Consider the following 122,342-nt stretch of genomic DNA (forward strand, 5'->3'; position numbering starts at 1 on the left):
GGCCCCACTCCCATTTTTCAACCCCCTCTCACCTAATGACCCCCTTTTGTGTTCACCAAAAGACTCCCTTTTTCAAGAATTTCTGATTTCACATTTCTGATCTCTCACCGAATGACCCATTTTTCATTCAAATTTGTCAAAAATGTCAAATCTTGATGACTTTTGACAATTTTGTATGAACTTTTATATTTTGATCCAAATTTTTCCAGTCAACGGAAAGACCCCCTTTTTGTCCCCAGTGAGTCTGTTGGAAAGACCCCCATTTTAATAGCCTCCTTTTGGTGTCTATAGCCTAGCTCTCACCGAAAGACCCCTAATTTGGAACTGCTCCCCCCCCCCCCATCCCTTCCCACGCTGGCTACGCTACCACACGTACGCGCCACAAACCACTCCCCCCAGGACCGCACAGTGTCGACTTCCTATTCGATAAATATAAATTTAATACTCCGTTGGTGAGCGACGGACGACTCGTATTTCACCGAACGCAAGAAAAGGAGTTCTATCTGATTGGCTAGCAATCGATCGCTTAGGTCGCTTAGTAGTCAACTACAAACTCAAAACTGAGCATCGTATTCAATTCGATTGAAATCGATATTCTATTCAGTATCGAAGTTACGTAATGTTACTATGTCAACGGGATCACGCGCTAGAGTAATGAACCACGATCGAAATGATCACCACATAATAAAGTATATGGCACTCGAAGGCATACCAAAGTAGCGTGATCCGGTAACCATGCAAGAGAATTACGTAACCACTTCGATGCTGAATTATTGCCGTAAAGAGAGTGATAGTGTGTCAATAATGTACATTGTATTGCAGCTGGATTTTACATGCATTCTTTTATATCAATTTTTTCTCAAAGAGTTGAATATGATCAAAATTTTTACTCAGGATTTCAAATTTTTACCCGCAAATTGCAGTTAAACATATCCACAGCAAAATACCGGTCCTCACTAATTAGTGTATTTAATTTCCAGTTAGTGTATTTAAGATAAAACCTGACAACAAATAAAATTTTCTTGCAATAGAAATATCATATGGGATACTGATATGGTAGGCCGCAACCGCCACAACGTGGAGCTGCTACGCGTAGCTGACTTTTTGCTCCGTGGAGCCAAATTGACCAATCATGATCATGTTAGAGTTTTTCATTACTCGGAGGTAAAACTGACTAATTAAGTACGACTTACTCATTACGTGAAGCGAATTTATTCATTAAGAATTTGCCAGACGAGCGTCACGTAGTTGCAAGATATCCTCGGTCACGAAAGTTATGATTCAAAAAGTAGTTTATGAAAAGTACGAACTGACTTATTATTAAGATGGACATGCACTCATAAGAAACTCATACAGTATTGTACATAACTATATAGCTAGGCAGAGTGGTGGTAAACTATGCACACAGTTCTGCGATCTGCAGTGTATCGCCGGGAGCTAATTTGTATAACTTGCGCGGTGTCCCTGCGGAATTCGACCTTCAGCAAACTGCAAACCAGTTCGGATTTACTTTATATACTAGTAGTAGTATACTAGTAGTAGGCCATACATACTGTAGTTACTGTCCGTTTTCCTATAGGGCCTACACAATACTCAGTGCGCTCACCATTGACGCGTGACCTCTACAAATAGTGTATGTTAGAAGTATAGGCCATTGCTTAGTTGACGTCACTACTGTGTAAAAAATAACCGGCCAATATTTAAAGTATTCTCTGAAATTCTAGAAAATATAGTTTTGCAACATGTCCTAAATTTTTAGCTAATTTAGGTGTTTGGAAATATTGGTACTTTTGTGCCAAAAAATATGAAGAAATTATTTCTAAACCGTGTTAAGTCATTAAGCTTCTCATTTTCAAGAACGCTGGTTAACAATAAGCAGACTATTGTCTCATTTCGTAAACAAGCCCACAGTATTGTTACCTTGCGTTCGCTTTCTATTCGTTCCCCCAACTGAAACTATAATACCAGCTCATTGCTCATTGCACAGGTAAAACAGACACAAGTGCAGTGTGTATTTAACCAGAGAAGATCTGATGTAACATAGTTGAGCCGTTTTCATTGAGTGTTATCTTGGTTTAATAGCTTTTAATAGGGTTTAAGTCCTTCAAAGGTCGTGGTGAGTTCTACTGTAGACATGACTGCATCATGATTATTTTTAAGTCAACAACATTCAACAATATGATCACCGTGATAGTATGAGAGTATCAGTACCGTGGGTGTCAGTGATCCTGGCCTGACACCGTAGACAAACAAACAAACAAACACGCCACACACATGACACATGCATGCAAGGTAACATTGACTATACACAAATCAAACAATGGTATTGATCCTGTACAACTGGTCGTGGTTTATTTACAATCGATTCATTTAAAATCCCCATACAGTACGACGGCAACTTCGTGACCTCTTTTGTTCGATAGAAAATTTTTACGGGTTGGTGAACACGGGTTACGTAACTAAATGTTGAAAATTTGGCCGGCAAACATGTTTTAGCGAAATAGCTCCAGAAATGGGAGACACGGGTCGTTTTTGCTTAAATTGTGTACCATGATCACGGATAAGATACCAAACATTTGTGCAAAGAACAAAAACGAGTAAAAGTTGAATAATATTGAAAATAAAGAAGCTTGAACATGTCCAAAGTGGCCGGAAAAATGAGAAAAATTGCATGTCACGATCACCAAAATGGTTATATCTACAACTATGAGCAAACGCCGGTCTTATGCTTTTCTGTAATGATAGATACTAACTAACTTGAGCTTGTATTAAATTTTCAGCGAAAATGATTGGTGGAACAATCGAGTCGTAGGTTGGAAAGTTACTCTCAAAACGGCCCGTGTCTCAATCGTGCGTGTCCCGTTAGTGACAAGTGTCACTAGCAAAATAGCAGCCGACCTTGTCATTATATCGAATAATAATCGTCAGAATCGTCCAGTTGACTCCAGTGATATTTCTTTATTCAAGTAAAATACTGCATTGACTTACAAAATATTGAAGTCAATATAAAAAGTAATATCACCTCATTTGACTGAACTTAAAAGCAGTTTTAAAAATATTATTGTTGATCGAGTCCCTGAATGAGAAATAAGATTGCAAAAGATACGAGTATGTTACAGCAGGTTGTGATGGGCTAGTGGTTGACACCGTGGTTTGAAGTGCGAGAGGTTGAAGGTTCGAATCCTACAGCATTTCGATTTTTTTTCTCTCTTGTTCTGTTAGGCCTATGGTGTAGGCCCGTCAGTATTATGATCAATTAAAAATATTTCTATGCAACACGTTTGCAATGTTTTTCTTCATGCGTAGGCCTACATATTAAAAAATAAGATAGCGTCAGCCATAATTTACGAATTTCAAACCTGATATTTTGGCATAATATTATTTGTAATTTTTACACCGTTCTTACACCATACCCAGACATACACATAATTGGAATCAGCGTTTCGTTGTCTAGAGTAACTTTAATTATCTTCAATAGAACGTCCACCACAAGCGGTCAAGATAAAAAAAAATGCTTTCTTTCATTTTACCTCATTATTTCTGCTTCAAATGATCAGAAACCCTTCCTGAAAGTTGTTTACTAATATCATAAATATTTTCAAAAAAAACCCCGAAAAACCGCTATGGTAGGGTTCGAACTTCCAACCTCACGCACTTCAGGCACGGACTTCAGTGTCTCGTTCAACAATAATCTTTTATAAACTGTTTGTAAGTTCAGAAATGACGTTTTATATTGACTTCGATATTTTGTATGACAAGGCAGTATAATAGTATGAATAAATAAATATCACTGTAGTCAACTGGACGATCCTGACAATTATTAATCGATTATATGGACAACTTACTTGGTACTTACTTGGTACTTGGTGGTTGTCCTCTCTAGTACTCCACAAGGAAGTCTGACGAAGAGGCCCTGGATGAGTGGCGCTAAATCTTGCTTCTAAATTGGTTGTGGTTGGGGGCGCTAATAACTTCCTGCGATAATTTGTTCCACTTTCTCACTGTTCTTGGCAAAAATGACTGAATGTAAATGTTGGTTTTTGCTGTTATTTCATTGAACTGTGTGTTGTTTCTCCTGCGTGATCTGATGCTCTTGGGTTGGATGACATCCGGTTTAATATGAACAATGTTGTTGATGATTTTATAGAAATAAGTGAGTTGGTTTGATTCCTCCTGTCTTCAAGGGACGTCCATCCCAGGTCAAATAACATTTTGGAGACACTACTCCTCCTCTTGAAGTCTCCGCAAACAAAGCGGGCAGCTCGTCGCTGGACTCTTTCCAGAGACGAAGTGTTCTTAGAAGTAAATGGGTTCCATGCAACACTCCCATACTCAAGGTGAGGTCTCACCAGTGTTGAGTATAATTTCTCTTTGACTGTTTTTGATGCTGGGTAGAAGTTACGCATAATGAAATTGAGAATGCGTGTAGCTTTGAAGGCTGCATGTTCAGTCTGGCGATTCCAGCTCAAATTATTCTGGATAATGATGCCAAGATATGTGATTTCAGATTTCTCTTCCAAGTTGACACCTTGCATGGTGTAGTTCGTCTTCCCTGGGTTTCTCTTTCTGGAGATTCTCATGATGTTACATTTACTGGGATTAAATTTCATCCCCCAGGTATCTGCCCAGTCTGCGAGGGTGTCCAGATCTTGTTGGAGAAGAGATTCGTCAGCTGACGTCTGGATTTTCCGGTATAATAAGCAATCGTCCGCGAAAAGGCGGGTTGTTCCACCGACTGCAGCATTTATGTCATTAATGAAAAGCAGGAACAAGTGCGGGCCAAGAACTGTCCCCTGTGGGACGCCGCTCTCCACCTTATGCCACTCGGATGTTTCACCATTGACGACGACTCTTTGCAGTCTGTCCGACAGGAATGATTTAACCCACTTCTGTACTCTTCCCCTAATGCCATAGTGACCAAGTTTATGGATTAACTTTTGGTGCGGTACCACGTCGAATGCTTTGGAAAAGTCCAACACCGCGATATCTGTAGTAATCTGACTGTCAAAGTTGCTGGTGAAGTCTTGCATGGTCATGACGAGCTGTGATTCACACGATAAACCCTTGCGAAACGCGTGTTGATTTCCGTTCAGGATTTGGTGTTTCTCCAGGTGTTTCATAAGCTGACTATCAATAATATGCTCTAACAGTTTACAGCTCACTGACGTCAGTGAGACGGGCCTATAATTTGCTGGGTCAGTTCTGGAGCCTTTTTTAAAATGGGGGTCACATTCGCCTTCTTCCAATCAGTAGGCAAAGTCCCTGTGTCCAAGGATTGCTGGAAGATGACTGCAAGCATAGGAGCAATGGCATCGGCCGCTAGTTGGAGTGCTTTATTTGCAATTGCGTCAGGTCCGGCAGCCTTACTTGTTTTAGTTCTTTCAAAAGTTTGGCAACACCATCAACAGATACTGTGATATTTGGCATATCTGGATACGGACTTGGAGGTAATTCAGGTTTTGAATCAGCCACGCTTTCTTTTGTAAAGACACTACTAAACTGGTCAGCCAAAGTCTCAGCTTTCCCTTTATCAGAGGTGATATTTGTATCCTGAACTTTGAGCACTTGAACACCTGAACTGTCCTTGCGGCTGGAGTTTATAAACCGCCAGAATTGCCGCGGGTTCTCAGAAGATGTCATTTCCTGGAGATGAGATCTTTTAGCTCCGCGAATCTCTTTATTAAAACCTTCTTCTGCAGAGTTTTGAAGTTATCCCAATCTGATGGCAGTCCACTTTTCACTGCTTTAACATAGCTTCTTTCTTTCTTTCTGCACTGGCGAACAAGGTCTGTTGAGAGCCACGAAGGTCTTGGTTTTCCCCGAGCAATTTTCTGAGGCACTGTTTTGTTGATAATGTTCGTTAACCCATCCTTGAAGAAATTCCAGTTCTCTTCAATTGGTTTGGACTTAGGCGAAGATCGCATAAACTGAGTCTGAAGCTTGGACACAGATTCAATAAAAGTCGCTTCCTCAACGTCTTTCCATCTGAAAATAGTTCTGGGCGCTTTCGACACTCTAGGAGCTCTGATGTTGATGTCTGCTAACACAGCTATGTGGTCGCTAATTCCAGAACTAGGTCTTGTGTTTTTAATCAAAGACGGACGAGTTGTGAAAAGAAGGTCCAATATGTTCTCTGTTCCAGAAACTGGGTCTTTTCTTGTAGGAAAATCAACTCTCTGGTCGAGGTTATAGTCATTTGCAATGTCTAAAATCTTACTTTGAAGACCATTCACAGGGAAAGTAGTATCATCCACTTTCCAAAGCATACCTGGTATGTTGAAATCACCACCTAACACTATGAAAGGTACATTCACACTGCTCTGTAATTTGTGTAAACTCTCTTCAAGACCATTCAAGGTTTCGGGTTTATATGAATCAGTTGATCTATAGTATGCTCCGATGAATATATCATCATCCTTGGACTTGAGGGACAGCTGACACCACAGTATCTCGCAGCCATCAACTTCCAGATCTTTACGTTCAAGGGATGTAATATTGTCTCTAACCGCTACAAAAACACCACCACCTCTGGAGTTCCTATCTCTACGGTAGACCGTGAAGTTGGGGGGGGAATACTTCAGATGACTGTACAGAATCATTCAACCACGACTCCGATCCTATGATGACATCGGGATTTTCGAGGTCAACAAAAGCATCAAACAATGCAGTTTTTCCACTGATACTACGGCAGTTTATAATGCCCACCTTGATACCATTGTGCTGGATGGTTTTAGTCTTTTTATTTCTCTGATTAGGTTTTATTTTTGGTTTAAAGTTGGTTTTATCTCGGGTTGAAGAACGGTTAATCGTCTCTGATGAACCACGATCGGTGCTAGGAAACTTTGGCACAAACGTAGGTTTCCTGTACCCAGCACCATTAACTTTCTCCTTACCAAGGGGGCTAGAGGTAACCCCTGGATTAAATGTTTCTCTGTTTACTTCATCTGTCAAACTATCAAAGGAGTTATGCACATCAATCTGATCAATTGAAAAAAGTGAGCTATCAAAGTTCAAAACCTCACACGATGGGCAAATCCAATTGAAGTTTTTCATGGAAATGAAAGTTTCATAACTAGTGTCTGTAACCCCTGAACATTTGTTATGAATCCAGTTTTTACAAGAGTCACACTCAAGAGCAGCATCATTGTTTTTAACAGCGTATTGACAAAGCCCACAAGGAAACTTTGGCTTTCTCCCTTCTTTACTGGTCCCGGATTTGTTTCTATGTCCCCTGCAGCAACAAGCAAACTAACACCTGCATGCAAATTGTACTGAACGCCTTTACCGGTTTTCTTTCTGTGGATTTTGTAGAGATAATACGTACTGACATAAACATTGTACAAGTTCTGTTTTACAATGAAAGTTATGTTGCCGTTAGTCGGCTGGGAAAAGTATGGGCGTGGCGGCTTGAAATTATCAAAGTTCTGGTCGGAAAAATTTGATGAAGAAAAGTGAGAAAATGGATATCTCCTACCATATGTAATCCAGTCTTCATTTGCAGTTGAAAGATACCTCTCCGTCGAAAAATGTAAACCACCAAGTACCATAGCCAACAGGATGAAGTAAAATTGCGACGATGTCCCGGCGGTATTGCGTAATCCAGATTTCAACATGGTGAATTCTAATAGCTTCCAATTTCAATGACGACACTGATTTAAAAAGTTCAAATTTTGTGCTTGCGAATCGCTAAAAAACACCAAAACGTGCTTCAACTACTAAAGGAAATGTCCAATTTAATACATATATCAAAATTAACTAAGGATGTGCGCGGTAAAAAGATGATTTTTGAAGATTAAAATTCTAAAGGTGCAGAGTAAAAATTTTTGCCACTCTCCAAGGTTAGGGCGCCCTCTCATTACAAGGCCGGCTGTTAATTTTCCTGCTGACACTGGTCACTTATGGTCACGCACGATTGCGAGGGGAAGCCGTTTTGAAAGCAACTTTCCAACCTACGACTCGATTGTTCCACCAATCATTTTCGCTGAAAATTTAATGACAAGCTCAAGTTAGCTAATATCTATCATTACAGAAAAGCATACGACCGGCGTTGGCTCATAGTTGCAGATATAACCATTTTGGTGATCGTGACATGCATTTTTTAAAATTTTTTAGGCTACTTCGCGCACAATAAACATTCATTTTCTCCACAATAATTGGACTTTTACACGTTACTGTTTGCCTTATACTCATGTTTCATATCTTATCTATGGGCTCAATATGGAAATGAAGGGAGAAACGACTCGTGTATTCCATTTTTTTGATGTTTTCTGAAAAACTGTATATTTGCCACCTGATTTTCAACATTACGTTACGTAACAGCAAATGTCACGCCGGTAAAAATTACCGGAAGTGAGCTAAGTTGCTGTCGTACTGCATAGTAAACATTAATTTTGGCAAGAGTTTTCTCTCTCTGGAACGAGGATGCATCCACTGGCTCCGCGTAATGAAAAGATCTAACATGATTGGTCAATTTAGCTCCGCGAAGCGAAAAGTAAGCTACGCGTAGCAGCTCCACGTTTATGGCAAGCTAAGCGGCTCAGAACGTGGGACTAGCTACGCGCAGCTTCTTTCTCGTTACGTGCAGCTTATTAACCAATCAGATTCGCGGTTTTAAACACGTGGAGCTGATGTAAACATCCTCTCTCACAAATATTACGTTGTTAATTTTGTAAATGAAAATATCTGTAGTATATCAGCAAAAATGGTATAGGTGCTATTAAAGTAATATCTGAACAGAATGATGATTGTTCTATATTTAGGGGCTATCATTTTCTTCGGAAGGGGATCCCAAATATAGGGGGTCATACTTTTTGGAAAGAAAAAGTAAGGGGAGGGGGTCATAAATTGATAATGACAAAATGTAGGAGTCACAAGATGACTACAGATAGTGTGTTTATTGTATTCAAAAGACTGATTTCAATACAATTTTAGCCTGTCTAGGGGTACGGTGTATCGGTGGTGGGTGTCGGGGTCATAACATTTTGATGCCGAAATAGTGAGGGCCGCAATTTATTGACGCCGACTTTTTGTAAATTTAGGAACCCCCCCTTCCGAAAAAATGACCCATTTTACTCTCTCCATATTTACACAGTGGCATGTGATATCGCTTTCCCTGCAATATCTTTACACAGCGCTTTACATCAGTAGTTGTTGTTGTTTGACCTTCATATCCCCTGCACCATGTGCACCGCTCAATACAGCCCGAGTATAAAGTTACTTGCTATTAAACACGGTGTAAACTTGGAAACACTAAATAAATATGCTTTGTGTCATTTTAGCCAGGCATTAGCAACATGTTCTCTTGACACGTGCTGTGATTTGGCCTCCTTTTTACCCGTTCGTTATCTATGCTAATTCCGTAAATTAATTACAAGATAATAATTGTGAAAGAGGATACCTATAACTATACTACGCGCAGCTAACGACCCAACCACGTGATTAAATTTGACTATTTTGATTGGTCAAACAGCTGCTCGTAACGAGAAAGAAGCTACGCGTAGCTGTTCCACGCTTTTGGCCCCCTTGGCTTGCCATACACGTTGTGGCGGTTACGGCCAGCCATATATTGATCTTCTTCTTAAGTACGTCTGTTACGGCTGCCTTCGCAAACAGCACGAACTCGCAAACCAGTTTGCGAGTTCGGTCTTTGGCGACGGACACGCAAACTTTATCGGGTAAGGAGAATATAAGATGCAATCATAAGTATCAACATTGCACTGATTTAATAAATGGACATGATGGATATTTATTCAAGGTCTTATTAAGGGCGCAGTACACCAAATCACTATGTATTGCAATACGAGTTCCGGGTTTATATAATTATGCAGTGGAGTGGGAATATTGGTGGGTGTGTACAGGGTGTGTATATATGTATATAGGGGGCACACCGACACCGCCTGGCTAATAATTATTTGGTGCAGAAGGGACACTAAAATGAATACACGGGATCGATACACGTGAATTGCTATGCACGATTTTGATATCAGACGAAAATCTTCTGATACCGGGTTAGAAAATGATGAATATCTCCCGTCATGATTTTTTTCTCAAGAAACCAGATTTGGTCTCATAAACTTGGAAATACGTGTTGAACAGATATGATAGTCGCTAGAATGCGCTTTGAAAATTGGCCGTGCGCTTTGAACTCAAAATTTGACCATTTTATATTGCGTTGGTCCTGTTATGGACTACAGCGTGCAGCGTGTAGTACAGCTGGACTCACTGTAGGCAGTATAAAAGTCGATGACCATTGACCTCAATGGGGTATACAAGCTTAATCACGCACAACCAAGATCGATTACCCGGCTATTGTGAGTAGCCTTAGTTATGTCCCTCGACTAATTATTAGTTTAAAAGAGCTTTAAAGGTTTGAACCAAATGGCTAATCGTGGCTGTGGATTTAACCTACCATGGCGATTCCTGCCATGAAGATATAGGGTCGAAGACACTGTGGGGGGTATTATTTCTCAGGGCTGTGCAATAATTATGAGCCCTGGGGTCGGGAGGGTAAAATTGGGGTGGCGGGGCAAGACATTTTTGGCGAGGCGAAAGGGGCAAGCATTTTTTGGCCAGCCGAGAAGTTACCACCAAGAAGGTAATCCATGTATTCCAGCCGTTCAAGGTACCTATGAATAATTAAGCAGATGACGTATTTACCAACTCTGAGGACGTAGTGTTTCGTCTGTTTTGACAAATACAACTATGTTTGAATGTCAATCCAAAGATAATATTCAATTTATTATTTATTATTACTACTGCTCTTATCATTCATTATTATAATTATTATTATTATCATAATTATAATTATTATTATTATTTAATATTTAATATTTAATATTTAATATTTAATATTTAATATTTAATATTTAATATTTAATATTTAATATTTAATATTTATTATTATTATTATTATTATTATTTATTATTTATTATTATTATTATTATTATTATTATTATTATTATTATTATTATTATTATTATTATTATTATTATTATTTATTATTATTATTATTATTATTATTATGGACCTTTCAAAAACACTAATTGGAAAGCATAATACAAAAAGGGGGGCCCAAATGATGGTGATGACAATGATGACTCGAATGATGGTGATGACAATGATGATGACTTGAATATATCATGAGGTGATTATGATTTATGTTTGTGATATTATAAATGATTGCTATGATGATGATGATGATGATGCACGTGGATGATGAAGATTCCGATGATGGTTTGGATGATCCTGATGGGCATGATATGACTCTGATGATAATGATGATGCGGATGATGATGATGATGATGATGCTGCTGATGATAATGATGCTAATGATGATATATTGATGATGCATGCTGCTGTTGATGATGATGATGCTGCTGCTGATGATGCTGCTGCTGATGATGATAATGATGATGCTGATGATGCTAATGATGATGCTGATGCTGCTGACGATGATGCTGATGCAGATGATGGTGATGATGTTGCTGATGACGATGTTGATGATGCTGATGAAGCTGATGATGATGATGATACTGATGATGCTAATGATGATGATGCCGATGATGGTGATGATGTTGCTGATGACGATGTTGATGACAATCCAAAGATAAATATTCAATTTATTATTTATTATTACTACTGTTCTTATCATTCATTATTATAATTATTATTTATTATTTATTATTTATTATTATTATTATTATTATTATTATTATTATTATTATTATTATTATTATTATTATTATTATTATTATTATTATTTATTATTATTATTATTATTATTATTATTATTATTATTATTATTTATTATTTATTATTATTATTATTATTATTATTATGGACCGTTCACAAACACTTGTTGGGGGGCCTGATGCAAAAAGGGGGGCCCAAATGATGGTGATGACAATGATGACTCGAATGATGGTGATGACAATGATGATGACTTGAATATATCATGAGGTGATTATGATTTATGTTTGTGATATTATAAATGATTGCTATGATGATGATGATGATGATGCACGTGGATGATGAAGATTCCGATGATGGTTTGGATGATCCTGATGGGCATGATATGACTCTGATGATAATGATGATGCGGATGATGATGATGATGCTGCCGATGATAATGATGCTAATGATGATATATTGATGATGCATGCTGCTGTTGATGATGCTGATGATGATGATGCTGCTGCTGATGATGCTGCTGACGATGATGATGCTGATGCTGATGCTGATTATGATGATGATGGTGCTAATGATGATGATGCTGCTGATGATGTTGATGATGCTGCTGATGCTGGTGATTCTGATGATGATATTATGCTGATGCTGATGCTGACGATGTTGGTGAGACTGATGATGATGCTGCTGATGATTATACTGCTAATGATGATGATGCTGATGCCGATGATGATGCTATTAATGTTGCCGCTGCTGTTGATGATAATGCTGATGATGCCGATGATGATGCTGATGATGCTAATGATGATGATTATGCTGCTGCTGATGACGATGATGATTCTGATGCAAATGATGGTGATAATGATGATGCTGCTGATAATGCTGCTGATGCTGCTGATTATGATGCTGATGATGATGCTGCTGCTGATGATAATGATGGTGATAATGATGATGCTGCTGATGATGCTGCTGATTATGATGCTGATGATGATGCTGCTGCTGATGATGATGCTGATGATGATGATGATGCTGCTGCAGATGATGATTCTGATGTAAATTGCAGATGATGATGATGCTGTTGCTGCTGATGTTGATGCTGCTGCTGATGATGCTGCTGATGATGATAATAATGGTGATGATGCCAATTATGATGATGATGATGCTAATGATGATGATGCTGCTGATGTTGCTGCTGATGCTGCTGCTGCTGATGATGATGATGACTCTGATGCAGATGATGGTGATGATACTGGTCATCATGCACTCATCATCATCATGCAAGTCATCATCGAGGCATCATTGTCATCATCATCATGAGTCATCATCAGCAGGATCATCAACATCATCAACGTACATCATCAGTATCATCATCAGCATCCGCATCGTCAGTATCAGCATCATCATCATCATCAGCACAATCATCAGCAGCAGCAGCAGCTTTGTCAGCAGCATTATGAGGAGCATCATCAGCAGCATCATCATCATCAGTCGTATCATCAACATCATCATCAACATCATCAGCATCAGCAGCATCATCATCAGCATTTGCATCGTCAGCAGCAGCACAGGCCCGTACGCAGGATTTTTTTGGGGTGCTGATTTTGAAAAAGTGGACTTTTTTCCAAAGGGGGCGATTTTGTGGAAAGTGGACTTTTCTTTTCCCCCCGAATTTGGACCTTTTTTGACCAAAAAACGTAAAAAACATGATTTTTTCCTCGCTACGCTCGCAAATTCTTACATTTTAGGACTTTTTGTATACTTTTGCAAATTTGGGGAGGTGCGGTCGCACCCCTGCACCCCCCCTGTGTACGGGCCTGCAGAAGCATCATCATCAGCATCATCAGTATCAGCATCATTATCAGTATCAGCATCAGCATTGTCAGCAGCATCATCGTCAGCAGCATCATCATTATCAGCAGCCTCAGCATCAGCAGCATCAGCAACGTCAACAGCATCATCAGCAGAATCATTATCAGCAGCATCATAAGCATCAGCATCGTCAACAGCATCATCATCAGCAGCAACGTCAGCAGCATCATCATCAACATCTGCATTATCAGCAGCATCATCAGTATGAGCATCATCATCATCAGCAACATCATCAGCAGCATCATCAGCAGCATCATTAACATCATCGGCAACATCATCAGCATCATCAGCAGCATCATCATCAACATCTGCATTATCAACAGCATCATTGGGATCAGCATCATCATCAGTCACATCATCGACATCATCATCAACATCATCAGCATCATCAGCATCATCAGCAGCAGCATCATCAGCATCGTCAACAGCAGCATCATCAGCAGCAGCATCAGCATCGCCAGTAGGATCAGCAGCAGCAGCAGCATCATCATCAGTCACATCATCGACATCATTAGTATCAGCATCATCAGCAGCAGCATCATCAGTATTAGCATCATCAGCAGCATTAACATCATCAGCTGCAGCGTCATTAGCATCATCATTATCAGCAGCAACGTCAGCAGCATAATCGACAGCAGCATCAGCAGAAGCAGTATCGTCAGCATCATCAACAGCAGCATCGTCAGCATCATCATCAGCATCATCATCATCATCAATATCATCAGCAGCAGCATCAGCATCCACATCGTCAGCAGCAGCATCTGCATCATCAGCAACAGCATCGTCAGCAGCAGCATCATGAGCAGTATCAGTATCAGCATCATCAGCAGCAGCATCAGCATCGTCAGCAGCATCATCATCAGTCGCATCATCAACATCATCAACATCATCAGCATCATCATCATCAGCATCTGCATCATCAGCATCTGCATCATCAGCAGCAGCATCATCAGCAACATCAGCAGCAGAAGCATCAACATCATAAGCAGCAGCGTCATCAGCATCAGCATCATCATCATCAGCAACGTCAGCAGCATAATCAACAGCAGCAGCATCAGCAGCAGCATCAACAACATGATCATCAACAACATGATCATCAGCATGATCATCAGCATCATCTATCAGCACCAGCATCCCTATAGGGCCTATCACACGAGTCATCATTCGCATCATCATTATAGAAATCATTAATATCACAAACATAAATCATAATCATCCTATAATCATCATTGTCATCATCATCATTCGAGTCAGTCATTGAGTCATCATTGAAATCATCATCATCATGACCATCAGAATCATCCAACCCACCATCAGAATCATCCAACCTATCATCAGAATCATCATCATCCACATCATCATCATAGAAATCATTAATATCGCAAACATAAATCATAATCGTCCTATAATCATCATTGTCATCATCATCATTCGAGTCAGTCATTGAGTCATCATTGAAATCATCATCATCATCATCCGAGTCATCATTGTAGGCTATGTGTGTTGTCAATTGCCCCGGTTAAATAATTATTATGGAATTGGTTATTATTTAATTGATTCATGGATATCGTAGATATTGATTGATTACTTGATTAGATTAATAAACTGATTAGGTTAATTAACTGATTGAGTTCAGTGACAAAACCCCCGCCCCTTTTAACTACCCCCCCCCCCCCCCATGTGGGATGCTGGTTGTCCTGATAGAAGATATTTATGCCTTTTTATAATAATAATGATGTAAATAATAATAATAATAATAATAATAATAATGATAATATTTATAATAATAATAATAATAATAATAATAATAATAATAATAATAATAATAATAATGATAATGATAATAATAATGATAATAATAATAATTATTATTATTATTATAATCATTATAATAATGTAAATAATAATAATGATAATAATAATAATAATAATAATAATAATAATAATAATAATAATAATAATAATGATTCTTTTGTTTCATAATTAACAACGATTGAATGATAGTAGTAGTAATATCGGGAAGGGGGGGGGAAGCAATTTTTGGCACACATTCATAGGGCGCCTTTTAAGGGATCTAAAATGAGTGTTTATTGCTTTTCGACAGTATTTTTTGTGGGACATGAGAGCACCTCAGACCTATCGAATTGCATTCTGAATACGAAGTATGTCTTACTGATATCAACTAATTTTCATTTTTTGAAAATCATAATATAGGCCTAATACAAATTTTATGACAAATTATAAATTTGATATTTTTCAAATTTTTGATATATAAAAGTCCTCGAAGTAAATTATATAAATCTAATGATATATTCTTAAAGTGTATATAGCAGGGAGGAAAAGCCGACGGTCAATTGAAAATTTTTACCTTTCATATTGAAGATATGGATTTTTTTCCCAAAAAGACCTAATTTTTTTGGTATTTTGGGAAAAAAAATCCATATCTTCTATACGAAAGGTCAAACTTTCAATTGATCGTCGGCTTTTCATCCCACCTACATACACTTTAAGTATAAATCATCAGATTTATAAAGTTTACTTCAAGTACTGTTAAATATCAAATATATCAATTTTAATGATTTGCCATAAAATGTGTATTAAATTGCGAATTTCAAAAAATCAAAATTATTTGATATCAGAATGACATTCTTCGTATTCAGAATGCAATTCGATATGTCTGATGTGCTCTAATGTCCCAAAATAAATACTGTCCAAACGTTCATACCCCAGCCCTGAAATAAAACGCTCTAAAAAAGCTCGGGAAAACAGTATGGAAACGCTTTAATATGCAAATTTTCCTGCTCGCTGCGCTCGCAACATATATCTTGACCGTTTAAGGTATGCAAATTGGTATCCCACAAATTTGTCATGTGTCAAGGGAGGGGGGAAAAGATTTTTTGGCGGGCCGTTCGAATTGTACCCCCCCGGCTCATAATTATTGCACAGCCACTTAGGGCAAAAATCGAAAACCTATCTTAAATTTGGGCGAATTTGGATAATTTATCCCCATCTTGGGTCAAAATAGTGTGTTTTCTGTGCTTTTTGTCGGGGGGGGGGGGGCAAACTAATCGTAAACACACGATCCCGGGCACACAATAGCATATACCACAAGATAACGGTGTATTGACCTGCTGATCATGCAGTGAATTCTCCTAACAATGCCTTCTATTGAACTTAAAACGAACTGTCTAAGAAAGAGGGCAGTATACTATTTGGAGTGGGAATTTTGTATAGTCTCCTCCGCAGCCAGTTTGGTTACGCTCCCTCCACACAAACAGTCTGCCAATGGTCACGAACTGGTCCTTTTTGATTCGCTAACGGTTTTCTGCCGACGTCATCCAGCTTGACGTCAAACAAAGCTTTCAATTGGTCGATCGGCTACACGGCTACTTTATTATTCATGAGCAAGTTTGACCCGCCATCTCGCCAGCTAGACTGAGGTCAATCAAGTTCCCGTATGCACAGCTCTACGGCTATATACGTGTAGCCAATCAGAAACGGCGTTATAAGTGGCCATTGGCAGACTGTTTGTGTGGAGGGAGCGGAACCAAACTGGCTGCTGTGGAGACTAAATTTTGTATAGAGTTTGCGTTCCCGTCCAGTTTGCGTTTACGGCCTTCACATACGTCGACAGGGCGGCTTTATTTATATGCCACATTTCGTCAACATGCGAAATTCGTAAAACATCTATCTACTATACTAAAATAATAAGCGGTCTCTGTCTGTCTATCTGTCTGTCTGTCCGGCTATGGCGCCGTGCTGCGACGCATCGATCCGATATTTGGGACATGGGTAGGTGCTGGGAAAAGCATGTTGACCGTGTGGTTTTGAAGGTCATCGGAGGTCAAGGTCAAAGGTCAAATTTTCAAACTTTGTCCGATCAGGCCCAAATTTGGTGGGTGGGACCCTTGATACAAGGGGAATATAGGGCGCAAAAAATCGAGGTCAACCGAGGGCAAAGGTCATTACGGAGGGGTCAAATTTCAAACTTTGTCCGATCGGGCTCAAACTTGGTAGGTGGAATCCTTTATATGAGGGGAGCATGAAAAACATTATATGGAGGTCATCCGAGGTCAAAGGTCAAAGGTCATGGATTTCAAACTTTGTCCTATCGGGCTCAAACTTGGTGGGTGGCATCCTCCATACGAGGGGAATATATATATGCGCAAACAAAATTGAGGTCAGCCAGTGCTCTCACAGCATCAGGGCTCTCACAGCTGCAGGTGCACTAGTCTATACTACTAAAATAATAAGCGGTCTCTGTCTATCTATCTGTCTGTCTGTCTGTCCGGCTATGCGTTCCGCAGCGCTTCGACGCATCGAGCCGAAATTTCGGATATGGATAGGTGACGGAAAAGCATGTTCACCGGTGGTTTTCTAAGGGCCCCTCGAGGTCAAAGGTCATCTAGGGGAAAATACCCCAACTGGATAGCAAAAGCAGCAGCAAGTGGATACAAAGATGTGTAATGGGCAACTCTGGACAAGTTTCATTCAGCTTTTGGCTGTTTGCCCAAATTGAAATGCACTGTAATGTCTACCCAGAATGCATTGCTGCAAAGCTACAGGTGCACTAGTACTAATAAAATAATAAGCGGTCTCTATCTGTCTATCTGTGTATCTATCTATCTGTCTGTCTGTCTGTCCGGCTATGCGTTTAGCGGCCAAGGCTTCACCGCATCGTGCTGAAATTTTGGATATAGATAGGTATTGGGAAAAGCATGTTGGCCATGTGGTTTTGAAGGTCATCGGAGGTCAAGGTCAAAGGTCAAAATTTCAAACTTTGTCCGATCGGGCCCAAACTTGGTGGGTGGAATCCTTCATAGGAGGGGAATATAATGCGCAAAATAAAATCGAGGTCAACCGAGGTCAAAGGTCATTACGGAGGGTCAAATTGCAAACTTTGTCCGATCGGGCTCAAACTTGGTGGGTCGAAACCTTCGTACGAGGGGAGCATGAAAAACATTATATGGAGGTCATCCGAGGTCAAAGGTCATGGATTTCAAACTTTGTCCTATCGGGCTCAAACTTGGTGGGTGGAATCCTTGATGCGAGGGGAATATATGCGCAAAACAAAATTGAGGTCATCCAAGGTCAAAGGTCATCTGGGGTCAAACAGTATCGCTATCATGCCAGTGCTTTCACAGCATCACGGGATATGCGCAAAACAAAATTGAGGTCATCCAAGGTCACAGGTCATCTGGGGTCAAACAGTATCGCTATCATGCCAGTGCTTTCACAGCATCAGGGCTCTCACAGCTGCAGGTGCACTAGTAGAATAGAAACAGTGTGGCAGGCGCTCAAAATCTCAAATTGTATGCTTCTAGCCTGAGTTGCACGGCCTATCTCGAATAAAATCACCATGCGTAGTTGTTGAAAAACGTGAGGATTCATCGTACTATCACGGCAATTTTTAACACGAAGATATAGGGATGATGACGGTGTGGACCGCTCCACGGTAAAAATCATAAAATGCACCTGTCGCTGTGCTGTCACTCAGTCCGTGTAACGGTGTAAACAGTCAATTATCTAACCTCTTATACACGCAGACCACTGTCGTACAATTTCAATGGCTAAACGAGAGAAAGTGAGAAATTGTATCTGTTGCAGAGACTAAAATTGCGGCGCAGTCAACAAGTGGAAACACACACAGAAAGACGGCCAAAATTGAAAGAGTTTGATAATAATTTTGAAGAAGATCAAGCCAGTATTTTGAACATTTTACAGGTATGTAAATGTTGATTAACATTTAAAGAATAGTTTAAGTGCATAAAATAAGCTTGTAATTAATGAAATCGATCGATTTGCAATGTTGCAAAATTTCAATATAAACATGCATGCGAAAGTGTATGTACTCTGCAAAATTGTAATAAAATGGCCGGCCGAGTGTTGTCAGTCACCTTGGTAACTGAAAATTAATTATCGGTGACATGTCTGTGCATGAGCAACTGGTGGAATTGACCTGGCGCTGTGTACGTGAGTGTGCAGAGAAAATGACCTGTATTTAGGTAAATTATTCCGGCTTCTAATGTAGTACATGCTAGGGACAGGCATAAAAATTTCAAATTAATTATATTAACATGAATTGTTGTTTATTGGAAGAGAGAACTTCTCAGAAACAATTTGACACCAAAACCAATTTTCTACTGTATTGCTAAGTGAAGTTATGACGAAATTACTGTCGGAACATTGGGCCATTTTCTCTGATAAGACTTGCCATTAGGAGTGCATGGGGGACTTGATAATTTTGTGCCCCCTGTCAATTTTTTGTTTTCACTGTAATTTAATCTAATTTTTGTTGAATATTATGTATGTTATCATTTTCAACACATCTCTGAAATTTTGTATGAAAATTCAAATTTTAAGGTGGTAAAAAAGTGATTTTGGTGATAATTTTGGTCAAATTTTGCCATTTTTCGGCCATTTTGGGCCCATTTTAGGCAAAAACTATGATTTTTCTTAATCGATAACAAAAAAGTGCTTTCTCCCAGCAAACAAGTAAACTGGAATTGTTATGTGAAAAGGATGAAAGTTTTTGTCAAACCATGTTTCCCTTTTGTCAGAAGATGAATTTTGGGTCAAAATAGAATTTTTTCCCAAAAATGCCCCTTTTTGACCCCTTTTTTGACCAAAACGGTGATTTTCACCAAGGCATATCTCACAGAAAGAAATATTCAAAAGTGAAGTCAATGTTGCATTCTGCTTCCTAAAGCATTGAAACTGTTGTCAATGCAAACTAGAGCATCTGAAACAGATTAATTTTGGTTTTATCCATCATTTTCTCCAAAAATGGTGTTTTCAGTGGCACAAAATGGCACAGATTTACATAGGGCTTTATTATCAAGTAAAATAAATAGCGCCCTCGCTCAGATGTGCCTGTCCCTATACATGCATCTCAGTGCACTCATCATGCGCATGCTACTGCGACACAAGAATTCTTGGCAATAAAATTAATCCTTTATTTTGACGACTAGGTTATTTTAACGAAATAAATTACATACATATTTGACTGATGACTCTCCTATATATATATCATGTTCATACATACACGCTATGTAACAGCGCGCGTGATTGGTCGAGACCCGGGCATAAACAGCGTTTATGCCCGGTGTCCCGGATGTGAGACCGCCGGGTAGGAAAAATGCAGGAAAATCATATTGTATGTTACTTGTACTTTTTTGTTATTATTTTGATGAAATAAGAATCACAAAATGTTCTGGTATGTATGAGCAGGGGTTCATTCATATATTTTCATGACTAAGCGGTTGTTTATGCCCTCAGGCATAAGCGGCCCTCGGGCATAAACAACCGCTTAGTCATGAAAATATATGAATGAACCCCTAAATATATTGCAATGAAAATTATTACTGGTACGTCAAAATAATAATAAAAAAATACCCTGTTCTACGGGCCAGACCGACCCACAATTTTTTTTAAATTTTTTGCTGAAATCTTGTACTCAAATATTTACCAATTAACTGATTTACCGGCAGCTATCACACTACACATATATATTTTTAGCTATTTTTAACTTTTATTTTCTTTTAATATCAAATTGTTCATCTTTTTCTCAAAATGTTTAGAAAATATGTTTGAAAAAATCTTCAGATTTTTTTCAGATTTGTCAGATTGAGATGAATTTTTCGACTCCAGGAAAAAAACCAAAGAAAAAACCTTGACCGGCCAACCCTATTTGAAAGGTCCGTCGGCCTGTTGTCGCCTTAGTTTAAAAACATGCCCAACATGTAACGAGGAAGTGTCACTGTGTGACAAGATGGCGACTTTTGGCGAAATGCAAACTTGGTGTACCCACAGGTCCTGGAAAAATGTCCAGGATCTGTGGTATACCATAGAAAATCATCCGAACGACGGGGAAAATATGTGAAATTTTTTCATTCAATCATGATTCATGAAATACTAAGGCCATCTTAATTAAATCCTGTGTCTCAAAGCTTGTGAGAAATTGAAAACCGAATGTGGATTTTTTTAATATTTTTTTTAATTTATTTTTATATGGTCTTGCGCAATGAGTTGGGATACCTATTTTGGCGGTGGAGTAACACTTTTCCACTTTTTCCATGTTTATGATGTCATATTTTCCATAATACTTGGAATAATACATAATACATAAGGCCAAGTAAAATAAAAAACATGTTTCACGTCCGGGTTTTTGAAAAAAAAGGAGGAAGAGGGCCTTTTATTTTTTATTTTTATCGCAAAATAGGTGTAAATACCCATAATTAGAGCTGTTTTAGCATACATACAATAATGTCTGGAAAAAGGAGGAGGCCTCTTTTTATTTGTTGTTCTGAGAGATAGACCCCCTCTACCTATCACAAAACCTTCTAAAAGTGTTCCTTGTATATTAGCAAGGTTATAGAAAGTATATCTACTTCCTACACATATTGTTTGAAAAGTTATAACTGAATTTCAAAAAATAAAAATAAAATTGAAGAAACCTCGAAAAAGGAAGCGGGAGGGGACGTGAAACATGTTTATTTTTTTATTTGGCCTAATAAATAAAATTGGTTCATATTGTTTCAGTTTTAATTAGGGTTAATTAATTAATGAATTGGTGATTGCGGTGGTGGCTAGGGATCCATTTTCCACTTTTAAATGTTAATTTTAAAGAAACAGGAAGGTCCATGTGTCATGAAAACACAATTTCTGGATTAACAGACCCCAAATACATATAATTAGACACCAAAATTAAATAAAAAGCTTTAAAATAAAAAATTAACATCATTTTATCATTTCATGTACATGTCCTTAAAACTTTTGAATCCATGCTTTCTTCAAATGTTTTCAGCGTTGACAGCCAGTTGCCATGGCAATTGCCATGAGCATGAAAGTTAGTCTTAAAAACACAGTGGTCAATCTGTCATCCTAACCAGCTGGACTTCACTTGGGTCACCATATTATATGCCCTCTGGCAATTCCAGCCCTGAAACTCACTCCCCTGCCCAGCTGACCTCCAGAGCACCAGGAATGTGTTGACATGCAAAAGGTCAAACATCAGCAGGTGTCGAGGTATATGAGATCAAATTATGAAATCCAATATCAGAAAATGAAACCAGTGAAACAAAATTTATTACCCTCGCTTTTCTCTAATCGAGGGTAATTTTGCTAAAGTTCTTTAAGGACCCGTCGACGAAATGTTACAAATATATATTTTTTCAGACCCCCCCTTTCTGAAAATGGTATTTTGGCCAGCGCCAGCTCATTTCTTGGCCGATTTTCATTAAAAAGGTGTCAAAATGCTCAGGAAAACAAGCCTCATCAAGTAAGATGTTACTTAGCTGCAAGATGAAAGCCATTGTAATTTTCAAAATTTCCATGTGTTACCGAAAGGCGCAGGACCATATGTGTTAACTCAGGATTTCAGACAACTTGGACAAATTATCTAATGTTGCAAATGTTGGAATAGTAGACAATAAAGTCACTGGACTACAAACTATGCCTATTATGAACTCTTTTATTATTTTTGTGAAATCGAATACAAAATTTACAAATGGATCGCTTTTAAATTTTATGTTTCTCGTAAAGATATAAAAATTAAACCAGGCGCTAACATCATCTCCCATTATTATTTTTCTTTTGTTTTCATACTTGATTAAATTAATGCTACAGGTACAAACATGCCCACTCTTAGCAGGTGACAATGAGTGACGCACCTCTGTATCCCGATGATGAGGGAGACAAAAAGAAATGGAAGAAACGTAAGAGTACACGACGGAAGCACAAGATTCACCCGGAAGCAAACGGTGATGTGCAGAGTGTGGATAGTTTGGAGTTAAGACCGGGTCCGGCTCTGCTGACATCCGGGGCTGACACAGATGTGACTGGTGATGGCAAGAAACAGAGCAGCAAAGGATTTGGTTTGTAATTGATATTACTATTAAAAGAGATAAAGACTATTAGATTTGATTGAAAAAATTGTGTCCATATTCTCTGCTGTAGTGCACATTAGTAACCATTGGTTACGGTACTGGTTCAAGCCTGAGCTCATACACCTGCTCCGAATTATGATTTGCATATTAGGCTTTGTGTTGTGATCATTTCCATCAGTGGTTCGTAACACGGAACGCGTGAGTCAGTTGACCTAGCAACGGTCATATTCTAATGTGCACTACGCCAGCGAATATTCTTTAGGTGTTTTACTCAAGGGATGGTGTCAAAACTCTGCTGACTGGCAGTGTCTAGCTGTCAGAACCTGGCGGTTTTACCATATATCGTACATCCATATCAAAGCGATGCACTTGTCAGCTGCTACATGTGTCTCATTTCACATAACAGCACAGAATAAATACCAGACTCATCTCCGAAGTGGAGGTCACTTCTAATCATCCCAAGTCACATGGTTTAGGAATACAAAGAACATTCCTTAAACCAGGTGACTTGGGGATGATTTGAAGGTTCCTCCACTTCAGAGATGAGTCTGGTATCTATTCCTAGCTATTATGTGAAATAAGACACATGTAGCAGCCGACAAGTGCATCGCTTTGATATGGATGTACTATATGTCCTATTGTAGGCCTACTGGCCATAATTCTTAAAGAAAAACACTATAAGAAAGTTTCTGCAATCTTCAAGTTCTTAGTCGTGTGATATGACACGATATCATGCACACTTTAGTGTGTGTGTCGTGAAAAGTGAATATCAGGGGGGAAAAATCAACAAATTTTGTGCAAAATTGCCACAAAATTTCTTTTTCTGCAATATGAGGTCAGAATTTGTGCTATTTTATTAAAGATGACCCTTGTTCTGGGAAGGGGGGTCATTTATAATAATAATAAATAATAAACAGACACTTAATATAGCGCATTATTACGAAGAGCCTCAATGCGCTTTACAACAAAATATACAAGCATAAAAAACATTAAAAGAACCAACACGCCTAAGAATACAGTTAGAAGGAGAGCAAAACAAGGCCAAAGGCTGTAACTCAAACGTGATGGTTTTACAAAAGTAGTCAAGCAATAAAAGTAAATTACAGTTATAGAACCACAAAATATAGGCAAGCAATATGATATAATATGAAAGTAAGCTACAAATATATCAAAGCAAAGCTTATATTCAGAGTTGTGTATCATCACCCAGGTACTACATGTAAAAACAAGGAAAAAGGGTCTTTTTTCACAGTGGATTTCTTTCACTGATCAACATAAAAGTAACAGAAACCCTTCCTGGCAGGTATACTAATATTTTAGCATTTTGAGTAAAAGAATAGTAAAATTATTAAATTAATATTTGACAGAAATCATACTTTTATAAGTGTAAATGAAAATAAACAATAATTGTTTGTTATCATCTTTTCAGGAGGCAAAATCAAGTCTGCCGTTGATGTATTTAGAATCGGACAGAAAGTGCAAGAAGGAGCCGACAAATTTAAGGAGTTGAAAACTAAAAAATGGAAGCCGACATCTCAAACAAGTAGGATTATTTATGATTTTTTTTAAATTATAATGTGAAATAATTACCACAATTCTATCCCTTTTAAACAACAATATTACAAGCTGTATGAATGATCATGAATCATTCATGACTTTCATAAAATTCATAACACAGAACTTTGAACATCAACATTTTAATTTTGCGTCTCTTAGTTATATAGACAAGCATATTCTAATAGAGGTGTGTTCCACTGAACATCAACATTTTAGTTTTGTGTCTCTTGGTTATATAGACTAACATATTTTAATAGAGGTGTGTTCCACTGAAGGCCTTCATTCAATAAAGTGCAGAACCAACCGATGTTCAAACTATCCAAAGATTGTAAAAACCTTGTTCTAAATATTTTAAACCTTTTAGAATACGTCACAGTGTTTTTAATTATGCATCAGACTCATCGAACTATTGCATTTTTGATCTCTTTTTATTTTAAGGGCTGTGCAATAGTTATGTGTACAGGTACCTCATTGGGTGAATTTGTAACATATACGCCTAAACATTTTTAAAAATTGTGTCAAAATTGCTCACCTGCTCTGAGGCTATAACCACAGAATCTCCCCCTATAATTAACCTTGGGGTTAACATAATTATTGCACCACCCCTAACCAATCACTATTACTTATTGGCATGTATGATGCAGTCTAATATTTCAAATTTAGTGACTTTGGGTAGTTGTGTGAAATGTTTCCTAATTTTGACAAATGTATTGATTCTGTCATTTTGTATTTTAAACAAAATATATTTGGAACCTATACAGACAAACGACTATGTAAGTTTATGGAAAAAGAATATGCCTTTAATCGGAAAAATTAAAAAAAAAATCTTGTGCAAGTTGCATTGCATTGTTTCTCTACAGTGTGGTCTTAAGGTTGTTGTTTTTTAAAAGGGATAAAAATTGGGGAGGTTTTTAAAATTGCCAAATTAAAGAAATTATGGTCGGCTTATTTTAATTATTACATTCATATTTTCTAGGGAGGCTCAAATTAAAGACCACACTAGTTTTGCTTGATAAAACCCTGCCATGATTGTGATGATTTAGTGCTGACCCATGCTGATAGCAGCAATTAAAATATATTTTGCAGGCTATGTTCTTTTGTGTGTATAATGCAATTGGAGGTTATTTTTAAATTAAATATTTGTCGAGTTGCAAAAAAAAGTCCCAAATCAAACAGAAAAAATTATTGCTCCCCAAAGCTTAATATTTATTATAAAACCTTTCATTTTATTGCAAAATTGCAATATTTATTTTAAAATATATTTAAATACATGCCTGCTATTTTGATTCAGTTTGTGCCAAAAGTTTAATAAATGTTGCATAGTTACAATTCATAGATAGATTTTATATTAGTTTTATACTTTTTCCCCTCCATTAACATGCTAATTTAATTTTCTTAAAATTAGATAACTTAAAGTCATCTGCAAATGCAGGTAATGCAGGTATTATTAATTAATTTGTTTTGTTTCACTTATTTCTTTATGCAGTATGAGATGTTCCAGTTGAAGTCCATACCCCCTATGGAAGGCATGACCTTAATCTCTCACACAGGGGGTGTAAATTTCAAATGGAGTCACCAATTTAGTAGCATCATGTGAAATTGACACTCCCTGTGTGGAAGATTATTAAAGGTCATGTCTTCTATAAGGGGTGTGTGTATTTCAACTGGAATAGTCCAATACCATGGCTCAATTCAAATCTGTGCATAACAATGGTTTTTGTAACCCTATTGTTATTTTTTGAGGTTTTCAGACTTTGTGCTACTTGAAGTTTGGTAGTGATGTGACTCTGTTTTTTAGGTTGTGTTGCCTTGAAACATGCGCTGTTCTCGGAATCACAACAATATACACTTGTGTGTATTAAAACATGGCACAATCGTAATGCGTCACTGTCAATTTCAAAGGTACCAGAATGGGATGGATGTGTGAAACAACATGATTGTGAAAAAGATATAGATCACAGACACAGACTAATACAGACTACTCACCAACATGTAAAGTCCCAGCATCACCTGCTATTAATGAGGGCCAATTGTTCCTGAAGTGCCACAGATGAAACTGCTATGCTCTATTGTGTAACATGAAGGCACACAACGAACGCTGGTGTGATATGTTACATTAAAACGATCGGCCCTCATGAATATGCAAGAATTCTCAGCATCCAAAGCAGAGGGACTTTGGCTGCTGGTGAATAGTCTGTATGAGTCATTTCTTTTGTAGAATTCTGAATTTGATTACAGCTCAGTGGTGTGGACTCAAAATTGTTTGATGATAATTTTGTGGAAAGCAAGTAAATCACAAAAAGCTTTGTTATGTTAAAATTTCGTAGATTTGAACTGAGACATGAATGTATCCTATTATAATTTTTAAATAAAACAGCTACATGTAGGAGATAGTGAATGAATGGTTTGTTTGTTGCATAAATAAATTTATTTATATATTATTCAAGGTATTTCTTGATATACAGCAATGAATAAAAACAGTAAAAACAATTGAAATCAGATTTATTTGTATACTAGGCCACAACATGAGGCAATGTGAACAATTCTGACCACCATCATTTTGAATATAAATAAATAAATTGATTTTAGCAACAGACAATTCATCTTGTTATTATTGCTTTGCATACCAATAGTTAGCTTAGTTACCTACTACATTGAGCTTTTTCAAGTTCCTATTTTTAGTTTTAGTTTTGGCTTTAATAGTTTTCCATGGAAAATCACTTGCTAGCAACCTTTAGTTACCAACACCTTTATCTAATGCTGTATTTCAAATCAATAGCTTGAAAGAAGTTAGTTTGGTTTTAGTTTTAGCTTGTTGTATATAGGCCTACTCCCCATATGTTAAATTTTTATGAAGGTTGGAAGACCTTATAACATACATATATGTACACCAACTTATCGAGGGTTCAGAACCAGAAAGCCTTAACTCGCTGTGACTAGCTCACACAAAATGAGCATAAAGTAATGGCTCAACCCTCGAGATGTTGGCAGATAATATTGCTGTTTGGGTGGTGGTCAGGTTGGGGTAATCACATTTGGTTTAGGTAGGGAGTTGCCACTGATGATCTGAAAATGGACCCATCAATATACAAATATTTCAAGAAATTTTGGACCAACCTGTATATACCAAATACCGTATGTTAGTTACAGTGAGGCAAATTTGATATTCCAACAATGCAACCCAAGTTTGCGGCGCATACCTGTATGGTAATTTGTACTGAGTAACGTCAACCTCTCCCTTGTTTATGTTGGGTATTGTTTTCATGTGGATATAAGATTAGTGTAAGTAAGTAATTCTTCATTCTTGCAAACTATTTTATGCTTAAAAATACTGCCTTTTTCATCAAATGTATTTTTCCTTGCTGCTTTGTGCACCAAATACTTGAATATAGGTCTAATATATTGAAAATCTATGTGAAATTAATTACTTTCTCAAAAACCAATAGACCTATACATATACATAATTTTGTGATATCCATTCAAGCTGAATGACAATTGATTTTCTTTAGAATGATCAGTAATAATTCTTTCAAATTAAATTCCTAGTCGTGCATAGATTTCTCCCATCTTAATTAGGGCACAAACCAACAGTTTGATAATGTACTTCTATAAACGAAAAGTCCTTTTGTAAGTAAGAAATTAGTCAAAATATTGATTGGTCAAAGTTAATGAGGCTGGAATTTTCAATATTTTACACTTGCAGTAAAGGGAGGGAGAGACAGCATGTCTGACTGAGAGACAGCATCCTAATGATCAAAATTACTTTCGTTATAGGACAACTTTTGGGTTGTTCCCTCTTAAATAATTACAATTTTAATAAAAAATAGATCGAAATAAACAGATTAAGAAAAGTCACAAGTTCTAGTTCACCAAAAGACCAATTAAAAGTTTTGTTGGATTTTTCATTGATTTTAATTAATAAAGTGAGCATTTTTGTTTGGTATTTTATCATCTAACATCAGTAGGTTAATTGTTGTGTAGTAAATATGTTTTAGCTAGCGCACATGCTTGGTAGAGCTGCACACTAGCTGTCATATTATGTAGATTTCAAAGTGAAGCTTTTTCAGCGGCTGTGAAGGCTCTAATGTTAGTTCAATAAACAAAAGTAGTTTTAATACTTTCAACAGAATTATGAAGGCAAACTATTGCAAATATTTTCGGAAAGGATTTGTTACCATCTGCGGGCAAGTAGTATTGTTCAGGAGTCCATGTAGCTCTAAGGACTTAAACAACAAGTCAATGCTTAAGGGTAGACGAGGTATTGTTGGTCGAAGCAACCGAAAAATCGATTTTCATTATCTAAATCAATATATTATTGACAAATAACACTTTGAACTTTTGCAAAAGTTCATTCTACAAATCATATACTTTGAAAACTTGCTTAATTTATTGCTGGTAATGATTTATCTACGTTTTACAAAAGTGTTGTTGTTTCAGCCCTTTTACAACATACCTCAAGAACCACAGGACCTACAAAAGTATATCTATGTATTTAGATTCTTCTACAAGCTCGCTATGAATTGAGCAATGCAATTTTTGCTAAAGCTCACTACCATTCGCAAGATGCTGTAAACTACCAAATCGCAACAGTTTAAAGTTGTTGCTAACCTTAAAATGGACAGAAGCCATTTCCATCAGTTATTATATCAGCATTTTGGGTAAAGAATAACAAAATAAAAATTTGACGGAAAACAATCAGCTAATCACTACTGCTTGCATGATGATGGTAACAGATCGTTATCAAAAATATTTGTAAGGTATAATTAATTTTCTTTCATTGTTTCATTTGAAAGTTCTAAAACTTTTTTGTTGATTTTAGTGATGCTTGCTAAATGCTTTTCAAACCAGTAGTGATAACATAACTGTTCTCATAATGTGTGTATCTTGTTGTATATCTTGTGTCTCTTTCTCTGCATATATTTTCATCTTTAATGTGTCACTGCATGCTGTGTGTGAATGGCTGGCTCTCTGCATCAATATGTCTACTTGCTCTTCATACAATAAATGTGTAAGTATAATAATCAATCATCAGTCAATGAATCAATCAAATTGAATCGTTTGATCAATAATTGATAAACCAAGTACCGGTAGTTGGTCAATATTTTACATAAATTATTCAAACAATGAGCCAATTGATCGATCAGTTAAAGCCATATTATAACATTTGCTGAGGAGGACGCCCTCACTGAATTTTTTTAATTCATTTTTTTACACGATTAAATTGTACTTTATTAAACCAATATAGCCTGCAAAAATCAAGACTCTAGGTGCTGTAGTTTTGTCAAAATCAGAGATTTTGAATAAAAGGCTGATTCAGCCCTTTATTATTACGATGGAATTGTTAGTCGAACGCATACACGATGTTCATAACACACAGTACTACGCGGCGTGCGCGACGGTGATATACACAACAAAGGGTCGTACCACAACATGACCGAAGGAGTGGTACGTATTGGCGACATATGTGCGCTGGTAGTAAATTCCAATTTTCTTTGCTTTGAAGTATAGTTGTTCGGCTCAAAAATAAAAGGGGATATATCTGACAGTAAAAGCTAACATTTTATGGCAAAGAAATGCTAATCTATTTTGTTTGAAAATGTTATAATATTGCTTTAATCAAGTTCACAATCAACGCATCAAAATTAATTAATTAATTATCAATCAATCAATTATTCATTATTAATGAGTTATTTGACCAGTTATCAATCAATCAACCAACCGATCATCGAGAATATTGGCAGTAGACATAATCTTATATCATATGCCAAATACCAATTGGGGGAAAACTTGCCAACCAGGTCGGAAAAAATTGGAACGCAAGGGGCATTCCTTTAGGCCTGTTTCCTTTTCAATTTAAACTCATTGGGCCATTTTGTTAACTGCAAGTGAGAATATCACCCAAGTCTCATGTATCACTTAGGCCTAATTGCAAGAAAACAGATTGTTTGGTGCTATTATATTGCTTGAAAATACAGTTCTCAAGCAGTGACGTGTCCAGGGGGGCTTTGGGTGCTGAAGCCCCGCACTTTGTTAAAAATCATGTAACATCAGTTTTTTTCGAGATTTTTAAATATCCAAAAAAAATTAATTAATGGCCCCCCCCCGCATTACTCTGAAAAAACAAACAAATTAATGGCTTTCTTAAGCCCCCCCCCGCATTACTCTGAAAGCCCCTCTGAGCCCCCAGCAGGAAAAGATCCTGGACACGCCGGTGTCAAGCATATGTTTAGTATTCCTTTTTGCTGGAGTTGCTATTTCTTGTTAGAATGCACTTAGTAATAGATTATATTCACACAAGCTTTGAATAAGGTAGATTTCTTTAGCTAGAAAAAGGTAAAATAACTGAGTATGTGTATTTACTGCCATTGAATAGTTCATTGGACAAAGTATAATATGACACATTACGTTTTGCTACCTGGAGAAATTTGATCATGTCTCACCTCCTTTTTCAACCAAATCGAAGGTATAACTCTTGTAGTGAGGGATCAACATTTAACCACAAATTGCCTCAGGCAAAACTCACTTCCTGGGAACTAAATACCACACAAGGTCATTTTTATTTAACTCATTGACCCATTGTGTTATATACTGCCTCTAGCTATAATGACATCCTTGTGATCTGGTCAACTCATTGACAGATATGAACCTCGGGAGGGAATTCAATTTTTGATCAATTCTCTCCAGGTAGTGAAACATAATGAATATTCATTGATCTTGCCAAATGTGTAATGACATTCAAAGAGTAGTCATCACTGATCATCTTTGCCTATTAAATTGATAATGACCAACCATATATTTTTTATATTGATTTCTACAGTAAAACGTGGCGAACAAGGCGTCCTTGGCATCGAGCGTGATCCCATCCCGGATCCCTTCAAACCAAACCCTCACAACGAGGAGCTCATCTCCTACTTTGCGCAGCTCGCGAGCGACACAAAGGAAGACACAAATGTGGACTTGGAATTTGTCGAAATCATTCTTCATCGTGGCGCCAACGTTAACTGCACCGATAAGCATGGCCAGACGATACTCCACGAGGCATGCCGTGCGTGGGAAATAGATGTGGCGCAGTTTTTGATTGAGAATGGGGCCGATGTGAATAAAGCTGATTTGCATGGGAGATCACCGATGCATGTGGCCGCTGCAGTGGACTACCCAGAAATGCTTATGTTGCTGTCGGAAAATGGAGGTAATTATTCAAGCTTGAGGGGATTGGTCTCAGGTATATGCCTCGAAATTCAAGGAGGCCATATAAGCTAGGCCATGGCCTCTGTTCAGTGCCCTCTTTGGTGATCCTGAATTTCAAAGCATTCGGTGTATTGTGCCCTGGCCTTAAAAATGAAAGCCCTTGGCAGAAGACGCTACATGAAACTTATTGGTCTTTTGGTGACACATCTAAAAATGTTGTTTGGGTGACTATATTATGCAAAGTTACTATGAGAAATTTACCAAAATATGTGAGAATGGATAAAACATGAGAATCGTATTTGAAATGATTAAGGTTTGTTCTTTTGGTGACAAGTCTAAAAAAGGCAAATAGTGAGATACAGGGAATTAAGAAAGTATTTGCACTAGTATAGTACATACCCCAGAGCAGGGGGTGCGAGGGGGAGGCACTGAACCATAATAGTGTACACAGGTGTGACCAATCAAAATACTCTCGGAACAAATTTTGATCTTTTTGCCAAAAATGACCCTTAAACCCTTAAAAAATTTACACCACATTTCCCCTTAAATAAGTGGGTGAACCAAATATGACCCCTATAAGCAGGTTAATATGTTTAACTAGGTTTAAATGTTGGAAGACCCCAGGGAAGACCCCATAAATCCAGAGTAACCCCCCTCCTGGAATAGTAGGCCTACATGTGTCAGTTCACGACAAACCAGGTGTAAAGTTGCAATTTTCAATTTTTAGATTTTGAATTGAATGTGATAATTGCTTGGTAAATAATAAAAAAAAGTTCTCTTGACATTCATTTGTTTCCTTTTGAATTTATTGAGACATATCTCTGAATGAGCCCTGGTGAGGCTACATCTGGTTTGTTATGGATGGTCATCTGGTTTGTTGTGGATGGTCACATGGATACATAAATTAATAAACTATTATTATTATTATTTGAATTCTAGGTAATATTGAGTGTCTTACAAAAGGAGAGAACCAGACTCCCATGCATTATGCAGCTCGCAACGATGCATGCAGCGCCCTCAGAGTCCTGCAAAAAGCAGGCGCTAACATTCACTGCAGAGACTACAAGGGACGAACACCACTACAAGTAGCTGCAGAATTAGGTAAGTTATGCGTAAATTACAACAACAACAACTATAATGTTTCCCATCAACTCCATGTGTCAAGATTTTTCTGTTGTGCCAAATTTTCAGAAATTTATTGGATTTAACAAGTTATAAATTTCTGCACCAAAGACACAATGCAATGGTTTGGTTTAAAGCCATCTTGTAACATTTGCTGAGGGGGACGCCCTCGATATTTTTTGAAATTCTGGTTTATTCAATTCTGATTTATGAAGACTGTTTATTACGATAGAAATATTGGTCAAACATGTATGCGATGTTCATAACACTGTACTTACATGGCATGCGGGACGGTTGTGTACACACATCAAAAGATCGTACTGTAGCACAACCGACGGAGTAACATGCATTAGCGCTGGTAGTAAATTCCAATTTTCTTTGCTTTGCCTCAGTTGTTCGGCTCAAAATTAAAAGGGGGACATATCTGACAGTAAAAGCTAACATTTTATGGAAAAGAAATAGTATACTAATCTATTTTTATAGAAATGTAACAGTATGGCTTTAATATCTTTAATTTTTTTTAGACCGCAGCGAGACGGCCAAGTTTTTACTGGAGCTCGGAGCAGATGCATCAGACAAAGATGACGCAGGGCAGCCAGCATTGGTGTTGATGATTGTTAAAATGCCAGCAGTGGTATGTCAACTATTACCCACATGGTCATAGTCTCTATAGCAGTCAGTTTGGTCCCGCTCCCTCCACACACTGCCATTGATAACCAATGAGTTCTTTCATGATTGGCATACACTTTTCCCATGATACATAATGTCATCCAGAATGACTTTAAGGGTAGACGAGGTATTGTTGGTCGAAGCAACCTAAAAATCGATTTTTATTATCTAGATCAATATATTATTGAAAATTAACGCCTTGATACTTTGCAAAAGTTCATTCTACAAATCGTATACTTTGCAAACTTGCTTAATTTATTGTTGTTAATGAGTTATGTACGTTTTACAAAAGTGTTGTTGTTTCAGACCTCTTTACAACGTAACTCAAGAACCGCAGCACCTATAAAAGTATATCTGTGATATTTTAATTCTTCTACACGCTTTCGCTATGAATTAAGCAACACATTTTTTTGCCAAATCTCACTACCATTCGTAAGATGCTGTGAACTACCAAATCACAACAGTTAAAAATAATTAATAACCTTAAACAATTGGTTAATTAAATCAGCATGTGGCTTGGACAATTTTTGTAACGGATGTAACCTTAACTTTATAACTTGGCGGCTACAAAAATTGGTGGTTTTATTCAAATGAGTATATATATATCTCGGGTTTGCAGAAAGCAGATACAAACAATTCTTTTTTAAATTTAGCTGTTCATGATATGCTCTTTTCAATGATCTTTACACTTACAGCGAATTCCTTCTAGATTTCGTACAAAAGCGCCACAAATATGAGTTGACTTCATTAAAATATCTTGTATCTTGTAAATATCTTGACTCACCCTGTAGTATTTGCACCTCATACTAACCCCTGGCAGGAATTAAGTTTTGATTATATTCAGGTAGTGTAACCTAATGAATGTAAAGCCAAGGGCAGTTCTGACCTGTGTCATACCAAATTAACCCCATATTGGTCTATTTTACACTATGGACCACAATGACCTCATCCTAATGGCATATAGTTCAATAACCTCAATTAAACAATCATAGTGCAAAATATGACCTCAAGTAGCAGAGAATGAGTTTTTGTGCCCAAAATTTCAAAGGTCATTCAATGAATGTACAAATGTATTGGGGTTGAAGAACTGTGCCCTGATAGATGAACATGTTGTGGATCCTAGTGTTAGCATTGAAGTTGCACATTTTTGCACAGTATCAGTACACTTATTCCCTGATGATAGGGTCAGCAGAGCAACTTTTCCAAGTAGGGTCAGCAGAGCAACTTTTCCAAGTTGCAAATTTCACCTGGTACACCAACTGATATGTCTTGTTTGTTTATTCTTAGGCTGGGGAGGCTTTGAATCAGCTTCATCTTATGGACCGTGCCAACAGAAAAAACAATACTATGATTTACATCACTTGGAACCAGCAAAACCTGATGAGAAAGAGAGTAATAGCAGGACTGCAGTAAGTAATGCATATTTGCAGGGGCGGATTTAGGGGGGGGCGCAGCCGGCGAGCGCCCCCTCTATTTTTTGCCTAGCAAAGGGCGCCGGCCCAATTTAAAATACAAAAAATGAAAGAAATTAAAAAAAATGAACAAATTCGGCCATGAGCAGCAAACAATGGGCCAAAACCGTTGAGTTTTCGAGGGGGTAACCCCCTTAACACCATTTTTTCGTCGTTGACCAAAAGGTGCCCCTCCATCAAAAATTCCTGGATCCGCCCCTGATTTGTCTGTGTGTTTGTTTGTTAACTCAAGAGAAAACAATAGGCCTACTATGATTCACATCACTTGGAACCAGCAAAACTTGATGAGGAAGTGTAGCAGTATTAAAGTTACGCATTATTAATTTGTTTGTGTGTTTGCTTGTCTGTGTGTTTGTTTGTTTTTGTATCTGGTTGTCGATGAGCATATCAAGGGCTTACACAGTTGAAACCAGCAATTTTTTTGCATTATCAGGGTCTTAGCTAGGATTTGACAAGTGCCTATTATTTTCACCAAAACTGCCTGTCCAAAACTAAAAACATAAATCAGATCATTGCTCCTTCTGGGGATTAGTCAGTTAATAGCTATAGCCTTGATTTATTATTATTAGTTTGATCTTGTTTTCAGTTCACAGAACTTATTCAAGATTATTTTTAGAATTTGGCACAGGCATTAATATTGCCTGTCCCAGGAGCAAACTGCTGGTTCAAAATGACAGGTGGACAGGTGGCTAGCTAACATCCTTGCATGACCATTTTCAGTTCTGGGTCTAAGCTAACCCAAAACATCATGGCCCTAGTTGTTCCATCCTCACCATAGGGCCTTGAAGGTTGTATGCAGTGTCCGAATTAAGAAAATGAAAGGGGTTGTCCCACGGACAACCAGGGTGTAGTCAATTTATGAACAATTACTCTTAAATATTTAACGATTCATCAGTTGTGTCAGTTTTTCGCAATATAACATGCTGAAAAAGTGACTTTTGGCTTTGGCTTGCATATCTTTGGTTGTACGCCGGACAACTAGAGCACTATTTTCAGTTGTCCGGTGCATGCTTTGGTTGTCCCGGGCGAATGGACAACCAAAATTTCGAACACTGGTTGTATGTATGTATGTAAATTCCGGTGCACCCGATTAGCCTAAGTCCCACAGCCCTCTCTTGCAGCTAATGCTGGCCATGAATCACACCATATTTTCTTTTTTCCTTTCAGCTTCAAGTAGTAGTGCAATACAACCAATTGGATCTTATAATGCACCCAGTAATGCAGAGACTTATTGATGTCAAGTGGGAGAAATTTGGCAAGTGAGTTACTGGAAAAACTACTTAATTAGTAACAATATTTTGCTTTTAACTAATATTTTGCTTCATGACAATGGGCTATTCCATTTAAAATCCACACTACCTGTGTGGTAGATTTAGGTAAAGTCTTCCACAGAGGGAGTATGAGTTTTGAATAGAATAGACAATTGGGTAGCTTCCATTTGAAATACTCACTCCAGTTGTGAAAGATATAGGCAAAGCCATAATACAGAGGGAGTATGGGTTTCAAAATTATTAACCGTGACTAATTACATTTGAAATACATACTCCCCCTGTGTAAGATATTTCTACAATCTTTCACAGGGGTAGTGTGGATTTCAGATGGAATAACCCAATACAATGACAGATCCATATTGTCAGCCTGCTAGGCTTTTTTACTAAGTCATTTGTTTTTTGTATTTTTGAGAATTACAAAATATGGTTCAAGCATGCATTTAAACATTTATTCACCAATCTTTGCACAATTAATGATAATGATACAAATGAAAGGGAATAATCCAAAATAATTAGGGTGATTACGTAACTGATGCATGCTTGAACCACATTTTGTTCTTCATTCTCAAAATTACAAAAAATGACTCGGGCAATTAGCGTATACGTCAGGCTGAAGATATACAGTAAGCCAAAGAATTAAGGTACCAGTTATGTTCACCCCTTGTATATCCTACACAACGACAGATATGTCATATAATTGGAACCAGCAACCAATAGCTGCATCTTCTAGCTCGAATTTAAGACCTCATTTGTTGAAATTGTTCAAGAAATAAAGACACAACAATCCAAAAACCCAAGGAAGGTGCCAATTTAAAAGTTGCAGTTTGCTCTATTGCATCCCATTGATCTGTACACAAAGCTTTCACGAACAAGAGAACTAGCGCAGTGCTTTCATTGATTAGCATGTTAAAACTAGCGTTGTGCTTTCATTGATTAGAACACAAAAGTGCAACTTTTGATTTCGTTTCTTTATTAGGTTTTAGATCACCGTTTCTTTAATTCTCAACCAATGTCAACAAATAAGGTCTTAAATCAGAGCTCAAGAGTTCAGGTATTGGCTGCTTGTTTTAATTTCGACCTATTTGTCTTTATTTAGGATATACAGGGGTGAACACAACTGGTACCTTAATTTTTTTGGCTTACTGTATGAAAAATTATGCTACACCTTGTCTGGTGATCTACATCATATATGGGTACTGCATCATAACATGTGTACTCCAGGGCAAGTAAAATATCAAGTCCGGCAAGTGGATTTCTATTTGAACTTGCCCGATGGGCAAGTGGAAATTGTTAATTCTACAAGGCCTGTATTTGACATACATTATTGGGTGACCTGACTTTCAAAGATTACTCAATGTTTTGTATTTTAATATTCAAAGAAAGGGAAATGAATATATAAGTGAAACTTACAGTTAATCATATCTTACATTTTTACATTTTTTTTTACATCCCTACAAAGACAGGGCATTTTTGCCCAAGTGTTTGGCCATTTGTTTTTCATACTAATCTGGACTGCGGTTGCTATGGCAACATCAAAGGACCCCAATCTATACAATAATAAAAAAGAATATGCATGGATTGCTTTAGGGGTATGGAAAGTCTTTTTTGTTTTGCGTAAATCTTTTGCTTATTTTGTCAAATTTGTAACAGTTTATGCTAGCTTCAATTGAATTTGTATTATTTTTCTACCTTTTTAATGATTTTATGATCATAGATTTTATATCAGGAGATACCTGATCCTGTTTTCCGTCAGTTTTCTATTATTTTGAGGGAAGGGGAAGTTTTGTTGAGTTTGCTTCCAAGATGGCGACAAACCCCCCCCCCCAAAAAAAAGAGTTTAATGTGAAAAAGTGATCACTCTATGATTTTGTTCCAATTTGGGCCTTTACCCTGTTTTTTACCCCCCCCCTTACTGCGCTGTGTACAGGCATGTTCCTTGCGTGGAAAGCCTATAGCAAATCACCTCCATCTAGCTCATTGTTCAGCGATGTTGATAAATCCCACAAGGAAATCTATGATCAGAAAACATTACTAAAAGAATATCAATGTTTACAGGAAACAAAATTGTCAAGATATGTGTTTTAACCCAATACCCTATTCCTGCATGCTTCACCATCCATTTGTTATTTTATGTTGCTTGTACCTAATGCGGGTATTGTACAATGTGTGGTAATCATCGCATGAATGCAAATTTGATCTAATGCAAGAGTGCTATTTGAGTCCAAAAATGTTTTTCTATTTGCATTTATAGTCCATGTGTTGAACACATCTGAACCAGTTTATACCATCATGCTTCATTGCGTTCAGTCGACACTGGTTCATTATGTAAAAACAGAGACTGTTTAAAAGTTGCATTTGAGTCATAAAAAATGCAAGGCCTATATTCATGAGTTTGTTAAAGAAAGTTCTCCTACGGACTCAAGTGCAACTTTTAAAGCGGCCTCTTTTTATACATAATGAACCATTCCGTCTAAACGCAATGATGTGTGATGCTATAAATTTGTCCAGATGTGTAAAACAAATAAGGCTACACATACCTTTTTTTCATATTTTTAAAAATTTATTTCAAAAAGTGTAAGGGGAACTTAAGTTGTGGATTCTATAATAATTTCACTGGAATTGAGATAGTAGTAGTTAATTTCTAATGGAATAGTCCATTGATTGTTGACGTTTGGGAAAAATGTCTATCGGGATAAAATCTTTGTGGATTTTTTTTTGAGAAACATAAATCTTTTAACAAACAGCGCATCAAATTGGATCAAAATTGGATAAAACCCAGTTGAAATTGGAAAAGAATTTCAACTCAAAGAGTAGGCCCATATTTATGATTTGATATCAAATTTGCACCAAACAGATTTTTGTAGAATATAGGTATCTCAATTTGACGAAGACAGCTGCTACTGCAATTGTAATGATGATTGCTGTAGTGTCGTCTGCTAGATTATTTAGTGGCATGACCTCTTTGTCTTGTATATATGTTTTGCATGTCCTTTCCTTGTTGTCTTTCCTTATCACAGATATGGTGTTGCTAAACAAGTGGTATTCGCTCTGGCTTACATAATTATTTGGACCGTTATCGCTTTAGCGTTGGAAGAACCCGTAGTGTACAATATACCAGACGACATATGGCGTATGGTGTTAGGGGTGAGCGTGTAGGAGTACTTATATCTTCAAGTTTAATAGATTATTCATAAACATCAAATTGAAATTAATATAATTCTGGAAATAAACCTGCCGCATTATCAGCCTCTAAGAACTATTTTGATCGGTTACAAAGTGGCCTATATCATTGAGCCAATATGGTAAGGCTGGAGGGGATAAGCTTAAAAGAGCTAAGAGATCCAGAAGCAGTCCATTTTGATTGGTTATTGAGATGATTATATCATGTAATTATCCAATCAGGAGCAGTTTTAGAAAGGCAGTTATGCCCATGGGTATAATTGCACTCACAGACTACTAAAGACTGTCCTTCAATAGTCAACGTCCCTGTGCTTTGTATGCTATGAATTCATGCATATTCATGAGGGCCGATCGTGCATGTCTAACAATCATGCCAGCGTTGCATGCTTTTGCGATAGAGCATTGCATGCCTTTGCGTTTACGCGAATGACCATGAAAATATGCAGTATGTGCATAGCAGTTTTGTCTTTCACACTTCATGGAACTACCGACCCTCATTATCGGGTGAAGCTGAGACTTTGGGGTTCCTATGTAGTAGTCTGTGATTGCACTATTGTCTAGCTGTTGCTGTTCCTTACACTCTGCACTTGCCCCCCTTTCTTGTTTCCTGCCATTTATTTTTCATCTTTAGTTCCAACAGATAAGCAGGTCCATATAAATGCATGCTTTGTAGTTAGTAATGTGTTGAGTATTTCTCTTCAGTAGCACCCCTGTTTATCAACAGCAGAGCCATTTATTCTGGCATACAAACAATATGAATAAAATCTCATTACCAGGTTATTCCAGTTGAAATCCATACACCCTAGGCTATGGAAGACATAACTTTATAATCTTTCAAAGGGCGATTGTAAATTTCATTTGAAATCTGCACCCCCTGTGTGTGAGATTTGGGTGTTCATTGAATTTAACTAAAAAGGCCCATCTGTTACCAATATATGTGTCGGAATTTGCTGCAAAGTGATGCATACCTGGTGTCGTGCAGGCATTGGGCTATTCCATTTTAAATCCACATTACCCCTATGGAAGATTTAGCTAAAGTCTTCCACAGAGGGAGTATGAGTTTCAAATAGAATAGACAATTGCGTAACTAACATTTGAAATACTCACTCCAGTTGTGGAAGATATAGGTAAAGCCATAATACAGGGGGAGTATGGGTTTCAAAATGATTAATTCTGACAATTACATTTGAAAAATATTCTCCCTCTGTGGAAGATATTTCCAAAATCTTCCACAGGGGTAGCATGGAATTCAACTGGAATAGCCCAATTTTCTAGGGATCTTTTTTGTCATTTTTGTTGTTGATATTCTTTAGGTTAAGATATTTATTAATTAAGGTAACAGTAGAATGGTAGAAGTAGTAGGTAAATCTACAAGTTTGAAACTGAATAGGTTGTCTTTGTAGATTTTATGAATTTAGTATTCTATCATCTCTTCTACATCCAGTGACACCTCATGCTTAATTTTCCTTGGTAGGATTAGGCCTATGTTCATGGGATGGGCATGCAAACTAAATGTAGAAATACAGCCCTGTTATTTTTCAAAGTGAAATGCTAAAACCCCTATGACAGACCTGATCTTAATCATCCACACAGGGAGTATGAATGTCAAATGGGCTCACATAAAAGGGTGATTCCATTTGAAATATACACTCCCATGTACTACACAGGGGGTGTATGAATTTTAACAGGAATAGCCCATTACATTACCTCCAATACTCATTATAATTCCGCACTGTGATTTGATTTGTGCAAACTTGTCACATTAACAGCACATTAATTTGCAATAATGTGCAGCGATTGGATCTGAAACACCTTAAAACGAGACACAGTTACTCCCCTCCCACCTCCCAGGGGGATCTCAGTTGACATCATTGTAACCATTTGTTTTCTCTTCCCAGGTGTGTGCTGTGGCACTGACAGTGTATCAAATAGCATTGGAGCTGCAAGAATTCTATGATTCAAAAAAGAAGTTTGAGGTAAATCAGATATTTGTGTGGGTGTGCTATAGTGGTGTGAGTGCAGATCACAAGTGCGTACAAGCAGGACAGTGATGGAATGCCCTATCCATGCGGAAGATGACATCAACACTGTCCAAAATGATCTTGACAGTATAGTTAACTGGTGCAATATTAACAAAATGTCTTTAAATCCAGACAAGTGCAAGGTTATGAGATTGTTGGGACGTCTGGCACGTGCCTGTATTCCAGCACCCAGGGGAGAGCTTGAGTATGGTGTACGCCTTGAAAAACTAGGTCTGATGTCTGTGTGCAATAGATACAATTATCTTGCTATTTCTTTTATTGCCAAGTGTTTTTACTGCAAGCATGATATTGATCCTTTGGAGTATATTTCCATCAATACTCGTCATAGTAATTCTCCCATTCTTATGCTAGAACCGATAGTTTTAAATACACTGTCTTCAATTGTTTTCCAGTTTATTTTGATCAACTTCCTCCATCTCTCAAAGACCAATTCTTGTTTAGTATTTAGTATTTAGTATTTAGTATTTTGGACAATCTCAAAAAACATTTCAAAACAATTAGCTGGAATTCAAAATAGTTTTTAGTTGGGCTTAGGCTTATTTTTTATCTAAAGGTTGTGCTTACATTGTATTATCACGCCTCATCTTATGTTGGAGAATGTAGGTAGATTCATCCTTTGCCCTGTTCCCCTGTGCTGATTGTCTGTGTTCTTGTGGGAATCAATTAGGTTTAGCCACTTTGAAAGTGACTTTGTCACTATCTGGCTATCCCTGCCAGGGGTTCTCTTGTCCTTTGTTTAAATTGTTCCTGGTTAAGGCATGCCATCTCTCTATTTTCTCCAACATGGGTCAATTCAATTTCAATTTCTTGCTTTATGACCTTCCATGGCTTACATTTTTATATCTTTGCATGTGTAATTTATATATTTATGTGTAATTTTGATATTGTGCAATATTTTATATGTATATGTGTCTTTTTGCTGGCAAATAAATTGATATGATATGATATGATAAAAATAAATGATATGATATGATATGATGAAGTTGATTATGAATATCGTTATCAAGTATTAGATAAAGGGTGAGAAAGGACCATTACCAGAAATAATGGATGGGCGAGTGTTGTTTCTGCGGCTGTGAAATATTATTTGCAAGATGGACTCAATGATGAAAAATAGAAAAATTATTTAATTTGTGTACATCGTGGAATATTCAACTATGCTTGTTACTCCACGACTAATCATGCTAATACACGAACATACAATGCTACTCTACGCATACAGCTTACTACGCACAGCCACGCAAAGAGTATGTTCCACAATGTACACAAATTAAATAATTTTTCTATAGTAATTGTTATTTACCTTTTACAGATTTATGAATATGTGACCTGCCACCATGAAATGAGCATAAAGTCGCAAGTTGGTAGTTGTCGAGACATCCTGGCTGTTGAGTTGATGTTCTTTGTTTGCCGCGCATCTGTACAAGCCAGTAGTATGTCCTCTGTGAATGGCCCATTGTGCTCCCATTTACAAAGGACAAAGCAGACATACCATTGGCTTGAACAGGTCAGTGTGAAACAAAGAATACCAACACAGCAGCCAGGACGTTTTGAAACTACTAACTTGCGACTTGATGCTCATTTAGTGGGTGACACATTAAGTGTCACGTACATGTGGACCAATATAACACTAAAATCTTGAAACCTCAAGATCTGCAATTAAGGAAAATAATGTTCGCACACTATTATTGATGAAAATTTTGTCATTGGGTTCTCCAGTCTCCCCAACATTGGTTGATGGGGAATGGGGCAGTAAAGGGGAAGGTTTGTATTTCTCATCCAACATAGTTATACTAATTTCACTGAACTAACAGATCAGCAATGAAGAGTTCCAACATATTGTCAAAGTGTAACAACTATTTTTTTCCTTGATTGTAGGTGCTGCCAGCTGGATGGAAATATGGATTTTTTTTTTCATTTTACCCCCATTTGTTTAGCTCAAAATTAAAAGGGCACATTACATCTGATAGTGAAAACTAACATTTGTGGAAAAACAAAAACCATATTGCTTAAAGGAACACTGAATATTATGTACTAAAAGACAACTTTTCCCAAATATTTAGGGCTGGAAAAAATGGCGGATTGGCGAGATCAAACGAGATTACCAATACTGTCATCCAAGGTGGCCTCAGGAGTCTTCGTTTTTACAGAGTGAGGTGGAAGCGATTAAAGATCAATCTCCAGAGTACTTTAGTGACCCATGGTAGGTTACATGTGGGGATCAATGGCCATTGGACTATTCCAGTTGAAATTCGTACACTCCCTGTGGAAGACATGACCTTAATCTCCCACACAGGGAGTGTAGATTTTAAATTGAGTCACACATAGGGGGTGTATGGATTTCAACTGGAATATCCAGTAGCCCATATAGCTGATACTCCTCTCCTGGCCCTTCTTCTTTAATCATCACCACAAATAGGGCGCAGAAAGGTCGGCAGAACAAGTTCTGAGATGTTCCACTGAACATCTTAAAAGACAATAGAAAACAAAGAATTTCCCAATGCATTTGATTTTTTTTTCAATCAAGCGATAGGGATGTGTGATAGATCATTGTAAAGCTTATTTCAAGGAAAATTTGCCTGTTCAATATCTCAAAAAGTGAAGGCACAACATTACAGCCCATTGTGGTCACATTTATTACCGTGCATTTATTGTCATTTTACAGGAACTATTTTGATTGGTTTGTGTATGCGCAACTAATGTGCATCGCAATCATGCATTCAGTGGACATCTTTGTGGATGCACAGGGGCTTAGTATGATCACCAAGCGTATCTTTGCGGTTACAATTATCTTTCTGTGGTTACGCTTCATGAAGACGGCAAGAGCTTTTCGGGCCTTGGGTAAGTCGGAGTACATGTTTATCTTCTAAATTATAGGGACCTTTGGATATCTTACTGAATGCCAAGGGGCTAAGCATGATCACTAAGCGCATCTTCGCAATAACGATTATCCCTCTCTGGTTATAGACCACTTGACATGTGAAGACATTGCCCGGCAGTATGCCCACAAATTACGGCAATTTCCATTGTTCTTTGCCCTGCAGTGTGCGTATGCATCGTAGTTCACTCAGGGCACATGCATTTAAATTCTCCCACCACATTTCATATAGTACAAGAAAGCCATTGAACAGTGTAGCGGTTTGTTCAAGCATATCGATAAACCAGTCCCTGGCCTTTTTTGATAAACAATGATGTCAAGTGGTCTATAGTAGTAGTGGCTACACTTCATGAAGACTGTTACAGCTTTGGGGTTAGTATATCCTTGTTGACCCATTGCACACCATGTGAAAACATTCTGGCGCAAATGTGTGCAAGAAAAATGCCTTTTTTTTGCCCAATGCGTTTGCATGGAAAGCCTCGTTTTGGCAGCAAGATGGTGGATCCATGCAAAACTTAACCATAACTCTAATCCTAACTGTTACTCTAACCTAATACTAACCCTAACGCTAACCCTAAACGCTTATGCTAACCCTAACCTCATCCCCAACTCTTATCCTAGCATAAAATGCCCTAAACCCTAACTTAAACCCCTTTTGGACTATAATGACCTTTCAGACTAATGGACTGTTCCCGAATAATCTACTGTATATCCCCACTTATTTGTAATCCATTTTGAAAAGCTTTCAATAGAGGCCGTCAGCGTGACGTCATATGCCGCCATCTTGTGGGTACACGCTGCGATGGTCGTTCGATCTCCATGCGTGATGATGCGTGACAACAGCTGCGTGGCAAGCTGCGCGTAGTGTCAGACGCATGAACACGCGTATCATTTGTACCCACAAGATGGCGAAAGGCTGACGGCCTCTATAGCAGCAGCAAAACTGATAATATTTATATTACGTGTTTTTCAGGACCATTTATCGTGATGTTGGGTAACATCGCAATAGACCTGGCCAGGTTCGCATTCTTGTACGTCGAATTCTACATCCCATACGGTGAGTGAAGCATGAGGGATAATGGGCTGAAAATGAAATCCTTACACCCCATATGTAAAATCTTTAAAAAAAATGTGGCAGCATCCCACAGTAAGATGAAGGGTTTGGCCCAGGGGGGGGCACTCCAACTTTGGAGGTGACACATATGTAGGGCTGTTAAGACCCCTTTTTCAGCATCGCTGTCACCCAAAGACCCCATATTTTTTTTACTTAACACATGCTCTGTTACCCGAAGACCCCCTATTTTTCCATTAAAAGTTATTCGATCTCTGCCATCTGTGGTACACCTGCAGGAATTAATAGTACTAATCATGACCAATCCAAATTTGGCTAAAATTGAGAGTTCATGGGTTTTTCTGAGAAGTGAAATTAAGGGCGCACGACCATATAATTCTATTTGGTGGTGTGAAATCATAAGGCAACTTCATTGGTCTAGTACACTGAAAGATTCTGACTTGCAAACAGATGTTACAACTTTTATTCAATTTCTGTTTTTGATTTTGTTTTACAGCTTGTGCCTTTTGGATGATCTTTGGTGGTACAACAGTACAGGGCATGGCTACGGTGGACCAGCTCATGTTTACATTATTCAGAATGACATTAGTCGATGAATATGACTATGAGGTAAGTGACTACTTGAACGAATAATCACCGAATATTAATGTGTATGTTATGGGTTCTCACAAATAATGTCCTTAGGCAATAGAAACAAATTAGTTTTATCTTTCGAGCGACCATCGATGCTTTGGTCAATTCTTATCATTTATTAAATCAATTTATTGACTATTGTTAATTGTGATAACATATGGATCTCTGCCTGTATTGATATTGACCAATATAAATTTAGCATTAATTCTGATTAATTACTTGTTATTTCATTAGTAACAAGCATCGAAGCAGCATCGACGGACGATCCAAAGATCGAACAAATTTGGCTCTAATGCCTATGCTTGATGTTAATTTTGATAGGATTTTCACCAGGGGGTTCTTGTGGAAATGAGGGTACAGGGATGTGCGGTAGATAATAGATTCATAGTGCATTTTCAGCCATTCAGTTTAGACTCTGGGTGCATTTTAAGCCATTTTGGTCTATTGATGGCCCTCAATTTCATGAAGATTGGTTTAAGAAAGGGTGTTTTTTTTTAATTGTCTCCAAAAAATGCAAATGTTTCATGGTTTCTAGCAAAATTTGGGAAAATTTTCAAAAAATTAGTATAATTTTGTGTCTGTTTTTCGTTTAAAGTTGGGTAGTTTTTTGGAGTCAGCGCACATCCCCACCCAAACCAAAGTTGAGACCCGCATGAGAGTTTTTTTCACACCACCCACTGAATTTGTAAATTGAAAACACTTGGTTTTGTTGCAGGGTCATTATTTCTCAAATCACCCAAAAAAAATATGATTTTACACCTCACCTCCTTCAAATTTGTTCAAAATTGGTATACATGGTGATTTTGGCTGGCAAAGCTCAAATTTCAAATTTTAGCTTAATCGGACGTACGGTTCTCGCGCTATGCCCCGCCCATTTTTGGCGATTTCGGCAAAAAATGGCGTGCACATCAATATTGTCGCGACCATATCTCCGTAACCGTAGGTCCTACTGAGCTGAAATTGGTGTCATTTTTTAGATAATCTCTCAAAGAATCCAAATCTACTATCATTTAGTGTGTAGGAGGAAGAGAAAAAATATGACCTTTTTTTCTGTACTTTGACCTTGAATTTGACCTTGTTGCCCACGTGACCATGGGAATTTATGTTGGAATTACACCTCCATATGTTGTCTACATAATATCAAAAAATTGGAGGGGTAATATTTTTTTTTCTTGCTAGGCTTTCATAAAGCAAGCATGTGGTTGAAAAACAGTAATTTTGTATGTAGGCTCAGTATATTGTAAACATGATACTATTATAATATAGGCCAATTGTATATAGGCCTATATGTACATGCATTAAATACATATGTTTTCACCTGCATGCTTGCTTTGTGAAAGTCTAGCAAAAACAAAAAATATTACCCCTCCAATTTTTTGATATTTTGTAGACAACATATGGGGGTATAATTCCAACGCAAATTAGCAGATTTGGATTCTTTGAGAGATTAGCTAAATAATGACACCAATTTCAGCTCAGTAGGACCTACGGTTACGGAGATATGGTCGCGACAATATTGATGGGCGCGCCATTTTTCGCCGAAATCGCCAAAAATGGGCGGGGCATAGCGCGAAAACCGTACGTCCGATTAAGCCAAAATTTGAGCTTTGCCAGCCAAAATCACCCTGTAAACCAATTTTGAACAAATTTGAAGGGGGTGAGGTGTTTCCCATTGGGTGAATTGAGAAATAATGACCCTGCAATGTAAAATGATTTTAAAATTGCATGATCAGTAATACCAGTTTTATTGTTTGTATTAATCTCAGGGTATGAAGGATGTTGACATAGTGATGGCATACATACTTGTGACCACCTTCCTTATGTTCTCCGCCATTTTGTGCCTTAATCTACTGATTGCTTTGTTGTCGGACACATTCCAAAGGTATGTATCACCTTGGGCTATTCCAGTTGAAATCCATACACGTCCTATGGAAGATATGACCGTATCTCACACACAGGGGGTGTGAATTTCATATGGAATCACACATTCAGGTAACCCCTGATACTCTCCACGGAGTTAATGGGCTATTCCAGTTGAAATCTATACACCCTATTGAAGACATGACCTTAATCTTCCACACAGAGGGGGGGGGGGTTAGATTTCAAATGGAGTCACCTATTAAGGTAACCTCATTTGACATTCACACTCCTTGTGTGGAAGATTAAGGTCATGTCCTCCAATGTGCTTAATTTCAAATTGTTGCTAAATTCATTACACATGTTAGTCATAGTGTCGTATCTTGCTGATTAAAAATCGCTGTTTGACAAAATGAATTATATACCTCATATATAGATTCCTGTCATCTGATTGGCTGAAAGTGCAGTCATTGAATTAAACTATGCCCGCAAAATGAACTATGGACCGGTCCATGGAAATGAACTATGGACTGGTCACGTGCGTCCTGATCAAACTGCGCAATCGCAGCATCCACGTATCCATTCGGTATATAAAACAAATATTGACTGTTTTATTCGGGGGATGGTTAAGATTATAGGCCCGCGGTGATCTCAAAACCATGCTATGACCCTCGGCTTGAGATCACCTTGGGCCTATAATCTTAACCATGCCCCTCATAGCAGTCAATATTTGTATACTATTTACCATTGTATGTGTATTTTTTTTGTGAAATTGCTGTTTCACATACACAACTTATTGTCTTGTATTGAAATACAGCAGTGTGATATTAGATCGTATCTCATAATATTTTATCAATGCCATTTCACATAGCAACGTATAAGTTTCTTTTGTGAATACTCAGATAAAGGGAGGAGTTTTGGATGAAAATATCATTTCATTTATATATTAATATTATGTCTTTAGATTGGATTAGATTTCTTTGAAGTACAGAATATTTTTTAAGAATACAGAAACAATACGCTGGCGAAGCGACGTAAAAAATTGGATTAACTACCATAGCAATAGGTGAAAACAATTTTGAACATGTGCTGCACTACAAGCAGGTTGCACTCATCACCGGTGTATGTCTGCAATCATAGATTGAATACATTACCTGTCTTTTCAAAGATACTAATCTTACAAGTGCGAGTGATCAGCATGATATGGTTCAATGCAGAGGTACCTTGTGAACTTACCAGTGCAGCAGGTTATTATATTCAAAAATTGTTTTCACCTATTGCTATGGTAGTTAATCCGATTATTACATAACTTTACCAATGTATAGATTTCAGTAAAAAATTAAAAATGAGATTTTTTTTTAATACCTATTTTCTGAGATACGCTGTTATGTGAAACGGAGAAATGTATTTTATAATATGCTCTTAAGGGGTGGTGTATGAACCTTTGGACAGTATTTATTGTGGGACATTAGAGCACATCAGACATATCGAATGGCATTCTGAATACGAAGAATGTCCTTCTGATATCAAATCTACTCATAGCCTGAAGTTTGGCTCCAATAAAGTAATACTCATGATCAGTAATACCAGTTTTATTGTTACAAGCCGACGTCAAACGTCGGCTTGTGCTGTCTCATCTCAATTCTTCTTTCTTCTTCTTGCACAGCCGCCATCGGCGCTGTGCATTCTTTTTTCCGCGTTCTTCTTTCTTCTTCTTCTTCTTCTTTCTGTCAACATCATTAAATCAGCCATCGTAGCCACATGCTTTCAGCCATGTTGATCATAGTTGGTCACTAGGACTATTGGGTGGTGCAACAGATGTCACATGATCAACTTCCGATCAAATGTCATCCACTTCCGGTCAGTGGCCAAAACCGTGATTTTCACTAAAAATGCTACTCCTTTCACATATTACATAGCACCGTGAAGGCACTTGCACACATGCATCACCTATAGCCAGTGTCTAAAAGTTATACCACAAAATTGGAATCAAAGGTCATTAAGGGGTCACTTCCGGTAAAAGTCTGAAAAATGTGTAAAAAAATATTCAAAAAATCACTGTCTTTACAAATTACATAGCAGAGAGTCGCCATTAGCACACATGCATCGCTACTAGCTAGGGTCTTTAGGATGCCTACAGTTTTGGGGTCAAAGGTCATTAAGGGGTTACTTCCGGTCAAAAACCAAAATTATCAAAAAAGTTTAAAATTTTTTATCTCAAAATGTTAACAGACCAGAGTAATATAATCATCATACATGAATCAGTGTTACCTGATGTGTGCATGGTATTTTTATTTTGGGGTCAAAGGTCATTAAGGGGTCACTTCCTGTTTTTAGCTAAATAACTTTAAGAATTTTTATCTCGACAACTAAACATAGTAGAATTTTTTAATTAAAATTGGAACAATGCATTTTGTCGGTGTAAATAAGGTTTTTTTCCATTGAGGTCAAAGGTCATTAAGGGGTCAAAAGGTCAATCATAAATTTAAAAAATATCAAAATCCATGTATAAGTTCCGATTAAGCTAAAATTCACCAGGAATATTCCTTATGACATCCTAAGCACTATGTACTATTTTTGCGGGGTCAAAGGTAATTAAGGGATCACTTCCGGTTCTCACAGATTCATTTGTCACTGCTGGCTGTGCATCCTCGCGGTCGCAGGCGAACGCAATCAGATCTCGTTCTTTACACAGCCGTGACGTTAGTCACGGCTGTGTCTTTTTTCTTACAGGTTCTTTCTTTCTTTCTGCCGACCACTACATTTGCTCTAGCACTTACATGCTCACACCGATTTTGACCTAACTTGGTCACAACCATCATTGACCATGCCCCTACATGTCATATGAAACTCGTGAGGTCAAAGGTCACGCAGGGGTCATAGGGGTCAAAAATGTGATTTCAACTCAAAATGCTTCTTCTCTCACAGATTATGTAGGACAGTGACACCACTTGCACACATGCATTGTTATTATCTTGTGTCTATGGGGTCCTCACAGATTTGGGGTCAAAGGTCATTAAGGGGTCACTTCCGGTATAAAACGAAAAAAACTTCAAATTTTTTTATTTGCTAAGAAAAACATAGGACAGTAACGGTATGTTCACACATAAATTGTAGTTACCCTGTGTATATGTGGTATTTTTTAATTTAGGGTCAAAGGTCATTAAGGGGCCACTTCCGTATAAAACGAAATACCTTTAAAATGCTTTTTTTTCTTTAAAGTTACATAGGACAGTGACACCACTTGCACACATGAATTGTTATTACCTAGTGTCTATGGGGTCCTAACAGATTTGGGGTCAAAGGTCATTAAGGGGTCATTTCCGGTATAAAACGAAAAACCTTCAAAAATTTTATTTGCTAAGAAAAACAGGACAGTAACGGTATGTTCACACATAAATTGTGGTTACCCTGTGTATATGTGGTATTTTTTTATTAAGGGTCAAAGGTCATTAAGGGGCCACTTCCGGTACAAAACGAAATACCTTTAAAATGCTTCTTCTCCAACAAATTACGTAGGACAGTAACACCACTTGCATACATGCATTGTTATTACCCAGTGTCTATGGGGTCCTCACAGATTTGGGGTCAAAGGTCATTAAGGGGTCACTTCCGGTATAAAACGAAAAACCTTCAATGTTTTTTATTTGCTAAGAAAAACATAGGACAGTAACAGTATGTTCACACATGAATTGTGGGTACCCAATTCATATGTGGTATTTTTTATTTGGGGTCAAATGTCATTAAGGGGTCACTTCGGTATAAAACGAAAAACCGTCAAAATTGTTTATTTGCTAAGAAAAACACAGGACAGTAACGGTATGTTCACACATGAATTGTGGGTACCAAATTCATATGTGGTATTTTTTTATTTAGGGTCAAATGTCATTAAGGGGTCACTTCCGGTCTGAGACGAAAAACCTTCAAAATGCCCCTTCTGCCACAAGTAACATAGCAAAGTGGTGCCACATGCACCCATGCATAGACATTAGCCAATGTCTATGGCCGTTTTCATATATATGTTGGGGTCAAAGGTCATTAGGGGTAACAACACGGCTGTGTTCGTGGGTTAGACCACAGCTTAGTCTAGTTCTTCTTTCTTCTGGCAACCGCAATCAACTGCATCTAGCTCCGCAAGAGATTGACCGATTCCAACCAAACTTGACCCAAATGACCACTGGGCTAGACCAAACCATCCATTTGACTTTGACCTGGCTTTGACCTTTGACCTTGACCTTATGGCCAAAAATGTTGATTTCACAAAAAATGCTACTCCTTCCACAAATTACATGCAATGATCATGTGACTCATGCTTATGAATCAACGTTAACCAGTGCTCAAAACTTGTAAACAGATTTGAGGTCAAAGGTCATTAAGGGGTCATTTCCGGTAAAAGTCTGAAAAATTTGTAAAAAATATTCAAAAAATCACTGTCTTTACAAATTACATAGCAGAGAATCGCCATTAGCACACATGCATCGCTACTAGCTAGGGTCTTTAGGATACCTACAGTGTTGGGGTCAAAGGTCATTAAGGGGTTACTTCCGGTCAAAAACCAAAATTATCAAAAATGTTCAAAAAATTTTTATCTCAAAATGTAAACAGACCGAATAATATAACCATCATACATGAATCAGTGTTCCCTGATGTATGCATGGTATTTTTATTTTGGGGGTCAAAGGTCATTAAGGGGTCAGTTCCTGCTTTTAGCTGAATAACTTCAAGAATATTTATCTCAAGAACTGAACATGTTAGAATTTTTTAAATAAAATTGGAACAATACATTTTGTCTGTGTATATAAGGTTTTTTTTTCATTGAGGTCAAAGGTCATTAAGGGGGTCAAAAGGTCAATCAAAAATTTAAAAAAATTAAAATCCATGTATAAGTTCCGATTAAGCTGAAATTGACCAGGAATATTTCTTATGACATCCTAAGCACAATGCAAGAGCAGTTGACCCCATCCGTGACCCAGGGGTCAAGTTATAGGGGTCAAATTGCGGCTTGTACTCAGCGTCTGTTGACTCTAGTTTATATCTTTCTCAGGGTATGAAGGATGTTGACATAGTGATGGCATACATACTTGTGACAACCTAGCTTCCTTATGTTCTCCGCCATTTTGTGCCTCAAAAAATACTGTCAAAACGCTCATTCCAGATCCCTTAATTTTTTGTTCTATTTCAGAGTGTACGACAATGCCAAGTCCAATGCAGTGATGCAGCAAGCATCTATAATCCTATCAATTGAAGACGGGCTGAAAGACAAGAAAACAAGAAAATTCCGCAGATTTATCCACACTGAGTGTGCTCCAGACACTCAATTTTACGATGATGATCAAACGACAGCAGAGGGTGATGAACTGCAGAAGGTTACCTTTCAAATAAAGGTTTGTGTTAACAATCTCTGGGTAATATACTAGCTGAAAGGAGATCCACAAATTACTTTTAACAAGTAATCCTTGTGAGGCCAAAAAAAAAAATTGTTGTGTTGCCCTCCCAAGCCTAAAATCTGGTAGTACAACCGGCCGGATTTTTTATTTTTTTTTTTAGCAACTGAACCATTTGATACCTACTATTTCACAGTAACATGAGTGAAGAGAGGCATATGCTTAATATTGGCTGTATTTTCTACCCAATGTTGAATATTTTATTGAAGTAAATATTAATAATAAGGCCCTTCACAATTAATTCTTAGTTTACTATTTAAAGATTTTAAAATAGGCATGAGGTAACTTAATTATTAGTTATTTATTACTTATTATTTTCTTCATTTTGAAACAAGTGGTCACAGCCCAATATCAACATGAACATCCTGCATGGTACATTTTGGCACTGCAGATCATATTGCAATTATGGTTGATTTTATACATTGATAATTAATAATATGTGTTATTTGTTTGTTCAGGATTCATGATTTAAGTAAGAAAGTAGCAAATTAATGTAACAAAAATGTCATTTAACAGAGAAAATGACAGAAAGAAAAATCAAATAATTAAATATTTTGCAATTTTCAATTTTTGATGCGGGTGGGAAATAGGAAACTCAAAATCAATTGTGAAGGGCCTAAACTAAAGCCAAGAATTTTCTGCTTTACAAATGTTAAATTCCGCTTTTCTCCGCTTTGTAGCACATTTCTGACATAATAGAATTTCACAAGAATCTTACCTTCATTGCGATGTTGCAAAGTTGGGATGGGTGATTGGGTATCATGGCTGCAATGGGAGGTAGGACAGGCGTTGTACGGTAAATCTATGACGGATTTTATTTTGATGAACTTTGAAGACCCATTTCATTTAGTGTTTTATTTATTTCTTTTCAATTGTATTTTTTTTTTCTTTTTCTAGGTCATTTTTGCTGATTTTTTTCTCAGCAATGCGGAAAATTCTTGGCTTTAGCCTAAACATCCATGTTGTTGGGATTCAATGAGTCAGTCCTACTATCCAATGAAAGTGCTGGCTTGGGGCACAATCTTTTTAGTGAACGTTATGGATCTGGGAATAGGCTTGGGGGTACATGTATGATAAAAAAAAATCATTTGTTAAAAAAAAAAATTATAACAAAAAAAAAAATTAATTTTTTTTTTTTTTGAAAAAAAAAAAAAAAAACGGGCCCAGATTTTCGCGATTTTGACCCGGCCGCGGAGGGCAACACAACATTTTTTTTTTTTTTTTTTTCATCCTAAACACAAAACAAGTACAGTTGACCCCATCTGTGACCCAGGGGTCACGTCATAGAGGTCAGAGGTTAAATCAGCGTTATGCTTGGATTGGGCTCAAACTCAATAGTAATAACCATTATGACACTCTAAACATGAGAAAAATGCATTTAATGACATTTGTGACCCAGGGGTCAAGTTATAGGGGTCAAAGGTCAAATTTCGAAAATTGGTCCAATCGAGCTCAAATTCAACAGGAATGATTTTTACGACACTCTAAACATGTTAAAAATAATTATGACCCCAAAGGTTTAGGGGTCGAAGGTCAAATTGACCCATTAACCTTATATCCTGTGCGGGATTCGAAGCTTGTACTCAGATTCTGCTGAGTCTAGTTACACAGCCGTGACGTTAGTCACGGCTGTGGCTTTTTTCTTACAGGTTCTTTCTTCTTTCTTCTTTCTTTCTGCCGACCACTTCATTTGCTCTAGCACTTACATGCTTACACCGATTTTGACCTAACTTGGTCATAACCATCATTGACCATGCCCCTACATGTCATATGAAACTCGTGGGGTCAAAGGTCACGCAGGGGTCATAGGGGTCAAAAACGTGATTTCAACTCAAAATGCTTCTTCTCTCACAGATTACATAGGACGGTGACACCACTTGCACACATGAATTGTTATTATCCCGTGTCTATGGGGTCCTCACAGATTTGGGGTCAAAGGTCATTAAAGGGTCACTTCCGGTATAAAACGAAAAACCTTCAAAATTTTTTATTTGCTAAGAAAAACATAGGACAGTAACGGTATGTTCACACATAAATTGTAATTACCCTGTGTATATGTGGTATTTTTTTTTTTTAGGGTCAAAGGTCATTAAGGGGCCACTTCCGGTACAAAACGAAATACCTTTAAAATGCTTCTTCTCCCACAAATTACGCGGACAGTGACACCACTTGCATACATGCATTGTTATTATCCAGTGTCTATGGGGTCCTCACAGATTTGGGGTCAAAGGTCATTAAGGGGTCACTTCGGTATAAAACGAAAAACCTTCAAAAAATTGTATTTGCTAAGAAAAACATAGGACAGTAACGGTATGTTCACACATAAATTGTAATTACCCTGTGTATATGTGGTATTTTTTTATTTAGGGTCAAAGGTCATTAAGGGGCCACTTCCGGTATAAAACGAAATACCTTTAAAATGCTTCTTCTCCCACAAATTACGCCGGACAGTAACACCACTTGCATACATGCATTGTTATTATCCAGTGTCTATGGGGTCCTCACAGATTTGGGGTCAAAGGTCATTAAGGGGTCACTTCGGTATAAAACGAAAAACCGTCAAAAATTTGTATTTGCTAAGAAAAACATAGGACAGTAACGGTATGTTCACACATGAATTGTGGGTACCCAATTCATATGTGGTATTTTTTTTCATTTGGGGTCAAATGTCATTTAGGGGTCACTTCCGGTCTGAGACGAAAAACCTTCAAAATGCCCCTTCTGTCACGAGTAACATAGCAAAGTGGTGCCACATGCACCCATGCATTGACATTAGCCAATGTCTATGGCCGTTTTCATATATTTTGGGGTCAAAGGTCATTAAGGGTAACAACACGGCTGTGTTCGTGGGTTAGACCACAGCTTAGTCTAGTTTCTTCTTCTTTCTGCCGACCACTACATTTGCTCTAGCACTTACATGCTTACACCGATTTTGACCTAGCTTGGTCACAACCATCATTGACCATGCCCCTACATGTCATATGAAACTTGTGGGGTCAAAGGTCACGCAGGGGTCATAGGGGTCAAAAACGTGATTTCACCTCAAAATGCTTCTTCTCTCACAGATTACGTGGGACAGTGACACCACTTGCACACATGCATTGTAATTATCCAGTGTCTATGGGGTCCTCACAGATTTGGGGTCAAAGGTCATTAAGGGGTCACTTCCGGTATAAAACGAAAAAATTTCAATTTTTTTATTTGCTAAGAAAAACATAGGACAGTAACGGTATGTTCACACATAAATTGTAGTTACCCTGTGTATATGTGGTATTTTTTATTTAGGGTCAAAGGTCATTAAGGGCCACTTCGGTACAAAAGCGAAATACCTTTAAAATGCTTCTTCTCCCACAAATTACGCCGGACAGTAACACCACTTGCATGCATGCATTGTTATTATCCAGTGTCTATGGGGTCCTCACAGATTTGGGGTCAAAGGTCATTAAGGGGTCACTTCCGGTATAAAACGAAAAACCGTCAAAAATTTTTATTTGCTAAGAAAAACATAGGACAGTAACGGTATGTTCACACATGAATTGTGGGTACCCAATTCATATGTGGTATTTTCTTATTTGGGGTCAAATGTCATTAAGGGGTCACTTCCGGTCTGAGACGAAAAACCTTCAAAATGCCCCTTCTGTCACAAGTAACATAGCAAAGTGGTGCCACATGCACCCATGCATTGACATTAGCCAATGTCTATGGCCGTTTCATATATTTTGGGGTCAAAGGTCATTAGGGGTAACAACACGGCTGTGTTCGTGGGTTAGACCACAGCTTAGTCTAGTTTTGTTTGTATTTATATTCTCTATTTTGGCTGTAGTCCAGTGTGGTCAGTCAGTGCATGTGTAAAATAGGCTCAGTTCCAATGGGCTATTCCAGTTGATAACCATATACCCCCTATGAAGACATGACTTGAATTTCCTACACGGGGAGTGTGAATTTCAAATGGGAGTACCTGAATGGGTGACTCCATTTGAAATTCACACTCCCTGTACTGTTTGTGGCAGATTTAGCTCATGTCTTCCATAGAGGGTAGATGGATTTCAACTGAAATATCCCAAATCACTGGGTCCTGGTTATGGGTTGCAAGGTGGGAAGTAAACAAAGTATTGGTTACTGTGGCTGCTGTAGGTAGTGGGCCATCCTTAGGCTGGAGATTGGTTAAGCCTAGGGAAGGCACCACCCTAGTTATCCAATATGCTAACCAATCACAGGCCATGTCTAGTTTGATTGACAGGATCATTGCACACAAACTAGCTCTTTTTCTGTCTTTGATCATAGCAATATGTGGCCATGAATCTCCAAAATAAACAGAAATATTTTCCATAATTGTCTCATTAAGGATGCATTGGATGAACTCAGCGAACATCTCACAAATGACACTGCTCTTCAAGATGCCGTCAACACCGCAGCCACAATGCAAGAAGACATTAGTGAATTGCATAACAAGCAAGACAAGTGTACAAGACAGATGAAGAAGATGAATCAAGAAATGAAAGAGATGAAACAGTTGATTGAAAACCTCATCAGTGCTCATAACACAGGTGAGTAACAGTAGCTTGGTTTTATTACTTATTTTTAAGGGCCCATTCGGTGATTTGCTCATCCAGTGGATCGTAAAAATCATCAAAATTCAGAATACTTTAATTTGTCAATACTGCTGTTTTCCTTATTTTTTTCCCAAATTTGTCATAGCAAAAAATACCTAATGACAGTAATGACTTATCCTTCATTCTTAGGCAATTTATAAACAATTTCATTCTTTTACAGCTTCATTGGGATCACTGAATAGGCCTTAAAAAGTAGTTTTGAACGATCTGTGTAAATCCAAATCAAATAACTGATCTGTGTAGCTGGACAACAAAGCCGACTGAGTTACTGTTTACCATATATTATTCATATATTGCGTCAATGAAGGTGTCAACATTGATACTGCATGGAACAGTTTTCTTTGTTTTTTCAAGTGTCCAAGTGTATCACCAAAAAGATCATCAATTGTAACTTCAAAGATCCTCCCTGGCTCATTGCCAAATTTGTTCAGTTCATAAGATACAGCACACCTTATTTAGGAAATGGAAGGGAACTAGAAACTCTTTATTAGGAGTATTTTTTACCTCTCTTACGGACACTGATGTGAGTCTCCCAGCAAATGGTTGTTCATCTATGTCAAATCCCAATTCAGGCAATCCTCTATCCCAGACTCCCATCAATTTTAATGGGTGCAAGACTTGATAATCCATTTTATTGGTTAAAATAAATTCCATTTAGCTTGAGTTACAAATGTTTGCGCTTAATGTGCATTATTGCCAAAATGTGCAGAACACAAACAAGCATGTTCAGCCAAGATTTGCTAGGTACAGGGCAAAGTAATCCGAAGATGCAATATATTGTTCTCTATTTGTAACACTCACAGTGCATGCATGGAGTCCTGACTATATGTACATCAAAACTCATTTTCACACAAACTAGCTGTCTCCCAGAGTCCTCATTAAATTAAAGAATAATTAATCTATTATGTAATTAACTGTGGTGTTCTTGACCTATTTGGGACTGCAGTCCCTATTCTTAATTTTTTTAAATTAATTCACAATTTTTTTTTATCACAAATGTAGCCTCAAGTAGGAAACCCTCTATAAGCAAACCCAGCTCCAACCAGGTATCTCCTAGACACCCAGAACCAACGGGTTATCACCATGGCACCAGCGATAGCAGTGATGATGATGGCAAACACACCCCATCCAAACCAAGGTTTGCCCGCAAACGGACATCTACACCCAGTGGCATGCAGAAAGGTTCACAAGGGTAGGTCATCAAATATACAGGGTGTATCAAAATAAAGTTTGAAAAATGCCACTAGATTAAAAAGTATGATGTTTTTGGTCAAAATGGTATAGTTGATATGTGGCTGAATCAACATCTTGGCCTCCCATAAGTGGCTATTTTCGTGAGCCTAGTAAAAATGCAGGTGCGCAAAGTCAATTAAAATCAAAATAACATGAAAATCACATGTTTGACCACTATCTTTACAGCAGAAGTGACAATATTTGTTTTTCAGTATTGAATCAAAATTACAGCAAGGCAGAAGCGCAGGACAAACGTTTAACAATATCATGGCCATAAATTTGATGTTGTTGGTCAACTAAAATGCCATAGGGGTTATTTGCTTGGAGTTGCCCTTGTGTTGAAAAAAATTGCATTGCTAGTGCACAGCACAAGCACAAGGAAATTGTGGTCATTTTTTAGGCTTTTGTCAAAGATGTTGCAAGAAATAAGTATAGTAGGGGACCAGCCAAGCCAAAAGGGCTCTAGAAATGTTTGATCCAGACAGCATAAATTTCCAGTTGTGAATGTTCAATTCTAGTCCGAGGTACTTGCACCTTCTTCACTCCAATTCATATTTGTGCCTGTGTGTAAATTTTGAGCACATTTGAAGGTGTAAAATGGCCAGGTTTGTGATCAAATCGAGCATTGCAAGTTTGCCCGCAGGTCACAGAGGTAGGAACAAGGTGCTAGACTAAATCCTCCAATCATCGATTCTCGTGCACGGCCATGATTATGCACCATGTTGGATTAGTTGTGACGAGTGCAGTGGGTCTCAGGCTAATTGGGTACCCTGAAATTTACATGGCTTTCATACCCTGAGGATGGAACAAATAGGGCCATGATGTTTCAGGCCAGCTCAATTCAGGCAAGACTTATGTAGTGCTTTGTTTACTTTCCTTGCAGATATCGGGTGTATAGCCCTCGTCAACCATCCTTAGGCCTGGATAGCATGCTGAGTCAAAGTTTCACTCTTGGACCTCATAAACTTCCATCAGTGCTGCTACCTAGTCATGAAGAACCACACATAGATGAAAGTGAAAGGTATTTATGTATTTATTATGGTAATGTGTAATGAGATGAATCTGCCACCCTAGAATAAGTTAGGATTAGTTTCATTGGTTAGAGTTAGGATATTTTTACTTGTAACCTCTCAAAGTTCTAACAAGGAGAACCTTCTGAATTGCTCAGAACAATGAAACATATAGGAAGTTGAAGGCCCGGGAGGCACTCAACTTAAATTTTGGTAGGGGTGTGCGGTGCTGAGCGCCAAACTTTGGGAACTAAGAACTGATTTTCGGGCAAAATAGGGGCTTGAAGAACTGAAATTAGGGCCAAATTATAGGCTGTTGAGCTAAAAATTTCTAAATTATTTCCAAATTTGAGCTTAAAGAGCTACAATTGTCAGAGTTTGAGTGAGAGTTTGAGGCTCAAAGAACTGGAGCAGATCCAAATGTGGGGCTTAACTGCCGGAGAGCCTGAAAAAGGGACCCTTGACCGCCGCACATACCCGTACCACCTTAACATGTGAGTGCCCCCCCCTGGGTTGAAGGCTGTTATTGGCTGTATTTCAAAATCAATATGTGACATGATCAAGAGGAATGAGGCACATGTCAACCCTGATCGAAAATAATTGTTACAAATGTTTCTCAAAGAGGACATTTAGAGCTTTTAGAAACCGAAAACCCCATGATGATACAACTTTTTTTTTGTGGAAGTAATATCAATTTATCAATTGTTGAAAATAATGTAAAACAAAAGAATTTTAAGACTTTCTTTGCCAATATCTCAAAATCAATATTAGCGACATACGACCATTTCCCTTGATCGTGTCAAATATTTGCGACAAACGACTTGGCTTGATCACATTTGTAAAAATCATTTATTTTTACAGGTTGCAACAATTACGAAAAGAAAAACAAAAGGAGCATAGATTACGAAAGGAGAAAGAGGAGTTATTTCAACAGCAGCAAGATGGAGGAGGTGCATCGCATGATCGTCACTCGGTTAATTCAGTCCAAGTTTCTGTCTCGCAAAATAAGGTAAGTTGCAGTTTGCATATGAGGCTAATCCATTTGAAATCGGCACCTCCACTGATGAAGATTTTGGAATTCTAACCAAATTCAACATACAGGGCAGGGTTGGTGCGATTTAAATCAATTGATTGAAATCACAATTTAAATCAAAGGATTTTTTTTAAATCACTGATTTAAATAAACTTCAGTTTTTGCAGTTTTTGATCAATGTAAGTTAATTTCTATCTTGAATTGCCTGTTTTACTTCATTTGTAATGTTTCTACACCTTTTGGATACAATTAAATACCATCTATTGCTAAAAAATCATTTTCAAGGTGCAGAATTCAACAGGGTTTTTTCCCATGATTTTACCAAATTTTCACATCTGAAAACACGTTTTGATTTTTTGTAAATACCTGATAGAATTGTGCATATGTCTAGCATTCCACTGGTCTCTTTAGACTTTATCATGTAGTATAGCAGTTCTTAAAATTAAAAAAATAGATTTAAATAAAAAAATCCGATTTAAATCAAATAAATTGATTTTTTTTTATTTAAAAAAAAATCAAAAAAATCGCCAACCCTGATACAGGGGAAAGATGAATAACGCATCGCACACTACACTAGCACAATTAAACATGAATATACAAATGGAAACAGCGAGTAACCACTAAGCACAGAGTAAAAACTCCGGACATACCTGCCTATGCGGGGACTTGAACCCCAGACCTCTCACTTGTTGGACGAAGCGCTCTGATACTTATGGATATGAGCAATCAGGGTAAACAGTACAAACAAATTACATACCAGTGTATGAGATTATTGATGCTTACCCGCCAGCCTTATGTAATCATACAAACAAGGGAAGAGACTTACGCATCATACACTGGAACATGGAACCATTCAAACATTACAGACTAGCGCACGAGATCAAATTAATGAAATTAAGAATAACAATTAAAATCGTTATTCTTAATATATCAATATACAGGAGAAAGAAGAATTAAGCATCGCACACTAGCACAATTAAACATGAATATACAAATGGAATCATGACATGCATAAGGCAGATATACCAGAGTAAAAACTCCAGACAAATTCAACAGCTTGAATATAATAATATATAATAAATAAAGGAGGGATTTATAAGCACCCATTGCAAGCAAGCAAGCCACTGAGTACAGGCAACATGATAAAAAGTGAATTTAAACAATAAAATACATTACAGATATCACATAATTCCAGTAATTTCTAAAAAGCAAACATATATAATGCATATACAAAAACAACAAAAGCAATATCATAATCAACACAAATATGGTAAAAATATAACACAAAGTCATTACAATGCACCAGCATGGTGCAATCAACCATAGTAATCCTTGAAAAGGAATGTTTTCAGACGGCATTTAAACTGGTCAGTTGTAGCAGCATTTCTGATCTCTAATGGCAAAGCGTTCCAGAGTGCTGGCCCACAAACAGCGAATGCCCTATGGCCATAATATTGTGTCCGTGGACGCTGCGATGGGAACCTGAGAGAGTTCTGTGAGGAAGACCGGAGGGTGTGGATGGGCATATAGCGGCATATCAGCTCATCTAGATAGACAGGAGCATGGTCATTGAGAGTTTTGAATACAAGAAGAAGAACCTTATATTTGATTCGGTGTGATACTAGCCAAAGGAGGCGCTCAAGGATGGGAGTGATGTGTTCTCTGCGTTTTGTGCATGTGACGAGACGAGCCGAGGCATTTTGGAGTTTCTGGAGTTTCTGCAGATCAATGTCAGGCAGGCCAGTAAGGAGCGAATTACAGGAGTCCAAGCAGGGGGTGATGAAAGTGTGGACTAACGCTCAGTGGAATTGTTATCGAGGTATTTCCTGATTTTTCCAAGCTTATGAATAAATGCCCAGCCACTGCGACAAATGTTGCTTACATGAGTCTGAGATGGCTATCAAAGGTGACTCCTAGATTGCGAGCCTCGGGCTTGAACTGATGTATACGCATCACCAATCTTAACCGGTGATTTCCAGATCCAACCATTTCAACCACAAAAGGGAAAAGGTGTGGAAGATTTTGGAATTCCAAACAATGTTCTTATTTTATGCCAAATTATGTAAACAGGTTTTCAGTGTTTTTTGAATAGAACTGAACATTGTCCTTGGGCAGGAAAAACTACCTGTGTACTTGTGGCCCTTGCACATGTTTAAAACAAAATAAAAAAACTGCCAAGCGGTTATATATCGGAGGTTTAAACATGTTCAGGGGCCAATGATACATGGCAGGTTTTCTTGCCGAAAGAGAACATGTTTCTGCAATAATTTCCAGCTGAAATGAACATAAGATGCAATGGAAATGTAATCTTCCACAGGAGTGTGGATGGAATGAAGCCTGTAAACAGACAGAAATGGAGGACCATTGTGAAACATATGCCACCACTCAAGCTCATGTTGGAGTGAACAGTATAGGTCAAGGTGGAAGGGTTAAGGCTGGCTCACACTATGACGAATAGGGGGCTACTGCAAGCTACATTAAGCTGCGAATTGCAATTTTGAATTTCCCGCCAATCATCATGTTGCCTTCAATTGTCGGTGACGAATCTGCTAGCGACCGCAGACGGCTGAAATTATCAGTCGTGTCCATCAGCATATTTTCAGCATTTTGAAAAATTTTTGGCGGCAAAAAAATTAGTTGTGATTCCATTCAGATTTTGTTGAAGACCGCAACCCTCATTTCTTTGACGTTTCCATGCCGTGGGAGGTATGTGTTGTCTTTGTACCACTCTATCTGGTCTAGTTCAGCCTTGGGATCTTTGATAGACCATTTATTCTTCGCAGAGGACTTCTTGGCCTTTTTGGCATGTCATCTTCATGGTCAGTTGAGGAATGCATGTCTTGTACTTGTTGAGATCCTTGTTAAGTGGGCTCCTCATCTGATCCAGCATTACTGTGGTGAGGGTGACTTGAACTTCTGGGCCTGAAAATAGAAGGAACAAATTCTTCATGACATGTGGCAAAGTTTGCAGGAAAATTGAAGACGGTGTTTTGTCTACACGCAACATTTTAAACAAGCCATAAGCAAAACTAAACTACACATTTGACTTTTCTCAGGACAGACTGGCTGGCAGCACAACTTATCATGAACGCACAGAGCAACAGGCAATATTTTACAAGCAAGAACAACACCAAACTTACCAAGCATCTCTGTCTGAGTACAGGCTAGAAACAGGGCTGGGTACCTGTCTGTCAGGACTGGTACTGCATGGCTGGCCTGTAGTAGTAGCAGTATTACTCAGTTCAGTAATACAATACTGGTCTCCCATGAGACCCTGATTAATTAAAATTATACAAACAATACATTTCACATATTAGATAAAATTCAACATAGCAATAGCAACATGTAAAAATCAAACAATTTAAATATAATTACTTGATTACAGTTGATTTAAAAGTATTGACACTCATATTTGACAGGTTGCATCTAACATCAGTTGGAAGCTGATTCCAAAAGGTACTACCTCTATAAAGAAACGTACGTCTATAAAGACTGGATCACTTGGAACTGGTCCCATGTCTGGCAGTGGCCCTCTCCTCATTATCAGATCCAGAGTCTACAGTAGTTTCCTTGGCTTTTCTTGTGGATGTATTCTGCCTTGTGTTACCACCTCTCTTCCATCTGCTTTCCTTTCCTCTTCCAGACATAATAGAGCTCTCTGAGATGGTAAAATGCAAAGTAAAAATGTAAAAGTTAGTAGATTCTTCTCAAGCACAGCACAGCGTATGTTCGAGTGGATGACCAGAACGCTAGCTGTGAAGAGTGGGAATGCCAAAGTGGACTATACGACCCGCACACATACACATGTCGGTCGCTGAGTCATATTATCGTCGCCGCAATAAAAAATGTGTATTACATTGCAAATGTCAAAAAAATCAAAATTATTTGATATCAGAAGGACATTCTTCGTATTCAGAATGCAATTCGATATGTCTGATGTGCTCTAATGTCCCACAATAAATACTGCCCAAACGTTCATACCCCACCCTTTAAGGGTTGATTAAGTATTGTTGGTCAAAGCAGCCAAAAAGATTGATTTTCATTGACTAAATTAATATATTATTGAAAGATAACACCTTGATGTTTTGCAGAAGTTCAGTCTACAAATTATATACTTTGAAAACTTGCTTCATTAATTGTTGTCAACGTCTTTACAACACAACACATCACAAGAACCACAGGATCTACAAAAGTATATTCTGTGATATTTTAATCTTCCTACATGCTCGCTATGAAATGAGCAATGCAATTTTTGCCAAAGCTCACTTACCATTCGCAGGATGCTGTGAACGAACAAATCACAACAGTTGAAGATAGTTACTAATTACCTTAAAAGTTGTTCTTATTCATATTTTGTAATATCTGTTTTTGTTGTTTTTTCCACAGGGTGGTGACAGTACAACTGATTGTTGAGTGTAAGGAAATAGCATCAAATGTTGAAAATCATAAAATTAAAACAATTTAACAGCAATAATTTACCAAAGTGCCTGCTGCAATTTGAACAGCAATAATGTTCATGTAAAAGTGCCTGATACAATAAAAAAAAAATTGATACAATATTGAAATCAAGAATGTATCAAAAACAGAGCACCTACATGTATACACAATTGCTTCCAGTAGAGAAGAATGGCCATGCTGGCTTTTTCAGTTGAAATCCATAAGCCCTCTGTGGAAGACATGGCCTTAATCTCCCACATTGGGAGTGTAGATTTCAAATGATGTCATCCATTCAGGTAACCCCATTTGAAATTCACACTCCTTGTGTGGAAGATTAAAGGCCCATTCAGTGATTTGCTCATCCGGACGATCGTAAAAATCATCAAAATTCAGATTTTGGTACCTTTGTAATTGGCATAGATGTGCTAACATAGCCTGCTAGTGGTTCGGTCGAAAGTCGTGTATTTTAGACAAAATAAAGCATTTGCATGATTCTGGACTTTTGATACTGACAGTACAAAAAGTCCGACTCGAGATCGAAAAAGCTCACTCTCCATCGCACTAACACGCGCGTTATGTATTGTTTCTACTACTTATTACATCAGTAGCTACTATTTTAAACAAAATACACAATTTTAACTGTTTTTCATATTTGAATTGACCGTTAGTTTGCCTCGGTGACCTTTAATTGCTTATTTTGTTTTCTACTACAAAATTGTAGCTTAAAAGCGTCTGTTTTAAATCAATTTAGACTCTACTTCCCCGTGTTAGAAACACTGGACTAGGAAGTTTTTCCAGTCGATTGGTGGCGCACTGTACGAAAATCTCGATTTTCTCAGAGTTGAAGTAGAAAACCTTTCTAAAACTTCTGTTTTTGACTAATTTGTCGATGTATTCAGGGAAAAGTGGTTTAATGAAATTCTGTAGACTTATTCTTTATTTCTAAGCAACTCTGACAAATTTCCATTTTTTTAATGTTCCTGTGAAATCACTGAAAGGGCCTTTAAGGTCATGTCCAGGGACAGGCGATTTGCGCGGAAAAAAATAGCAAATTGCACGGAACTTTTTTTTTTTCAGTGCAAATCATGTATACCTAAATTGCGCGAAAGAAAGTTCCACAAAATCGCCTGTCCCTGGTCATGTCTTCCATAGGGGTGTATGGATTTCAACTGGAATAGTCTCTTCTGGAGCCTTCAAGGAGAGCTGTTTAGAGCATCTACAAAAGAATGTAAAGAGATAATGGTCAACTAAGGAGAGCTAAAAACCACTCTCCTATATCAGATTTAAAGAGAGCAATAGAGATTGATTGCTCTCCCTCTCCTCAAGATAGTCAATACACGGTGACATGCCAAAATTCACCTGGTCCAATTGCTATACATAGAGCCAATACATGGTAGACAATTCACAAGGTATTGATCATACCATGCCAAGTGTAGGGAAATCTACACTACCATTTTCTCTACTCGACATACAAATCGCCATATCTTCTGATGTAGATGCTTTAAAAATGTGATGAGATAAAAATCCATAGCAAAAAGGAACCCTTTATTTGGATCGTAACATTGAGCTGTCCCAGTTGAAATCCAGACACCCCCTGAAAGGCATGACTGTAATCTCCCACACACGTATTGTGCATTTCAAATGAGGTTACCTGAATGGGCAACTCCCTTTGAAATCCCGCACACCCTGGTCACGTCTACTATAAGGGTATACCGTATATGCATTTCAACTTGAAAAGCTCATTCTTTGCGATACATGCTATATGATGATTGCACAATGCAATGTTTTTTATGCCAAAATATTTATATGTGACACGCTCAAGGGAAATGAGTCGGATGTCGCTAATATTGATTTTGAGATATTGGCAAAAAATGTGTTAAAATTCTTTGTTTTATATTGTTTTCCGCCATTGAAAAATTGACGTAACTTCACAAAGAAAAGTCATATCAACATGGAGTTTTCAGTTTCTGAAAGCTCTAAATGTCCTTTAGAATTGTATGTTTTCAAGCAGGGTCGACATGTGACACATTCCCCTTGATCATGTCACATATGTTTTATCTGTATAAATTTGATGTTTCTGTCAAAATGATATGATTCTAACTATAAAAGTTAGATTATGTTGTGCAAGTCCAAATTTTATTAACATGTTTCAGACATTTTAGAAATTTCATCACCCATCTCGCTGCTGCACCTTCTCTGGCAGGTCCTACTCTCATCCCTAGAGTGTGCAGTTCCTTGCAGTAGCTGATCGTATACATGACTTAAGCCATATTGTAACATTTGCAGAGCAGGACGGCCTCAATATTTTCCAAAATCCTGTATTTTTACATGATTGTAATCTACTTTATTAAAGTACCATACCCTGCAAAAACTTCAGGTGAGTAGTTTTGTCAAAATCAGAGACTTTGAATAAAGGAATTGTCATCGAGTTATTACAATGAAAATATTAATCAAATGCATATGCGATGTTTATAACACAGTACATACATGGCGTGCGGGACGGTTATACGACATCAAAGGGCCGTGTCGAAACATATATAACCGACGGAGTGACATGCATTGGCTGATGGCTACATCAGCGCTGGTAGTAAATTCCAATTTTCTTAGCTTTACCTCAGTTGTTCGGCTCAAAATTAAGAGGGGACATATTTGACAGTAAAGGCTAACATTTTATGGAAAAGAAATACCTATTTCTAATGGAAATGTTACAATATGGCTTTATTGAATAAATTTCTTCATTGGTGGATTGCCAGAGGAGTTGCAGTGGCTAGATTGGCGCATTACTGATGACATCTATGCATGGATGAAAAAACAAGAGTAAAGTACTTGTACAACATATCTGACATTCAGTTACAATTTTATCGCTCCTGATGAACGTATTCAAAAAGATGTAAATACCTGTTTTTTTGTATTATATTTGCTGAAATAAATCCAGTAGCTAGTCCAATAAAATTCCAATTATGTGGCTTACTAGATGTTTTGACAAGCTAGTATGTTATACACAATTTGAAATCTGTCATGCGCGCGCCCCTGTGGAAGATTTAAGAAAAGTCTTCCATAGGAGTACTTTTTTCAATTGGAATTAATTATTGGAATTAATTACTTTGAAATCCATACTCCCTTTACCATAATTCTCGCGTTTCACAATACGATGGGCCTCCAGCGGTCGCTGGGTCGAAGCCAAAATACGCAGTGCATCATGGGAAATGAGTCGACATCCAAAGCCCGCGTAATACAAATACAATACAGGAACATGCATCATTGTGGGTTTAAATGTCATTAAAATGATGTTACGTGCGAATGCACACTAAAACAACAATTTACAACTATAGTATATCCATTTTCTATCTATTGATCACATGGAATCCTTCGTGGAGCTGTTTTCAACATATTTATTATTACACTCGTGTGAAAATTCAATAGCAGCTAGAACGGCGATGTCGACTCTGGAGTCGAAAATTTGACTGCCAAAAGCAACCACTGGCGGCGCATCGTATTGTGAAACGCGAGAATTGACTTGTGACGTCATTGGCTGGCATTATATGCGTGCATCATCACAGCTCCTATTGTTCCTAGCCTGGCAGTATATGTGCGCATCATATTTTTTAAGGACATCAAATGGTTGGGAATGAAATCAAAACTCGACCGGCGGTTCTGTCCGGTTGCCATTGTTTAGAACAATAGCAAGCGGACGAAACCGGCGGTCAAGTTTTGATTTCATTCCTTATTAACTTGTTCAACAATAAATCTGGGCTCTCAAATTTGGAATTAAATAGTATGGGTGTTGCAAAATATTGTATGCAAAGGCGACGGGGGAAAAAGTATGTTCAAAAGTTAGACGGTCAGACATTTTTCTTTTGCAAACGACCCAAAAAAAATCACCAAAATGTGTTTTTCCTGTTGACCAAGATGTTATTTTATCACAATCGGGCTGTCAAGCCTTTCCAAACCCTCACTGGAACATGTGTTGCATGTTTGGAACTTTCAACTACATGTATAGGAGCCCCGTTAGAAAATATGTTGCAAACATTATTATTATATACAATACAACATTTTTGAATCATGCCGCCTCTGTATAAATGTAAGAATTTATTTAAAATATGAAATATGTAAATATGATTTTAATACAACTAACATGTGTTCCTTCAGGTAATTAGATTACACCGTATTTCGTCAAATAGTCGCCCCCCTCTCAAATAAACGCCCCCCACCACTTTTTTCAACCAAGATGTTTAAAAAATGCTGATATTTCCATGCTATCTTGTGTAGTAAGCTTACCAAGTTGCTCACATGGTCGATAATAGCATCACTTTTTGGCGAAAATCTCGATTGAAACCCGGAAGTGAAGCAGAAGTCAGTGTTTCTAGTTCATAGTTCGTCATTTTAGCGTTAGTTTACCTAATGATTTTAACGGGAATTATCGTTCTAAAATTGACTTTGAATAAACGCCCGGCGTGGGAAAAGGTAACGCCCCCCGGGGGCGTTTATTTGACGTAATACGGTATACCGTATATTAATAATGTGAAACTTTGCAAGAGTATTATGTGCCTATAGACACATGATAGATGACCTGCTCCCAGTGTAAAGTTGTAAATTGGTAGTTTCAAGACCTCCTGGCTGCTGAGTTGCTCTTCTTTGTTTAATGTACACATGTACAAGCCAGTAGTATGTCCTTTATGAATGTTTTATTCTGCATGTTGTGTCCATTCAAAAACTGGAATACTACTGGCATACAGAATGCCCCACTCACAAAAACATGTACAGGTGTGCGTCAAAGAAAGAATATCAACGCAGCAGCCAGGGGTCTCAGAGCTACCAACTTGCGACTTTACGCTCATTGTGTGGAAGCAGGTCACATATCATAGACCAGGTTCTCAATTATATATTTATAAATTATTCCAAAGATCTGTGTTTGAGGGCCAAATACACGCATGTTTTGCTGTTTACTGTACATTTCATAGCTGTTCAAGGACCCAACCACAATTGGTCTGTGGGCTTGATCTGGCCTGCAGTCCACCTATTGAGAACACCTGTAAGACATTAGGCTATTGTAGTTGCAATCCATACGCCCCATATGGAAGACATGACCTTAATCTCCCGCACAGGGAGTGTGTATTTCAAATGAAGTTACCTAAATGGGTGGCTCCATTTGAAATCTACACCCCCTGTGTGGGAGATTAAGGTCATGTCTTCCGTAAGGGGTGTATGGATTTCAACTGGAATAGTTTAATTTTAGAGATGCATTATTTTTAGCTGCGGGTAGCAGCTCTATAAGTCACCATGTCTCTCCGTCTGTTAGTCCGTTAGTAACAAACGCTAAAAAATGCTGTTACGTCTACATTGTTTGTCGCATGGCTATGATACTTGGTGAGGGGAGGGCCTATACCGCCCCATACTGGAAAAGAGTTTCGTCCGTTCCGAACACTTTTGATGTCAAGAGGTTTTTTTCCGAAAATCGTTTGGACATCAAAAGTGTCCGAAATCGGTTTCCGAACACTTTTGATGTCAAGATGCTTTTCCCCCGAAAATCGTTTGGATATCAAAAGTGTCCAAATCGGTTTCGAACACTTTTGATGTCAAGGCGCTTTTTTCCCGGTGGTCGTTTGGACATCAAAAGTGTCCGAATCGATGTCCGAACACTTTCGATGTCAAGACGCTTTTTCCCGAAAATTGTTTGAAATCAAAAGTGTCCGAAATCGGTTTCGAACACTTTTGATGTCATGACGCTTTTTCCCGAAAATCGTTTGGACATCAACAGTGTCCAAAATTGGTTTTCGAACACAATTTTTCAAATTTTGATTTTTCTTTTTGGTGTGGATGGAAATACCTTCTGGCATTATTTTAAGATGAGCGCCCTCAAAGGTTAAGCTCACAGAGGGGTTACAGGTCAAAATAGGGGTCAAACTTGAACCTGCTTCAAAGACACCAACACTGCAAAATTGAATTCCTTGTCCCGCAGCGACCGCTACGGATCCGACGGTACTTGTTTGAATGTATTTAAGTAGTGCCTATACTTTGTATGTAGATTCTTGTGCAATAAATCTCTGCAGTTTGTGCTAATTCTTTTCGTCTTTGAAAATAGTGTATTTTTTGTTCTCCACTGTCCAGTTACAAAACAATTGAACAATAAAGCAAAATCAGTTGCCTTCTTTGTCTCCTTTCAAAATCAGTTGCCTTCTTTGTCTCCTTTCTGAAAGTGGACCCATCAATATGCCAATTTTTAAAGAAATTTGAACCCATCGATATACCAAATGTCAATATTTTTAGCCAAATTTAACACAAATGGTCTTAGTTATTACAATTGTTCCCGTTTTTTGGCAGTTTTAGTTTTCGTCATAAGGTACAAAAACATTTTTTTTGCCCTTACTAGCCTAGCTGCCATGTGCAGTTTAGAATGTCTGAGGGGGTATCAAAAGTTTTAGAAATCGCCCAGAAGTGAAAGAGCTATATCAATGAAATTTTGTCAGTGCAATCACTGGTCCTTATGTACACTATGGTGCAAAAATGGTCTCAAGTATGTTTACTTTTTTTACAGGCGACGCTAGATGCTAATAACCTGCTGCCCCAGTTACTGCGCATAAACTGCAAGATTGAGAAAATTGAGGCAAGCAGCGTTATTAAGATCCTGCATTTGAAGGGTTGCAGTGCCTAGAAAATCAATGATGAAATGAAACTTATCTTCGGTGGTGATTGTGATATTGTCACTGTTGCTTTTTGGAAAATGAATTTTTATTTCATCACAGATTTTTTGGGCACTGTAACCCTTAAAATGGAACTTAATCATGCTACATGCCTCAATTTTCTCCATTTTGCTGGTTATGCGGTTACATATAGGCAGGTACTGACATCCAGCGCCTGTAAAAAAAGTAAACATTCTTATGAGACCATTTTTGCATCATAGTGTACATAAGGACCAGTGATTGCACTGACAAAATTTCATTGATATAGCTCTTTCACTTCTGGGCGATTTCTAAAACTTTTTGATACCCCCTCGTATATTTTTAAAAGTGCAGTGATTTGTATAGTTCACTATGCACAGGCACAACGCTTCAGCACACATTACATGTTGTTGCTTATCACTACAGCCCCTACTATCATGCCATATAATCCAATTAACAACACAGGGATTCCAGCAAGAACAGCGCGCAACCTGACATTCCACAATTGAAAGAGCTCACCAACTTTTGCACGTGTTACAAGACAATTAGACCCTCCCTCGGGTCCGTGGAGAACGACTGGTAATGTAGATTACATAGCATTAAAAATCAACCCATACACGGACCCTCCCAGTCTGTAGGCAATTTGACTTCCAGCTCCCACAAACTGCTGGAAGTTCACTTTTACGGATTTGGAGTCACGCAATCTTTCTATATACCACGTCCATGTTTTCACTACATTAACGTTTGTGTAAGCGACTAAGGGGTGGTGCAATAATTATGTGTACCCCGGGGTGAATTCTCAAAATGGTCTGCCAAAATCGCTTGCCCCCCCTTTGGCCGTGCCAAAAACCTTTGCCCCCCTTTCGACATGCCAAAAACCTTTGCCCCCCTTTTGACGCGTGCCAAAAATCTTTGCCCCCCCTTACACATGCAAGATTTTGGGGAACCCGAATTTAAAACCTTAAATTGTCTTAACATATAATGCGAGCACAGCGAGCAGGAAATTTTGCATATTTGAACGTGTTCAGAACGTTTTCCTCGCCTTTTTAGGGCGTAATATAGAAACGGTGCCCAAAATATCTGTGCCAAAAATTGCTTGCCCCCCTTTCGACCTGCCAAAAATCGCTTGACCCCTATTGACCTGCCAAAAATGCTTGCCCCCCTTTTGGCCTGCCAAAAATCTTTGCCCCCTATAATTCACCCCGGGGTACACATAATTATTGCACCACCCCTAAACAACGATATTGTATCCGACCAATCAACGCAGCTTGGCAGCGGGGGATATTTGAAAAGGCTTCCCTAGCTAAATAATGTGCAAACATTTGCAAACCGCACGCGATAATGTACGCAATATGGACAATAGGCCTAAGTACGAGTCGAGTGGTTGCCTTTTATTATTGCGCGTACCATGGGTCTATCAGACGCGTGCCACTTGAGCTCAATACCTCTCAGTTGTTGACAAGTGTCCCATCCGATCTTGCGTCACATCCCGCGGCATAGCTTTGTGCTACCATATTTGAATTGAAATTGGGGCGGGGCTTTCGTAATTGACATCGGAATCACCGTGCTTCGTTGAACGAATATTTGGAAGTGAGATCTCTAACAGATTGGACCAGTCTCGGAATCAGCGCTCAATGGACTTTCGCGTTCACTTATAATACGAGTATATTTCTATATTGCTGCATGGTTGACTGTGGTGGGTGTAATTAGTGGCGTCGATTTGTGGATGAAGAGGAATGGGTTTTTGGCATTGAAAAAAATAAGGGGGGGGGTGGGAGTTGGCATTTTTTCATAGGGCATTACGTAATTATTTATTGTTACATTATCCAGAGATGGAACCGAACCGAGACTGGGGGCCAGTCTACAAGACAATTAGCAGTAAGTTCTTGTCCAGGGGAATATTAAGCTAACTCAATTTTTACATGAGCATACTAACAACTTTCAGGGTTAAAACCCACAACCTCTCACACTATATAGTTGAATGCCTCATCGATTGACCTAACCAGGGGTGTGAGAGTTTCTCTTTTCGGCTGATTTCCTCTTTTTTGTTGCCAAAATTTAATGTGTTTTCTTTTATTTTCAGCCCATATTTGGCCTTTTAACTGATTTTATGCCGTTTTTCAGCATTTTTTTAGTAATTTTCCTCTGTGGCTTCTCACACCCCTGCCTAACTTAATTGCTAATTATTTACATGATACATATGAAAAGACCTATATGATACACAAGCCTAGGCCACATCCCACCACCCCCAAACCAGAAGGACATTTCATCAGTTCCATCACATGGTGCAATTGATCTTGTATGATTCAGTTTGGGAAAATATTTAATTGTCAGTTAGCTTCAGATCGAATGGGACGCAATAAAATTCATACACTCACTTAATATTAAAGAGACAACAAAAATGACATGTACAATCAAATTTGTATTCATTCTGCATTTTATTATGTACATTGTTATTTCAAAATAAACATGAGGTATTAACATTACATTTGTGACATCATATTTGTGACCAAATTTCCCTATAAAAATGCTAGGTGAAACGAAGAGGGCTCTTTGATGGTTTTAGTGGGAATGACAATGTGTGGTTGCTATGATAACTGACACTGTAAATTATACCAAATTTAGCAACAACAAAGAGACTCCAAAATATACTAATCGTCTGGATTGTGAAACAACTTCTGACAAAAGTTAGATTCTTATATATATAGATATAATTTTGAATAAATTTGCAAATAATGAAAAAATTAACACATTTTCAAGGATTTTTTCCAAGAATATCTTGAAGAAAAAGCACACAAAAATTTCTGCCACTTAGCACTCATCATTAAACCATGCAGAGAGCCTGCAAATGCAACCCTTCAGTTACACATTCCCCAGCTCTCCCCTGGCTGAAATCCTTGAGCAAAAATGATGAGATTCTCCAAGGAAATTCCCAAAATGCAGAGATGTGCACACATACTTAGCCAAATCCTGAATATGTGTGAAGCATCAAATATTTTATCTGGAAAATCAGAAAGGGAATAGACTACATGGTATCACCCCCTCTAAATTTTAATTGTTTTTCTCTCTTTTTATGCTAAAATACCATCCAATTCCTGAAATGTTTACAAAAGTATCCAGAAATTTTTAATTTATGGCTCCAGATCCGAGTTTGCGGATAAATCCGGAAAAGTTTCATCTTTGCATATAATATACCTCTTATCTCACCTTCATTCTGCCTCAATTTCTGCAAATTATTTCCCTAAATTTTGTTTCATTTTTAACCATGGGGAGGTACCACCATCTTGCATAAATCCAAAACATTCTTAGAGGAAGTCTCCGGCAATCACAACATTATGCTTTATATATGTAAGAACAATAATTACCAAGCACGAATCACATGGTTTTATTTAAAACAAACTCAAAGTGACCATAAAAACAAATAAAAACATTCGGTACTCAACACACGACATTCAAAATTCCCGGGCGCCGACATTGTCAAGTGCAATGACGTCTCAGTAATACAATGAAGACTGACGACAATTGAACACAATTGCATCATTGTACTTGGACAATTTTGGCGCGAGAATTTTGAATATCGCGTGTTGAGAGCCAACTGTTTTTATTCGTTTTTTATGGTCAATATGAGTTTGTTTTAAATACAACCATGTGATTTGTGCTTGATAATTAATTTTCTAACATAATAAGGCATAATGTTATGATTGCCAGATACTCCCTTTAACCCCCTGAGCACTACCTGCTGATCTAATTGCCTGATTGGTCAATTACATTATATCTTCACTTTAATCACCAATCAGAATGGAGCTTTGAAAATAATTCACCCCAATTTTTTTGCGTGGTGAAATTATTCTAACAATATTGCTGATTGGTCCAATTGATAATGAAAACTTCTTTTTGGCCAATCGGCAGGTAGTTCTTATAGAGTTAAAACCCTGATAAACAAGTGAACGTCTCTTCAAACTCCTTTGTTTTAAAAACGGCCTTCCTAAATATGGCAATTGAACCTCTCAGCAACATGCCCACAACATACAAATACATTGGCAAACTATCACATGTAAAAATACATTAGCAAAAAGAAAGTAAATCAGAATCTTATACTGTAAAAGTCAATATTTTCGCGATTTTGACGATTTTATCAATTGTGCGAGAATTAAATTTCGCGGTTTTGATATTGATACAATAGAAACCTAATGCAAAAGGTTATTTTCGCAAGTTTTTATTTTCGTGATTTTATGTCCACTCGCGAAAAAAAAAACCTCACGAAAATGTCCACTTTTACAGTAATTCATAACTTCTAGCATACTGGATATGTAATCTTTTCTCATTTTTGCAATTTTTATGCATATATTTCAGAGTACATTCAAGTATCACGCTACAGGAATATGAACTTAAATTTACCTAAATTTATTGCTATACTTTTAAAAACTTAAATGTAATTACAAAACTGTATTTTTTACAATGTTTGATTAGACCATAAGCTTAATTCCCAGCCTGTGTACCCTCAACTGAAAAATAAAATAGCATTAAAGAAATTATTTTGAATGTTATTGTACCAAGATTTTAAATATCATGGTCATATGACCTTGTCTGGTAGAATGGCATATTCTAGTTGAAACCACACACCAGTTATGGAAGACATGACCTCCTTGTGTGGGAGATTTTAAGTCATGTCTTCGATAGGGGGTGTATGGATTTCAACTGGAATTGCCCAATCTTGTGCAGAGACTGACCCAAAGTATCTACTTGTCATGGTTCAAAACCCAACCTAATTATTAACAATGAAGATTTTACACGGTTTAAATTTCTTGAATTTCAGATAGAATAGTGCAATATTTGTCTGGAACTGATGCCCAGCTCGGGAGTAGCTACACTTAGGTTCTTCTGGAATGTATACTTCACAAACATAGATCCACTCCATAAATTGAAAATAAAACATTTAAAAAAACCCTCAATTCTATTGTTACTACAGCCGATATGAAAATATATCTTAAACTAAAATTATGTAACTAGGTATAACTTGATCCTAATAATACATCCCATAATAAGCCTCAAGAAATTAATCATGGCAGTGCTTATACAGCAACAAAATCATACAAAAATTATTTGAGTGCCAAATGAAATCATACCATATACATGGCACACACAGTACACGCACACATCAAAATCAATTTCTACATCTTTTGTTACATGTTCTCTGTCCAAATTAGTCAAAAGTGGAAATTATATTACAAAGTGATGGCTAATATTGAATTCAAGAATTGGAGCGGCCAACATGAGTATTTGAGTAAGTTGATGTGGCAATCTACTTGACAATTCATGATGATTGTCCAATATTGGGTTGAAATAATTCCAAGTCCCATTCAAAAAAAAAAAAATTTCATAGACAGTTCTGACCAATTTTGACAGAGAAAGTTGCAATTCCTTTGTTCTATCGACTGACAAAATAACCCATGTTACTCTTTGGTAAAACGTACGACTCATCAAAAATATGTGGTATAAATTGACCCATTTATGGCACATAACAAATTTCTCATTTTTCACTTTCCAAATATCCTGTGGCAGAATATCTTCCACAGGTGGAGTATGAATTTCAAATGGAATGAACACATTAGGCAGCCAGGGGCGTAGCCAGCTTTCTTGGTCAGAGGGGGGCAAAATAAAATTTCGGGGGCACAGATGAAAAAAAATTGCAGTTGCATCATACGTTACATAGAGACTGTATGTCTTGAGCTTTTCAAAAAGGCTTTATTGGGATGCATAAAAAGCGCACTGCATGAAAAAAATGGTATTTTACACTGTTTTTGCCCATTATCCGGCTGAAGAGGGCTTTATTCTTACAATGTGCGCGCGTAGCGCGGAAATGTTTTGTATTTTACACTATTTTGGCCCTGAATTTGGCTAGAAAAGGGGCTCCTTGCCATTTTTCTTTTCCTTTGCCCTCCTGATTTTCTCTTTCATTTTTTGTCAGAGGGGCACATTTTATTTCATTTTTTGTCAGGGGGGGCACTCTGCCCCACCTGCCCCACCGCTGGCTACGCTACTGTAGGCAGCCCCATTTGAATTTCATACACCCTCTGAGAAAGATTCCCAAATCCTTCCACAGAGGGAGATTGAATTTAAAGCAAGAGTAAATGTGTTCATTCCATTTGAAATTCATACTTTGGAATCAGATTATTTTGGTATACAGCCTCATATCAATGTGAGGTACAAAACACAATAAGAATAAATCTGACCTTTTAAACCATAACAAAAATTTGGACTTAAAATTGCACTACCTGTAAAAGTAGATATTTTTAAGGAACTTTGATTTTTGCGCTTTCCTTGTTCATCACAGCTACCGCCAAAATAGGAAATGTGCGAATACATTCTTTCGCATGCATAGGTCCAAGCAGTATGTATGAAAACTCAAGATTGTGAATTTAAGAACAGGTGAGGTTCAGAATCAACAAAGCGTAAAAAAATACATGTGCAAAAATTACCACTTCTGTATAAAACACAACTATCTGCCATAAATGGGTCAATTTCTCTTTTGGATCACCCTGCATAAGAGTTTGTACTATGTACAAGATGATATATATACAAACTGATGTCTATGTACATACTGTGAATACCAAGTTATATACATAATATATACATCAACAACTGCAAGATTCATTTTTTGTTTAAAAGTCCATTTGGAGGCTACGTATGAAGTGGCTATAAATCGTTTCCCCTTATTTGCATATTTCGCTGATCACAGTGTGCATTTAGTCTCATGGAGCGAATAAACATACTTGTACAAGACAGGTCTGTCAGTACGATTACGAAGCAACCACATACACTAATACCATATATGTATCATATTTTCTCAAATTAATGCCAAATAAATTTTTGTCACACTAATACAAAATAGTACAATGTTTTATTCGCAATTCAGATTGACAAAATGAAGCAGTTGATTTGACCCTCCTCAGCCATTGGGCTATTCCAGTTGAAATCCATACACCCCCTATGAAAGACATGACCTTAATCTTCCACACCAGGAGTGTGAATTGCAAATGGGGTTACCTGAATGGGTGACTCCATTTGAAATCTACACCCCCTGTGTGAGAATAAGGTCATGTCTTAAAATCCATAGAAGGCATATGTAGTTAAACTGGAATAGCCCAATTATTGACATCCCAATCTACAAAATCCAAATTTGATTTGTCTAATTTACCGCTGTAATTTTGTAAAAATGTACATGTAACTGTCAGAGTGCAAACTTGGCCAAAAATCAAATTTATTGCTAAAAAGTAATTTTAAAATAAGTATTTAATGCTACACTTAATTCAAATATTTCCAATAACAAAATTTAAAGTTAATTTACTTGTAAATTGCTACTATTACATCAGAATATCTTTTATTAATCTACATAAAGATTCCTGGACATTCGGAAATTGATTTAAAAAAATTGCATAGGGAACTACATGTAACCAGAGAAGATGAGAAAAGAGGAGATCGCTCGAACATATAATCCGATTACCCACAGTTATCCTCCATTCACTTTTCATTGTTTGGGGTACTTAAAACGCCACTTGAAACTTCCTTTGTGGTAATCTGTTCATCCGCCACACACTCGACTGATTCGATAGTTTTCTTAGCGGAGAAAATATTCCACACACGGAAGTACATCGTTAAATTCCCAATTTCGCAGTCAAATCATGTTTTTTTCTTTTAAAAAAATTAATACTAACCAGGGTGACCATGATTTTTAAACGAGTGAAAAAGCATTATATATATCGCAACTCCCATTAAAAATCAAATATTTTGTTAAGTTATGGAAAGTTAAGCATAATTAATGTTCTAGTAAAATTAATATAAGGTCAAAGGAAAAGAAATTTAAATGATAAGCATTTGAATATTTGCGGCTGTTTACGGAAACTTAAAACAAGTGTAATCAGTAGTTCAAACTCGTGTCAGTTTCTCCATATACTCCCGCTTTTGTGTCCAAACGTGTCCAAAAATGCTATTTGGATCCAAAATGAGGGTCTTTTTCACAGGGATCTCGGGTCAAACTTAGCAGCCGGTCATGCCAAACAATACAGAAATTATATTTCGCGGTCAACTGACGTAAAAAATTGATATCCGGGCATGCGCCGTTTAGAGCTAGACCGTCGTGACTCGCAAAGCCACTTATCGTATTAGTTGATCAATCGGATTAGATCATTGTTTCCATCAATAGGCGGATGCACACATTATTTATTTCATGTGGGGAGCGAGCGACCTCCTCTTTTATCATCTTCTCTGATGTAACATACTCAATAATTATGCATTACAAACAGTAATGGAAGAAAACCAATTGTTTTTATATGATATATTGGGCTATTCCAATTGAAATCCACACTACCCTGTGGAAGATTTTGGAAATATCTTCCACAGAGGGAGTATGTTTTCCAAATGTAACTGGTCAGAGTTAATCATTTTGAACCCCATACTCCCCCTGTATTATGGCATTACACATAACTGGTGTGAGTATTTCAAATGGAAGTTACCCAATTATCTATTGTATTTAAAACTCATACTCCCTCTGTGGCAGACTTTAGCTAAATCATCTACTGGGGTAGTGTGAATTTTAAATGGAATAGCCCATTTTGGGTTCCCATTGCCAGTTTATCCTCTCAGATTTGTACATGTCAACAGAATATCTGTAAGTATAGAAAAAATTGTGAAAATCAGTATTTCCCCTATAAGGGGTAGGGGAAGATACTAGTAATAAATCCTGAATTCAGAATTCATCTTAAAAACTGACATCAGGTCTTGTCTTTTGAGCAGTGCGATTGCAATCACACCCCACCGCACTGTACTCCTTTAATGACCAAGGAGTGTGATTGATCCAAATTTTTTTTTTATTTATTAACATCAGAATGATAAGAAACCAGATAATTATAAAAATTGAGGTAGAATGTCTGATGGCGCCAAGAAATTTTACAAAAGATTTTTGGAGTAAAAACAAATTGTTCAATTCATTTCAAATGAGGTGATGATGTACCCATCTACAAACTGCATCAACAATATGGCTTGTTCTTAAAATTACAGGCAAAATATTCAATTCTCGATCATGAGAGCCAACTTGGGTACGTATGCACAGATAGTTGCGCTGAGTGTACTACGCAAGACCACATGCTAATTACAGAGCAAGCATATCTTTTGAGAATTGACCAATCACAGTACACAGAACAGACAGTGCACGATCTGAGGTTACTGTTCCGAACCCAGACTACTTTTTGTTCATTACAATGCACACAGCCCGTAGTATGGCCCTTTATAACAATATGTGTACTGTACAGAATAAAGTGTAGTATCAACACGTCCGTCAATATAGCCTCAGATTGAGCATGTTATGACGCAGAAGGTATGGCCTCTCATGATCGAGAATTAGATATTTTGCCCATAGTGCAATTTACCTTCATATCAATTGGGAGAAAGAAAGAATGCACAACATCAGCTCCTTGACAGTGCTGCAGAAGATTGGGATATTTCAGTTGAAATCCATATCCCCTATGGAAGACATGATGTTAACCTCCCACAGAGGGAGTGTGAATTCCAAAAGACATTACCTGAATGGGTGACTCCATTTGAAATCTACATGTGAGGGTAATTAAGGTCATGTCTTCCATATAGATCACTTGACATCATTGTTTATCAACAAAGGCGAGGGACTGGTCTGTTGATATGCTTGAATGAACCGCTACACTGTTCAATGGCTTTCTTGTACCATAATAATGTGGTGGGCCATTTAAAATGCATGTGCCCTGAGCAAACTATGATGCATACGCACACTGCAGAGCAAAGAACAATGGAAATTGCCATAATTCGCTCGCATACTGCCGGGCAATGACGTCACTTGACAAGTGGTCTATAGGGTGTATGGATTTCATCTGGAACAGCCCACCCCATATTTCTGGCCAGTGTATGCTGTGTCACTTGCCAACAAAGTTTACATACATGCGACATGAAGGCAGTATTACAAAATACCGTATGTCTTCAGAAGAACACAATTCTATATACAAATATAGTCAAAATGCAGCAATAGTGTAGAGAAGATACAAATGGCTTCTTTCAAATTCAAACAAGTAGCCTACATTGCTTGATTCCAGTTGAAATTATACACCCCCTATGGAAGACATGATTTTTATCTCCCACACAGGTGGTGTAGATTTCAAATGGAATCACTCATTCAGGTAACCCCATTTGCAATTCACACTCCCTATGTGGGAGAAGGTCATGTCTTCCACAGGGGGTGTATAGATTTCAGATGGAACAGCCCATATGTCACACCTTTTAACCATTTACATGTATAAAAAAAGTAAAAGAAATTAGGGAGCAATATGACCCTTGATCTTTATATCCTTATGTGAAACACCTTACAGGAAATTCACAATATTGAATTGTCACATTGGAGACCAAAAACAGTATACCTGTCATTTATGAGCAAAAAATGTAACCTTTATAGCATTTCAAGGAATTCAACGCAAGAAGACCCATTTACAATTATAGCTGCCAGGTGTCATATTTTTATGTGTACAACAATATAGAATGCAGAAATGGTTAAATGTCAATAGGGCAGCTATTGCAGATAAGGCCTTGCAATACACATTAAGGGGGTACTACACCCCTGCGCAGATTTGTGCTTATTTATGCATTTTTCTTTCAAATTATAGAGCATTGGGGACAAGTAAGATATGTATATTATAGGGGCAAGGACTACAAATACTGAACTGGAAATTTTATTTCAGCACAGACAACAGATATGGAGTTACAGTCAAAAATGAGGGAAAACCAATATTTGATCAATAAATCAATAACTACTTGCTTTGAGTTGCTGAATTTTCAGTACAGTAGTTGTAGTCCTTGCCCCTATAATATACATATCTTACTTGTCACCAATGCGCTTATAATTTTGAGAAAAATGCAAAAATAGGCAAAAATTTGGCCAGGGGTGTAGTACCCCTTAACTCGCCGCAAGTTCAGAAAGTGATGTAGGTGCATAATGTCGCTGGTCGCAGTATCGATTCGCGCATGTAAAGTTAATCGCATAGAGCATACACACACGCATACAAGGGCACACATGATGCTGAAGAGGTTCCAATTTGTATGCAAGTGTTCAAGAAGTTATTTCATGCTTTGGGTTTTAATCAGAATGTCAATGAATTGATTTGAAAAGATCTATAGCAGTTTCTCATTGCCTTCTCATTACCATCGATAGCATGTCCTGGAGATCTTATACACGAATCCATCGAGCCAAGTGATGGTCAGAATTCAGTCAGCCATTACTGGGACCCGTCTGCACCAAACTGGTGTTGTTACTGCACAATTGGGTGGATTAAATCCGCTTAAAAATCGATGTTGAATTGTATTGTGTTGTAAACTTTCATCTTTCTTTTGTGTATGTGTAACATGGGTGATGGAATGCAGTTTAATATCCCCGCCAAGGCCACGTCATTTCACATTTTAGATGGGATAGAGGTCCCAGCTATGGCTGCCATTAAGGTGTAGGAATGCGTCAAAATGGATTCGTCTATATAAAAGGTTTACTACACATAGATATTACCCATTCAAATTATTGCTTTCAAAATAAACAAACAATGCAACTACAAAATGCACAATGCACTTTTAACAACCCATTTCTCAGACGTCACCAATCAATCAATATTGGGACCAGTCCTTCATACTTGATGGCAAAATACTACGCAAACTGATAACCACTACACAAGTTTCTTGTGAATTTTAAGGGTTCACACCTATCTATCAGTGTGCAGCCTTTCCCTGCTAAGATGCAGTTTACTGCAGCCACCATGCCTTAGCTCCTATTGAATGAGGGATTGCCAGCCAAGCTGGGGAAAGCTGCACACTGGTATTTAGGTATGGGGTGTTGTCTGCTAACCATAACACTCTCCCATGCAGTTTCAAAGAGTAAAGGTCCTTGCTTTCTTACTTCTCAGCTCCAACTTTGAGACCTACACAAAATTAGCAAAACCAGTACCAAATGATCAGTTGCAAAATAATCAAGCGCAAAATGGGCTAGTCCAGTTGAAATCCATACACCCCCTGTAGAAGACATGCCCTGAATCTCCTACACAGTGGGTGTAGATTTCAAATGGAGTCACCCATTCAGGTAATCCCATTTGAAATTCACACTCCCTGTGTGGGAGATTTAAGGTCATGTCTTCTACAGGGGGTGTATGGATTTCAATTGGAATAGACTAATAAAGGTCTATAGTGAGTGAGTGTGCAAGAGGAAGATTTAGTAGCCACACAAGTGTTGGCCTAATATTGTAAAAGGGCCTATTTACATCACTGACAATTTACTTCCATTCTCCAAGGTTAAGGTTAACTTTCCTACTTGACTCTCATAGAACAAGAACATTGAAAGCAATCATCGTGTTTCTACTGAGCAAATGGTTGTCGGTGGATTTGAGTTAATTTGGGGTGATGTGAGGAAACATTATTGTAAACTATCCACCACGGTGAATATGTGGTAACATTTGCAGTAGAAATAGTTGGGGTGACAATTTTGCAGGTGACACCGGATGTCAGCCTATATTTTCTGCACTTCTGCCATCCTCATATGTGAGTAGTGCATTGTTAAGCTGAATTTATACTCCATCATCGCTGAGCGACGAGCGATTGGTTTCTAGCCAATGAGATAGGGCACATTTTGTTGCGTCGAGAAAATCGCGCTACCTCATTGGCTAAATACCAATCGATCGTCGCTCAGCAGCGATGGGAGTATAAATTCAGCTGTACCCTGCAAAGTAGAAATGACCCGATGCAGGTGAGAGGATTCAAAATGCGGGTGAAGGTGAAAACTTGGTAATGCGAGGTGCTCAATGCTAAATGGCACCGTCTTTTGCCATAGGCTAATTGTATGGCACATACTTGACAAAAGAAAGTATCTTCATCTTATTATCTTTATAAGTGGAGGTCATTGAAAAAAAGTTGACCAAAATTGAAGTGAATTAAAGATAAACCCTTTTACAATGTTAGATCTGAGTGGATGATCAGTGCAGAATAGAGGTAGTCATTGTGACGTCAACGCCGCCATCTTGTAGGTACGGCTTGCCTTGTGGCTAAGATAACCGCGTTGACGCTTGACTGAAGAAGTGTGTCACATACTGCGACTTCCGCTTAATCGGTTGCTTATGTATAATGCATGACATGCAGAACGGTAGTTCCCACAAGATGGTGGATCCCGCGGAAAAGGCTGACGGCCTCTATACACTCCAAAACAGGTGTTCATATAACCTTTTTGTGCAGTGCAAACCCATTTCTTGATAGTTGGACCATTCACGACCTAAGACTTGCAACTTGAGAAGTGTCTTGACTGTCTTCTGGGCAATATGGTTTGGACAGCAGAAACCACTTGCATCCAAAGAACACTGCTCCTACAATCAACGAAAAAAGTCTTGAAACGCTTGCGCTTAAATAACGGAAAACTGTCACCCCCTCTCCCCCGTGCAATGTTGAGAAATACCAAAGTCTTCAGCGGTTTCCCAATGTGTTCCAACATTGATTGATGGGGAGAGGGAAGGTTAATCATTGTTGTAGATGTCATGCTTGTTCCCAGGCAAAATATACGTCATTTCCATGATCATATAAAATTCTGCACGGAATTTCGACAGAGTGTACCAAGCGTTCCAAGGACTTTTTTCGTAGATTGTCTCTGCCGAATGCAAAATATTTCATCTAAATTTCGTTTTTGGCTCATAACTCAAAAACGGAATGTCGTATGAGCTTCTCATTGCACACGATTTGAGAGTGGATTATATGCTTTGGAATCATAACAAATTTGTTGATAAAGAAATTGGTTTCTTTAGGAAGTGGTCACTGCAATCACCCCCTATGCTAAAATACACACATTTTGCAATTATAGCTCTAAACTGCTCTAAAATGTCGTTTTTGTCCCATAACTCAAAAACAGAATGTTGTATGAGCTTCATATTTCACAGGATTTGGAAGTAGACCATGTACTTAGGAATCATAATACAATTGCTGATAAAGAAATTGGTTGGTTCAGGGAGTGGGCACTGAAACACCCCATACCCCAACTTACACGCATTTAATGAAATTTTTATGCTATATCTCAAAACCGAGAAATCGTTTCAAACACATATCTCGTAATTACGGCTCTAAGCTGCATGATTCCGAGTTGCCTAATTTATTTTTAAAATTAATATTAAAGTTCACCTTCATAGCACTTGTCAGATAGGTGAATGAGCGTTAGAAAAAGAAAATTGAGTTTTAATTTAATACTAAAACCGCATGTGCGTTACGATTTGTAATGAAGTAAATAATAAACTACGACTATCTTCAGTAGATAGCATTACTTGTTTTTGACATGATGTAACAACTATCTCCAGCAGATGTGTGCTTCACAAATTTGTGTATGTATAATGTGTGGGGTGTGTGCGTGCATGGTGTAGGGCGTGGGATGTATCTGGGGTAGGGCGGAGGGGGTTTGTAGGACTATTATAAGATCACATTTAAATCGGAAAGTATTTCATTGGGGAGCTTTTGGGAAAGAAATAAAGAAATGATTAAATAAAATAAAATCAAACATAGAGAAAGAAAGGAAAAAAAAAAGACAGAAAAAATAAAGCCAAAATGTATACTTCATGTATTTATAATAAACAAAAAATTTTCACCAGGTTCACCGTCGCAAATAATAAATGAGACAGAAAAAGTGATACCGCCTGGGAATCGAACCCAGACCCTCAGGTTTATAAGACCTCTGCCTTAACCACTTCGCCACGGGAGCTTCGTGATTAAGGCGCTTGTAATTTGAACCTATAAGCGGTCACTTCAACTTTTTTTCCACGTTCATGTTTTTATTTATTTAAAATGTCTTTCGTTCATTCTTTCATTGATTGAAACTAAGTATTTTATTTAAAATGACTTTCGTTCATTCTGTCATTGATTCATTATTGATCTTTCTTTCCTTCTTTCTTTTCTTTCTTTCTTTCTTTCTTTCTTTCTTTCTTTCTTTCTTTCTTTCTTTCTTTCTTTCTTTCTTTCTTTCTTTCTTTCTTTCTTTCTTTCTTTCTTTCTTTCTTTCTTTCTTTCTTTCTTTCTTTCTTTCTTTCTTTCTTTCTTTCTTTCTTTCTTTCTTTCTTTCTTTCTTTCTTTCTTTCTTTCTTTCTTTCTTTCTTTCTTTTTTCTTTCTTTTTTTTTTTTTAATACAAAAAAAGAAAAAAGAAGCATAGAAATAATGCATTCATAATTTAGCAATGATTCACGCAATTAAAACACGAATAGTCAAATGGTGTAAAGTGTAAACCCATAATGGTAATCTGTAATGGTAAACTGCTGCATTGAACAACGTGCATACTGAGCAGTTTGCCCTGCATTGATATTAATATATACGTATAGATATCTATTTCAATTCAAAATGGTAAACTGCTAACAAATTTCATAAATGCGATCAATGTGTCATTACTTTTGTATTCAAACATTCTCAATTGGTATAGCCAATGTAAGCGAACATCACGCTTCATGAGATGCGGCCTAAAAACCATAAAAGGTCGATTTTGGACCATTTTGTCATTATGGTAAACTGATACACTTTGCCGTTTGCACTATACAGCTTTACACTTTCCCCGATTCCTGACTACTATAAAAGACCAAAAACTGGTTACTTCGATTGCGAAATGGCAGCGTGGCGCAACGGCTTAGTCCTTCGACTGGTAATCTTTTGACTATTGATTGATGCGAATGGTTCGAATCCCGTGGTGGTCGATTTTTTCTTTAAGTGTATTCAATTGTTGTTTTCTTTTTTTTTTTTTTTTTTTTCTCACCGCAAAAGCGTATTTTATTATAAATAATATCCAGAAATGAGTTGTTTCAAATTGTCACATCATAATCTTTCTGATTCGTTTCGGATAAGCCTATACTCAGCAATCACAGGTTTTACAGAAAACATTTACATGTTGGGTTATATTATAAAGGGTACAGAACGCTTTAATAAAATTCAAAAACATTTTGGAAAACATGCTGCAAAACATTGTAATATTTTTTTTAAACTATATTTGTAGTGTTTTTGAATTATGAGACAAAAACGAGATTTTAGTCATAATTACGAAATGTGTGTAATTTAGCATAGGAGGTGTTTTCAGTGACCATTCCCTAAATAATCCAACATCTTTATCAACAATTTTATTTTGATTCAAAGGGATATTATATATTCCCAAATCGTGTGCAATATGAAGCTCATACAACATTTTGTTTTTAAGTTATGGGACAAAAATAACATTTTGGAGCAGTTTAGAGCCATAATTACAAAACGTGTGTTGTTTAGCATAGGGGATGGTTTCAGTGACCACTCCCTAAATAAACCAATTTCTTTATCAACAATTTTGTTATGATTCCAAAGCATATAATCCACTCTCAAATCGTGTGCAATATGAAGCTCATACGACATTCCGTTTTTGAGTTATGAGCCAAAAACAAAATTTAGATGAAATATTTTGCATTCGGTAGAGACAATCAACGAAAAAAGTCTTGAAACGCTTGCGCTTAAATAACGGAAAACTGTCACCCCCTCTCTCCCCGTGCAATGTTGAGAAATACCAAAGTCTTCAGCGGTTTCCCAATGTGTTCCAACATTGATTGATGGGGAGAGGGGAAGGGTTAATCATTGTTGTAGATGTCATGCTTGTTCCCAGGCAAAATATACAACAATGTTCCCAGGCAAAATATACGTCATTTCCATGATCATATAAAATTCTGCACGGAATTTCGACAGAGTGTACCAAGCGTTCCAAGGACTTTTTTCGTAGATTGTAGGAGTCAAATGGCTCCTGGCTACCACTTACCGTATTTGTTCCATTAACCGTCCAGGGCGCTTAACAAAATAATTTTGGGTGGGCGCTTATTTTATACATTGTTTAGGCCAACAAAGATGTTAAAAATGCCCAAAACATTCATCTATCAATCATCATCAGTGTGTCATATGTTTTAGACCATAATTCAGATTTGCATGGGCAGTTAGTTTGTTTGTTCAAAAGTCAGTGGGTGGGCGATTATAGGGGTATGGGTGGTTAAAGGAACGAATACGGTAATTTGAACTTTCTGCATATATTTCATACAAATCATTCCCCAGTCACTTTTACAACACAACACTGTTATTATTATAATTAAAACAAAATCACACTTCCACAGTTAACCCCATGGGCATCAGTACTGCCTTTCTTACAGCGCCCCTGATTGGTTACTTACATGATATAATCATCTCAATAACCAATCAAAATAAAGATCTCTTGGCAATTCCAAGCTTAATTCTCTTCAGCGCAACTGACTATTCTTACCATATCTCCGATTGGTTCAATACATGATATAGCCCTCTTTGTAACCAATCAACATAGTTCTTATTGGCTTATAATAGACCAGTAGTGCCATGGGGTTGGAGTATTTAAAATGCATTAGAATTAGATCACACATTATGCTGGTTTCATACTTTCTGCCGCTTGCTGCTGAGCAGCGTGACACTTTATCATGACGTTTGCACTTTTCTGCAATGGTAACGCTCAGCACCGCTCTGTGCTCATTGGCCAAAAGTCACATTATGTTCTCATACGTCAGAGCGGCACCGCTCCCGAGTTGACTTGAATTCAACTCCTAGCAGTATGCCACTTTGAGCAAAGTGAACGGTAGGGTGATCGATATATCGGATTACCGCTGCTCACCTCTATCATTTCTGGCTTAACTGTGCAGTGAAGTAAAATGGCCGTCAGAGCAGCAAGCAATTATGAAACCAGCATTACACTTCCACGGCAATTAGAAGATTAATGGGCTATTGCAATTGAGATCCATACACCCTATGTAAGACATGACCTTAATTTGACCCCCAGTGAGTGTGAATTTCAAATGGGGGTTATACCTGAATGGGTGACTCTATTTAAAATCCACACCCCCTGTGTGGGGGATTAAGGTCATGTCTTCCACATAGGAGGTGGATGGCCGGGTTGGAGCTAGGACATTTTTAGTGCAGGGTGGCATTTGATGAAAATCTTACATATTTGGCAATTTTTTGTCAAAATTGATCAAATTCTTGACTGATTCAATAATGCAGCCGAGTCGTGGGCTCCGAAACTGAATGGTGGGCTCTGCCACTCACCACCGCCCACTGTAGCTACAACCCTGCTGGATGGATTTCAGCTGAAATAGCTTATTATACATGGACAGAAAAAGATGCAGAACTTGCTTAAAAAAAGAGAATCAAATCGTACATCTGAGAGTTCCGTTAAGAGAGTGAATCGCCTATGCTTTGACTGTCTCCCTGCTATAATCTACTAATCCGGGTTCAGTTTGGACTAGGAGTTACTACCTATACCTCCCAATATAGGTCCCATACAGTTTCCAATATAATATTAATAAGGTACTATTGGAATACACATTAGGCTATATATGGACCAAGAAAGAGGCAGAACGTGTTAAAAAAATAGAGAATCAAATCGCACATCACACAGTTCAGAGAGTAAATCGCCTACGCTTTGACGGTCTCGCTGCGATAATCTCCTCCTCCGGGTTCAACTTGATGCCCGGTCTACTGTGCCCGGCGTTTGGCGTTCTCTTGGTGTACAACACGATGTAGCCTTGGCTGGCAGTGACATCTTGCACGGAGCAGAGCTCTAGTCGGGAGTCGTTGCAGTGCACCCAGAAACCTGGTGAGAAGAGGAATGACAAAAACAATAAATTGCTAATAAAAACTGATACGAAATAGTGTTCACATATGTGTCATGATCTGGTCCATGGAGGCCAAAGGAGGCATTTTTTAAACTACATAATTATTACCTTATACCAATCAAGGATCGTAATTGACAGTGACATCAGACGTGATAAATTCTTTTTATCTTTTGGGAGAGGAAGAGTGTTCTCGCCTAAGCAGAATAGTCGACTGCAGATCCGTCGGATAATGCTTTTTCAATGGGAAATGAACTTTGCTGCTTGGATGATGTCACGATGAGGTTAGCATTTATTCAGTATGTTCCGACGGATCTGCACTCGACCGGCCTCTAGGGCAAGCCCAAGGCTTGAACCCTTGCTGATCGTCTTCTCCCAGCTGACAGCGCAACGTCGTAACTGCTCGACCATCTCACCCACATTATGTTAGGATTAGGGATATGGTTTGGGTTAGGATTAACATATGGGTTGGTGTTAGACACATAGTAGCACTTATTCAGTCACTATACAGCACACAGAGAGCTACAGTGCGAGTTGATGGAGAAATCACTGAATGGTTTAAAATCAAAAGAGGAGTACGACAAGGTTGTATCATCTCACCGGCCCTGTTTAATGTGTACTCAGAGATCATCATGAGAAAGGCAATCACTGAACAACACAATGGCATCAGCATTGGTGGAATGAAAATTACAGACCTGAGGTATGCAGATGATGTGGCTCTCCTTGCTGAAAATGAAGATGACCTACAGATGCTGCTGCAAGACGTCTGCAAGGAAAGTCAAACATACCACCTCCAAATGAATGTAAAGAAAACCAAACTCCTGGTGTGTTCCAAGCAGCAAATAAATATGGACATGCAGCTAAATGGTGAACCAGTGGAACAAGTTAACGATTTCACATATTTAGGTGCTACCTGCTCCAACAACAATGACACCTCAAAGGAGATCTGAAGACGCCTTGCAATAGCAAGAAACAAATTCAGTCAAATCCAAAACATACTCAAAGACCGGTCACTCTCAATCAAAGTCAAAACCAGACTGCTTCAGGCACTCATATTCCCCATTGCAACCTACGGATGTGAAGCCTGGACCCTGAAGAAGGCAGACACCAAAAAGATCTCAGCCTTTGAACTGTGGTGCTACCGTCATATCTTGCGTGTCACTTGGCAAGACAAACACACCAATGAATGGGTACTTGCCCAGATCGATCCAAAAGTAAGACTCCTGACAACAGTGAGAAAACACAAGCTACAGTACTTTGGTCACGTAGCAAGAGGCAGTGCAGGAAACCTTGCTAGAACCCTGTTGCAAGGAAAAACACAAGGTAACCGAGGCAGAGGATGTCCACGTACATCATGGGAATCAAACATCAAATCCTGGGCGGAATGACCACATACACTGCGACCCAAGCCACACATGACAGATGCAAATGGAGGCTCATCACAAGACTGGCTGCAACCCACCCCCATGATGAGGATGGTACCTGAGGTGAGGTGAGGTGAGGTGAGGTGGTGTTAGGGATTGGGTTATAATTAAGTTATGGTTAGAGCAAGTGTTGGGATTAGAGTTATGGTTAGGTATTGGGTTAGGGTTATGTTTAGGTTTAGGATTAGGGTTTAGGTTACATGTTAGGGCTAGGGTGAAGTTTAGGGTTAGGGTTAGGATTAGTGTTAGTGCTTATAATTAAGATATTGGGTTTTTGGCCTAATGACCCTTTGGACCATTTCCTTGTAACCAAATAAACACTTACCTCCTATACTGTTCCAACAGTATGATGTGTAGTGTCCTGAACCAAATCTGTAGGGAGATCAAATGCATGAGCAAAATAGGTTAACATGATGAATCAGGAGTCAGCAATAGTTTGAAATTGATACATGTATGTAAACTGAAGAAAACATGGAAATCAGGCTTCCTGTGTCATTTGGCTGAGTTACTATTTTTTTTCTTTTCAATACCATTACACTGGTCATAATTACTTACCCTCTCCCATGATGCATCACTACCGCTGTGAGGTCATAGATGAAGTCCTCATTGGTCAGTCTGCTCTCGTCTTCAGGCCACACATGGCAGTACGGCCGCATGTTCAGTTCTTCTTCAAAATCTACATGGACATTGATCTTCTCACGGTGATTTCTCCCTGACCACCTATAATGGATAAAATTTGACCACGGGTCAGTCATCGCAAGTAAGTGATTTCAACATGGCTATAAATTACCAAATTACCAAAAGAGAACTCGGACTGCTTGATACACATATGGAGCAAAATTTTGGGGTATTCGATTTCGCTCGGAATGCACTTGCGGCAATCGTTGTCATGCGAGCACGGCATCGTATAGGCTCATTTAAAAAACACACTTGATGTGACCTGCACGCAATACCTAAATGCTTCAGACAAGGACTAGAATATGCTAAATTTTCTCCCCATAGCTAACGGCGCTATTGTACGTGGTGGTATAGAGGGTTCTCTGGTTTTAATTCTGTTCCTGGTACATATACTTCTGAAAGGTCACATAATTCAGGTGAACAAGGTTGCTGTAACTTGTATTAACAAGTTAAGGGGGTACTACACCCCTCGATAAATTAGTGTCTATTTTTGCATTTTTCTCAAAAACTAATAACACAGTGGTAACAAAAGTTATGTATATAAGAGGGGCAAGGAATCCAATTACTACACTGGAATTTCAGTGACCCAAGACAGGCGGTTTGTTATTCATGATAAGAAATGAGGTACCGCTAGGATGTACCTCATTTCCTATCATTATACTGTACCGCTTTTCTTGAGACACTAACATTTCAGTGTAGTAATTTGATTCCTTGCCCCAATAATGTTACCAGTGTGTTAATATTTTTTGAGAAAACTGCAAAAATAGTCACAAATTTACCACAGGGGTGTAGTACCCCCTTAACTCTTTCCTCAGGGGGATTGACTGCAGACGACAAGTTTCAAATTATGTTTTAATAATTCAAATATTTCAGAAAAAGGGAAATGAGTAGGATGTCGCTAATATTGATTTTGAGATATTGGCAAAGAAAGTATTCAAATTCTTTTGTTTAATATTGTTTTCAGCGATTGATAAATTGACTTAACTTCGCAAAGAAAAATTGTATCAACATGTGGTTTTCAGTTTCTGAAAGCTCTAAATATCCTTTTTAGAAACATGTGAAAAACTCATTTTTGACCAGGGTCAACATGTGACTCATTCCCCTTGATCATGTCACATATTTGGAATCAGCATTAAAAATGCATTAAAGCGAGTACAAACAGGCCTTTTAGTGGTTCAGTGATGTTATTTACGATCTTCCAGTGTAAGTTCAAATGGGGTAACCTGAATTGGTGACTCCATTTGAAATTCCAACTCCCTATGTGGGAGATTAAGGTCATGTCTTCCATAGGGGGTGTATGGATTTCAACTGGAATAGCCCAAGAAGGAACAGCCCTGAAATATAGTATAATTCAATCAAGCTTAGGACACATTATTTTACCTGAATCTCTTCAGATGCAGCCTCAAGACTCGGGGCAGTTTTGTAATAAGCAGCCTCTTGGTAGCCTCTGTTCTGAGGACCGGTTTCCCTGATGGGTTACGTCGTTTGCTGTTGCAGGTCTCGCATGCATACACCTCTCCTAGCTCTTCAATCTCTGTGAACTTGGCTAGCATCTCTGTTAGATGGCAGTTTTCTTTGGAGAGGTTAGTCCTCCACTGGCTAAACTGATACCTGGAAAAGAGAATTGAAAATGAATGCGAGATAAGACTTCATCAAATAGCCAATTAAAATCTCGAACAGAGTCAGGTAGAAATTTATGTAGATTCACATGTCCATTAAATACACAAGACACAACTAAGAGGCACTCATAACCTCATGAATATATTATATGGTCTATGTGATCCAATTATATTTTAGTATTTGTAAACACACAAATGCAAATTGAGGTCATTTATATTTCGTAATTGCCCGCAAAGTGCATAATTGTTCCAATCTCGCAAATCAATAACCCGCGTTTACGTATCACCATGAGTAAGCATACGTGACCACTGTGAGTAAGCCTGCAAACTTGTTGATCACATATCAAATGTGCATTAAAACAGTGAACAAAAGATACATTTTCAATAGTCTTTTAAGCAAACAATTGTGAAAGTTTCATGAAATAAATTAGTAAAATGGTGGTAATGAATGACAATAATAAGTTTGCACCATCTGTTTTACGGTCATTGCGTGAAATTGCCTGGGTTAGTTGGGCCTCTGCATTTTTCCTCCTCGGGAGCTTGGGGAAAATTACCGTAGCCCAAAACAAACCCCTCTGATTTCCTGCAATGACCTCAAAACAGATAGCATGCAGTTATTATTGTTTAATTCAGCATTACATACCTTTCAGGAAACTCCAACGACAGATCCCAGAAAGGTTCAAATGTATTGGACTTGAACTTGCATTTCATACAGGCCACCTGACTCACAAGACCACCCTCAAAGTTGAGGTCAATGACCTTTTTGGTCGGCCATAAGCTTCCTCCTGCGGTCCTCAGGATCGAGGGAGATACCACCGAGATCAGTTCAGATTGAACTTTGTCAAGAAGCTCACTGTAATAGAGATAAGAAATTCAATATGTTATAGGGCGGGCGAGTTAGCGCAGCGATAGTTCCCTCGCTTTGCACCACTGAGGTCCCGGGTTCAAGCCCGGCGCCGCCCAAGGACTCATGTGCACTTGGTTTACCCTGATTCCATGCTTGCTCTCGCAGGTTTTCTCCTGGATCTCCGGTTTCCTCCTGTATCGCAAAAATCAGTGATTAGTTGTTTGGTTATCAAAAACTTCCTTCACCCAATGGAATTTGGAGAGCTGCACAGATAATTGGTGGATGTTACAATCTAAATGCGGATAGGTGTGCGCCGTCGGCAGCAACCTAGTTGATGCGATCTGATTATGATGATTCACCATTGCAGCGAAATTACAGCGCTTTGAGTCCTCTAAGATCTGGAGAAAGGCGCTTTATAAATCCAACAATTTTATTTATAATAACATGACATTGAGATCTTGCACTTCTTATAATGCATTTCTCACATTTCAATTTTCTGTCCTGATTTGCTATCAAATGCAACATGGGTTGATAGAGCACATCCAGATCTTGAATAATATGTTCATTTCTTGATTATTGACCAATGTTTAGCCCGTTTATTCTCAAAATTAACACAAAGGGAACCTGTACAAAGTAATGGGTGCGTCATTTGATTAAATGAGGTGATGTATCATGTTGCAAAGGATTCTGGGCAGGGCAAGATAATATGTTCTCTGCTGGGATCCCTTGATCTCGAAAAATCCTGTGAAGTTTCTCTGACGGATAGGATGTGAAATATCTAGTATTTACTCTCTAATAGTCAGAAAAATCTCATGTCTTCTCAATGGCGACAATAGGTCTGGCCACAACAACACAAAGAGATATTGCCGGATGCTGCTCTCCAGCAGGAAAGAACCCGTAGCCAAGATAATCGGCTCACTGGGCACCAAAATACGGATTTCAAAATCCTCACAAATACGTACTTTGATTTTTTGATACACAACTTACCATAAGAATTCCTGAGCATCATGCTGTGAATAGCCTTTGAAGGTCGGTATGAATTTCCACACAGAACTCAGTATACCCTGGGGTGAAATGATAGCCCACTTGCCGGACCATAGCACACGGAATAACACATGTAGCTCATGACATAACGGACTGAGAAAGAAAGGAATAAAACAGTTACTAAAAAGTAAAAATGGCATCAGTTAAAAACTCTTGAACAGTTGCTACGCATGAAAAGTTCAGATGCAAAAACTAATATGCATTTGTCTCAATTTTAGATAGGCAAATGTAACTTGTCAAATATAAAGAAATTAATAAAGAAAATATGTCATCGTTGGGCAGGAAAAACCTCCTATCTGTTATTGGCCCCTGAACATGTTTAAAGTAAAACCTCCTATGTAACCTGTTGGCAGTTTTGCTTCAAACATGTTTAGGGGCAACAAGCACAAACAAAGTTTTTTTGGGGCTATTTTTGATCCTAGATTCAAAAATATACACTGGAATTTTTTACGAAGGGTGTTAATTTAAAGCTAATATTATATGACAAATGTGCCCATCCACCACAAACTGGTTGAAAAGTCGGCATTTTCCATTTTGAGATACAATCAAAAACAGTATATGGATTTCTATGTAAAATATAGTAGGAATTTGACCTTTGATGAACCATAACTTCACTTCCAGATGTCAGATGAAGCTGGTGTCATTTTAAAGCTGATAGTGAATTCTTTCAAAATCTGCAATAAACAGAAAATGATCTAGAGCCGACTTTACTACCACTTCGTGGTGGATGGTCACAAATGTCACTGGGCCTCTTGCTATTAGATATTTACAGTACTGCGCATATACATATCCAACTAACATGATATGAGGGCACTAACATGATATGAGGGCATATAGGTACGCACACACTGTGTATGATAGGATACATCAAGTCAGTAAATTTAGGCGTTTATCCAACAAAAGAAACTACTTGATGGTATGATAAACAGTGGCAACTTTTTATCTCACTATATTTTCCTGCCTCTCCCCGTACACCCTCCCCCTATGCCCTCCTACTCACAAGTTGTTCCGCAAAGTCCTTGAGTCTGTGTATGTTGAAGGCGCTGTGATTTCATCAGCCCCACCGCTGAGACCTGTGATTGCCGTTTGACGGAGTAACCTTTTACGACCTCTGCCTATGCTGCTGCTCGGCGTTTGTGCTTGCTGTGTACGTGTATGGGAGATAAAAATGAGAAATAAAACTAAAAGCCCGGAACATGTCTGCAGATCTACTTTTGATATCAATTCAAAAATCAAATTCCTATGCATTGGTGCACTAATATACCTCGCCGGGAGAAAAAGTTGGTGTTAAGTTGGGGAATGTGCTCTTTAGGTGGAATAGCCTAATCATGAACGTCCTTGCAGGTTTTTCCTTTAGGTACTCTGATTTCAATCTGATTTCTAAAATCAGACCTCTTCCCATATTCCTGTCCCAACTTTTGAATTGTTCCTATAGCTGCATAGTGCGCTGCGCTCCACAACAGCACTTTGTGATATATTTGCTGGATGATAAGTCTTTCATTATCACAATACTAATTTATCTATTTTATTTTTTATGTCAAGCACATCTAGATATTGCCAGCTGAAATCAGTTAGATAAAGCTGACAAACTTTTAGCCAGGCACAAGTGACCTGGTGAAGGGTGTCGCTGTAGATAGCTGGTCAGGGCTTTTGTACAGGACAGGCACTATGGACCACAATGGCCTCATCCCAATGGCATTGTTCAATAACCTCAGTTTAATAATCATAGTGCAAAATTTGACCTCAAGTTGCAGAGTATGAGTTTTAGTACCCAAATTTTCAAAGGTCATTCAATGAATGTACAAATGTAGGGTTAAAGAACCGTGCCCCTGATAGATGAGCATGTTGTGGATCCTAGTGAGGCAAGTGTAGCCAACAATCAGGCATATTACCCTAATCAAAACTGACTTTAACAAGGACATCTGTCCCGCCTTTTCCAGATGATCGAACCAATGAGAGAGCAGATTTGATTTTCTTGGTCCTGCGTGGATTTGAACCCAGGACCTTCTGCACTAAAAGCAAAGACACTGCTCCCAGGCCTGCCAACCTACCAAAGTCAGAATGAGGGACATTGAGACCAAAACCTTGTACATGTACACAAACGAGGTACCGACAAATTCAAAGACTTGAGGTGTGCAATACTTTCAGAATTCAGAGAAGGTTTTGGAAGTCTGAATTTATCATAATAGACTAAAGTGAATGCTGTAATAATAATAATAATAATAATATGGAGGCGCTTTTAAGTGCATAAACAAAACATGTCTCTATGCCCTTTACAAACAAGAAAATAAATGTTATCTTAAACTACAAACTTACACTACAAACAATAAATACAAATTAAATGACATTTGAAATAAATAAGTGAGTTTTGAGTTGCGATTTGAATGAGTTCAGAGAATGTGCTTGACGAATATGAATTGGTAACTTATTCCATAGTGTGGGAGCCGCAACTGAGAAGGCACGCTTAGCATAAGAAGTTGAAAATCTTGGTGAAATCTGTAGCATATTTTAAAGTGACATTTTCATCATTTTCTGCTGTTCTTGCATTTAAATTTGCCATCACTGAAATTTTCAGAAAACAGGACTGTCCCTCATTTTCACTTTGGTAAACCCCAAATGAGGGACAGTCCCTCAAAATGAGGGACAGTTGGCAGGTCTGTGCTCCCTTTTCTCATTTATTTGCTCCCACTCACCTCAAAACACTCCATCGTGGTCTGTCTCATATAATCCGGGTGTCTCCTGCTGGAAGGCGGTGATGAGAACGTGGAAGCCGACGACGTGGAAGCTGCTGAGGAATTATCCGATTTGACTGCATTCTGCAAATCCAACTCTAAACTAAGGAAGCACTCTCGGAATTGTTGTAAATGTCTGTGGTAAATGAAAGATGGAATATTTAGCGAAAACAAAAGACAAAAATATCAGATCTTGAAGTGAAACAAATGATTGACAGTAGAATTTTGTGAGGCTGTTTTTGTGAACAAATGTGATGCGATCAAGCTAAATGAGTCCGATGAGGATCAAAATCAAAATTCAGTTTTCAATTTCATTACAAGCCATTCTCAGAGCTTTATTTTGCTGAAAACCCATTCATAATCAGACTTATGGTCAGGGGTGTGATTAGCTTTTGAGGAAAAATCCTGAAAGTAACAAAAAATCCTGAAAAATAGCGTAAAATTGGGCTAAAACACACAAAATTGGGCTGAAAATCAATAAAATGCGGAAATTTTGGTCACAAAAAATCCTGAAATCAGGAAAATCCTGATAAATCACACTCCTGTATGGTTCAAAAGATATGGCCATTTTAGTGTTGCTCAGAACAATAAATTAGAAGGGAAGTTGAATACTATTATTGCCTATATCTCAAAATCAATATTCCCAACATCCGACTCATTTTGCTTGATCACATCACAAATGAGTTTAAATCTTATGTGACAGGTATACCTGACCTCTCTGACCTAAACCAGAAGTGAATATTTCCGATATCGCTAAATTGCAGTAGAACTTACAACACAAATATCCAAATTGAAACAAATTTTTTTCTGACAAAATATAATTCAACTCACCCTAACACCTGAAGTATAGAATTCATATAGCATGTATTGCCAAGATTCCTGAGCCCTGTGACCCCTGGGGTCAATGCCGTCCACTTCCGCTTCGGCGAAATCGGTTGCGTTGACACAATCTTTTTCTTTGGTTTTGCTTTAAACCGCACCGCTTTCTTAGCAGTGGAAGAGTTTGTTTTTTGTATAGTTCTTGGGGTTTGCGGTTTGCTGACTGCACGTTTTTTCTCAGGAGGAGGTCTGTCGTCCGGAATTTTATCGCCATGAACGTCATGTTTCCACGCTGTGAATACCTTGTTCAGGAGGACAAGGCGTCGATGGACGAGGGCGGTATGACCTTTGTCTTTCCATAACAAACTCTCTCGATGCCTGTGGAAGAAATGATGAACAAACAAAAAAGTGATTCTGTGAATCTGGAAAAGCTTGACGAAAGAGATGGGTTTTAAGCTGGCGTTTAAATTGACAAAGTGTGGGGATATTACGAAGGTTATTTGAAAGCGAGTTCCAAACAGTTGGATCAGCAAAATGAAATGAGCGCCCAACAGCTGATTTGAGGGTAACCAGAGGAGTTTTCAGTAATTTTTCAGAGGATGATCGAAGCGATTGGGAAGTTTGATAAGTACAAAGCACACATGACAGGTACGGTGATGAAGTGCCATCGAAGTGACAAAAAGCCAGAGCAGCAAGTTTAAATCCGATGCGCAATTCGACAGGCAGCCAGTGAAGATTTGTAAAGGCATAGAGATCCCGACTTTGAAATCCATACACCCCCTGTAGAACACCTGAACTTAATCTTCCACACAGAGGATGTAGATTTCAAATGGAGTCAACCATTCAGGTAGCCCCATTTGAAATTCACATTCCCTGCGTGGAAGATTAAGGTCATATCTCCCATAGGGTAGCATAGGGGTGTAAGGATTCTAGATGGAATGGCTCATTACATGAAGTCGTTGCATGTTGTGACCACCTAATATGTGCCCATCCACCACAAACTGGTCGTAAAGTCGGCATTTTCCATTTTGAGATGTAAAATATAGTAGGAATTTGACCTTTGATGAACCATAACTTCACTTCCAGATGTCAGATGAAGCTGGTTGAGGTGTCATTTTAAAGCTGAAAGTGAATTCTTTCAAAATCTGCAAAAACAGAAAATGATCTAGAGCCGACTTTACTGCCACTTTGTGGTGGATGGTCACATATTATAAAGAAATTTCACCCAATTTGAAAAGGCCTCCAATTGTGCATTAAGTCCAGAAAAGTTGGCAACATTGAAAATAAATCCAGTTGTCAGTTTTCCTAACCTTTGTACCAACTGGTTGTGAAATCCAAAACTTGTACACAGACAAGCTTACCTTTGTTTAATAATTTCACCCGTGTCCACCGACATGGCTCTAAGAATCCTCTTGCCGCTTCTCGTTGTAGCTTCATCAAACGTTTGTTTTGTGATGGCTTCTAACGTCTGTCGCAGGATCTTGAGGTCCCCAGCCGCGTTGTCATCCAAAACGTACTCATCACACACGTAACTGCAATGATACACAGGGTTTTCTCAAGTTTTCTATCTTAAAATAAAAGATTTCTCTGTAAGCTGACTTTCGCCACAGCACCAAAATATGCACCGTACTTTTGCAAAATACCCTAAAATTGGTTCCTGATGCATGCAAGTTCCCATTAAACATACACATTAATTGTACTTTCTTGGGCACCAATGCTAACATCAATGCATACATTGATAGGATCAACTGAGCAATCAAGTTACCTCAATCGATAAGGCGTTCGACTATGGTGCGATAGGTTTGCGGGTTCGAACCCTGGTGGTGCCTAATACGCTCTCGTGGAAAAATTGAGTTAGCTTGAAATTCCCCTGGACAAGGAACTTACTGCTAATTTGTCTCGTTGTAACCCGTACGAAACTCGGGGAGCTGATCCTGGTTGCGATGGTTATTTGTTGAATGTCTAGGGTGTGTGCTCTTGAAGCAGCAAAGTCCCTGATTTGTTGTTTAATGGTTTATGGAATGATGTGGGGCCGTAGTGGTCAGCGACAACCTGTAAAGTGTGCTGAGGCTTGTGGATCAACGTCTAGGCATTGTGCCTGTGCGTATCGCACTATAAATCACTGCGCTTTTTTTCCCTTTTTTTTTAAAACTCAAAATCACACTAATATGTTGAATTTCATTCAATTGATTTAAAACAGGGCTTCTCATTTTTATTTACCCATGACCCTTATATCATGAGAACAATCTGGTGTGACCAACAGTATAATACATGTGCTGTTACCTAATCAGTGGCGTACCAAGCAAAATTTCTGAGGGGAGGCAAAAATTGCAAAGTTGTTCCGCTGACCGGCTTCCAGAATGACTTTATTGGGACAAATGCATGCAAAGCAAACAGCAATTTTAATGTTAAATGTGACAAAATGGTTTGAAATAAGCCCCATGCAGTGCCATTTACACCTCAAAACTCACCTGTTGCGATACAACTTTAAAAAGAGATATGCAAAATTGCGCACCACACTGTACTGACTTTATGTGTTAATTGTCTGAGACTGCACTTCAATTAAGTTGCTCTGCGTCAGATGAAATTGCACCACAACTTTGCAAACGGGATGCAAAAGTACATCCCAAGGTTTAAAAATTAATTTGAAGACCGATTATTATATGACCAGTACGATGGTACCTTGCACTTAAATGCATGGTGATAGGAGACAAAAGTTGCAGGGGACCCATGCAAATTCCTCTTTTAGGATCACACATTGTCCTCCGTTTATTAAAAAAAATCAGTCAAGGTGCTTGCAACGCCATTTTGGGTTGTGACACACAGTTTGGGAAGTTCTGTTTAAATGGCGTTAGTTGGCGTACAAACTCAAGATTGCATTATATGGCTAAACCAACTTACTAGAACACTGTCATTAACCTGGATTGGACATAATTCATCCACTGTACTTTCTTGCACACCAATTAATGCTAACATCAATGTACACACTGATTTAATTTAAATTAGGGCCCATACTATACTATATTTCTCAGTACAATACATAGCCTTCTCCAGCCAAGCTGCAGTTTACTTCAGCCACAATGCCTAGAAGCTCCCACTGGAATGAGGGATTCCCCAGCCAAGCTGGGGTAAGCTGCACACTGGTATTTAGGTATGAGACCTTATTCAAACTGCAACTGCAATTTCGATTGATTTGAATGGAGTTGATGCAAGATATTAAGATCTCATTATTTGGCTATACCAGTCGCAATAGGGGAGATTGGGGTTAGTTGGAGCAGCAAGTTGAAACATTGTATTTTTTCCGACACAAAAAATTAATTTGGTAAAATACTGGCACCTAGTAATAGGTATTAGTAAGGGTCATCCACCAAATTAGCAACAGCACTGATGCCCCACCAGTGTTGGCTTGGGAAAGGAATATCTGTTTTTGACTTACTGACTAATTTTATACCCCTCAGAAAAGATGCGTTATCTCCATGTTGTTTTAAGATTCAGGGGATTATTTTTTGAGTATCATAAGCACTAGTAGTAAGTCCCAGAATAATGGTAAATAAAAGTTTGATTGTATTTCTTATTTTGTGTAATGAACTTTGAAATGTAAAAATATGTATCAGGGTTAGTTGAAACTTTTCAGGTGGGCTTAGTTGACACGTGAAAATCGCACAGAAAAATATGGTTAAAAATTTGACTTTTTAAAAATTTGTAACATGTTTACCATTTCTTCAATATTGCTTTAATATGATTAAAAAGCAATAATACAAGCAAAAAGTGCACACAGAAAGTAAATTTTATAATATTTTAGGCTTCTCATATTTTGGTCCATGGTGACACTCGTCGCCTTGTGACCAAAGTATTGACCCGCACTCCCACATATTTATTTATTCATTTTTTCACACTGTTTGTATGTTAAAGGGTGCCTTCAAGGGAAGTATAACCCTAACAACACAATAATAATTATTTTGAAATTTTTACAAGCCGTGTTTCAACTAACCCCACCCTATGTTTCAACTTACCCCAGGGGTGGGGTTAGTTGAAACACTTTTTTTCAAATTTTCAAATTGGATTATATGAATAATCATAAGCAGGTCCAATAAAGTTTAAGGCTGTATTTGTAGCATATGTATATGTTTATACTGATATGGTTAGTGTTTCTTGAAAGTAATCGGTTTGCGTTAAAAAGACGATTTTGTGAAAAATGTTTCAACTAACCCCAATCTCCCCTACTCCCCCTATAAAAGACATGACCTTACTCTTCCATGCAGGGTGTGAATTTCAAATGGGGTTATCTAAATGGGCCAACTTCATTTGAAACCTACACCCCCTGTGTGGGAGATTAACGTCATGTCTTCCATGTGGTGTGTGGATTTCAACTGGAATAGCACAGGGCTAAACTAACTTACCAGAACACATATCTGTCATTCACCTCCATGGCAAGGGGATGCTTAGACTCATGGTAATGCTTGAAAGCATGCTCATCATTATACCTCCCACATGCTACGTTACTGCAATTCAAACATGCCTGAAAATAAACAAAAGTTGTAAAGCTGGTGTTTACCTCAAGTGATGATTGGAAGAGTAGTGTTGATGGTATAATTTACTTTGAAATCATTAATAATTTGTACAAATATTGATTTGAAAAAACAAAATAGGGATGGGTTATTTCATTTATTTTCCTAAATGTTTAACGCATCAGTATATTTTTTCAGTCATTGTGCAGCAGGAGCGGGAGGTAGATTTTGCATGAATCAAGGAACAAGAACCAAATGGATTCACCTGCACTGACCAACATGTACAGCACAAATGTAACCGTCCAGGACAAAACCAGTGTAAAGTTGCACATTTGAGTATCTCAGATTTTGAATTGGCTAAAGTCCCCATAAAACAAGCTTTAAAAGGGTATATCACATGTCACAATTGCTTGTAAACTTGGTACTCAAAATTCAATATTTTGCCTTAAAATCCGTTGTTTTCTATTGAATTTTATTTGGTTTGTTGCTCCATATCTCTGAATGTGTACTGGCGACTTTACACTGGGTTTGGCGCGGATGGTCACAAATGATAATGCCATTCATGGTTATGGGTCCAATATGGAATGGCTGTGGCCCACTCTAAGCTTTGAAACAGGCGGCGGATGACATGATAGTCTAGAGAGACGGCAAAACTGCTCAGCCGTATGGCACTTTCCATACAATCGGAACACAGAACTAAATTGGGTCTGAATTTCGCAACTGCCGTGATCCCTGGTATGCGTCGTTCAATTTGCACACTGAGTGAACAGAGCCTAACAAACACGGCAAATTTAAAACCTTCACAGCGACTCTCACCCAGTAATAATCAAAATTTTACTGCATTTAATTAATTTGAAGGTTAGTTTTGTGGGGTTCATTATCAAACAACAACGGTTTTAGCTTGTATTATTTATTAACATAGGCCTACTTTTTTGTGATATTTTAAGCATTTTGAAATTTCAAAATAATCCCATTCATTTATACGGCTGGCAAAGGAAATTGACTGAATTTAGAGAATGCACGGCGTTCACCACCTGCTTTGAAAATTAAAACACTGTATAATAACAGGGCTTTAATATTCACAGTGTGAATATATTTGGAAACGCAAATTAAACATCCACTAAACTGTCCAGAATTGATAAAATCGCAAAAAGTTAACCTAGCAAAAATCCCACAACAAGTATTTTGTAAATTTCCATAAAATTCCATCAGGACCAAAAACTGACCCATGAGGAACACCAACAATACTTACCCACACACTCTCTGTTGTACCACACGAATGACAATGCCATTGTTGTGGATCCAATATGGAGTGGTTGTGGCTCACGCTCAGCTTGGTCAGATGCTTACACCTCTCCATCATAGTGCAAGCATGTAGTCTCAGTCACCGAACATCATCTCTTAAATGACAGCTGGTAAAAGGTCAAAGGTCAGATTGGTTTTGGCGTTGCTGTTTCCTACTTCAATTCTTGCATAGATTCACTTCTTATTTTTGGCAGAAATCTAAACTGTAGATAAAAACAACAAATTTGAGAGACTTTTATTTTCCAGATCTAAACTCCTCAATGAAAGTTTTTTCAAGCATATATATCTCAGATTATTTGTGACGTGTTCACATCATGTTGCATATCAATGGATAGCTACTTTATTCCCCTACAATGACACCACATTTGAAACAATCACCTCTTTCACGCCTGAGTACACGTCTTGTGTGAATGTAGCGGGGTCTCAAACCGAATGTGCCAAATTGACCATTATTCTAATCTCCGGTACTCAACATCAGGTTTATACATTCTATTTCAGATAGAGCCATGTGTCAAAAACCATGCGGCATGTCCATCATTTCCATTCACCATGTTCAATCAAGTGATAGAGGAATCGGATTTTGTTCATGTTTTCCAAAAAAATTAAAACAGTTTAATGCCAATGTCAATTAGTACTGGGTATGTACATGAATAGCTGTTGTCTATGCATGGTTAAGAAAAATATTAATGTGCCACTGCATGCACCATGGGAAAGTCATGAGAAAACAAAGTCGGAAAGCATCTTGTAGGCTTATTCTTTTGCAGACCTACACAGTAGAGTTGGGCGACTAAGTCGCCAATAGTCATTAGTCGCGACTATAACTGATAGTCGCGACTACGACTATTGAAAACCAAAAGTCGACTAATGCAAGTATATTTTTGTGTTAAAAAATTACTTTAAAAGTGCCAGTTATTCGCACCAAAACCAAGCAAATACTTTAACATATAAACTACGAAATCTCCCCTACTTTTCACGTAATTTCAAAAAGCTATGCTTATTGTGATAACAGAATATTTAGAAAGCAACAGGAAAATAAACAAATTAGCTGACAAACAGTCGTAATGTTGCAATGCCACCCCTGTAGCGACAAATGCAGTAGTCTAGATGAGGTCAGGTGGCGTGGTCGGAGGTGAAAGTTAATCGTACATGCACGATGCAACACGTTCATGAGCATACCATGGAAAATATGCACTGCCGTGCCGGCATGTTTACATATTTTCATGCACAGCAAAACATGGAAACGAACGAAGATCGCTATTGGAATATTGAAGGTTTGAGAAATTATATGAGTTTCTTGTGCTGTTGCTGGAAAGTGGCAAGTGAATTTAATTGAACAGAAAAGTTAGGCCTATATTACAGCATTTTACAGTCAAATATTTGCATCGAAAACGTGCGATACAGTGTAGCAATTTGTATCGCAACAGTGCTGGTTTGTGTAGCAAACTGTGATGCGATGCCGGCAATCACGGGTCCTGTAATCATGCATTATACTAAATTGCCACCAATCTTTCACCCGATTTTTCAGTCCAATTTTAACCACAGATAGTCGCGACTATAGTCGTAGTCGCGACTATTTGCTGCCGACTAGTCGACTAGGAAAAAAGTGATAGTCGCCCAACTCTACTACACAGTTAACTAAATATCTCCAGAAGACATACATGTAGCATGTGTAGCAGTTAGATGAAGATACTTTATAATAAAAAATATTAATGTGCATGAAAAATCCGTAAGTCAGGAGAAAATTATTTCGGAAACCATCTTGTAGGCCTATTAAATATTTCTTTTTAAATTAATGTGCATACATCGTGCGAAAGTCGGAAACCATCTTGTAGGCTAACATTCTTTTGCACCAATAGAGCTAAATAGTTTTAAACTAAATACCTTCAGAAGACATAGCATGTGTAGCAGTCAGATAGTTAATAAAAAATATTAATGTGCATGAAAAATCTGCAAGTCAGAAAAAAATATTCGAAACCATCTTGTACATGTAGGCCTATATAATTTCGTTTAATGTGCATGCATCATGCAAAAGTCGGAGAAAGACAAAGTCAGAAACCCTCTTGTAGGCTTATTCTTTTGCACCAACCACCAATAGAGCTAAATAATTAACAAAATACCTTCAGAAGACATAGCATGTGTAGCAGTTGGATAGTTGACAAAAAATATTAATGTGCATGAAAAGTCAAGAGAAAATTATTTCGGAAAACATCTTGTAGGTCTATTAAATAATAATTTTTTAACGTGCATGCATCATCGAAAGTCGAGAGAAAAACGATGTAGGCAACCACTTTAACAAATCAAGGCAGTGGTCAAATGATACCAGTAATTCAGTCGGTAGTCTAATCTTGCAGCCGTTTATCTTTTTAAGACACCCAACATGTTATTATTTGGGTCAAATTTCTGGAATTCCGTATTTTTTTGGGGGGTGACTGTACTACCGTATTTTTCACATTTTACCGTACGGTACTAAATACGGTGAAACCGTACTAGTTGGCATGTCTGTGTCTATACTTCACTTGACCCAAATACATGTACCGTATTTCGTCAAATAGTTGCCCCCCCCCCTCAAATAAACGCCCCCACCACTTTTTTCAACCAAGATGTTTCAAAAATTCCGATATTTCCATGATATCTTGTGTAGTAAGCTTACCAAGTTGCTCACATGGTCAATAATAGCAGCAATAAATGGCGAAAATCGGCATCCGAACCCGAAGTGAACCAAAAGTCAGTGTCAAAAGGTCATAGTTCGTCATTTTAGCGTGACTTTTAAGCTTACCTAATGATTTTAACGGAATTTTTGTGCTAAAATGACCTCTAATAAACGCCCCCCCCCCCTTGGGAAAATGTACCTCCCCCGGGGCGTTTATTCGACGAAATACGGTATATGATTTTATTTTGGTTTTGGTGATGAGACAATTGCACATGGAATTTTAGAAGGATTTTGATAGCAGTCCCACATATACAAAATCTGCAATATCATGAGGTCGCATGTCATGAGGTGGTCCATTTTGTGTTACATGGTCAAAATGGTCAAAAAAATTATTTTTTAATATGTTATAGATATTGTAAAACTGCAACATCTCATACCATTTTTACCTCAAAAATGTTTATCGTTTTGGCGTTATTGCCTAATTAATAACTAATTAGCCCATAAGCCGCAATGTAAATCAACATTTTCAAATGCGTTTTTCTCAAATTGGACCTTATTCACATAAAATACCCCACAACAAATGTCTGAAGTTGGATTTTGTCTAATGTGCTAGGATATGTTCACAACATAGTGATGTATCAGTCTCCCCCTTCAAAAAAAATTATGTAATCGCATTCACAATATACAGGGTGCACCAAAAAAGTTGATATTTTTAAATTAAAATTTAATTAATCATTCATATTTTCCCAACACTACTTCCTACCATATTTATAATGCAAAAATTAGTTTCCTTGTGCAATTTCCTTTCAGAAAATACATACATTTATCATGATACAGTGAATATTAAAGGAGATATGGACCTTGCCGTTTTTGCATGTGATTGCATTGCCTTCTGTGCATTTAGAGGCAACCCGTGGTACAAAATGTAATGAGAAACTAATATGAAATATGAAATTGATCAATTTTGAAGTCAATCTTGTTTCTTTGAGTTATTGGCTCTAACATGAGACATTAAAAAGCTCAATATGACAAGGAGTTATGAAGATACAATAATTTATTCAAACCAACACTATGGAAATCTTACATTTTCCTATGCTAATTCATTACTCCTGACCCACCTGCTCCTGACCCACCTGCTCCTCCACCCCATCAATTTTCAATTCCAGCTGATGTCATTTATTTAGTTTGACTCACTTTTCAGTACTAGTTTACACAGTTTTAGCCCTGTTCTTTTAGCTTTTAATTGAGACCCAAAGTAGCTCAATAGGACAAGGGGTTGGTTCACTATGACATTTTTCATTCGCCTACATTCGAAAAATTGTAACACCTCCACCTTTTTTGGGGTACCAACTTGTGACATGCGACCATGAGACTATGTTGTTTTGTTTTTTAATTCATGCATTAAATATTGGCTGAATATTTTTGATGAAAGTCAATCTTTGACAAGATGTAACTTTGCTACGGAAAGTGCTATGACAAAACGGTTTTCAGTTTTGGCTTTCTTTACTCAAGGGCTTTAAATTTAATTAATTAGAGGTTAATAACTGCGCATCGGTTATTTGGAGGGCATTGTGAAAAATCTAAACATTTTGCCTTTGGAACCGAGGACATTCATGGTCCAAAGAAAATGTTAAGATTTCAATGCCCGACATATATATAATACCTATGCAATTTGCAAAATTATTTAACCTCATTCATAACCGTCACTTTAATCTCTTCACCTTCATGACCTTACAAAATAACACAAAATTTTGCTCAAAAAAGACAAAAGTTTATAAAAATAGATGATTTTTACATCTTCCCTTTCCAAAAATCGATCAGGCTAAAACAAAAGTGCGTATCCCAACATCACAATCTGTGCAAATATGGTATTGGTAGCGCGCAATCCAAATATGGTAGCACGCAAACGCCAGTCAATTGTGTGCGACATTGGAATAATTACGCATTTTGTGGTCAATTGTGAGATATTAATGACCTCGATTTGCGTTCGCGTTTTAACAAATAACTAAATCAATGATTTGGGCCTTTTAATAGCCCTTATTAAGAAAAGATGATCGCCTTTTTAAGTTTTTATTCATTTGTCGGTATAAATGTGTTAGAGGACCTCAATCAAATTTGCTCAATTTTAGGTTATCACATCTGTCACAATGTCAATGAAAAATTCCCGGTGACAAATTCGTGAATTATTTTGTGAAGTCTTCACAACATTTTATACAACCTGCCAAATTCGTCTACCTTGAGGTTTTGTAGAGTTCATCGACCGGCCTATTATTTTCACGTCACACTTTGCCGCCCAGTTCGGACTAAAATTACCCCTTTATGAATGACAGATCTTCAAGTTAACAACATACCAACAATAATTACCATCACCTGCATCCCAAATCGCTGTTAGATTTCGTCTATTGTTTCAGTAACTTTCATAATCTGCATCAAGAGTGGACCATTTTTGTCACGAAACGTCAACTTTTTGAGACAACAAAATTGTAAAATGACCTTTGACCCCATTGATTGATTGGCTGTCAATAGTACATCAACAGAGGGCGACATAACGAATGTCAGAAGACTTCGGACAACTCGACTTCAAACAACTCGACGTCCCTGACAACGCAACATACAGACAAGTTCACCTTAGGGGCTGTGCAATAATTATGAGCCCCCACACCCCCGGGTAGAATTTCTGAACGGCCTACCAAAAATCCCATGCCCCCCCTCTCGGCCTGTCAGAAATCGCTTGGCCCAGCCTCTCATTTTTGGATCCCAATTTGCCAGATTTGCAACCCCAATGAATGATCTAGATATAGGCCTACCGTATGTTGCGAGCGCAGCGAGCAGGAAAATTTGCATATATTAAATCGTTTCCGTACTGTTTTCCTAAGCCGTTTTAGAGCGTTTTATTTAAAACTGCCCATGAATGCCAAACATTGCTTGCCCCCCCCCTCTCGGCTGGCCAAAAATTGCCCCCCCTTCGGCTCGCCAAAAATTTCTTGCCCGTCACCCTCAATTTTACTTTATAGGGCTCATAATTATTGCACAGCCCCTTACATTAATAATATGAACGTTTTTGTGATTGTGACATGCATTTTTCCTGCTGGAGCTATTTTGCTAAAACGTGTTTGCCGGCTAAATTTTCTACATTGTATTACGTAACACAGTGCTCACAACCCGTAATAATATTTTGTCGAACAAAAGAGGTCACGAAGTTTTCGTCATGGGGGGGGGGTACTTTAATATACTTGGTACAAATGACCATACGGGACGTGCCGCAAAATATGGATAGCATTTTCGGCCTTTTGGTATATTAATGACCCCTTTTTAAATTTCTAGGCCAATTTTGGTACGGGTATTATGAATAGGTCCTTTTTTCGAAAAATGGCCCAATTTTGTCTCAATCTAGCCAAAATTTCGAACTTTAAAAAAATCAAACTTGAGTAGGCCTACCTCCCGCCCACACTACCCCCTCCCACTCCCCCCCGCCGTCATACTGTGTAGCTTTTTCCAATATCCTGAATACATCTCCTAATTATACTGAATTGATTTCGTTCCGTGAAACAAATCTCGTTTAATAATTCACACATGGCTATAGACCTAGCGTATAGCGTAATGGACAAAATATATTATAATGACTCTTTATGCAGCATACACGACTAATTTTGTTCCACGAAACCAATCTTGTATTAAAATATTCTTGTTAGTGGGGCCTGATGCAAAAAGGGGGCCCCTTAATTTTGACCCTCCTAGGGGGGCTGAAAAAATGACCACAAATTTCCTGGGAAAATTGAGTTTAAATGCTTTATGGGGTTGACCCATAATTTTCATGTCAAAAAGGGCCCTGAATTTTTGAGATCTCAAAGGGGGGGGCGAAAAAATTTCGCGACGAATTTTTTTTGCATCAGACCCTTCCCCTAACAAGTGTTTGTGAACGGTTCCTAAATCCGTTTGGTTATTTTTAGGGGCTGTGCAATAATTATGAGCCCCGGGGGGTAAAACTTTTAAACGGCTCGCCAAAAATCGCTTGCCCCCCCTCTCGGCCCACCAAAAAATCGTTGCCCCGCCCCCTTTGAACATGCCAAATTTTTGGGATCCCAATATGCAAACCTTATAAATGGTCTACAATAGATGTATGTTGCGAGCGCAGCGAGCAGGAAAATCGTTTCCGTACTGTTTTCCTAAGCCTTTTTAGAGAATTTTATTAAAAAGGCGCCACATGAAAGCTCATGAATGTGTGCCAAAATCGCTTGCCCCCCCCTCTCTCGGATTGCCAAAATTGCCTTCCCTCCCCCTTTCGGCTCGCCAAAATGTCTTGCCCCCCCCCCATTTTTCCGTCCCCATGGTTCAATTATTGCACACCCCTTATTATGTTTGATGTGGATGTTTGTACTAAACCAAAATTCAGTGAATCTGTAAAGGGAGAGAAAATAGAATGTGGAGAGAGGACTGGACAGCTGGACGGCAAATCGCTATGTCCTGTGTCACAACCTGGGCTGGGGTACCTTTAATTGTGTTACATAGTAAAAAAATGAAATGGTTCAAACATTTTACCTACACATCTCATTTGAAGTGGTTCATCCTCCTGAGCATTTTGACACCTTTTTTTTAATGGAAATCGGTTCAAAAATGAGAGAGTGCAGGCAAAAACAATCACAAAATAGGAGGATGTAACCCCACCTCTTTTTCCACATTTACAATCATTCTGAGCAAGTATTGGTCTTTTAAATGAACTTCTGTATTTATTTACTTGGTTTAGATGTCTGGGAGTTCATTTAGACATTTTTTTACTAGATCCAAATTTTTAATAGGGGTTTTAAATCAAATTTACGATATGAATCCCTCCCCCTATAAATCCTCAGCCACCCTTGGCACATTTCATGCCAAACGTCATAAGAAAATAATTTTAAAATATTTTAAAATAGGATAAAACATGTTCAAAAATTGCATAATTGGGAGCTATAGCAGGCTACGAACTTTGGGAAAACTTGAAATGCGTTCTTTTTGAAAGAAAATTCCCAAATTAATTTGCTCCCTGCATCCCACACTACCCAATAAATCCTGGCTACAGTTCTTAAAATATGAAACAATAAAAGAATCTAGTTTTCGCGACTCGAAACGTGTCATCGTTCCACGATCTATCTTCTTTAAATATTAAACGAAATTTGTTTCACAGAACTAAATTAGTTATGGCCATGCGATAGATAATAAGGTGATAAAACCTGAAAATTACTTATCGAGCATTCAAAATACCATATCTGGAAAAGTGTTGACCCTACCCAACAAAATTATACATTTTCTGAAAGGAAATTGTCCAAGGATTCCAAAACTGGCATTGATGTTGTAGTGGGAGTCATGCCCTAGAATGTCATTATTCCAAAGTATAGGGAAGAATTTTTTCAAAAAAAGTGTGTCTGAAAAAAGTTTCATATTTTCATTCTAAACAACGAAAAGGCAGATATATGTGTAATGTGTTTATGATTAGTAAAATGTGGCCTGTCTCTTTAATTAAACAGAAAGAATCATCAATAAACTCACTGAAACATATTACAAATTTCAAACATACAATATCAAAATAAGTCATTCTACAAGCAAGTGTTTATAATATTGAGCATAATGTCTTCGTGTTCCTCAGAAGAACAACAAGAGCTAACAAGGTTTGAAGTAGATTTTTTTTATGATGGAGTTATGTCAATACTTATACTATGATCTTCTTTGGGATAATACCTTTTCAAATTTAAAATACAAGCAACCCCCCGGCCCTTGGTGTTTATTTGGTAATTGTAATAATGACCAACAATATTACTTCATCTCCATTATACAAAATGTAGTTAATACCGGGAGTCTGATTCCAATAGTCATAGGGAATCAGAACCATTAGGTGTGGTGCAATAATTATGTATAGCTTACCCCGGTCTGGTGAATTATAGGAGGGGGGGCAAAGATTTTTTGGCAGGCCAAAAGGGGGAGGCAAGCGATTTTTGGCAGGTCGAAAGGGGGTGGCAAGCGATATTACGCCCTAAATAGGTGTAGGAAAACGTTAGGAACGGAACACATTAAACGGAACGCATTAGGCCTATTAAATTTGGGTTTCCCAAAATATTGCGTGTGTAAGGGGGGGGAGCAAATAATTTTTGGCACGTCAAATGGGGGGCAAAGGTTTTTGGCATGTCAAAAAGGGGGGCAAAGATTTTTTGGTACGGCCAAAGGGGTCGGGGGAGCGATTTTTGGCAGACAATTTTGAAAATTCACCACCCGGGGGTACACATAATTATTGCACAACAAATGATATCCGTTGCCTATCAAATCACACATAGATCAGTTGGTTCAACAGGTAGGCCTACAGGTTCAATTGAATTTTCAGCAACATTGGTAGACGCATGCCTACTTCTACATCGACCCCCTACAATACACCTTTATAATAATTAATCCTTTATTGACACCTAATTACCGTTCTTATTATATAATAAAAATGTAATGTTTAAGATTAAACAATATAGGCTACATTGTAATGCAAAATACTTAGATATGAAATAGGGAGGTAAACATTTTACGTGTACATGTAGGTTCTGTGAAATAATTCTTTGATCGGAAGCCGTAAATCAGGAATCTGAGCTTGTTAGTAATTTAATCCTTCTAATTGAATTGAAGTTTCTTGTTTTTATAAGACTACTAATACTTATGACATTATTAATTCTTTAATCAAATACCGGTAACATTTCCTCTAGACATAAAGTTTTTAGTTTGTAGAATAAAATGATTATTAAATGTGTATAGATGATGGTTTCTAGAAATACGCGAGATGCAATTTTTACTTAATGAGACTATCACCTGGCATGAATAGGCTACTTTGCAACTACATGTAGTAGTATTTTGAATTTGCACCAAAATTAATATAGGTCAGGCCGCAGGCGTTTGTGAAATCATCTAGAGCTCTATTACGTTTTTTAGGCCGATGTGTTTAAAACCAGTGGCGCGCTACGGGGGGGGGGGGGGGAATCAGTCCGCCAAATATTTATCTTAATTGTCCCAAGTTGCCCCCATTTTTGAGGCAACCCACCCAAATTACGTAAATCACATTTTGCCGCAATTTTGCGCAAAATTGGTCGATTTTGGCCTCCACGAAATTCCCTCCCCCCAGAAATTCACTTTTTTTCCCAATCCCCCCCCAAAAAATTCCTGGTGCCGCCAACCCAAAAACAAGCTCATTAGGATTTGTGTGAAAGAAATGAGAATGGTCAGGTAATTACTGTATTAATAATATTAAATGGATCTATAAAAAATGACAGACACTCACTACTAAACAACAACTTGGTGCGCTTTGCATTCACCCATGAATGCACCAAGTGCACAGGTGCATGCACGGCGATTCTGTAGTCTCCTCCGCAGCCAGTTTGGTTACGCTCCCTCCTGTGTGGAGGGAGCGGAACCAAACTGGCTGCCGTGGAGACTAGGCGATTCTGCAGGTCGAGTTGTCAGGGAGGTCGAGTTGTTGGTCGAGTTGTCAGAAGGTCGAGTCATCCCGATTCCGACACAACACTTGCAGAAGCTGGGAAATCCCGTATTTCATGAGTTTGAGACTGAACAAAGCAAGAGGAAATCTTGTTTTCTGTCCATCACAGTGATAAATTTATGCTTTGCAATGCACACATGGATGCCCGGTAACAACTGGTTCAAAAATGTAAGTGTGACATTAAACATTTCAAGCACAAATCCGACTTATAAAAAGGTAAACAAAAATACGGCTGGACTTTGCCATTTGGACATGTTGGACGTGTGTGCAGAATTTTGCATTAATTGATAGGACTAGGAGGCGTTCCAGGCATAGTTCATTCATTCAACTTGTATTTATCATAAAGCAAGATTAAGATAAGTGAAGTGTCAACAAGAAATGAAGTGTTGTGAACTTTGCACAGACATTGTAACTGATACATTAATGCAGGTCACTAAAGTTCAAAGCGCGAAACTGTCCGACTGATGCAGTGATGAGACTGTGTGAACACACACACTTCATTTCATAGGTAACCCAGGCAAACCTTATTTAACACGTTTGCTAGTCAGTCAAATTCGCCGACAATGTCAATGCATATTTACATAGAAATTTAAAACAACTGTTCGAAGAAGGAAACGTACATAAATATGTTTTCTATACGGTACTTCACTTGACCCAAATATATGATTTTTTATGGTGATAAGTCACTCGCACATGGAATTTTAGAGGGATTTGGATAGCAGTTCCATTAAAAAAAGCTGTTATCATAATGAAATTAAGATCTAGAAACACCCCGAAATGTCGTTTTGGGGAATTTTGCTAGCTGAAACTTTTTGATGAAAGTCAATCTTTGACAAGATGTAACTTTGCTACGGAAAGTGCTATGAAAAAATGGTTTTCAGTTTTGGCTTTGTTTACTCAAGGGCTTTAATTTGATATATAAAATGATGCAATTTGATGGCAAATTTGAATTCACCTAGGATACCTACATTTCATGTGTCTAGCGAATCGCCAAACTGGTTTATACAGTCAACATTCTTGGAGGACGGCCTGTCACTTTTAGCTTCCTGAGAACACTCTTGTACATGACTTACGAAACCACTTAAACTCACTATTAAACTTCAACTTGCACTACGTCTACGGTACTCACAAAATAAAAAAAATATTAATTATTACGGTAATTACCGATCCTGCAGAATAACTTATATTATATTTTTTTACTAGTCACTTTCATGGAATCCCGTCTGCTGAGAATCGTAAATTTCACAAAGAAATGTCAGATACGCTTCATAAATCACAGCTGTGAAGCTGAGCCTGACTTTATACCGCTGGCTCGCATAATTTGCAGAAAAGCGAAGCCACATGGCAACGGGGCATGACATCATGGACGTGTGCAAAATTTCCAACAGGCTAAATTGCGTTTGCGAGTTATGCATGATAATGTTTATTACACTGCTCCATGGATAGACAATGTGTTGTAATTTCGTTCTGGTATACCAGAACGAAATTTAAATTTCATGATATCTTTGCTAAATGAATTAATCTGCAAGAAAGTTTTTGTACATTTATAACATTATTTAGCCAGAGGTTTCCAGTGATATCAAAATCTCAATTTTTTTTGGAGAAAAGTGGGGGGATGATGCTGTAGATCACGAAATGCCCTTTAAAATATCCGGGCGATCTTTTCATTTAGACCACCCGAGCTATATAAGTAGGGATGACCATCATAATTTCATGTTGCCTCTTTTGCTACAAAAGATTGTTTTCTGGAAAGAACTCATCAACAGAAGTATTTTGGTGGTTAAATGGTCAAAATCGGTCAAAAACTTTTCGAATTATGATATCACTTCTGGGGTTTTAACAAAATGTTTAACCTCTATTGTGATTGGCAGCAGCATAAGGTATCTCTTTGATAGCTGATAATGCCCAGCCATTCAGCAAGTGGCTAATAACAGACCTTGATAGGCTTGAATGAATACTGTCATGTGCTACAAAACCATCACATCCAGGGCCTGGTCACTCCATATGCTACAGAGAGCACAGTACTTTAACAATGGAGTGAAAGACTCATTATTGATTAGGCGCGTATTTTAAAAGTACAGCTCCTTGGCGTGTATAGCAGCAAGTCAGTGCAGATGGTATAAATATAAGAAAATGTTTAGGGTTAAGATCAGGTGAATAATACAACAAATGAGCATGAAACTTCACATTTATGTTCAGAAAGGTGTCTATTTAACATGATTCGAAAGGTGTTTGGAAATTTCAAAGGGAAGCTGGTGATTTAATTTTTAACTCGAGATCTACTTGTCCTTTTTACAGAGGGTATGATAGAGGTAATAACAACAACTCTGCCAAATTACAGCTCAGTAGGTCAAGGTGTTCATCTGATCTTTTTCATCTGAATATTTTGTGCCATTCTGAGCAGTGCTGCACTGGGCCACTGGCAATTAAGCGCACTGTGGCGATGGACCAATTTTGACTCACACTTACAGAAAAACCAAATAAGTTATGATGCTGTAATTTGCAGGATAGTTACAAAACATAATTGGCATTAACATCTCCAATTTTTACAGAAAAATTATGAAAAATAAAAGAATGAGCTCAATTTAGAAATGTCTGTGCAAGCAGTGCACAGTTGAGCTCCCTGCATGTCTATGGGAGTGTTCTAATCAAGTTGATGGTTCATTGGTCATCCCTAATATAAGGTTAAAATTACGAATTTATCATTTTTGAATTAAAGTTTACCATCAAGATTAAACATGTTTAAAAGCAATATAAACATGCCTTTCACTGCTATTCAAAAGTATCTCATTTTGGAAAATGGATCTCATTTTGTCTCAAATTGAATAGAATTGAGACACAATTTGAGATCCAATATGAGATCCAATTGGAGTGTCAAATTGAGATTATAATCCACCCAATTAGTTTTATTGGATGCTAACTATTATGGTTTGTGAAGTATGGTAATGTATGGAACCAAATACCCAGTGTCTGGACTTCCCATGGTCAAGTATATTAGGTTTAATTGCTGTTCATGGTCTTTTGTAAACAACCAATTCATGCTTCTTGTTCTGTGTTCCCAAACAATCAATCAATCAATTTATTGACATTAAACCCAACATACAGGTATAGTCAAGAACAATACAACAATAAGCTAGTTCTACAGAATAGGGGCCTGCTAATTAATACTGTCTTACATGTATATATGGCAAGAGATACAAAGCTAACAGAGAAAACATATATCAATTATCTACATTTCCACGATGTTCAAAAGCTGATTTAACAAAATTGATAACAGGCTTAATGATATCATATATTCATTTGCACTCATAATCAGCTTGAAAATTTCTGAATCAGAAGATGAGTCTATATCGCCAAATTCCTTCAATGACTTATAAGTTATTACGAAGAGTGCTATAAAATGAGCATTTCATAACAAAATTAAATTCATCTTCCACTTCGTTTCTATCACAAAGCTTACAAAGTCTTTCTTCAGGGATTACCTTGGGAGATAGATATCGTCCCTTCTCTATCATCAGCATATGTGCACTAACTCTGAGTTTACAAAAGGAGTTTGTGATGAGCGGCTAAACATTAAAACGTAATTTTCCATTTGGAATGACTTCTTAAAAATACAGTAAGTTCTAAGTTTAGACTGAAATGTATTAATTTGAGTGATCCAAAGTGAACTGTAAACATTCTGTAAACTAGAATCAATAATATCCTTAAAATTACTACACATAATAATATTAGGTTTATCCCAAATATCAAGTCTGTTAATCAGTGCTAAAATATTTCTGATACCAGTTGACCATGAGAAGATATTACCGTACTTGATATATTAATCTTCTATTATCAGTGAGTGCTGAAATAACAAAAGATTGATCACCTTTCATACACTTAATATTAAGTTTCCACCAATAGGTCCTTTACTGTTTATCATTTTTGTTAACTGTTTACCTAATGCTGTGTCTGAATGTAAAACTGTAATGTATGCTGATGATACCTCTTTAAATGTGTAAAGCTAAAAATGAATCTGATCTTAAAATTCAAATGGAGTCATGTCTAAGTAGGGTAGCTGAATGGTTCAAAGTAAACAAACTCACTTTAAATGTTGAAAAGACTAAGTTTATGATCTTTGGTACAAACAAAATGCTTGAAAAGTTCAACAATGTACATTTATTATATAACAACAATGATATTGAAAGAGTAGATGAGTTTAAATATCTAGGTGTAAAATTTGATAGCAAGATGTCTTGGTCAGCTCACGTTGATAATGTTAGTAAAACTATTTCCAAAAGAACTGGTATTTAATAAAACATATAAAATATTTCCTTCCATATAAAACCACTGTAATGTTATCAAATGCTCTTGTTATTCCCCACTTTGATTATGGCAGCATGGTCTGGTCAAATTTTAGTGTAGAGTACCATAATAGGCTTCAGGTACTTCATAATAATTTAGCTAGAATAATTCTCTCAGCAGATATAAGGACACCAACTAATGATTTAATGAATACATTGCAGTGGGTTAAACTTGATCAAAGATGGCATAATACTTTATTAATGACTGTTTTCAAATGTTTAAAGAATGAATATCCATCATACTTACCTTCTCAATTTGATTTTGTTCATGATAACCATTTATCATATAACTAGAAATCATACTTCTAATACATTGATTGTTCCAAAATTTAAATCAAATTCAGGTCAACATACTTTTCACGTCAGGGCAGCCTATGCATGGAATTCTTTGCCACCGACAGTAAGAGCGCAGATGGAAAATATGACTTTAGGCCAATTTCAGTCAAAAATTAAAGAAATTTAGGCCTGTCTTTATCTACATTTTGTTCATTTGCTTGCTTATTTTTTGTATAAATATAATTATTGTATTTCTGTATTTTGAATCATGGTATTTATAATTTTCTTGTATTTGATGATACCATTATACTTATTTGTAATACTAGTATATTATGTATGCTATTTTTGTAAATATTGTGTATCGTAATATATTTTGTTGCTATAACATGTATAGAATGAGGGCCTGCTTGAAAAGCAGTGCTTGTCACTGAAGCAGTATTACCCTCAATAAAGAAAGAATAAATAATAATAATAATTATATCTAACAGAAAGACAAAGCATGACAATTAGAATAGGAAAACTACCTAATTCACCACGGACGGCATTGTTGGTTGCTTTTTTATATGAACACCCAAAATAATTTTACAAACTTTGACATGTAAAGTTTCACCAGGTAGTTTATCACACTTAGTGAGAAAATTTGAATCATTTAATTTATTTAACAAATATGGGGCCCAGACAAGGTCAACCCTCTGATGTTAATGTATTTTTACATAGACTCTAAATTTAGAGTCTCAGTCTATGATTTTTCAGCTTTTCTCCAGTTTTAACTTAAAAGTTTGAGGGGGGATTGAAAAAATCTTTATCAAGTTTGTAGGAAAAAAATTGAGAATATAATTTTCAATGTTTCAGAAGTAAGGGGTGGTGCAATAATTATGTGTACCCCGGGGTGAATTCTCAAAATGGTCTGCCAAAATCACTTGCCCCCCCTTTGGCCGTGCTAAAAAATCTTTGCCCCCCCCCCCCGTTTGACGTGCCCAAAACCTTTGCCCCCCTTTTGACGTGCCAAAAAATCTTTGCCCCCCCTTACACATGCAAGATTTTGGGGAACCCGAATTTAAAACCTTAAATTGTCTTAACATATAATG

General features: G+C 37.7%; 2 protein-coding genes across 4 annotated transcripts; one reads left to right on the forward strand and one right to left on the reverse strand.

The window, feature by feature from the left end:
- The first annotated feature begins 19,076 nt into the window (after positions 1-19,076).
- On the forward strand, positions 19,077-66,686 carry LOC140140002 (uncharacterized). The gene is given in 22 exon segments (XM_072161812.1): positions 19,077-19,279; positions 23,183-23,430; positions 24,872-24,985; positions 31,817-32,188; positions 33,127-33,288; positions 33,834-33,943; positions 35,266-35,313; positions 35,316-35,387; positions 36,618-36,709; positions 39,739-39,865; positions 41,800-41,877; positions 44,007-44,146; positions 44,609-44,784; positions 45,795-45,878; positions 46,390-46,502; positions 48,293-48,408; positions 53,566-53,767; positions 58,173-58,374; positions 59,443-59,632; positions 60,557-60,694; positions 61,545-61,692; positions 66,103-66,686. Coding segments are annotated over 21 exon segments (2,928 nt in total). The 5' UTR covers positions 19,077-19,279; positions 23,183-23,213; the 3' UTR covers positions 66,130-66,686.
- An 18,011-nt stretch (positions 66,687-84,697) lies between these two features.
- LOC140139999 (ubiquitin carboxyl-terminal hydrolase 44-like) lies at positions 84,698-111,601 on the reverse strand. 3 transcript variants are annotated; one of them, XM_072161809.1, is made up of 14 exons: positions 111,508-111,601; positions 106,435-106,690; positions 105,075-105,193; positions 102,036-102,206; positions 100,687-101,052; positions 99,817-99,991; positions 98,124-98,266; positions 97,067-97,216; positions 95,876-96,085; positions 94,994-95,224; positions 93,491-93,655; positions 93,261-93,307; positions 91,319-91,492; positions 84,698-84,790 (listed from the first exon to the last, which is right to left on the reverse strand). In XM_072161809.1, the coding sequence occupies exons 2-14, from the start codon at positions 106,543-106,545 to the stop codon at positions 84,765-84,767; spliced, it is 2,088 nt and encodes a 695-aa protein (XP_072017910.1). In that variant the 5' UTR covers positions 106,546-106,690; positions 111,508-111,601; the 3' UTR covers positions 84,698-84,764. The 3 variants fall into 3 exon arrangements, with proteins under 3 accessions (XP_072017910.1, XP_072017909.1, XP_072017908.1); XM_072161808.1 differs by having other exon boundaries at positions 111,502-111,601; XM_072161807.1 differs by having other exon boundaries at positions 111,489-111,601.
- Between the last annotated feature and the right edge of the window lie 10,741 nt (positions 111,602-122,342).

The sequence above is a fragment of the Amphiura filiformis genome, chromosome 18 (genome assembly GCF_039555335.1).
Source record: "Amphiura filiformis chromosome 18, Afil_fr2py, whole genome shotgun sequence".
Lineage (NCBI taxonomy): Eukaryota > Metazoa > Echinodermata > Ophiuroidea > Amphilepidida > Amphiuridae > Amphiura > Amphiura filiformis.

Bases quoted from the DNA above. Each gene is read 5' to 3' on its own strand.
- LOC140139999 (XM_072161809.1), bottom strand. From the start codon at position 106,545: ATGATGGAGAGGTGTAAGCATCTGACCAAGCTGAGCGTGAGCCACAAC. The intron at 101,053-102,035 runs GTAAGCTTGTCT...TTTCTTCCACAG, and splicing joins GGTGAAATTATTAAACAAAG to GCATCGAGAGAGTTTGTTAT. The intron at 95,225-95,875 runs GTATGTAATGCT...TCTCTTTTCCAG, and splicing joins TCGTTGGAGTTTCCTGAAAG to GTATCAGTTTAGCCAGTGGA.